The sequence below is a fragment of the Pleurodeles waltl genome, chromosome 8 (genome assembly GCF_031143425.1).
Source record: "Pleurodeles waltl isolate 20211129_DDA chromosome 8, aPleWal1.hap1.20221129, whole genome shotgun sequence".
In the NCBI taxonomy this organism is placed as follows: domain Eukaryota; kingdom Metazoa; phylum Chordata; class Amphibia; order Caudata; family Salamandridae; genus Pleurodeles; species Pleurodeles waltl.
The window spans coordinates 1518144943-1518289121 of record NC_090447.1 but is presented as its reverse complement, the minus strand read 5'-3'; the positions used below and the strand labels follow the sequence as shown (position 1 = coordinate 1518289121).

Sequence of the window (144179 nt, the reverse complement as noted above, 5' to 3'; positions counted from 1 at the left end):
CCACCATGTACACTACCACCAGACAATCCCCCCAAAATGACACGATGCCTGCACACACATCTCCATGCAACCTTCCCACAAGCATCGTGCCCAAGGAATACTCACCTGTTGGTCTGGAGGCCCATACAGCTGTCCATACTGGGGCAGCAGCCCATCCGCCAAGTGCTCCAACTCCTCCGAAGTGAAGGCAGGGGCCCTTTCCCGGTCACACAGGCCATGGTAGGTTCCAGACACAGCAGCACACGCAGTGTAGGTGTTGTCCTGTGGAGAGTCAGGAATCAAGTGAGGATTCAGATGGAAAATGGCGGTCACGTCCGCGGCGGTGTACACCGCCGCCGCTGATCCCCATTGGCCATTGTACTCCATAGAGCCCCATATTAGCCGATGAGGAATTGCACGGTGGTGCAAGACCACCTTCCGCCATAACGCCCAACGCCGGCGGAGTAACCTCACTTCCACCTGTCCTAGATACAGGACAGGCGGTTGCCATTTAATGTTGGTGGACAACATTCAGATCTTCCATAACTGCATCATTGCCGAAAATTGCACATACATTGTAATTTCCACTGTCCAATCACATTAATGCTGAGGTGGTGGTTCCATTGTTCAAATTGTGACAGCCTACTCAATCTTGTGTCCCTTAGATACCTACCACTGCGGATGAATAGGAGGAGCAGAAAACCCCCGTGTACAGACACCTTGTGGACTTGGCTTCACTGGAGGACAGGCACAGAATACTCACCTATAGACTGGACAGGGCCACAATCACAGAGCTGTGTGCCCAATTAGAGCCTGACCTGATATCAGCTATCCGTCATCCCACTGGGATCCCCCCCTCTTGTGCAGGCAGGTTCTATCAGTGCTCGATTTCCTGGCAACTGGTTCTTTCCAAGTGACAGTGGGCTTGGCAGCAGGAATGTCACAGCCAATGTTCTCAATCGTGCTGGCAAGAGTATTGTCTGCCTTGGTGAAACACATGTGCAGCTACATTGCTTTCCCCCAGGTGGAAGATTTGGCCACTGTGAAGGCTGGATTCTATGCAATGGGACATATACCCAATATCATTGGGGCGACTGACGGTACACATATTGCGTTTGTCCCCTCCCCTTGCCAGAATAATCAGGTGTTCAGGAATTGGAAGAGTTTCCACTCACTGAATGTGCAAATGGTGTGCCTGGTGGACCAGTACATGTACCATGTCACTGCCAAGTATCCTGGGTCGGTGCATAACGCCTTTGTTCTGAGGAATAGCAGCATCCCAAATGTGATGGCCCAACTACAGAGGCACAGGGTGTGGCTAGTAGGTGAGCCAGACTCCCCACCCACTGTATGTCAGTGTATGTCTTTAGGTGTTATCCCCATAGCATTGTGTAAGGCTAATGTTTGTCCCTCAGTACTTGCAAGTGACTCTGGCTACCAAAACCTATTGTGGCTCCTGACCCGTGAGGAATGCCAGGACAGGGGCTGGGAACCGTTATAATGATGCACATGGGTGAACCAGGAGAATAACTGAAAGGACCTTTGGCCTCCTGAAGGCCAGGTTCAGATGCCTCCATCTGACAGGCGGATCCCTGTGCTATGCGCCCGAGAAGGTCTGCCAGATAGTAGTGGCATGATGCATGTTGCACAACTTGGCCCTCAGACGACATGTGCCTTTTCTGCAGGAGGAGGAGACTGGAGATGCCCCTGTGAGATGCCCCTGTGGCAGCAGTGGACCCTGAGGACAGTGAGGATGAGGAGGCAGAGGATGAGGATGTAGACAACAGAACATCAGTTATACGTCAATACTTCCAATGACACACAGGTGAGACAGTGGAACAGACCATTACTCTGACTATAGATTTTATCTGTGTGGCTGTAGCATGAAGGCATTCACTTCCTTTGCATCACAACTTACTGTCACCTATGGCTTGCCATTTTACAGATGTTGGTGATATGACAACAGTGTCTTGATGTGATTACTACAGATAGCTACAGGTCATTATTTGTATGCTATCACAGTGTTCAGATCATTTGCACTAGATGTGACTGTTCCCATAAATGCACATTTTCAACACATAAAACAGTGTCACTCAAGTTGTGGTCAAGGGTGTTTATTCTAGTGCAAATAATTGAGGGAAAGGTGCAATGGAATGGGGTGATGGTAGAGGAAAGTCCAGGGTATTGTTCCAGTCTGTTTGTAGCACAGGTCCAGTGGCCAAGGGGCCATAGGAAGGGGAGCAAAGGTAGTTCAAAGTGGGCAACGGGACAATCAGGAGAGTCTCATTTCCTGGCGGTGGTCTCGGCAAGTGTTTCTGGCTTCTGTCCGGGTCACAGGGAATGTTTACGGGGTGGTTCACCTTCTGCAGGAGGAGGGGTGCTGGTGGCCGGTGGCAGGGCCTCCTGCCCACTAGCTGCAGCAGAAGTGGAGGGCTGCTCAATAGACTGGCTAGTGGTTGGGACCCCTGCTGTTCTGTCGATTCCCTCATGATGTTGGCCATGTCTGTCAGCACCCCTGCTATGGAGATCATGGTGGTGTTGAAGGCCTTCAAGTCCTCCCTATTCTCCTGATGGTTTTCCTCCTGCAGCCGCTTGTTCTCCTGCATGTTGGTAAGGATCTGGCCCATCGTATCCTGGGATTGTTGGTAGGCCCCCCCGGATCTTGGTGAGTGCCTCCTGGAGAGTCAGTTCCCTGGGCCTGTCCTCCCCCTGGCACACAGCGGTCCTCCCAGTTTCCCTGTTGCCCTGTGCCTGTGTCCCCTGAACGATGTGCCCACTGCCACTGACCCCAGGTCCATGATTGTCTTGGGTGTGAGGTGTGGACTGGGGTCCCTGTACAGGTGGGCACACTGCTGATTGACGTGTCCTGGGGACAGAGGTGTGGGGAAGTTGGGTGGCTGCTGTGGTGTTGGATACTGATGGGGGAGCTCTGTGGTAGACTGTGAGTGGGCTAGGGTGTCCAACTGACCAGTGGTCCCTGATGGACCAGATAGTTCATCCTGATCCAGAAGTCCAGAGTTACTGTCATCACTGGGGGCATCTTCTGTTGGGGGACTGGTTAATCGTGGCACCTCCTCTCCGCTGAGATTGGCTGGGGCACCTGTAGGGATGTAAGTGATGTATAATGCTTCATGTCTGTGACATATTGTACATCCCTAGCTTCCCCTCTATCGTTGCTTTTGCCCTGCCACCTTTGTGTATGGTGATGTATTGTGGGATTGTTAGTTCCCCTCTGCTATGCATGCTTTTGTGATGGGTGTACATACAGGGCTGGGAGGGCTGTCCATGCATTGGTATAGCATGCAGGGCTTGGCTTTGGGGTTAGTCAGATGTGTAGGTGCAGTGTGTGGGATGGAGTGGAGTGATGGGAGTGAGGGTGAGGGGGTGAGATGGCATGCAGGTATGGGGGGTGATAAGTAGTAATTGACTCACCAGTGTCCAGTCCTCCGGTGTAGGAAAGTACCATCTTGCCTGGCATGTTACCCCCATTTTTACATGTATGCCAGTTTGTTTTTGCCTGTCTCACTGGGATCCTGCTAGCCAAGAACCCAGTCCTTATAGTTTGTGGCCTGAATGTGTATCCCTGTGTAGTGACTAACTGTGTCACTGAGGCTCTTGGTCAGAACAAATAATTTCCTCTGAGAGAAGGTGTTACACCCACTCCCTTTGGAGATAGGTGTTAAAGGCTGGGGAGGGGTAGCCTCTCCCAGCCTCTGGAAATGCTTTGAAGGGCACAGATGGTGCCCTCCTTTCATAAGCCAGTCTACACTGGTTTAGGGAACCCACAGTCCCTGCTATGGCATGAAACTGGACAAAGGAAAACGGAGTGACCACTCCCCTGTCCATCACCACCCCAGGGGTGGTGCCCAGAGCTCCTTCATTGTGTCCCAGAACTCTGCCATCTTGGATTCAGAGGTGTGAGTGGCCAGTGCCAGCAGGTGACATCAGAGACCCCTCCTGATAGGTGCTTACCTGACTAGGTGGCCAATCCTCCTGTAAGGGCTATTTAGAGTCTCTCCAGTAGGCTCTTCCTCAGATAACGACTTGCAAGAATTCATCAGAGTTCCTCTGCACCTTTCTCTTCGACTTCTGCCAAGGATCGACCGCTGACTGCTCCAGGACGCCTGCAAAACTGCAACAAAGTAGCAGGAAGACTACCAGCGACATTGTAGTGCCTAATCCAGCCGGCTTTCTTGACTGTTTCCTGGTGGTGCATGCTTTGGGGGCTGCCTGCCTTCATCCTGCACTGAAAGCCATGAAGAAATCTCCAGTGGGTCGACTAAATCTTCCCCCTGCTTCAGCAGGCACCAAACTTCAGCGTCACCGGTACTCTGGGACCCCTCTCATCCTGACGAGCATGGCCCCTGGAACACAGGTGGTGGACCCAAGTGACCCAGACTGTCCAGTGGTCCAACTGTCCAAATTTGGATGAGGTAAGTCCTTGTCTCCCCTCTCCAGACAGTAATCTGCTGTACCGCATGAACTTTCCACTAAATCCTTCATGCACAGCCAAGCCTAGGTCCCCAGCACTCTGTCCTGTGAATGCTCAGCTCCCTGAGTTGATCTCTGGCTTCATGGGACCCTCTTTTGCAGTGCAGAGACGACTGCTGTTTTCAGACTTCTTGAACCCGTGTTCAAGGACTTCTGTGGGTGCTACCTTCTTGTGCGTGGGCTCTCTACATTGTTGAGGGCCCCCTCTGTCTCCTCTCCCAAGTGGCGACACCCTGGTCCTTCCTGAGCCCGGGCAGCACCCTTTTTCTTCAACCGCGACTCTTGCAGCTAGCAAGGCTTGTTTGCGGTCTTTTGCCAAGGAAACAACTCTGCATCCTCCAGCACGCCGTGGGACATCTTCTGCACAAAGGAGAAGTTCCTAGCATCTTTTGTTGTTACAGAATCTTCAGCTTCTTCCATCCGGAAGCGGACATTTTGCACCTTCATCCGGGGTTTAGTGGGCTCCTGCCCCCCCTGGACACTTTAGCGACTCTTGGACTTGGTCGCCTTCCTTTGCAGGTCTTCAGGTCCAGGAATCCGTCTTCAGTGCTTTGCAGTCTGTTGTGGTCTTTGGAAAATCCTCTATCACGACTTTAGTGTGTTTCTGGGGGAAATAGTAGTACTTTACTCCTACTTTCCAGGATCTTGGGGTGGGGTATCTTGGACACCCTTAGTGTTTTCTTACACTCCCCGTGACCCTCTACACAATACACTAGGCCAGGGGTCCCAACGTGGTTCGCATTCCACTTTCTTAGTATATGGTTTGTGTTGCCCCTAGGCCTAATTGCATCCTATTGTTTTCTACAGTGTTTGCACTACTCTTTCTAACTGTTTTACTTACCTGATTTTGATTTGTGTGTATATTTTGTGTATTTTACTTACCTCCTAAGGGGGTATATCCTCTGGGATATTTTTGGTACATTGTCACTAAAATAAAGTACCTTTATTTTTAGTAACTCTGAGCATTGTCTTTCTTATGATATAGTACCTATATGATATAAGTGGTATAGTAGGAGCTTTGCATGTCTCCTAGTTCAGCCTAAGCTGCTAGAACACTACTAATCTACTAATAAGGGATAGCTTGACCTGGCACAAGGTGTAAGTACCATCTGCTACCCACTATAAGCCAGGCCAGCCTCCTACACACTCTCATAAGCCTAACTGCTCGACCACACTACCACAAAAGAGAGCATTAGTATTATCTTCTTTAGCCTCTGTCAAGCCTCCGGGAACCCCTGGACTTTGTGCACACTATATCTCACTTTGATATAACATATACAGAGCCAGCTTCCTACATTGGTGGATCAGCGGTGGGGTCTACAACTTTGCATTTGCTGGACCACTCAGCCAATACCGGATCACACGACTAAAATCCAAAATTGCCTTTAGAAAACTGATTTTTGAATTTGACTATTTTTTAAAAAAAAATTAAAGTCCTGCTAGGGCCTTGGTTACGTCCCCCTAGCATCTCTTTTTTAGATTTAAAAGTTATTGGAAAGTTAGGATTTAGTTGCTAGAAGTAGTTTTTAGTTTCTAAAAAGTAATCCCAAATGTTAGTAACATAATGAGCAGCTCAGAGGAAATAGTGGTGGAACTCAACCTCACTCCTTACCTCCATCTAGGGATGGCAGAGTTAAGGTCCCTCTGAAAGATTAAGGCATGTTCGAACCCTACCAAGGTCAAGCTCCAGGAGCTCTTGGCAGAGTACACTAGGTACTACCCTGCTGAGGAGAAAGAACTCCACTCAGACAGGGAAGATGTAAGAAATGAGGAGGATGAACTCTTCCCCCCCCAACCTAACTAGGGAGACAAGGACCCCATGCTCCCTGTCTCCAAGAATAGAACTCACTGGATCTGGATCTTCCACAGGGTAGTCCAGCTCCTCTGGGAACATTGAGGGCAGCCTCAATGAAGAGGACATTCTTTTAGCAAGGATGACCAAAAGGTTAGCTGTGGAGCAAGAACTTCTAGCTATAGAAAGGGAGAGAGCAGAAATTGGTTTAGCACCCACTAATGGTGGCAGCAATATAAATAGGGTCAGAGAGAATAATGACATCCTAAAAATCCCCAAAGGGGTTGTCTTAAAATATGAAGGGGTGATGATATCACCAAGTAGTTCACGGCTTTTGAGAGGGCTTGTGCAACCAGAAAGTTAAACAGATCTCACTGGGGAGCTCTCCTTTGGGAACTGTTCACTGGTAAGTGTAGGGATAGACTCCTCACGGGTAAGGGTAGGTCGCTCCCCCTGCCGCTGCAGCTCCTCCAGCTCCTCCAGGTTCCTGAGTTCCTGAGACCCACCTCACAGTAAGTACCCCCCACCTCCCAGCCCCTCGCTACTCACCCTCTCTCCTGCTTCTTTTCTTCTTTTCTTCTTCTCTGTTCTTCCTCCTCGCTCCTCGTCTGTAATCTTCTTCTGTACTCTTCTTTTCCCCGTCTTCTCTCTTCTTCTCTTCTTCCTCATCTTCTTCTGTGGTCTTCTGCCCTCTGTTCTTCGTTTTCTGTATCTTCTTCTGTGTTCCTCTGTGTTCTTCTGTGTTCTTCTGTTCTTCCGGTCTTCCTTTCTTCTGTTCTTCCGGTCTTCTGTTCTTCTGTTTTTCTGTTCTTCTGTTCTTACGGTCTTCTGTCTTCTATCTTCTGCCTTCGGCTCTTCTGCCTCCTCCGTCTTCTTCTCCCCGCGCCTGCCCTCCTGCTCCTGCCTCATCCCCCTCCCTCACTCGCATCCCCCTCTTTATCTCCCCTATCTAACCCGTTCACTATCTATCTCCCTCACTCCTCCTATCTACCTATCTCTCTATCTCTCTATCCCACTATCTAACTCCCTCACTCTCCACCTCCTCCTATCTTCCTATCTCTCTATCTATTTCTCTATCTATCGATTTCTCTATCTGTCTATTTCCTCTATCTATTTCTCTATCTCTCCCCCCCTCCCGCCACCCCCTCTATTACCTATCTTCCTATCCTCTCACTCTACCTCTCACCCTCACCCACCTCTACAACCCCCCTCCCCTATCTTCACAACCCTACTCCTATCTTTCTCCCTAATCTCCTAAACCTCCTAACACTCACCCCCCTCCACCCTTAAACCCCCCTCCCCCTGCTCTTCTCACTCTACCTGTCCCCCCCTCCCTCGCGCTTTCCCGCCGCGACCTCCTGCACGCCCCGCCCCCCTGCTCCCATTCGCCCCCAGCTGACCCCTCCCCCCCTCCTACCTCATATGGCGGCCGCTGCGCGACAGTGGTAGCGACCCTTGACCCAAGGGTAGGTCTCTCCCCCTGCCGCTGCAGCTCCTCCAGCTCCTCCAGGTTCCTGAGTTCCTGAGACCCACCTCACAGTAAGTGCCCCCCACCTCCCAGCCCCTCGCTCTGCCCCGCGCTAATCACCCTCTCTCCTGCTCCTGCTTCTTTTCTTCTTCTCTGTTCTTCCTCCTCGCTCCTCGTCTGTAATCTTCTTCGGTACTCTTCTTTTCCCCGTCTTCTCTCTTCTTCCTCATCTTCTTCTGTGGTCTTCTGCCCTCTGTTCTTCGTTTTCTGTATCTTCTTCTGTGTTCTTCTGTGTTCCTCAGTGTTCTTCTGTGTTCTTCTGTTCTTCCGGTCTTCCTTTCTTCTGTTCTTCCGGTCTTCTGTTCTTCCGGTCTTCTGTCTTCTATCTTCTGCCTTCGGCTCTTCTGCCTCCTCCGTCTTCTTCTCCCCGCGCCTGCCCTCCTGCTCCTGCCTCATCCCCCTCCCTCACTCGCATCCCCCTCTCTATCTCCCCTATCTAACCCGTTCACTATCTACCTCCCTCACTCCTCCTATCTACCTATCTCTCTATCTCTCTATTCCACTATCTAACTCCCTCTCTCTCCACCTCCTCCTATCTTCCTATCTCTCTATCTATTTCTCTATCTATCGATTTCTCTATCTATCTATTTTCTCTATCTATTTCTCTATCTCTCCCCCCTCCCGCCACCCCCTCTATTACCTATCTTCCTATCCTCTCACTCTACCTCTCACCCTCACACATCTCTACAACCCCCCCTCCCCTATCTTCACAACCCTACTCCTATCTTTCTCCCTAATCTCCTAAACCTCCTAACACTCACCCCCCTCCACCCTTAAACCCCCCTCTCCCAGCTCTTCTCACTCTACCTGTCCCCCCCTCCCTCGCGCTTTCCCGCCGAGACCTCCTGCACGCCCCCGCCCCCCAGCTCCCATTCGTCCCCAGCTGACCCCTCCCCCCCTCCTACCTCATATGGCGGCCGCTGCACGACAGTGGTAGCGACCCTTGACCCAAGGGTAGGTCGCTCCCCCTGCCGCTGCAGCTCCTCCAGCTCCTCCAGGTTCCTGAGTTCCTGAGACCCAACTCACAGTAAGTACCCCCCACCTCCCAGCCTCTCGCTCTGCCCCGCGCTACTCACCCTCTCTCCTGCTCCTGCTTCTTTTCTTCTTCTCTGTTCTTCCTCCTCGCTCCTCGTCTGTAATCTTCTTCTGTACTCTTCTTTTCCCCGTCTTCTCTCTTCTTCTCTTCTTCCTCATCTTCTTCTGTGGTCTTCTGCCCTCTGTTCTTCGTTTTCTGTATCTTCTTCTGTGTTCTTCTGTGTTCTTCTGTGTTCCTCTGTGTTCTTCTGTGTTCTTCTGTTCTTCCGGTCTTCCTTTCTTCTGTTCTTCCGGTCTTCTGTCTTCTATCTTCTGCCTTCGGCTCTTCTGCCTCCTCCGTCTTCTTCTCCCCGCGCCTGCCCTCCTGCTCCTGCCTCATCCCCCTCTCTATCTCCCCTATCTAACCCGTTCACTATCTACCTCCCTCACTCCTCCTATCTACCTATCTCTCTATCTCTCTATCCCACTATCTAACTCCCTCACTCTCCACCTCCTCCTATCTTCCTATCTCTCTATCTATTTCTCTATCTATCGATTTCTCTATCTATCTATTTTCTCTATTTCTCTATCTCTCCCCCCCTCCCACCACCCCCTCTATTACCTATCTTCCTATCCTCTCACTCTACCTCTCACCCTCACCCACCTCTACAACCCCCCCTCCCCTATCTTCACAACCCTACTCCTATCTTTCTCCCTAATCTCCTAAACCTCCTAACACTCACCCCCCCTCCCCCTGCTCTTCTCACTCTACCTGTCCCCCCCTCCCTTGCGCTTTCCCGCCGCGACCTTCTGCACGCCCCCGCCCCCCAGCTCCCATTCGCCCCCCGCTGACCCCTCCCCCCCTCCTACCTCATATGGCGGCCGCTGCGCGACAGTGGTAGCGACCCTTGACCCAAGGGTAGGTCGCTCCCCCTGCCGCTGCAGCTCCTCCAGCTCCTCCAGGTTCCTGAGACCCACCTCACAGTAAGTGCTCCCCACCTCCCAGCCCCTCGCTCTGCCCCGCGCTACTCACCCTCTCTCCTGCTCCTGCTTCTTTTCTTCTTCTCTGTTCTTCCTCCTCGCTCCTCGTCTGTAATCTTCTTCTGTACTCTTCTTTTCCCCGTCTTCTCTCTTCTTCCTCATCTTCTTCTGTGGTCTTCTGCCCTCTGTTCTTCGTTTTCTGTATCTTCTTCTGTGTTCTTCTGTGTTCCTCAGTGTTCTTCTGTGTTCTTCTGTGTTCTTCTGTTCTTCCAGTCTTCCTTTCTTCTGTTCTTCCGGTCTTCTGTTCTTCCGGTCTTCTGTTCTTCTGTTCTTCCGGTCTTCTGTCTTCTATCTTCTGCCTTCGGCTCTTCTGCCTCCTCCGTCTTCTTCTCCCCGCGCCTGCCCTCCTGCTCCTGCCTCCTCCCCCTCCCTCACTCGCATCCCCCTCTCTATCTCCCCTATCTAACCCGTTCACTATCTACCTCCCTCACTCCTCCTATCTACCTATCTCTCTATCTCTCTATTCCACTATCTAACTCCCTCTCTCTCCACCTCCTCCTATCTTCCTATCTCTCTATCTATTTCTCTATATATCGATTTCTCTATCTATCTATTTTCTCTATCTATTTCTCTATCTCTCCCCCCCTCCCGCCACCCCCTCTATTACCTATCTTCCTATCCTCTCACTCTACCTCTCACCCTCACCCACCTCTACAACCCCCCCTCCCCTATCTTCACAACCCTACTCCTATCTTTCTCCCTAATCTCCTAAACCTCCTAACACTCACCCCCCTCCACCCTTAAACCCCCCTCCCAGCTCTTCTCACTCTACCTGTCCCCCCCTCCCTCGCGCTTTCCCGCCGCGACCTTCTGCACGCCCCAGCTCCCATTCGCCCCCAGCTGACCCCTCCCCCCTCCTACCTCATATGGCGGCCGCTGCGTGACAGTGGTAGCGACCCTTGACCCAAGGGTAGGTCGCTCCCCCTGCCGCTGCAGCTCCTCCAGCTCCTCCAGGTTCCTGAGTTCCTGAGACCCACCTCACAGTAAGTGCCCCCCACCTCCCAGCCCCTCGCTCTGCCCCGCGCTACTCACCCTCTCTCCTGCTCCTGCTTCTTTTCTTCTTCTCTGTTCTTCCTCCTCGCTCCTCGTCTGTAATCTTCTTCTGTACTCTTCTTTTCCCCGTCTTCTCTCTTCTTCCTCATCTTCTTCTGTGGTCTTCTGCCCTCTGTTCTTCGTTTTCTGTATCTTCTTCTGTGTTCTTCTGTGTTCTTCTGTGTTCTTCTGTTCTTCCAGTCTTCCTTTCTTCTGTTCTTCCGGTCTTCTGTTCTTCCGGTCTTCTGTTCTTCTGTTCTTCCGGTCTTCTGTCTTCTATCTTCTGCCTTCGGCTCTTCTGCCTCCTCCGTCTTCTTCTCCCCGCGCCTGCCCTCCTGCTCCTGCCTCCTCCCCCTCCCTCACTCGCATCCCCCTCTCTATCTCCCCTATCTAACCCGTTCACTATCTACCTCCCTCACTCCTCCTATCTACCTATCTCTCTATCTCTCTATTCCACTATCTAACTCCCTCTCTCTCCACCTCCTACTATCTTCCTATCTCTCTATCTATTTCTCTATCTATCGATTTCTCTATCTATTTTCTCTATCTATTTCTCTATCTCTCCCCCCCTCCCGCCACCCCCTCTATTACCTATCTTCCTATCCTCTCACTCTACCTCTCACCCTCACCCACCTCTACAACCCCCCCTCCCCTATCTTCACAACCCTACTCCTATCTTTCTCCCTAATCTCCTAAACCTCCTAACACTCACCCCCCTCCACCCTTAAACCCCCCTCCCAGCTCTTCTCACTCTACCTGTCCCCCCCTCCCTCGCGCTTTCCCGCCGCGACCTCCTGCACGCCCCCGCCCCCCAGCTCCCATTCGCCCCCAGCTGACCCCTCGCCCCCCCCTCCTACCTCATATGGCGGCCGCTGCACGACAGTGGTAGCGACCCTTGACCCAAGGGTAGGTCGCTCCCCCTGCCGCTGCAGCTCCTCCAGCTCCTCCAGGTTCCTGAGTTCCTGAAACCCAACTCACAGTAAGTACCCCCCACCTCCCAGCCCCTCGCTCTGCCCCGCGCTACTCACCCTCTCTCCTGCTTCTTTTCTTCTTCTCTGTTCTTCCTCCTCGCTCCTCGTCTGTAATCTTCTTCTGTACTCTTCTTTTCCCCGTCTTCTCTCTTCTTCTCTTCTTCCTCATCTTCTTCTGTGGTCTTCTGCCCTCTGTTCTTCGTTTTCTGTATCTTCTTCTGTGTTCTTCTGTTCTTCCGGTCTTCCTTTCTTCTGTTCTTCCGGTCTTCTGTTCTTCTGTTCTTCCGGTCTTCTGTCTTCTATCTTCTGCCTTCGGCTCTTCTGCCTCCTCCGTCTTCTTCTCCCCGCGCCTGCCCTCCTGCCTCATCCCCCTCCCTCACTCGCATCCCCCTCTCTATCTCCCCTATCTAACCCGTTCACTATCTACCTCCCTCACTCCTCCTATCTACCTATCTCTCTATCTCTCTATTCCACTATCTAACTCCCTCACTCTCCACCTCCTCCTATCTCTCTATCTATTTCTCTATCGATTTCTCTATCTATCTATTTTCTCTATCTATTTCTCTATCTCTCCCCCCCTCCCGCCACCCCCTCTATTACCTATCTTCCTGTCTTCTCACTCTACCTCTCACCCTCACCCACCTCTACAACCCCCCCTCCCCTATCTTCACAACCGTACTCCTATCTTTCTCCCTAATCTCCTAAACCTCCTAACACTCACCCCCCTCCACCCTTAAACCCCCCTCCCCCAGCTCTTCTCACTCTACCTGTCCCCCCCTCCCTTGCGCTTTCCCGCCGCGACCTCCTGCACGCTCCCACGCCCCAGCTCCCATTCGCCCCCATCTGACCCCTCCCCCCCCTCCTACCTCATATGGCGGCCGCTGCGCGACAGTGGTAGCGACCCTTGACCCAAGGGTAGGTCGCTCCCCCTGCCGCTGCAGCTCCTCCAGCTCCTCCAGGTTCCTGAGTTCCTGAGACCCACCTCACAGTAAGTACCCCCCACCACCCAGCCCCTCGCTCTGCCCCGCGCTACTCACCCTCTCTCCTGCTCCTGCTTCTTTTCTTCTTCTCTGTTCTTCCTCCTCGCTCCTCGTCTGTAATCTTCTTCTGTACTCTTCTTTTCCCCGTCTTCTCTCTTCTTCTCTTCTTCCTCATCTTCTTCTGTGGTCTTCTGCCCTCTGTTCTTCGTTTTCTGTATCTTCTTCTGTGATCTTCTGTGTTCTTCTGTGTTCCTCTGTGTTCTTCTGTTCTTCCGGTCTTCCTTTCTTCTGTTCTTCCGGTCTTCTGTTCTTCCGGTCTTCTGGTCTTCTGTCTTCTATCTTCTGCCTTCGGCTCTTCTGCCTCCTCCGTCTTCTTCTCCCCGCGCCTGCCCTCCTGCCTCATCCCCCTCCCTCACTCGCATCCCCCTCTCTTTCTCCCCTATCTAACCCGTTCACTATCTACCTCCCTCACTCCTCCTATCTACCTATCTCTCTATCTCTCTATCCCACTAACTCCCTCACTCTCCACCTCCTCCTATCTTCCTATCTCTCTATCTATCGATTTCTCTATCTATCTATTTCCTCTATCTATTTCTCTATCTCTCCCCCCCTCCCACCACCCCCTCTATTACCTATCTTCCTATCCTCTCACTCTACCTCTCACCCTCACCCACCTCTACAACCCCGCTCCCCTATCTTCACAACCCTACTCCTATCTTTCTCCCTAATCTCCTAAACCTCCTAACACTCACCCCCCTCCACCCTTAAACCCCCCTCCCCAGCTCTTCTCACTCTACCTGTCCCCCCTCCCTCGCGCTTTCCCGCCGCGACCTCCTGCATGCCCCTGCCCCCCAGGCTCCCATTCGCCCCCAGCTGACCCCTCCCCCCCTCCTACCTCATATGGCGGCTGCTGCGCGACCGCGCCGCTGGCGCGCCGGAGGCGCGCCAGAAGCAAGCCCGTCTGCGCCCGTCCGCGCCTGGCCCGCGCCCAGCGCCACAACCCCTGGTCCCCAGCTCTCCCAAGCCCCGCTGATCCGCTACGACCCCACCACCCTCCACGCCCTCAACCCAGGACGCTCCAACACCTGCTTCCAAGCTCACCCCAAACGCACCCATGGACCCTTCGCCTGCAACTCCTGCAAACGCAACTACCACGACCACAAGCCCACGCGCCATCAACCACCTCAAGTGCATCCTAGTCAACGCTCGCTTCGTCCACAAACACGCCGTTGAACTCTGGGACCTCCTGGACTCCACAGCACCGGACGTCGCCTTCATCACGGAGACCTGGATGAACGCCTCCTCTGCTCCAGACATCGCCACCCGCCATCCCCGAAGGCTACAAGATCTCCAGGAAAGACCGCACCAACCAAGCAGGAGGAGGTATCGCCATCGTCTTCAAAAACTCGATCAGCGTCACCACCTCCACCGAAGACACCCCTCTCGCCGCTGAACACCTGCATTTTCAGATTCGCACCGACCCGAGGACCACCGTCAGAGGATCCCTCGTCTACCGTCCTCCCGGACCACGCGCCCCTTTCGCCGACTTCATCTCCCCGCACGCCCTCGCCTCACCGGACTACATCCTCCTAGGCGACCTCAACTTCCATCTGGAACAAAACAACGACCCCAACACCACCACCCTGCTCGCCAACCTCGGCCTCAAACAACTGGTGAACACCGCCACCCACATCGCCGGACACACGCTCGACCCTATCTTCTCCGCCAGCAAACACGTCTTCTTCAGCCACGCCTCCGCCCTACACTGGACCGACCACAGCTGCGTCCACTTCATATTCCGACGCGAGACCCGCCACCTCCGCACTCAACCCATCCCTCCATTCAGTGGAACAAGATCCCTGAAGAGCAACTCTTCTCCGCACTCGCCACCAACCAACCCACCCTCACCACCGACCCCAACGACGCAGCCCTCAACCTCACAAACTGGATCTCCAACTGCGCAGACAACCTTGCTCCCCTCAAACGCACGCAGCGACAGACCAACACCAAAAAACCTCTCTGGTTCTCTGACACCCTCAAAGAATCAAAGAAAACTTGTCGCGCCCTTGAGAAAGCCTGGCGCAAGGACCACACCGCTGACAACATGACCGCCCTCAAGAACGCTACCCGCGAACACCACCACCTGATCCGCGCTGCCAAAAGGAACTTTTTCACCGACAGACTGGACGAAAACAGCCACAACAGCAGAGAACTCTTCAGCATCGTCAAGGAGTTTTCCAACCCCAGCGCCAATGCCAACGCCGTCACACCCTCACAGGATTTGTGCGAATCCCTCGCCACTTTCTTCCATCGCAAGATCAGCGACCTCCACGACAGCTTCGGACACCAGACCTAACCAAACACCACCGAACCCGCATCCCCGGCCATCACCCTCAACAACTGGACCCACATCAACACGGAAGAAACCAAATCCATCATGAACTCTATCCACTCCGGCGCCCCTTCGGACCCCTGCCCGCACTTCATCTTTAACAAAGCCGACGACATCATCGCCCCGCACCTCCAGACCGTCATCAACTCTTCTTTTTCTTCTGCTACCTTCCCCGAATGCTGGAAACACGCCGAAGTCAACGCCCTACTAAAGAAACCTACGGCTGACCCGAGCGACCTGAAAAACTTCCGCCCCATCTCTCTTCTGCCTTACCCAGCAAAAGTAATAGAGAAGACCGTCAACAAACAGCTGACCACCTTCCTGGAAGACAACAACCTGCTCGACCCCTCACAAACCGGATTCCGAACCAACCACAGCACTGAAACCGCCCTCATCTCAGTCACATACGACATCAGAACCCTGATGGACAACGGTGAAACAGTCGCCCTCATTCTTCTCGACCTCTCGGCTGCCTTTGACACCGTCTGTCACCGCACCCTAATCACCCGCCTCCGCTCCACCGGGATCCAAGGCCAGGCCCTGGACTGGATCGCCTCCTTCCTCGCAAACCGTTCCCAAAGAGTTTACCTCCATCCGTTTCGCTCAGAACCCACCGAGATCATCTGCGGCGTACCTCAAGGCTCATCACTCAGCCCGACACTCTTCAATGTCTACATGAGCCCCCTCGCCAACATCGTACGCAAGCACGTCATCATCACCTCCTACGCCGACGACACCCAACTTATACTCTCCCTACAAGAGGGTATGAAGGACGTCGCAGATTGGATGAGGCTCAGCCGCCTAAAGCTGAACTCTGAAAAAACTGAAGTCCTCATCCTCGGCAACACCCCGTCCGCCTGGGGCGACTCCTGGTGGCCCACGGCCCTCGGCACCGCACCGACCCCCACAGACGACGCCCGCAACCTCGGCTTCATCTTGGACCCTCTTCTCACCATGACCAAGCAAGTCAACGCTGTGTCCTCCGCCTGCTTCCTCACCCTCCGCATGCTCCGCAAGATCTTCCGCTGGATCCCCGCCGACACCAGAAAAACTGTGACCCACGCCCTCGTCACGAGCCGCCTGGACTACGGCAACACCCTCTACGCCGGGACCACAGCCAAACTCCAAAATCGCCTGCAACGCATTCAAAACGCCTCGGCCCGCCTCATCCTCGACGTACCCCGTAGCAGCCACATCTCCGTACACCTGAGACACCTGCATTGGCTCCCAGTCAGCAAAAGGATCACCTTCCGACTTCTCACCCATGCACACAAAGCCCTCCACGGCAAGGGACCGGAATACCTCAACAGACGCCTCAGCTTCTACGTCCCCACCCGCCTCCTCCACTCCTCTGGCCTCGCACTCGCTGCTGTCCCTCGCATCCGCCGCTCCACGGCGGGTGGGAGATCTTTCTCCTTCCTGGCGGCCAAGACCTGGAACTCCCTCCCCACCAGCCTCAGGACCACCCAGGACCACTCCGCTTTCCGGAGACTCCTAAAGACCTGGCTGTTCGAGCAGCGATAACCCCCCTTTTCCCCTAGTGCCTTGAGACCCGCACGGGTGAGTAGCGCACTTTATAAATGTTAATGATTTGATTTGACTCACACTCTTTGGTAAAGATGCAGAATCCTATGACCACATGAAGGCTACTCTGATTGAGGGTTTTGTATTCTCCACTGAGGAGTACAGGGTTAGGTTCAGGGGGGCTCACAAAACCTCGAGCCAGACCTGGGTTGATTTTGTTGACTACTCAGTGAAAACACTAGATGGCTGGATAACTGGAGTGCATGACTATGATAGGCTTTATAGTTTGTTTATGAAGAAACACCTGTTAAGTAACTGCTTCAATGACAAGATGCATCAACATCTGGTAGACCTAGGTCCAATCTCTTCCCAAGAATTGGGAAAGAAGGCAGCCCATTGGGTCATGACAAGGGTAACCAAGACTTCCACTGGGGGGTGACTAAAAGAAAGGGGTTATAAAGCCTCCCTAGGAGAAAATGTGTGACACTCCTAGAAATAAAGAAAAAGATCCCTCAGTAGGCCCCCAAAAACCTGTTCAGGTGGGTGGGCCCCAAGACACATCCCAAAACAAAAGTGAGTACCGCTGTAGGAACTGGGATGCCACTAAGGCATGGTGCCACTACTGTAGACAGACAGGGCACCACACCAAGGACACTTCTATCAGAACCCCAGGGATGACAAGTGTAGCCATTGGGGCTGACTCCTCAGATGAGGGGGTCCTCATGGCCTTCAACTGGAAAATGGGCCCAACAGGTGAGCTGGAGATTCCAGAGGGGAGTAGACACTTCCACCACCTACTGGTGAATGGAATCCCAGCCACTGCCCTGAGAGACACTTGTGCCAGTCACACTATTGTGCATGACAGGCTGGTGCTCTCAAACCAATACATCCAGGTGAGACTGCCAGAGTAAGGGTTAACCCAGAAAAGGTCACTAAAATGCCTGTGGCTTTAATGCCCCTAGAAGTGGGTGGGACTTTTAGATGGAGAAGGGTGGTAGTCAGTACAGACCTCCCCCTTGATTTTCTCCTTGGAAATGACTACCCAGAGCTTAGTCAGAGCCCAAAAGAGGAACTGGTCCAGTACCAGCCCTCTCCCAAGGATTCTGAAGGTACTGTCCCTGCAGTGTCTAAAGGTAGGCCCCAGAAGAGAAAAAATAGAAAACAGTGCAGGGAAGGTGGACAACCTTTAGCCAAGGTACCAGTAAACCAAAGAGATTATGTAGGGGAGAGCTCCAAATGTGGCACTGTTAAAGACCAACCGGACCCACGAGAAGTCCTGACTAGTCAGGCAACTGCTAAGCATGAGTGGGTGGCTCCTCAGCTAACAGAAGAAAGAGTGGAAGGGCAGTGATAACTACAAAATGTAGCAACCCCCACTCTACCACAGCAGACAAGCACCCTGAACCCAAAGAAGCCTGTAACTTAGCCTTTTCCCTTGTTGGGGAAGAGCTAACAGTGTGGTTCTGGGCACTGACAGCTGTCAGTGGCCTCTGCTGGGTGCTAGCCTTTATGGCTATACTGTCCTTGGCATGGTGGTCTGACCCCAGGCCAAATAGCAAGATAGGCCATCTGACCCTGTTGGTCATGGTGGGGTTACTCCAGCTGTGGGTAACCTATTTGGGTAAGCTAGGGTTGACTCTGGATTAGATAGGATTAGCAGAGGTGGGTACCTCTAGCGCCAAAAGGATAGGTGAAGACACTAAAAACACAGACACGAAACAATTCAGATTGGATCCTATCACTGTTGAGGTAGGTCAGTTCCCCAGAAGGAATGACCTAGACAGGAGGTTGTAAGGCAGAGTAGGCCCTGCACCAACAGCCTGTTTCCCTACTCTTCCTCGTCTGGTAGACTAGAAATACTCTCCCAGGCTTGGCTGAGTCTCCTGGCCTGTGGGCTGGGGGCTTGTGTAGGAAGCTTGCACTTGTTGCAGTTACCCTCCCCCCCCCAACACTTTTTGCCTGATATTGATGCTGACTTGACTGAGAGTGTGCTGGGATCCTGCTAACCAGGCCCCAGCACCATTGTTATTTCCCAAAAAATATATACCAATGTTTCCACAATTGGCACACTTCTGGCATACAGATAAGTCCCTTGTAAAAGGTACCAGTGATACCAAGGGCCCGTTGACCAGGGAGGGTCCCTAAGGACTGCAGCATGTGTTGTGCCTCCCTAGGGAACACCTCACCTAACACCTACACACTGCCAATGTAGATTGTGTGTGTTGGTGGGGAGAAAAAGGCCATGTCGACATGGCTTCCCCCTCAGGGTGCCATGCCCACAAAACACTGCCTGTGGCATAGGTAAGTTACCTCTCCAGGAGGTCTTCCAGACCTAAGGCAGGGTGCACTGTACCACAGGTAAGGGCAGAGCTGCAGGAGCAATATGCCCCTACAGTGTCCAAGTCCATTCTTAGACATTGTAACTGCAGTGTGGCCATATTAAGAATATGGTCTGGGAGTTTGTCATTATGAACTCCAGAGTTCCATAATGGCTTCACTGAATACTGGGAAGTTTGGTATCAAACTTCTCAGCACAATAAACCCCCACTGATGCTAGAGTGGGATTTATAAATAAATGCACACTTAGGGCATCTTAGAGATGCCCCCTGTAGTTTTACCCAATCCTCTAGTGTAGGACTGACTGGTCTGTGCCAGCCTTCCACTAGCAGACGAGTTTCTGACCCCATGGGGTGAGGGCCTTTGTGCTCTCAGAAGTCAGAAACAAAGCCTGCTCTGGGTGGAGGAACTCAAAGGCTCAAGCCTTGTGTTACAGTGTCCCAGGGCACTCCAGCTACGGACAAAGCCCCACTGTTGGTGGCCAGTTCGGCTGGAATATTAAGAAACACAAGGAGGAGTGACCACTTCAGCCGGGACCATCCCTAAGGTGTCCAGAGATGAAGTGACCCCCTCCCTGCAGAATCCTCCATCTTGATTTGGAGGACAGGGACCAATAGGGTTAGGAATGTGCCTCCCTCCCCAAAGGTAGTGGACACAAAGAGGGTGTAGCCACCCTGAGGGACAGTAGCCGTTGGCTACTGCCCTCTGACCCCTAAAACGCCCCTAAATCAATGATTTAAAGGCCTCCCTGAACCCAGCTCACCAGATTCCTGGCGACCTACAAGAAGGACTGCTTAGCTGAAACCCCCAGCAGAGAAGAAGGAAGACAACTGCTTTGGCCCCAGCCCTACCGGCCTGTTTCCTGCTTCAAAGAACCTGCAAAAGACCAACAATGCGTCCAGTGGGACCAGCGACCTCTGCCGAACTCCAGAGGACTGAACTGCACCCAAAAGGACCAAGAACTCCCAAGGACAGCGGCTCTTTCTAAGAAAAACCTACAACCATGGACTCCCACCTCACTACGAATGTGAGTCCTGACCCCTTGTGCACCCGACACCCATGGCCCGTGTCCAGGTGGTCCACCCAGCAAGAGAGGGTCCCCAGCCGATTCCGAACAAGTGCCCACCCTGGGTTGACCTCTCCACGATGACACCTGCAGAGAGAATCCCGAGGACCCCCCTGATTGGGAAGCTCCGGACGAAGATATCTGACACCTAAAGACACACTGAACCCGTAGCCCCCATGCCTTGGAGAAACTGACACCCGGGTGCACCTGCGTTCAGCAGGCGGCCCTCCTCCCTGTCCGACTGGTGGTGTGCCCGAGACAATCCCCTGGACCTCGCCTGCAGCCTCTGAGTGACCCTCTGTAGGAGGTTGGCCTGGTTTGTAGTGGGTACCTATGGTACTTACACCAGGTCTAGTAATCCCTTATTAGTGAAATGTAGGCAGTGTCTAGAAGCCAGGCACTCTAGAGGTGGCTGTAGCCGAGCAGCCAAGGCTTATCTAGGACATGCAAAGCTCATGCAATACTAATGTGGTCACACAGTACTCACATACATGAAAGAAAATACTCAGTGTTACAAAAATACAGGTACTTTATTTTGGTGACACAAATACCAAAAGTACCATAGAGACTATACTCCTTTAGGAGGTAAATAATACACAAATTATATACACTAGTTTGCAGAAATAGGCATGAAAACAGTTAGAAAACAGTGCAATTAGTGAAAATCACAATAGTTAGAAATGGGCCTGGGGGAACACAAACCATATACTAAGAAAGAGGAATGCGAATGTTGGTTTGCCACCTATGCAAGTGTAGTGTGTAGTGAGTCGCTGGGAGTAATAGAAAACCCCCAAGGTAAGTACTAGAACCCACCCTGAGCCCAGGAAAGCAGAAGTAAAACACAGTAACTTTCCCAGAACACACACAGAAACTAAAAATTATGCACGAACCAGAAGAGACTGCAAGACACCAACAGTGGATTCCTGGACCTGAGGATCTGTGCAAGAGGACGACCAAGTCCAAGAAGCACAGAAGAGTCTAGGGAGAACAGGAGCCCCTGCTAACCTGGATGAAGGTGCAAAAGAAGAAGCACAAACATTTAGTATTGCACCCAAGAAGACGGAGTCGGGTTCCTGGTTGGTGATAGTGATGTCCTACGCTGGATGGAGGATTGCAGTCTGGTTTGCGTTGCTGGAGTCCGCCAACAAGCCTTGGCACACACAAAGCTCGCGGTTAGTAGAAAATGGCGCTGCCCGGGACCAGGTGGACTGTACCCAGGAGGGGGAGTCAAAGGGGGTTCTCAGCAACTCGGAGAGCCCACAGAAGACCAGGCAGCGTGCACAGGAGTCACACAGCACAGGGACAAAAAGATGCAAAAGAGGCTCATGCAGCACGACAACAAAGGCTCCCACGCCACAGGAGAACCACTGAGGAAGCTGTGCGTCGCAGGATAGAGTGCTGGGGGCCGGAGCAGCAAGATGCATGAAGAACTTCGTGGAGGGATGCCAACAAGCCTTGGCAACTACAAAACATGGGGTGCATGGGTTACTTTCTTGCGTGGGGAGACAAGCTCTGACCTCCACAAAGGTTAGACAGTAGGACGTCAGGACCGTCGGGACCACTTCAGTCCACCAACCATGATGCAGGATCCACGAAGCTCAGCAGGAGAAGGGATCCACACAGCTGGTCGTCGTTGCAGTAGGTGCCTGCAGAAGCAGGGGAGTGACTCCTTCACCCCAAGGGAGATTCTTTTGCCCTTCTGGTGTGGGCTAAAGACAGGCTGGCCTCAACCAGGAAACAGTTGCAGTTGCTGACAGGAGCTGAAGATACAACATTGCAGAAGGCGTCTTGCTTCTTTGTTGCAGTTTGTAGAGTTCCTGGAGGGTCCAGATGCAGTTTCTTCAGTGAGAAGTCGAAGTGGAGGATGCAGAGGATTCCTGCTGGAGTCTTGCAAACCGAATCTGAAGAACCACCCAAATAAGAGACCCTAACTAGCCCTGAAAGGGGGATTGGTCAGCTAACAAGGTAAGCACCTATTAGGGGAGGGCTCTGACGTGATCTGCTGGCACTGGCCACTCAGATGCTGCCAGAGATCCCTGCCAACTTGGAATCCAAGATGGCAAAACCCAGAGACCCTCTGGAGGAGCTCTGAGCACTACCCATGGGGTGGTGATGGACAGGGGAGTGGTCACTCCCCTTTCCTTTGTCCAGTTTCATGCCAGAGCAGGGACTGGTGGTCCCCCAACCAGTGTAGACTGGATTATGCAAGGAGGGCACCAAATGTGCCCTTCAAAGCACTTCCAGTGGTGTGGGGAGGATATCCCTCCTAAGCCTGTAACACCTATTTCCTTAGGGAGAGGGTGTAACACCCCTCTCCCAAAGGAAATCCTGTGTTCTGCCTTCCTGGGTTTGAGCTTTTCAAGCAACAGGAGGGCAGAAACCTGTCTGTGAGCTGGTAGCAGCTGGGGCTAGCTGGAAAACCTCAGAAGTCTGTAATGGCAGTACTGGGGGTCCTCTAAAGAGCCCCAGAGTGCATGGAACCATACAACCAATGCTTGCAAAAGCCTTGGGGTATGATTCCAACATGTTTGAAACCAAACATGACTATGTTCGGAGTTACCATTATGTAGCTGATCATAGGTAGTAACCTATGTCCAGTACACGCGTAAAATGGCGTCCACGCACTCATGAAGTCCGGGAAAATGGTCCTGGAGGTCGTGGGGGCAACTCTTCTAGCACAGTGGTGCCCTCACACACAGATACTTTGCACCCTGCCCTCAGGGCTGGAGGGCCTGCCCTAGGGGTGACTTATAAGTGACCTGGTGGAGTGTAAATGGCAGTGAAAGGGTGCATGCACCCTTTCACGCAGGCTTCAATGGCAGTCCTCCAGATGCCTTTGCATGGGCTCCTTATGGGTGGCAAAATATATGCTGCAGCCCCTAGGGATCCCCTGTAACACCAATGCCCTGGGTACCTAGGTACCATATACTAGGGACTTGTAAGGGGGCACAAGTATGTCAATTGTAAGTGGAAAACTGTGTTAACAGTATTCAGTGAACAATTTCAGAAGGAGAGAGCATATCTACTGGGGTCCTGATTAGCAGGACCCAGTAGACACAGTCAAGCACACTGACATCAGGCAGAAAATGGGGGTAACAATGCTACGAAATAGGGTACTTTCCTACACCACCGGGGTCTCCTCATAGACCAGCATTGGAAACCAGACGTCCTGCTGGCACCCTGCGCCCGGCCGCCCCTGTGCCGCTGTAGGTGTGTGTTCGGTGCCTACTTGTAGCCCATCCAGTGCTCCTTCAATTACCCCTGGTCTGCCCTCCGAGCCATGAGTACTTAACTGCAGGCAGGCCTGATTCCGAGTACCTCCAGTCTCCATAGGAGCCCATGTTAAAATTGATTATCTTTGACCTCTGCACCCGGTCTGCCCCTTGTTGCTGATGGTGGGTGTCTAGGGTTAACTTGAACCACAACCGGTGGTCTTCCTAAAACCCGAAAGTGAAACTGTAAAAGTATTGTACTTACCTGCAAAACGATCTAACATTTCTTCCCCCAGGAAATTTTCTGAAAATTGCAGTGTCCATTTTTAAAACAGATTATTGCCAATATTTCAAGAACTGTATAACTTATCGATTTCAAACAAAGTACTGTTGATACATGTGTGAAATACGAATCTATTGAAGTACTTACCTGCAACTTGAATCTTGTGGTTCTAAAAATTAAGAAAATATATTTTTGCTATATAAAAATCATTGGTCTGGAGTTCAGTCAATGAGTGTGTGCTGCTTCTATTGTTTGTATACAACAAATGCTTTGCACTACCCTCTCATAAGCCTAACTGCTCGACCACACTACCACAAAAGAGACCATTAGTATTATCTAGTTTCGCCTCTGGGGAACCCCTGGACTCTGTGCATACTATATCTCACTTTGATATAGTATATACAGAGCCAGCTTCCTACAACGTCATGCTGATTTTTCGCACCAGGAGCATGTTCCTTTCTGATTTTGCAGAGAGCACTGCTTCTTTTTTTGCTGCTCGAGTAGATTTTCTACTCGACTGGTAGCTTCCTCACCGGGAGCAACAGGTTTCTCACAGTGAATGGCTGCGACTGGCTGCATTGAGAAACTCGCTGGGTGCTGTCGTAGCGTCCAAAAACCATGCCGGGGGGGCCAATTCTCTCCAACTTAGTGTCTGTGAGCCACACATAAGAATAAATTGCCCCGCTGCGGTTGGCAGAGTTTTGCCAAAACTCTGCATTACAAGCGTAACGTGGAGTAGGCAAAACTCTGCCTGCTGAGCAGACTTTACTGCCTAAGCCTTTTGCGGAGTCAGCGGAGCAATTACCAGACAGCATTTTTAGGTGACTTTGGAACTGATTTATGTGTTGGTGGCAGGACCAGTCCGTTGCAACTGCCAGCATAATGGTTGGCCTGATTTAAATGTGGGCAGACTATTGGTGTAATCATGACAGAGAATACTGTCTCCGCCATGGTTAATCCAATCTGGACACCCAATGGAGTAAGGGCTGTAGAGGCTGACCTTTATGTCTACTCACCTAATTTAGATGGGTAGACATACAGGTCAGTTCTTACTGCTGGATACCGCCAGGAAAGCCCTGCTGTAAAGGACAGTGAAAACTAATGCCTCCTACACCATAGGAGGTAACTCCCAAAGGAAGGAGGACGTTTTAAAAAAAAAGAAAGCCCCAATACAAGATTTTCTTTAAAAAAATGAAAAAAACATGTTTGTGTATGGCTTAGTCATTTTAGCAGAGCCATGCTTGAAACTTCAAAAAGCATTGATAGGAACTGGTGGGAACTTCTTCCACTAATAATTCAATGGAGCCCTTATACAGCTCGATTTATCATCCATAGAGATAGGCCAACTGGGCAGCCACACTCCAGTGTCTGTGTCAAACAATACACGATCGGCAGGAGTTGTACTGGCCAGACTGCACAGCTGGGTGCAGATATTTGTGTCTTTCAGTATTTAATTCTTGGGGGTCGTCTTGAAACAAGCTCCCACAGCCATTAAATCCAAGTGCTCTTTACTGCTTTGCACCTGCCTCTGCTCTCTAGCAGTGAAGTCACAGACCCATCACAGCTACTCCGCCAGGTTGTTGACTGCAGGAAAACACCATGGAGGAAAGGCATGTACTTTTCAGTTGATAAAGCCCACTAGACAACAGGGATACCTGAAAAACGAGGATGGGAAAAAAGTCCAAAAGAAAAAAAAGAATGGGTGGAGTCAGGCCTTACCGTTACAAGAAATTCGGCCTTTTATTCACTGTACCCTACCAGCTCTTGGCAGCTCCAGCATAGCAAAACATAGTTTAACAAATAAAGGTGCCAACCCTGTGACCCCGAGAGGAGAATCTACAAGTACGTTTGCAAGCAGCCCGCACTCTGGCACGTGCCCAGTAGCTTCTCTCCGCACGTGCCAAGCGGAGGGAGTGGTCCCGCTCTGAGCATGCGCTGTTGAGGTTTCCTTTCCCTGTGACCCTGAGGAGTACTTGCATGTACGTTTGCAAGAAGCCCGCGCCCACGGCGCGTGCACAGTGACTTCCTCTACGCGTGCCACGCGGAGGGTGTGGTCCCGCTCTGAGCACGCGCTGTTGAGGTTCCCTTGCCTGCCGCGCATGTGCAGTGAGAGTGTTCTTTTTGTGCGCACGCGCATTAGACCTGTTTCGCCGCCTGGGTTTCCCGGAAGAGGGCTGTGTGGTATTTCGGGTGCTCATAGGGAGAGTGGGGAGGCGGCTGCCCGTCGCTGCTTTTACCCCAGAGGAATCACAAGGGAGAGCAGGAAGTGCACCACCAGAGATCAGATAAAGGGTAACTTGTGTTTGTACGGCCTGTTGTTCCTTTATTATGTTAATGGAGGGCTTGGACCACATAAGTTACAAATACACACGGGCTGCAATCAGTGCACTCCTCATCGAGCCTGATCCTCGAGCTCTAAGCCACACTAGTTGGATTTCCTTGTTATTGGCAGAGCGGTTGTATTTGCATTTAATTGCGGCGTTTTATAATTAGATAAAATACTAAACAGGCCGCAGGGGCCTTGCCCAACGAACATGTTGATTTACACAGAAAGACAGCCTCATGGTCAGGTAATCTGATGACGAAGCTCCCCAGGTCTCCGTGGAATGTCACATCGCCTTGCTACTTGCTGAACTACATCCTTTGATCTGCTCTGGGGGGTGGGATATTGGTGTTTTGAGCACATCGAACACTGTAAGTTATGGCATGTAGGGGTGGGTGGAACTCTCAGAATTTGACTGTGGAGTTACTTAAAAACTCCGCGAGATTCTGCAGATTTCCGCGAGCGGGCGGAATCAACATGTCACCTGATTTTTCGTGCTAGGAGCTTGTTCCACGCTGATTGTGCAGAGGGCGCTGCGTCTTTTTTGCTGCTCGAGTAGATTTTGTACTAGAGCGGCCGCTTTATCACCATGAATGGTTGCGACTGCCTGCGTTGAGAAAATCTTGCTGGGTGCTGTCCTAGCGCCCCAAAATCATACTGGGGCGCCAGTTTTCTCCAACTTAACGTCTGTGAGCCACGCATGAGAGAAAACTGCCCGAGGCGGTAGGCGGAGTTTTGCCGAAACTCTGCTTACAAGCGTAACTTGCAGTGGGCAGAACTGCCTGCTGAGCAAACTTTACTATTAAAAACCCACATTTCACAGGTGACTGAAAAATTGAAAATATTTCACAGCTCTCTGTGAAATACTATTTTCAATATTATAATCACAACATGAATTCACTCTCCAGACCGTTACAGACCTTTCCCATTGCTAGGACTACTGTCATTATGAAGCATGAAAAACCAAGTTATGCAGTAAAATTATCGAAATTCTGTGACAAATGCAGCAAATATGGGACATTTATTTAGCAGTATCATTTTCATCAATTTGATTCTGAACCTTATTCTTATTTTTAAATCTGCAAATTTTGTGACAAATCAGTTATTATGCAGTAAATACTGCAGCTTCAGAGATGCATAAATTGCCAGGCCCCCAACATGTTTTTATCAGCCGTTTATTCATAAAAGGTAAGCAAAACATAAACATTCTAATGGCAATCAGTACCCACTGTTTACTGCACTTTGTAGAAAATAGTTATTCAACCTAGCTCCCTTAACATTTATATGTAATGTGCAGGAAGCTGGCCTGGTGTGTGGTGAGCATCTATGGTGTTATCACCTTATACCAGGTCCAGGTGTCCCCTATTGGTGAAGTGTAGGCCGTGTCTATGAAGCCAGGGTTCTCTAGAGGTAGCTGTGGATGAGCATCCAAGACTTATCTAGGAGACATGCAAAGCATATGCTATACCACTATAGTCACACAGCACTATCACACATGAAAGAACCACACAGTGTTACTAAAATAAAGATACTTTATTATAGAAACAAAAATACTAGAATACTGAATAGGCATTCCCCCAACTGGAGGTAAGTAACACACTTTTATATACACATTAGCAATCAATTAATAGCATAGACAGCAATAGACATTGATAAAGCAATAGCAAATAGTGAGGGCCAAACCATATACAAAAAAAATTGAATGTGAATGGCAGTCCCCCACCCAAGGAAGCAGAATCAGTAGAAGGGAGCTGTAGGAACTATGGACCCCAAGAGGTGAGTACCAGAGTGACCCCCAGCGACCAGGAGAGCAGAGGTAAGTACCTGGTTTTCCCAAAACCATCAGGAGGACTTTGGAAAAGGATTAGGCGAGACCCAACCAAGGCTGGAAGCCAAAGGTGTATTCTGACAGAAGAGGACCTGCAAAGGAAGGGGATCAAGTCCAGTTTGAGTTGGAGTACCCGGTTGTGGCATGAGCCACTACCCACCCTTCTGTGGATGCAGGACCAGGTCGACGATGGACTAAGAAAGTCAGCAGTGCAGCACAGGACCTGAAGAGGAGTTTCAGAAGTGATGCAAGGGATGTCCAACGTCGGTGGTCGAGATGCAATCGGTCAGTGGTGCTGGAAAACCACCAACAAGCCTTTGAAAATGCAAGAGACGGAGAAGAAGATTTGCAAGGCTGAAAATGACCAGCAAGGTCCAGGGCTCTCGACCCAAGGAGGGGAGTTTGGGGTGACCTTCAGCAGCTGGAAGAGGCACAAGAAAAGGAGGCAGCCCCTAACCCACTGGCAGCAGGTACAGGAGTCGCAGTGAGACCCACTCGGCACACCTGAAGAAGAGTCCCACGTCGCTGGAGTAGCAGGCAGGAGACTGTGCTTTGCAGGATGGAGTGCAGGGGTCTGGGGTTACACGGAGCCTGGAGATCTCTTGGGGGAGGAACAAACAAGCCTTAGTAGCTGCAAGAGTCGCGGTGCACAGAAGTTACTGTCCTGCAAGGCGAGGCAAGGGCTTAACGTCTCCCAAGTTGGATTGGACAGCTGGTAAAGAGGCCCAACGGGACCACTCCAGACCACCACCTATGATGCAGGATCCACGCAGCTCCGGAGGAGAGAAGATCCACGCAGCCGGTTGTCGTTGCAGTTGGTGCCTGCAGATGCAGGGGAGTGACTCCTTCATTCCAAGGGAGATTCCTTCTTACTTCTTGCTCAAACTGAAGACTTGTCGCCCTCAGAGGATGCACACCCGGGGAAATGTTGCAGTTGCTGGAAGGAGCCGGAGAAACAGTGTTGCAGAGCGTAGTCGTCGCTGGAGTTGCAGATTGTCGGTTCCTGGAGGGTCCAGTTGCAGTCCCAGTGGCCAGAAGATGAAATAAACAATGCAAAGGAGTCCTGCTGGAATCTTGCACGTCGACTCAGAGGACCCACCCAAAAGGGAGGCCCTAAATAGCCCAGGAAGGGGGATTGGTCACCTAGCATGGTGACCACCTATCAGGAGGGGGCTGTGCCGTCACCTACCTGCCCTGGCCACTCAGATGCTCCCAGGGGCCTCTGCCCACCTTGGATTCAAGATGGCAGAATCAAGTGGCAACCTGGAGGAGCTCTGGGCACCACCCCTAGGGTGGTGATGGACAGGGGAGTGGCCACTACCCTTTCCTTTGTCTAGTTTTGCACCAAAGTAGGGACTGGGGATCCCTGTACTGGTGCAAACCAGTTTACGCAAGTAGGGCACCAAATGTGCCATTCAAAGCATACCAGTGGCTTGGGGAGGCTACCCCTCCCAAGCCATGTAACACTTATTTCCAAGGGAGAGGGTGTTGCCTTCCTCTCCCACAGGAAATCCTTTGTTCTGCCTCCCTCTGCCCGAGCTGGGCAAGGAGCAGGAGGCAGAAACCTGTCTGAGGGGTGACAGCAGTGCAGGCTGCCCGGAAAACCCCAGAAGATTAGTAGGAGCAATGCTGCGGGTCCTCTAAGGAGCTCCCAGATTGCATGGAATCATGCAACACATACTGGCAACAGTATTGATGTATGATTCTGACATGTTTTATACCAAACAGGTTCAGAGTTACCATTATGTGGTGACATGTGTGCAGCACACGGGTAAAAATGGCTTCCCCTCACTTACGAAGTCCAGTGTAGTGGAGGTGGAGTTCGTAGGGGCACTTCTGCTCATGCAGGGCTGCCCTCACACACAGGTACCTGCAACCTGGGCTCTGGGCTAGGAGAACCTGCCATAGGGCTGACTTACAGAGACCTGGTGCAGTGACCTGTAGTGAAAGGGGGCATGATGCACCTTTTCAAGCAGGCTGCAATGGCAGGTCTGCAGACACGTTTTGCATGGGCTCCCATGGCTGGCACAAAACATGCTGCATCCCATGGGGAACCCCTGGTGCCCCAATGCCCTGAGTGCCATATACTAGGTACTTATGTGGGGGCACCAGTATGCCAATTGTGGGGTGTGCAAAGTCCTTAGCAACTACATTTAGAGGGAGAGAGCACAATCACTGGGGTCCTGGTTAGCAGGATCCCAGTGAAAACAGTCAAAACACACAGACAGGCTAAAAGTGAGGGTAACCTTGCCAAAAAGAGGGTACTTTCCCACATAATGTAAAAGCTTTCAGTTTGGTCCGGTATTGCCGTTGAGCAATTCTGGTGACATCATGGACCAGGAAACTAAAATAAGGCACCGTGTTTGAGTAGGGAATTGTGATTTATGCAAAATAAAAACAATTAAAAAAATTGAATTAGGTATGTAGGAAAGTGACCCCCGCTGCACACAGCCAAAGGTTGTGCACAGAAGGGTAGGCTACCTGTGTAGGGATGAGCGAGGCCCACAGCCCCCCCGCTACGCATAGCCTTTGGCTTGCCTACATGGTACTGCCTTGCCACCCCCCACAATGGTGACAAACGTTGAAGACTGTGTACAGTGGCCTTGGTGATCTTTTGCAGGTTTGGCGCAGGCCCAATGATCAAAATTGCAGCATGCAGCTGAAGATTGGAAGCAGGGGGATGACAGCCTGCGGAAGTTTGAGGCTGGTCCTTACTAGGTCTTTCAGCCAGCCCACACAGTGCACGATGTAAGGCCTCGCACAGTGGGGATATGGAATAAAGTGTTCCTTTAACCCTAGATTTTCCCTGAATAAACCCCCCCAAAAAATAAATAAATACACTGTGATATTTCTAATAACAGCCATTGATCTTAAAGTTTCCACAAGACAATCCTTTGGGTGCTATTCATTACATACAAGTGCCCGCTTGGGCCCGTGATCAGCTATTTATCAGCCAAAGTTACTGCAGGGGTTATACAGGCGCCATGTGCTTCAATTTAATAGTTTAGATATCTTAACATGCTAATTGATAAGCCAATGTGAACACGCTAAGCATGATAAAATCACAACTGTAGCCCATTCTCACCATTTGTCTTCAGGGGATTATCTGATAGACAAATTTAGTCATGTCAGAAATTATAAATGCGAAACGTGAGTGATTAATATGTCATCAGGATGCTAGATGGAAGCAGGTCTGTTTTCTAATTAAAACCGCCGTCATTATTGCTTGAAATGCATGTGCCTGTGAATGTTTGAATTTTCCATATATCATGTGAAATAGGTGCAGAAACTGATGAGCCATTCAGGAGATGACAGAGGTTCGGGACCCCATCTGTAGCCCTTGTGATTGGCTGTGACACCACTCTTTCATATTTCTGTTACTACAGGAGAAGAGTTCATAAAAAAAATGATCTCAGGCAGCATCAAAGAAGAGGGAGGAGTTTATGCGATTTCTGATCAAAACCAAGGGCAGTTTACAAACTTTTTCACTCCAGCCGGTAAGTCGTCTACCTATATACCATATTGTGGGAATATGGAATCTATTGTGAAACTCGAATGGATCAATTTGGAGTGATGTTGCCATTATGATTATTGACAGGTCACTTCTACGATAAAGCTGGCCGAGCAGGATATAAATATTAACCACAACTATGACACAATAGGGCCTAAAGTTCACAGTAAGAGAGACTGTTTTGCAGTTGGAGAAACTGCAAACTTTAATTGCTTAAGACCAGTAACTGAAAATGATCACAGTTTTAAAAAATCCACTTGTACCTTTGGTGCCACATAGTGCGGCAACATACTATGGGAGAAATTTCATTATATAAGAGCTCTGATTATAGCATCTCTGATTATGCCTGGGATAATACTATAGTAGTGTTTTAATACTAGCAGTTCCCTTATATTGCCACTTTTCCACAGATCTACGTACTGGGGCTGGATGTAGGAGTAATTAATAGTTCCAGGATTGGAATGTCCTATTGAGTCTGTGCACACCTACTACCTTGCACGTTTTAGGGGTTTTCATCAGGTCTTCTTTAATCTTTTCCCGTACTGAGAAAGGTTGGAAATTTACTCCTGAGAAGGGCAGAAGTAAAATTTCTTCCAGGGTTGGGAAAAAAAATAGTCAGAGGGAAAGTGAACTTCTAAACATTCAATAGATTTTAGCATGAGTAAATCTACGCATGCATATTTGCTTGTGAAAAAGGCAGTTCACAAATATTTTGAAGGGCTAAATTTTTTTGACTACTTCTGTAAATTCAAGAAAACCATAAATATGCACTAATGCAAGGACATACACCATAGGTGCACTTTTGTGACTTTAAGATTTGGGCCCTAATTAGGTATGGCATTAACCAAGACCTTCTGTTTTTCTTTCTTTCTTTTTCTCTATCTATTGACTGGTTTCACTGTTGCTCTTTCGCAAGGGGTATACTGGCACACAAAGTAGTTTTATTCAGTGCCAGCAACGTTGTGCAAATGTGTGTTTTTTTTAGATCCAAAAATATTTTTATTTTTGCCAATGTTTATTATAATTGTGAGGGTCAGGCAGCTCACACAGCTATAAAGTTGTATAAAAACCAAGTCAAAACAAGACACACATTTACAAAACGAAAAGGCTAGCCACCAATTTTAGACCTTTTGGCTTTGCCAATGCTGATATGTTTTCATGTTTTCCATAATCCTTTTGAAACTTGTTTATCTGATTTCCCATTATGTCTATCTTTTTGAAATACTATCATACATTAACACATTTTACCGTAGCATGCTTCAAAGAAATGATGCTTAAAATTTCAAAGTAGTTTAGCAAAAATATTTGTTTCCTAGTTGCATTTTTTTGTGAACAATTTATCTTAAAAGCAAAGGATCATCAATCATGTTTACAAGATAAGGCAACTATTTGTATCTAACCAGAGAGCATTTTGGGAGCATTACATGTAGCCTCATTTTGTTAAACTTTGCCCCCGTGTGTATACATTTTTATCCTGGAACCACTCACTGTACTGTACTTACAACATTTGCTTAGAGCACCCACCCTAATAATAAAGGCTTTGCATCAGTGAAACATAAATACAGATTCTGAACAGCATTAATATATGAACACAAACGTTACTTTAACTGCAGACAATGTATTTTCCTGATCCATAATGTATTGTAAGCTGGCAGCTTGTAATGCAGGGGGTTGGGCCTACTTGTCCCAAGGAAAAACAGACATGACAGTTTGTTGTCCTTGACCTCAAACAATCTGTCCTGGGCGTCAGGCTATAGGAATTCCACATCCCTGGCTAGTCATCACCGTTGAAGGTGAGGAGAGGCTATGGTTCACACAGAGCAACTTACTCACTTTTGCATGTCCTGGCCAAATGCCAGTCTGATCCATCTGTGCAAGTCTAAAGTTTAGAAGCTGGTTGAACACATGTTTAGCATTGAAGATGGCCTTCAGCCAAAGGATCCCAGTTTAAGATTGTTTACCTTACTGGAACCGTATCATCGAATACTGCTTTGAATTACTAATGGGAATAGAACTAAAATGTGTCACAGGATGTATTAAGCTTTGTACTTGTTGTACCCATCACGCTGCAACTGTGTCTGCATCTTCAGGGCATATCATACAATATTCAGCACTCCGATAAACACTACCCCAGTGCAGCTTCATCTTTCATTAAAATGCACCAGAAGCAGGCCCGTTGGAAAATTAAGTTAGTTGTCAATAGTCTCAGTCACTTCTTCATTCTCCAGTAATTTTGTTTGGCCATGATTATTTTGACAGGCTGCTTATAGAGGTACCCATATTTCAGTGTGTCAGGACTGGTGAGAGTTCCTTCTCGGTTTTTGCCACTAACCATTGAATCGGCTTCAGCTATCACTTTGTGCCATTTCTCAAGAACCATTCTCTCAGTTCATAGGCTGTGTAGCGCTGGGACACTCTCTTGAGTTAGTTGTGTGCTTTAAAAATTCCCCCATTCATCCATTCATCATTCATGTGCACCCCCAGATTAAGTGCCCAACTGAAGGCAAGTGGTTTGACATTAGAGGATAAGTGTGGCAAGTGGAGAAGTGTGGCACAATGGTTAGAGCGGCAGACCCTGATGCAGAGATCTGGCCCAGGACCAGGGTTCAGTTCCCACCTCGGCGGGTCTTGGGCTCAATTCCCTTGGACCAGATAATTCTCGCCTCAGTGCCTAATCTAATTAATGGGTCCCACTCTGTAACTCTGGGCTTGCTTAATCTCCACAACGGCCCTGACAGCGCTTGGATGCCTTGCTTCACCCTGGGTGTGCCCAGGAGTGGGTGCCTCACAGGGAAAAGCCAGGAGGGGTTCCACAGCGGTATGCGTACAGCGCCTTGAGACCCTAACGGGTGAGTAGTGTGCTATACAAGTGTGAAGTTTACAGTTTAAAGTTTTACAGAGGGCAAAAGTCCTCTGGTGGTCAGAAAGTACTCCGGTGGTCAGAACGGATCTATATATGATGCTGTTAACAAGAACATTGAAGTGCTGTGAATATACATACAAGATATGACTTTGTTTAAGAAAGTTACTACATGTAACACAAAATGTGCATTAAGGACTCTTCTCATTGCCAGGACAGATATTGCCTGTGTTAACTAGGTACATGCCTCACCCAGACAGGGGTTGACTACCAATAGTAGAGACTAAGGAATTGTTGACAGAGGTTATAACAATATATAGAGAGCTGAGACAATTTGTATTACAGCATGGTTAGCACTGATGTCGGATGTGCACAAATCTCTGCCATTAACCTACAATTTGTAAACACAATAATAGAGCATTGAAACTAAATTAAATCCCGGCTAGAGGCTGATGGACTGCTCTGGATTCAACCACACAGAATTATGAATATGTGCTTTCCGATAGGATGGTGCTAAACTCACTCTGTCGCTATCTTGGGGAAGTACTTTGCAGTCTTGTATACTGGTACACACAGCATTCCCTGTACAGCAGTGTCAGCCAAGGGTTTAAATCAAATACTGGAGGAGCATGGAGCCTCTCCAGCAGTAGACATGCGTATGCTTGAGATAGGCATAATTGAAACAGTAGCTGAAATAGTTTGTGGAAATATCAAGCATGATGTAGGTTCTTTGGCCATATGTCAAAGGTATGCTGTGACATCAGAACAGTAACACGTGGAGTTACTTCCTCGCAAGTGCTGGATTTATGCCTCCATCGTGAATACGGTGTGCATTGGGGGGTCATTGATAGGGTGCAGAGAAGGTCTATTAAGTTACCTCATTGATTTTCCAAGGAATGGGTAACTTACTTTCCAGTAGCCTTGTGCCACCCTGCACAGAATTCCAGACGTGAAAGGTGTAGTGTGGCTTCTTAAAAGGGTCACACTTGGGAGGAAAATCCACAGCACAAACATCTCTTTGCCAATCTTACAGCTCTTGATTGAAGATGGAGTTAGCATTGAAGAAATCATTTAGTCACCAAACTTCTCCTGACATCAGGATGAAGAAATGCGCCAGTCAGTACTCCAAGTGAAGAAACCCAGAAGCATGTCAAACTGCTGGGAGCAACATCTGGGCCAAAAATAGTAGCAAAGGGGAGAAGAATGAAACAGAAAATGACAGTGAATGTGTTGCAACGCATCTAACATTTAGAAACCTTTTTCATTGTATATGTTGCTGACATGGGATGTGAGTATGCCGAATCACAAGAAGGCCGCACTTTGATGCGGCTCCAGTGCCTGAAGGGACAGTTCTTCACCATCTCATATTTTGACCATGATTGGCAGAGCAGAAACAGCAGACGTATTCCCACCAACTTACAAACTGTAATCTAATTGAAAAGTCAGCACACTAGATATTGCGCGTTCACCTGCACCACAGAGGAGGCCTGTTCCTAGCTGTGGCAGTGCAGCCCAGGATGACTGAAGGCTTTGTATTGGTACAGCTGACAGACTGATCAAGTGCTCTGAGTTGAGGGAGAACCTTGGCACACCAGAGTGACTGTGCCAGCTGGGCAGGACTGCAGTAGCAGAGGAGGCATCCCGCATGGTGGGTGCCACAGAGGCAAACAAGTAGAAATACACAGTAATAGTGCCGGGACAGGGACATTCCTTCTCTGAATTCTTGGCACTGAGCATGGCTGGATAATAGAAAGAGAACAATGATACTAATTTGCTGCCTGAAGGCCCAGCGTGCGGCCCTCTGCTGGTTGCGCCAGTGGCTGCTCCTCAGGACACATCTGCTCGGCCCAGACATATGTAAACATTCCATGCCTCAATCTGGTGTGGATGGCTGCTAGCCTCAGCCTGCACTTGATGAGGTGCATATTGGCTGATTATAGGAGAAGTTAACATCTGTACTCTCCAGCATGGGTGCACAACAGGTTGCTGCTGACCTGTGACATTGCACAGCTGCACAAAACACCAGCCAACTGCAAAAATGAGGGAACATGAGTCTCACAAACAAGGGGAGATAATGAAAACCTATCAGACTCTAGCACTGACAAAAGTGTAAAATAAGAAATTCTAAGAAACACGCAAAAAAGCCTGAAATCAATTGATGGTAAAATTGATTCCCTTAAGATAAGTGTTGACCAAGTGAGAGAGCACCTGGATAAACAAGTCTCAAGAATAGTTATGGCAGAACATTGTATCTTGTACGCAGAAGGCCAGGGCTCAAAGAACCCAGGTACACTGCGAAAATTGGAACAATGCTGAAAACAAAAAGAAATCAATACGAGGAGCCTGAAGCGCCTTCTGCCATAAAAAAGACAAAATCTGGGTACTCCAGAATCATTACAAACTGTCCGGATTTGACTTTTGTAGAAAAGCTACTTACAAATCAAGTCTCTCCCTGTCGTTCATTGTGGAAAGAGCATATAGATCACTGCATGAAAAACTGCCACCAACGCTCCCTGCGGTCCCATCATGGCGCGATTGTTGAACTACCGGGACATGAGCACTACACTGAGATTGGCTAGGGTGAAGAAGGTCCTGATATATCAGGGAGCAAACTTTGCCTTATACCTGGATTTCACTACAGCCATGCAGGAAGCAAGGAGACAATTTCTGCCTGCCAATAAGAAACAGCCACAGGCTCACATCTCCTAGACAATGTTATCCCCTGCTTGTCTGAAAGTCATGTTAAAGGGCAAGAATTACTTCTTCAATAGCACTCACAAGTCAGCAACTTTAGTTAACAAACAGAATATCAACTTGTGAGGAGGGTTGAAGGAGACAGCTCAGACCAGATGGCAGCAATACATGATGAATCAGATCAATAATGAAACATTGTTGTGCATGCACCTTGGTCTGGATGGCTAAACAGGTAGAGAAGCATCAACTGACCTTGATCATTGGTGGAGAGGAACAGATATTAGTCAAATTATGTGCACAAGGAAATAATTTTGGCCTATAAGTCAGACTGTCTAATACCTTATCTAGCTAATTCCAGGTTATCCAGATTTTGACACACATTATAGTTACAATTTCTTGGATGAATACTGCCAGAAGGCAGTAAGGTGGAACGACGCCTACTGACTACTCATGGTTGACTACCAAGCAAGATGGTATAACAGTTAAATTGATAATGGTAAATATGATAATTATTCTCGATACCTGTCGCTACTTCTTTTGGTGGAGACCACGAGTTAGCTTCTGCCATCATAGAGAGTAGAATCATTTGTCACTTGGGGATAGTGTGTGGGATTGGGTTCTGTTGTTTATTTTAACAGGATTTATCCTTGTTAATTGGGTGAACTCCAAGAGTTGCTAGACACATGCCAAACAAATTGTGACAATACAGTGCACGACATCCCACACAACACATGCAAATAACTATAAATCACAGTAATCTCCTGAACAAACCATACAAGGTTCTAGGACACCTTGATAGATACCATGTAATGATTGCAATGCTGCACGAAACCAACCTCTCTAAAGACCCAGAAAAAAAACCTAAGTTACTAAATGAAGCACACATAACTTTTTTTGCTTCTTATTCCTTTTATGCCAGAAAAGGCACCGGTCTTGTGAAAAAAGGGACCCTTTTCGAACCAGTGACTGTCCGGAAAAATGTACATGATACAGAGACAGCGTCGGATCTAGCAACCTGACATCCAGCCCTATAGAATGGAGGGTGATTTAAATTTAGTTATTAACCAACAGGCAGTCAGAGTGGCTGCAGTAGTGACAGCCAAGACACCAGTGGCCAGGGCAATACCCCAAGTTATAATAGTGTTGTGAATTAAACGTGGTTGAATTTTTCTTTATATGCATTTTTTCTAAGTCATAGCTGTCGCGAGACGGTCACAGGAGTCAGACATACAATGCCCTGTGTGGACTCCGAGGGGGCTGCATTTCCTTTTTGGCTCTCAGGGGACAGGTGTGCGTATTAGACTATGTACATGGACTGGCCTCTTCTGTCATAACTCTGTCTGATGGGTGTGCGTAGTAGGGTGTGTGGAGTGAGGCTGGCCTCTCCTGTGAGACCTCTCTCTTGGATTACAGGTGTGCATAGTATGCTCTGTCCAGGGACTGTCCTCCCTGATAATAGGTGTGCATGGTAGGGTGTGGGAAGAGACAACTCTTAAGAAGACGATGGGCTTAAATAGTACACTCAGACCAACACTATCTCCATTAATAATCCTTCCTACAGAAGCAAGTGTGGATACTACAATTGTATTCAAAGATCATCTACTCCTTTCTACTGTTCACAGTCCCACGTGAAGATCGTAACTGTTTTTGAAAATAAGAATTAACCATCTATTCATCACAGTGCTTATCTTTTATACAATTCTTCTCAAAAACAATTACCTCAGTATGTAATCCTACTTATAGAGTGTATTCAGAACTCATCTACCTTTTCTTTTTTTTAACTATACACGATTCCAAGAGATCTAGCAAGATTGTAAAAATTATTTTTAAAAATTCACAATAATTTTCTTCACAGTAGCTATCCCATAGAAACGTACTCTCTAAACTTAGGGAGACAGCACACCTCTGCTCTAAAATTAGGGTTATAGCATGCCTTTCTACTGCCCCCTTATAGAGCTTTTTGTCTCATTTCCACAGCACCTCCAATTTTTCACAGTAAATAGTAACAGCAGCCATTTAATTTCTAACATTCCAACTGCCAGCCAATCAGTGGTTTTTCTCACAATACTTGCGAGAGCCTCCCGCTCCAGTGAGAGCCCGAAGGCTCATAGGAAAAACTGGCCTCTCAACCAATCATAGGCCTCAGTTTTTTAATTTGTGCTCTCGCGGTAGGCTTGCGGGACTCTCGCGAGCCCAACAGTCCAAATATCGCAATCTGTGGACCAAGATCTAGCTTCCTGACAAATTTGGCGTAATTCCATTCACCAGTTTTTGCTGTAGCCATCTCTAAATAAGTCTTTTGAAAATACATGGGGATTTTATGTTTTGGGGCCCCCCTTTTTTTCCTCAGCCCCTGCTTGAAAGATCACCCCAAAACTTTCCAGGAAGGAGCTGAGGTGGATAAACTTTCATTTCTGGAAAGTTTTGTGAAGATTTGTCAAACGAGACCAAAGTTAGCAGCAAACCAAAAACAATGCTCTGTCTGTTGGAAAGCAGACCTAACTATAGCTGCCTATTGGCAACCTGCGGCAAGTATAAATAAGGGTAGGGGGTGCATGTCCTCCCTCACTGAGCTGTATTCTGCCCGTGGATCGCTCCCCTGGGGCCCAATTATATAATGAGGGGAGGAGGGCCTAGGGGGGCCACCCTCTCCTAGCCTTAAAAAGGCCATCACTTAAATGAAATTGGGGTCAACCAACCCCACCCCTGAGCCTTGATATGGCCCCCAGGGACTCCATTACCCAGGGACTGGCCCACTTGCTGTGTCCTGGGGAGCCCACCCCCAGGGCACAGTCATTTCCCTGTCTGTACTACTACTACTACTACAGCGGGCAGGGAAATTTGTTTGCTCCCATCTAGCTGGAGCATTTTCAAATCTCCTGCCAAACGGGAGCAAACACTAAGGGCATCATTACAAGTTTGGCGGACGGTTTAGGCTGTCCGACGAACTTCCGACGGGGAGGTTGCCGCCATAGTGGCTACCTCCACTCCGGGCCCTTTAAGAGTTTCCCGCTAGGTCGGCTGGCGGATTCCTGAGTTTCCATCCACTGGCCTAGTGGGAAACACCCTACAACATTGTCTCCGCAGCAACCCTGTAGGATGCAGGGTGCACCAGCACTCTCGCATTGTTCACCGTCTGCAAAGCAGACAGTGAATGTTGCAATGGTGCTGGCCAAGGGGTCCCCTTAGTGCCGATGCCAAGTGCAATTGGCAGTGCAGGGGCCTCTTGCGCCTGTTCTCCGCCAGCCTTTTCGTGTTACCGCCATGAAATCGCAGGGTTAGAATGAGGTCATAATCCCCGGGGCAACACTGCTTGCAGTGCTGCCCTGGCGGATTTAGACCGCCGTAACCACCAGACCGCCGGGATATCTTATCCTGGCAATGCAGGTCTCTGAGGCCAGATAAGGTTCGGGGATAAGAGCCATGTAGCCCCCCTCCAATTTTTTTTTTTTTTTTTTAAAAGGCAACAGGGAAAGGGTCCCTTTGGCCTAAAAATGTTCAAGAAAGGTGCCACACAGCTTTTTGTGATTTGGTACAAACCCGTTCAGTGACTTTTGAGAAATTAAGGTTAAAAAATATTTGTACTACTGTACGGTTGGGTCTGTGAGAGTCTTTCAGGAGCACCAATTTAAAATAGCTTTCTGATTTGGCCCAGGGAGCTTTTTGACATCAATGATGTTATTTGAGATGTCATAAATAATGTCATAGAACATGTCATGAGTGATGTCATGTGTGGGGGTCATAAGCAGTACATGGCGAGGGCAGTAGTAATAGTTAGCTAATCTAACTATAACTTATGAATTTTTGTGGTATTTTTTTATTCAAAACAATGTCACTGATAAATTCACCTAACTGTAACATTTTAATCATTTGTGTTTTTCAGTGAATGTCTACGTTTAAAAAAATGTAAACTAATATTTAATTACCATACGTAAATCCAACCACCCTGCCACACACAGCTTTTGGCTGTACGTGGCGGTGGGGTTACCTGCAGGGCCTGGCCAGCCCCCCACATGCAGCCAGTCCCACACACTGTGCAGGGCTTTCAGTCATGCATGGAGGGTAGTTGGCTACAGAGCCAAGCCCCCACATGCAGCCAACTCCATGCTGCGCACACCCTTTGGCCATGTGCGGCAGGGGGTTGGACACAGGGCCTGGTCCATCCCCACCCCCCCTTTTTTCTTTTTTTAAGGGAAGGCTGCATGGCCCCCCTCTTCAAGCCTCATTACACCCGGGGACCCCATCTTCTGGGGCCACTTATTTAAATAAAGGAAGGTGGCCTCTTTAGGGCCTGGGACCCCAATCCCCCATGGTTGCATATATATCTAAGAAGGGGGAGGGGGCCACAGTTACTAGTATAGTAATTGTGCAGCAAATATACATCTTACTCCTTAAAGGCAGTTGATTCATTCATTAACGCATATAAAGTGTTCAGTTCCACCCTATGAAATCCTTTAAACTTGTATCACTTTTTGATTATGTTGGTGGTCTGGCTTTATTCCTTGCTGTCAGTGCTATTGCATGTGCAGGAAAAACTTGCCTCATTGATTAATCATGTCAAAAATTCCAATGGCCCTAGGGAACCAGCAGTGTTCTCTTACTGTGCCACTAAAGTATAAACTAGTGTTGCACAGAGCAATTATTTTCTGTCTTGATACAGCTAATCCTGCTGCTAGAGCTGGTCAACATTCAGAGCAGAAGATAGCTGCCTGGCTGCGGTGCCACAAGCTGTAGCCTGTGGCTACAGATTACCATTGGTTGGTGTTCTTGGAGGATGAGTTCTTTGGACCACCAGCCAGCCCTGTCTCCAACCCTGCAATGCCACTGCCATCACCTGCAGCCGGGGCCCACTGCCACCTGAAGCCGTGACACCAGAAGTCCCTTTTTGTTGTCATCATCCAACCACCTCCTCCACTGCACCCTCCGTGAGCTGCCGCTCGTCATATGTAGCCAGCAGAACCTGGCACGGTAGGTGGACATTGTATGAAAAGAACTGGATGCCCTCAGAGCTCTTTTAGTTTTATTGAACTTTTTTGTGGGAGGCTCTATTGTGGGTGGAGAGGGTGGTAAGGGGACCCCCTGAAAGGGGAATTTTTGAGTTTTGCTTGAAGGTGAGGGTTGACCTGTTGAAGGTGTGAAAGGGTAATTTGTGGGTTTTTGCTTGGGCAGGGAAGTGGGCCCGTTGAGGGTGGGAAGGGGAGTTTGGGAAAGGGGAATCTTTGGCCATTTGCATAGGGAGGGAGTGAGAGGGTGGGAAAGGGGAATGCTTGGGGTCTTGTTTGGTGAGGGTGGTGGGCCTGTTGTGGGTGGAGAGGGAAGGAAGTGGAGTTGGGAAAAGGTAGATTTTGGGGGTATTGCAAGGAGGGGTATGGACCTTTTGTGGGTTGAAATCAATTTCCAATGTTAAAAAAAATAAAAGGGGCCTATCTTTAGTATCTGTCTTTGCATTGCTGATTAGTGCAGCATTGTAGTTTAGTGACAAGAGCGAGAAGCGAAGCTGTCCTCCGAATCTGTCACACATTGTACTGTAATCCACTTTTCCCCCAGACGTTACCTACTTGAAGTCCCTTGCCATTTATTTATTCTTTAGTAGAATATACTCGCCTCTTCCTGCAGTCCAGTATTTCCCGCTACCAGAATTAGAATGGAAAATGACTATGCATGTTTGAATTTATTGCTTGCTGAGGTTTTGCAGCACCGTACCCTCTGTAACTTGACCTCTAATGGGGTCTGCCAAGTGCCAACCACACAAAAATCCCAGTCTCCTTCCCAAGGCCAACTTATACACTACGGGGCTTCATTTAGATTTCAGCAAACAGGTTACTTCATCACAACGGTGACAGATAGCTTGTCCGCCAAAATATAAATCCCATAGGATGCAATTGGTTTTATACTTCGGTGGATGGTCTATCCATCACCGTTGTGACAGAGTAACTCGTCCGCTGAAATGTAAATCAAGCCCTAAGTTCTTAATGAGTTATTACCAGAATAGATTAACAGGGAAGACATCACAAAACAAGGTCCTACCTAATTTCAAACGATGCCTGCTAGGTGAACTCTAGCTGTAGGATTATTCGGTAGGATTGTCCATCACGGGCAACTATACTGAAGAAAACAGAGTGGATAATCCAAGACTGAGACCGCCATAACAAAAAAGATAAACCAACAATAATTAGCAATCAGTCTAGGGAGCTCTATTTAATTTATTTATACATTAAAACTAAACTTATAGAACCCTTGAGTCAGAACTTGGAGGTTACTCTATGTTGCATAGCTTTTGTAAGCAACGCAAGGCCTGAGTCACAATGTTAACATTACACTTTTGGTGTTAATTAACTCTTGCAGTGTAAGTTTACCAGTATCAACTTTTCCATCTGTAACTTTACAAGTAGTAAGTACCTCCTATTATTTTAAAAGGAGTTGCTACTAGTTAGTGACTAAACATAAAGTTACTGGTAGTACAGCAACACTGCAAGAGTAAACTTACACCAAAAGTGCAACTTTACTTTTGTGAATTAGTCTGTAGACAAGGACAGACATTGTTCTAAGACTCTGCAGTATGGTGATGCCCCATTCATGCCTGGGTTATTAGTAAGGCTGACATGGGCTACTGTTTAGTTAAGAAGACCCTGTAACAGTCGGTATCTGTAGGAAAGTGCCCTTTTGATGTGATCACCCCTACTTTTTGCACTATCTCTGATGCTTTTTGACTGAAAGTGCACTGGGTCCCAGCTAACTAGGTCCCAGTGCCAATGCTCTTTTCCCTTAAAACAAGGTAGATGTCTAATTGAAACCCAGTTGGCAAGGACTTCAGCACCCCTGTAAGTCCCTAGTAAATTGTACCCTTGGGTACATAGGGCATTGTTACTAAAGAGTGTCCCCTAGTGCTGCAAAATGATTATACCACCCTAAGGGACCCACACACAAACAGCATGCAGACTGCCATTGCAGGCTCCTTGACATGATGCAAACCATTTTGATAACACAATATGGCACACTCACTTTGTACCATGCCATGGTACACTGCATATACTATATGTCATTCACCCCAACAGCAGGCCTTAGAACCCTAAGGCAGGGTGTATTATATAATATGTGAGGGCACATCTGCATGAATACATAAGTGTTAGAAATGGGGTCTCTAGTTGGCAGTCTGTTTGCACCCTGTCCAAGTAGGGACCCTTCTTCTAGTCAGGGAAAGGGAGACACCCGATCAGATAACCCCTGCTCACCCCCTTGGTAGCTTGGCACGAGCAATCAGGCTTATCTCAGTAGCAATGTGTAAAGCACTTTGACATAACACACAGTAATACAGGGAAAACACTACAAAAGGACTCCACACCAGTTTTAGAGAAATAGCCAATGTTTATCTATGTAAAACAAGACCAAAACGATAAATATCCAACATACCGTAATAAAGATATGAATTTTGTAAGATTTATCTCAAAAATACAGTTCCTTGAAGTCGATAGCTCCACCTGGCGCTATCCCGGCGCCGTGATCAACAAAACCAACAGTTGAGGCCTGCCGCACCATCGCGGGCCAGCTACGGTGTCAGGAAGACCTGCAAACAGTACCTTGGATTTGCAGGGCGTCGTGATCCTCGTGGTGAGCTCTGGAGAGCGGTGTTGCTGGCGTCGCGGTGTCTGTTCCGGAGTCTGTGTGGGAGTCATCGGACCCTTGAAGTCACACGCGTTGCAGATCGAACTGCGGGCTGATGAAGTCAGGAGCTCTGGCATGGATGTGGTGCGAAGCGGAAGGATGCGACGTGCAGTGCCTACAGGTCACGGTGTATTCAGCTACTCGGTGATGGCGTCCAGCGGCAATGGTGAGACCAGGACTGCGGTGTGAAGTGGGGCGGTGCGATGTGCGGTATCCACAGGTCATGGTGCAGGCAGCGTTGTTGTTGTTGCTGAAGCGCTGTCGCCGGTAGGCCTAAGCCAGCAGTGCAGGACTGGGCGGTGCTTTGTGACCCTCACGAGCAGTGTCCACAGGCCACGGTGCAGGCAGGGATGCCTGGTGACGACACTGGAGTCGGTGGACCGGGGCGACGGGACGGTGCTTCGTGAGCCTCACGAGCAGTGTCCACAGGCCACGGTGCAGGCAGCGGCATCGTCGTCAGCAGGAGTGGCATCGTCGGGGATGCCCAGGCTGCGGTGTGAGAAGGTGATGCCGGAGTGTGGGGCCCACAGGTCGCGGTGCGAGCAGCGGCTTGATGAGGTTGTCTGATGACGGCATCGGTGAGATCAGGGTCGCAGTGTGAAGTGGGGCAATGCAACTCTGTGTGGCGTTGGCAGTTCACAGTGCATGCCAGCAGCGTCGCTGTGGTTTCTCCTCTTGAACAGCACAAAACACACAGGTCCCAGTGCTGCAAGTCGAGGAAACTGAAGTCTTTGGTGTCCCAGAGACTTCCAACAGGAGGCAAGCTCCTCTCCAAGCCCTTGGAGAACTTTCTCAAGCAGGACACACAGCAAAGTTCACCCTTTGCACTCTTTTCAGGCAGAAGCAGCAACTGCAGGCCAGTCCAGCAAAGCAACACAGCAAAGGGACAGTACTCCTCCTCCAGCTCTTCAGCTCTTCTCCTGGGCAGAGGTTCCTCTTGATTCCAGAAAGATTCTAAAAGTTTGGGGTTTTGGGTCTTCTTCTTATACCCCTTCTGCCTTTGAAGTTGGCAAACTTCAAAGCAAAGTCTCAAGTGTTTGCCAGGTCCTTCCTTGTCTAGGCCAGGCCCCAGATGCACACCACGGGTCGGAGACTGCATTGTGTGAGGGCAGGCACAGTCCTTTCAGGTGTAAACAACCACTCCTCCCTCCCCTCTATCTCAGATGGCCCATCAGGATATGCAGGCTACACCCGCCTCTTTTTGTGTCACTGTCTAGGGACGTGCAAAACAGCCCAACTGTCAAACTGACCCAGACAGACAATCCACAAACAGGCAGAGTCACAGAATGGTTTAAGCAAGAAAATGCCGACTTTCTAAAAGTGGCATTTTCAAACAGACAATTTAAAAACCAACTTAATTAAAAGATGTATTTTTGAATTTTGAGTTCAGAGACCCTAAACTCCACCTTTGTATCTGCTCTCAAAGGGAATCTTTGCTTTAAGGATATTTGAAAGCAGTCCCCATGTTACCCTATGAGAGAGAGAGGCCTTGCACAGTGAAAACCGAATTTGGCAGTATTTCACTGTTAGGACATATAAAACACACTAGTATATGTCCTACCTTAAACATACACTGCACCCTGCCCCTGGGGCTACCTAGTGCTTACCTTAGGGGTGCCTTATATGTAGTAAAAGAGAAGGTTTAGGCCTGGCAAGTGGGTACACTTGCCAAGCAGAATTGGCAGTTTAAAACTGAACACACAGACACTGCAGTGGCAGGTCGGAGCCATGTTTACAGGGCTACTAATGTGGGTGGCACAACCAGTGCTGCAGGCCCACTAGTAGCATTTGATTTACAGGCCCTGGGCATCTTCGGTTCACTTTACTAGGGACTTACCAGTGAATCAGACATGCCAATCATGGATAAACTAATCAACAGTATAATTTACTTAGGGAGCACTTGCACTTTAGCACTGATTGGCAGTGGTAAAGTGTGCACAGACAATAAACCAGTGAAAACAGACCTGAAGAACTAGGAGGAAGAAGACAAAAAGTTTGGGGATAACCCTGCAAAAAGAGCCATTACCAACAGTAGGCCCCTGTGATGTCTAGTTCCTTTGCTAGATGTTGCAAGTGACTAGGCAGCCACCTTAAGGATATGTACTGGGCACTGATCATTACGGGTTAACCAACTACATGGTGGCTGCACTATAACTAAAGTTGTTTAGTATCAAACACCTTGTCTCAATAAATCTGTACTGATGCCAGTACCAGATTTATTATGACATCCACCCAGAGGGCACCTTAAAGGCTCCCCTTGAAAACCTACTGGTCTCTTAGCGTGCTGGCAGACACGTTTCTGAGCCCTGCAGGTGAGAGCCTGTGCTGTCAGAGGCCAGAAACAACATCTCCTCCAGCAGGAGGACTAGTGATTTAGCATATTAGAACCAGGGGCTTTAGAGCCCCTGCCGCCTTTGATATGTGACCCTGTGTGTCCCCCCATAACTGGGGAATATCAACCCCTGCCCTGAGGCCTTTTTGGTGAAACTAACAACCCTAGGTCAGGAATATGCCCATTCTCTACAGAAAATGGTGATGCAGGAAGTGTAGTCATCCCAGGAGTATGTAGCCCATTGGCTACTACCCCAAGCTCCTTAAATTCAGTGTTTAGGGGACCCCCTTACACCAGGAATTCAGATTCATTTACCTGGGTATGGAAGAAGGACAAAGTTGGGAAGTCACTGTGAGAGCAGAGTACTTACTCAGAACTTGCCACCAACCCCTGCCTTCCTGCTGGGACCTCGACAATTGCACCGACTCCTCCAAAAGCTGTGCATCCTCTCCATTACTTGGAGGCTTGCACAGCACTTCAGCAACCAGCCAACACTTCCACTAGAGTGGAGGAGCCATCTCACTACTTCTGTAGGCATCAACCACTTCTGCCTAGTATTTCTTTTTGCTGACAGTTGGGCCCACAGAGGGAGCATCTCACTAGAAAGAGGTTGTTGTGAATCCAGGAGGTCAGCACCAAGTCTCAAGACACTGACCCCTCCAGCAACCTCTCAGCACCAGTACCCTGGGCACCAGAGACTTTGTATCTGCTAAGGCTTTTTGCATGTTCAGTCCATACACCACCAACGAGGGAAGTCAGGATCCACAGGGCCTTCATCGAGAGTGGCCCTGCTGCCCTTTTTTTCTACCCCTCTCCAGGTAAACCAAAACCAAGTGAGAGCCTCTAACTACAGCGACCCTCTGTACCAAACACCTCTGCCCCCGAGCCCCCCAGCCCGGGTTCACATAAACCATGGGTGCTCACAGACATTTCCTCAGTAGCCAAAATGCACAGTCTGGGGTATAACCGGGGACCGCATAGATGAACGCGGAGGTGTGGCTGGGGGACAGAGTGATTTGGTGGCTGTGGCAAGTTTGACAGGACATGCCATGGTGAGGAGTTTGGTGGACAAATTCTATACCACCTGGAGTAAAACCATGCATGGCATTCACAAAGTAGTTCTTCAAATAAACTGTTCAAAAGATCGAAAGAATGCTGCATTTTTAAATAAATATGTGGCTATGTTTGAAATGTAGCGATGCTCAACCAGTTCATAGAAAATGTGGACCTTGTTGTATAAATCACACACATTGACGTAAGAATGAGTAGCATTCAGATTAGGTACCTAATGTATTCTGATCATTAGGTATTGGGGCATTGTTGGAAAAACATCAATTACATTGATATTCAAATACAGAGATGGAAAGTAGCTGCGGATAACTAGTTCCTTCATATCACACATGAATAGATTAAGTGAAGACGACATGCACAGGGTTTTCCAGTGTGCAAGAGTCAGTGTAAGTCTCCCAATCTTGATGCTACACAAGGAGTGTTACTCTGATTTGAAGGCTCCTTAGTGAGTGTAGACCAGTAAGTACAAAGGCACACAGGATGCTGGAAAAGTCTTTTCCAAAACACAGAGTTTATGAGCTAATTTTACACTTCATGTCCACAATTAATTTTCCTTTGCTCTGGGACTTTTTCAGAAAGTGCAAGTCTCAAGAGGTGATCCAAATGTACATGAGTCAGTTTGCTTCTAGGTTCATTTTTAGAACACCCATTGTGGAAAAGGAACACTGGAGATAAACATACATAGTATTTTCTGTGCCAAGGTAAAAAGAAGAGGGAATTTGTCAGAGGACACACTTTGCCAGAAATCTTCTGGATCCTTCCCCAAGAAAGAGGACTCGAGCACAGAGCTGTATTGCATTCCATCTCAGCTTGTGCCGTTTTCAAACCAAGAAGTTCCGGCTTCAAGATTCCTTGCACTAACCATCCATGGATTTTCTACAATCCTGAAAAGTGGGGTGAGAACTTTAAACTGAGAAAAACGCATCTTTATGTTCACAGAAATTTCCTCCAGGTAAGCACACAGTTTGAGACTCAGCAACATTTCTTGAGCTTTTTCAATTCTCTGGGTTAAACTCTTCTACTTAGGAAAGTGTGTGAGATCATCATCTTCCAGCTGCTCTCTGAACAGGTCAAGTTTACCTTCGAAAGAATATATGAAACTCCTCATTGAGGACACAAGTTTCTGTCTACTTTCAAGTGCCAGATTGAGAGTGTTCAAATGTGCGTATATGTCACACAGAAATGGAGCATGTTGAGCCGTTACAAGTCATACAATTCTGGGAAGCACTGTCCTAGAATTAATAAAAACTGTTCAATTTCTGGAAGCACATGAATAAACCTTTCTAGAACTCTTCCTTTGCTCAACCACTTTACTTCAGTATGTAACAATAGGCCTATATATTCAGTTTCCGCATCCTGCAGCAGTGCTTTGAAAAGTCTTTGGTTGAGGGCTTTCGCTCGCATAAAACAGACAGTACTTACTACTTGCTTCCTTTAGTCGTCCTTGTTTTATTTTTGCTCACAATGCTTCCTGATGGATTATGCAGTGATAATCAATGAAAGTGGATGATGGAGGTTTTTTTCTTAACAGAGATATAAAGCCCCTCTCTTGTCCACTCATAGAGCGTGCCCCATCTGTAGTGTTACCTAAAAGATTGTTGTGTCAGGTGATGAGAGTCCAGGAAATAACACATGCTGTTCAGTACTTCCCCTCCTCTTGTCTGACCATGCAATGGCAAACAACAGAGGAGCTCTTCCTTTGGGATGATCGCTTGTTCCAAATGCCTTACCCAAATCATTAATTGAGCTACATCACCTGCATCTGTTGACTTATCAACAGCAGTGCTAAAGAAAGGGGACACTTTGACTGCATTAATGACCTGTTCTAGAACACTGTCACCCATTGACTCATTTCTATGTGTGCATGTGGAAGCAGACAGTTGTAGTACACCTATTTGCATATAGTATAATAGTTGGAAAAAAAAATGTCTGCTGCAGAGAGAAACATTTCTTAACCAGCTCTGTCTTTGTAAAAAAAAAATATGCTTTGCAAGTAAGTAGCATATTTAGAAAGATGCCTTAGTTACTGCCTCAGATTCCTTCATCTGCCACATAAAGAGCTTTTGCTAGGATAACAGGGCTTGCTTCAATTATGGCACTATCGCCGAATGCAGTTTTGAGGACATTGGGAAGTTTTCTGTGCAGTCAGACTGCTGGGTTTTGCAGTGCTGCTCTAGGTTATATCATTTGAGGACATTAACCTTTTCTTTGCAAATGAGATAAGTAGCTTTATCTTTTGGATGTTCCACAAAAGATATTCTTCTACCCATGAAGCCTGGAACACCCTGTGTACACTCTGTATGGATCTGGGTCTTTTGGAAGACTTTGTTACCAGACTGTGTGGCATTTCTGCTGGGTTCCTTATGAACACAGTCAGCAAAGCAGGGATTTGTGTTAACGACCAATGGCACGACCCCGTCTCACGACCAATGGCCCAACACCGCCTCAAGACTTTGGCCGATGGCACAACCCGTCTCAGTTATAGAGCTCTAGACACAACCAATGAGGTGACACTTGTGTGCTACTATTTGGGTAAACATGTTGCTTTCAAAAATATTGAAATATCCACATTGAGTGTTCAATTCTCACTGTATTTTTTGACAGTGCCCTATTTGTGCACATTGAGATATATTCATGCATTTCAGCTTATATAACTAGATATTACTGATTCACAAATGGTACACCTTGGTATCACTTTTTTCATGTACAGCCATCCCCTACCTGAGAGCATTAGTGGAAAGAAGCAAGAAAGAACATGGGACCAACCCTTTTTAATAAAATAAGTTCACATTTGTACAGTGCATCCATGCCCTCAAATTCCTTTTCCCATCCCCCCGACGGGTGAAATAGTGGCACAGCAAAATAGAAATGACCTTTGACTGCCTTTTAACACATAATAATAACTGAGCTCACCCCCACCTTGTCAAACATTACAAGACACTTTATGTAGGCTGAAATAGACAACTTGTTCAGGCTCCTCAGTGACTTGCCATTCCCTCTCCTATGAGAAAGCGAAGAACTGCGCACAAGAGCACAGAGTAGACTTCTCTCCATTATACAACTGATCCACTACGAAGACTGAAAAAGTGAAAAGAAAACACAGAAAGTTAACAGTACACAAAATGTCAGTAGATTATAATTACATTTACAAAGGCATTCAAATCAAGATTTAAGTGGCTTTGTGTAGGATTTAACCCAACAAAGGAACACAAGGCAATGCACAGAGCTGCCTTGCCTTACGTTGGGGAGGCATCCAATGGGTGAAGTATTGGCGCTCCCATGCATCTACCTATGTATTTTGATGCAAACCCATATTTACTAAAGTCAGTCAACATGGGTTTGTGCCAAAATGGCGCACCTCCCTGAAGCTGGTGTAACAAGGGGATACTTCTTTATGTGTCCCTGTTACTTCCCCTATGCATGTGTGCTTCATTCAGCAGCACTCATAAAGAGGAATAAGGCTCCAAGAACAGTTTTTGTGCAGGAAGGTATGCCTTTCTGACGAACAACTATTCTGACCACAATCCAGACCCCTTGCATGGTGGCAGAAGGGTGTCTGTGATGCCGCTAGGCCACCAGAAGTGTGCCAGTGCTACAAAAGAGCAGACTGCTCTATTTCTTAGTAGACATGCCATCTTTCGGTTTTGTCCCTTTGACAAAATGCAGCACCCTCCCTTTTTGCGATGCGTCTTAGTTCATTAAATCTACCCCAATATTTGGGCCATGAACCTACTAGTGCTTGGTATAAAAAATCCTGTCCCAGACGAGTCACAGTTCACTCGAATGGAAATAGAGGAGGGCTTCAGCAACACTACACGACAAACTTTCCTGACCAAGAGTTCACATATATTGGGCTCTGACATTCCCATCCTGGAAGACCCAAGGAAGCATTCTTTCCACAAGTCCTCAAACACACTACACATCAAAGAAGAATGTACATTTATTTGAACAAGGTGAACTACCATACTAAGTGAATTGCTTGCATACTATAATAACTTGGTAATAGTAATAGAACAGGATAAAAATATTGGCTTGGGGTGATTTTCTACATTTTGTGTACCTGCCAGGGCAATAAAATGCTAGTGATGCTAGGAATAACCTGCTACGTGGCAGTCCTCATCAGAAGCATCTCAGGATGTTTGCAGGTGTATTGAAAGTGTTTATAGATCACGTCAGTGCTCAGAAAGAGCTCAGTAGTAAAGTTCATCATTGACATGACTGATCGTGCTACTGGTGAGAAAATGTATCTCACGTTGTTTGACAGGGCTGTGAAATTGAGTACAAAATCACAATGTAGATAAGGGAATGACAAATGAAAATGTTATGTTTTAAGTAGTACTTGATTTCAACATCTTTTTCGATGGGCTTTGTTTCTAAAGCCAGTTCTGAATGTTGTATGATTAGGAACAGTCCCACAGCTTTCAGATTGCTTATGTGTGACATTTCCATGGTTTCAGTGTAAGCATGAATGACATTTCACTGGTGAATGTATGACGCTGCGAGTGACACTTTGTTGCGATTAAGTCCAAGCAATGACCTACATGTAAAAAGATATAAAACAAAATGACCCTTTGTTGAGCAATAAGAGGCTCTAAAAAGGCCTTGCAACTCCTGCGAACCCCCTGAAATGGAATGTCACCAACCTACTCCTGGTGCAACCTCTTCCCTCCAGGGCACCAGTGTTGAAATGAAGTTAGTGGTGATCCGAGCCACCCTCAATGTGCACATGCTGCTCTCTTCAGATGACTTTGGTATTACTGCAAAACAGAGTCTTCATTACCAGGATTTTGCACCCCCAGGCCACATCAGCACTATCGTCTTGCAATTGAGATCTCCCAGTCAATTGAAGTCTCCATGATGCTGCAGTATTTGCAGCTGTTAGCTCCCACCTGCATCCACAACCCCACTGGTGTCAAAAGAGAAGGTGTTGAAAACATCCAGTGTACCGCTGTTGCTGGTGCACAATGTCTGGAGCAAGACCTATATATGCGATAGGGCTGGCAAAAATAAATTACATGCAGGTCTATTTTTGTGGTGCAATCAACGTGGGGGGCTGTCTGCAGGAGGACTGAGGATGCTAGGAACATTTCTTGAGTAACCATGTGAGGGGACAAGGACTGACCTGGGACAAGAGGAAGCTGTATGTTACTGAATGTTAAACAACCTAGCCAGGCTAAAACTGAGATTCCCATAGGAAACCAGTTACAGCTAGACCTTGGCTCAGCTGACTCACTCAGAGTAGCAAGCTGCTAACAAAAAACCTGCAACCACGTTTCGAGCTGCTGCACTGCACCATCTACTTTATAATGTGTGACATAGCATTTTAGTGCAGAGCCAGATCTCGCGTATGTGTTCCTATTGTACCACCTGCTAACCTTAGGCTATTGGACCCAGCTCTTCCATCTGTGATCTCCTTAATTCTTCTCTGCTGGAGGGGTTTGTAGTGGAAGCATGCTATGTTTCTTCCGCTTCTAAAAATAAAAAAAATAAAAAATAAAAAACAGGATTCTTCAACCTTGTCGAATTTACGACCTATTTCCCTGCTACCTGTCTTCTCCAAAATATTGGAGAAACGTGTTAATGCGCAGCGCACTGCATTTGTAGAGGCCATACCCCAAAAGTGCATCTACTATATAAATAGCAGTATAGTGTAAAACCAAACAGAGAAACAAAACAACAGACAATTAGAGACACTATGACAGGGGAAATGTTTATCATGAAGGTAACTGTAAGATTACAAATGCAAGGTGAACATCATGAATGACATGCTGCACATTGTTGTTGCAGATGTTCCGGGCCCTGACACAGCAGAAAGTGGAAAAGGGGGGAATGAAGAAAGTCAGCCACAGTCAGATTAAAAAACCAGTGAGTTCATCATACCAGCACCAACCAGACGCAAGGCAAGAGTGGAACCACTCCCTGATTTTACTCTGGACTCCGATGAATTGCAGGAAGATGTACCCACACCACCTTTAGAGAGTAGAAGCACCCACAGACAGCAGTCCCCGTTCCAGCGTCAGTCTACTCCTCTCAGGAGACGTCGTGAAGAAGGCAGACAGAGCACAGAGGAAGTTGAGCGCCCATCACTGTTCGGTGGTCATGAGGCATCCAAGTTGAAAGTGCAGCGCCTGCAATGTAAACATGTGAGATCAATGCGCAGGGAGTTGGTGTCTCTCAATCACAACATGTGCAGGCTGCATGAGGGACAGCAAGCTACAGCTGAACACGTAAAGGAGATGACAAATGCCATTAAGGAACTCTGCACTGTAATGCAGCAGGAGGATGTCACCCACCGTAGGCGCCATCACCAATTGATGGGTAGGTTGGATAGGTTCAGCAGATCTGTCAGTCGGCTCACTAACACAACTGCTTTTCTGACACAACGTTCTGTGGGCATGCAAGTGGAAATGGCCCATTGCAGTCAGGACGTTGCACAAGGATTGGTGCAAGTCACCAATGTATTGGAGACAATGCAGACAGCCCGAAGTGCTGCAAACAGCGATCTGTGTGGTGGGGATAGTGAGGAGCTCTCTAGCCTCAGCAGTGTCACTGCTCCTGTGATGGATATTAGGCATCACAGTTCCAGACACAGTTCTGTCTCTGAACCTGCAACAAGAGGTACCACTGAGCGTTCAAGTGGAGTGCGTGGACGTAAAAAGTAATGTTGAGAAGTTCGGGGCCTTGCATATTATGTAGCAGTGTATTGATACTATGATGTCAATAGTGTCACACTGTAATTGGGACCTGATTGTGTCTTTTGAATACCTATGTCCTACTCACACATATATGTCCTGAAGTCAAGGCAATAAATGTGATACGTACAGCAAAAAATGAAAGTAGACATGGTGTTGTCATTACTTACATCAGAAATAGTTGTGCGTAATCTCAGCACGTCTTTGCCTGCCCTCTGCAGCTCTGGTTCTGTCTGCTGGTTGAAGGGGTGGCAAGGGGTCGTCATCCACATCGGAGTCCGTCTCTGTGGGTTCGACTGCTACACCTCTTGTTGTTGAGATGTTGTGCAACATTGCACATGAGGCCACGATTTTGCAGGTGGTTTCCGGACTGTATTGCAGTGCGGCCCCACTTTTGTGCAGGCAGCGGAAATGACTCTTCAGCAGGCCGAAGGTCCTCTCAATCACGCTACATGTCCTCCTGTGTGCCACATTGTATCTCCGTTCACTTGGCGTGGCAGGATTGAAGTACAGTGTCAAGATGAAAGATCACACTGCATATGCACTGTCTCCTAGAATGACAGGAGAGTTAAATGAGTCATTGTTATCTGTGACATTAAATGGACATTATGCAACATTGTTTACTGTTACATTACCAAGTAGGTATCCTTCGCCAAACTCCCCAGCAAGAAGTCTTGTGTGTATTCCACTCAGCCTGAAGATGTATGAATCATATGTGCTACCAGGGTATCTGGCCACAAGATCAGTTATTATGTTGGAGGCATTGCATATGACCTGGATGTTCATAGAATGGGTACGGGAAACATGCTGAACAACTAGGTCTAAACCACTACTTGCCTGAACCACTACTGCTAAACAACTAAAAAGTCCCTACAACTAAGTACTGAACAACTACTGTCTAAACAACAATTGTGCCTGAACAACTAATTTTAAGGTAAGGTTTTCTTTTTATTTTTTTATGGTTTATTAGTTATTTAGAATATATATTAAAATTAGTTGTTCAGGCAATTGTTATTCAGGCACAATTGTTGTTTAGACAGTAGTTGTTCAGTACTTAGTTGTAGAGACTTTTTAGTTGTTTAGCAGTAGTGGTTTAGGCTATAGTTGTTTAGGGCCTAGTTGTTCTGTCACATATTCATGGGTACTCTTCCTATTCCTTTATACATACTCTGTGGCAGATGGTGGACAGATTGCTACATGTGCCCCATCAATGCAGCCAATGACGTGTGGAAATAGGGCTTCCTGGTAAAAATCAAATTTAGTTTTTTGCATATCCTGTGGGGTGTTGGGGAATTTTATGCGCTGATGAAGTTTTGTTAACATTGCATTTAGTAATGCATTAAAGAAGGATAGAGAGCGCACTTTGGGATACACCTCCAGCTGCTGCTATGACCCCTTGATAGCTTCCTGAGGCTACGAGGTGCAGGGAGCATAACACCTGCACATGAGTGGGTATGGCATTGGTTCTGTGTCGCTGCAGGAGGGGTTGTAAATCAGCTATTAAGTCAAGTATAATGGAAAAGTTCAACCTGCACTTGTCATAAATCTCCTGCTCTGTCTGATCCAATAGGGTAATGCGCACTCTGAAAATGCTCTCTCTCCTGTCTCTTCCTCCCCCTCCTCAAACCTGCCAGGATCCACATCCTCTTCGCCATGTCGTAGAGTGCAGCCATTGTTGAAAAGGACTGATGCATTCTGGGCCTCTTTATATAGGTTGCACCTGTTTACGACCTGATTTCAATTCGTGTTAAATTGCACATGCAAAAACTCATTTTGCGACCAATCCCATTTTTCGAATGCTTGATACATTGTATTGCGATTCGTTATTTGCGAATTTCAGGCTGCGATTTGCAAAATCTGTCGCAGTTTTAAGGCATTGCTATTTTAGTGAATCCTTAAAAATGCCCCGCGAATGCCTTTCATACATTGTGAAAGGCGATTTTACATTCGCAAACGGTGGAATTTATCGATTCCCACCATTTGCGAATACAAATTCCTTAGATACATATGGCCCTAAGTGAGGCTTTTGATACGGTGTACTACTCTACCGTGGTGGAAAGACTAGAATTATTGTGCCTCAAAGGTTCTGCTTCCTTCTTAAGAGACCATTTGTTTCAGGTTTTTTTTTTGGCTAATGCGAAGTCTGAACCACAAGCTTTGACCCCCAGGAGTCCCGAAAGGCTCAGTCTTGAGCCCTTATCTGTTTAATATCTATGTCCTCCCATTGGAGGTTTTAATAGAAGGCTATGGCTTGACCCTTCTTTCAAACACCTATGGCACACAGACCATCTTTACTTTGTAATGTGCAGAGAACCGTAGGTCGTCTGATCTTAACCTGCGCCTGAGCAGAATCTCCTTATGGGTGAATAAAAGCTTGCCCACGCTTAACATTGATAAAACTGAAGTCCTGGTTCTGGGTACAAACTCTCTTCAGGGTTCGAGACATTGGCCAAAATCTCTGGGGGCCTTGCCTGCCCAGTCTCCTAAAGTTATAAACATCAGCTTTGTCCTGGAAGCCTCAGGTGATAAAAGTGACTGCCTCTTGTTGCACAGTACTCAGGTGGCTGAAAAAGATTGGGTGATTCCCTTATCTGCTCAGAGGACTGTTATTCAGGCCCTAATCTTATCTAGATTAGGTTATGGCAACCTGCCATTTCTGGGTACCGATAAGGCTACAGTTCATGGACTGCTGATAGTTCAGAATGCAGCTGCTAGGCTGCTCTTTCGCCTTCCACAGTCTGCCTCAGTATCCCATCTTCTCTGGGAACTGCACTGGCTCAAGATTTCTAAGCGCATTGAGTTTAAAGCACTGTGCTCCATGTTGAAGTCCAGAGTGGGATCAGGACCACGCTATATTCAAGAGCTGGTGGTGCCTACCCTTCCCACCTGCGGATTAAGATCCTCGATTCAGGCCTTGTGCTGAGGTTCCGTCTGGCCCGGATGAAAGGAAGCTTCTTTGCTTATTTGGGCCCCAAACTGTGGAATTCTCTCCCTGAGTCATTGACAAATTGTAAGTTGTTACTGGCTTTTCGCAAGGGCTTGAAGACCTCGTTTTACTAATTTTATGCACTAGGACACCTTACCTTTTGCCCTGCGCAGGTAAACCCTCTAGGATAGGTGCTTACATTTCTTAGTAATAATGGCTAACTACAAGAGATGCTCACCAACACAGCACTGTAAAACAAGGTGTCTGGCAAAAATATATGCTGTGCAGTTGTGCAGACCTCAGATAACCTCAAGTCAAGTTGTGATGTAACAGGAACGGAGAAGCTGAAGTGTGTGTGCAAACAGTTGTCCCACCTGTAGGCGTGTTGGGCTTTGTTGTATCTTACCTAGATGGATAAAACAGCTCTGTTTAAACTCGCCTCCAACACAACCTGTAGCTCCCCACATGTACATATTCAAGGACCACATGCTCATTCTTCAGAATTGGGTATTCAAATATGTGGTCAATTTAAAAGGTATGGTTGAGCATGTAAAGTGTTAATATTGTAAAAAGTACACCTAAACGTTTTAGGAAAGATGCCCCATAGTTAAGCACCTGGTTAAGGAAACAGTGTCGCTGACCTAGAAATTCTGCATTCCTTCACAATGCTGTCAGATGTTTGCCAATTCATCAGTGAGCCACAGGCCTGGAATGGATCTAGTTTGCAGGACAAGACAGGCTGTGTTAATGCTGCGGCTCTACTGCAGTCTTTCCACAGGCACAGCGAGATTATGAAAAGATTTGACAGCTTGACAAACAAGTGTTAAAACACAAAGCACCAATGCATGTGGTACCTTAGTGGTGCGTGCTACACCAGAACCACACCAGAGGATGAGCCCTGTTCATAAAATCATAAAACTAGATGACCATCATTGAAAAAAAAAAAATGACCCAAAAACAAAACAATGTTGGCGGCTACCAAAAAATACATGTTAAAACGGGTCAAGAAAATACATTTCTTCCCTTAATAATTTTACAAATATTGGAACTTTATATTGATCTTATTAGTAATCATGCATTTAGCTCCTTAAAAGAACCTTCCCATGCCCCCTTGGAGCTCCCACCCTCACTTCAGCAAACCCATCCTGCATCCGCTGTTCTCCAGGCGCCTCCCATCATCCTTTGCAAGAGGACCTACTTTAACCCCTTCGCTGCCAGGACTTTTCCCCCTCCTGTGCCAGGCCTTTTTTTGCCTATTTGGGGCAGTTCGCGCTTAGGCCTGCATAACTTTTTGTCCACATAAGCTAACCAAGCCAAATTTGCGTCCTTTTTTTCCAACATCCTAGGGATTCTGGAGGTACCCAGACTTTGTGGGTTCCCCTGAAAGAGGCCAAGAAATTGGCCAAAATACAGGGAAAAGTTTTTTTTTTTTTTTTAAATTGGAAAAAGTGGCTGCAGAAGAAGGCTTGTGGTTTTTCCCCTGAAAACGGCATCAACAAAGGGTTTGCGGTGCTAAACTCAGCAGCTTCCCAGCTTTCAGGAACAGGCAGACTTGAATCAGAAAACCCAATTTTTCAACACAATTTTGGCATTTTTCTGGGACATACCCCATTTTTGCAATTTTTTGTGCTTTCAGCCTCCTTCCAGTCAATGACAGAAATGGGCATGAAACCAATGCTGGATCCCAGAAACCTAAACATTTCTGAAACGTAGACAAAATTCTGAATTCAGCAAGGGGTCATTTGTGTAGATCCTACAAGGGTTTCCTACAGAAAATAACAACTGAAAAAGAAAAATATTGAAATTTAGGTGAAAAAAACATAAATGTTTCTCTACGTTTTACTCTGTAACTTTTCCCTGCAATGTCAGATTATCGAAAGCAATATACCGTTACGTCTGCTGGACTCCTCTGGTTGCGGGGATATATAGGGCTTGTAGGTTCATCAAGAACCCGAGGAACCCAGAGCCAATAAATGAGCTGCACCCTGACGTGCGTTTTCATTCTATTCATTTGCTGAAATATAAAGAGTAAAAAATTGCTATCAAGAAAACCTTTGTATTTCCAAAAAGGGCACAAGATAAGGTGTTGAGGAGCAGTGGTTATTTGCACATCTCTGAATTCCGGGGTGACCATACTAGCATGTGAATTACAGGGCTTTTCTCAAATAGATGTCTTTTTTACACACTCTCCTATATTTGGAAGGAAAAAATGTAGAGAAAGACAAGGGGCAATAACACTTGTTTTGCTAATCTATGTTCCCCCAAGTCTCCCGATAAAAATGATACCTCACTTGTGTGGGTAGGCCTAGCGCCCGCGACAGGAAACGCCCCAAAGCGCAACGTGGACACATCCAAATTTTTGGAAGACAACAGAGGTGTTTTTTGCGAAGTGCCTACCTGTAGATTTTGGCCTCTAGCTCAGCCGGCACCTAGGGAAACCTACCAAACCTGTGCATTTCTGAAAACTAGAGACCTAGGGGAATCCAAGGAGGGGTGACTTGCGGGGCTCGGACCAGGTTCTGTTACCCAGAATCCTTTGCAAACCTCAAAATTTGGCTAAAAAAACACATGTTCCTCACATTTCTGTGCCCGAAAGTTCTGGAATCTGAGAGGAGCCACAAATTTCCTTCCACCCAGTGTTCCCCCAAGTCTCCCGATAAAAATGATACCTCACTTGTGTGGGTAGGCCTAGCGCCGGCGACAGGAAACACCCCAAAGCGCAACGTGGACACATCCTAAATTTTGGAAAAAAACAGAGGTGTTTTTTGCGAAGTGCCTACCTGTAGATTTTGGCCTCTAGCTCAGCCGGCACCTAGGGAAACCTACCAAACCTGTGCATTTCTGAAAACTAGAGACCTAGGGGAATCCAAGGAGGGGTGACTTGCGGGGCTCGGACCAGGTTCTGTTACCCAGAATCCTTTGCAAACCTCAAAATTTGGCTAAAAAAACACATGTTCCTCACATTTCGGTGACAGAAAGTTCTGGAATCTAAGAGGAGCCACAAATTTCCTTCCACCCAGCGTTCCCCCAAGTCTCCCGATAAAAATGATACCTCACTTGTGTGGGTAGGCCTAGCGCCCGCGACAGGAAATGGCCCAAAACACAACCTGGACACATCACATTTTTTCATAGAAAACAGGGCCTACCTGTGGATTTTGGCCTCTAGCTCAGCCGGTACCTGGGGAAACCTAGCAAACCAGCGCATTTTTGAAAACTAGAAACCCAGGGGAATCCAAGATGGGGTGAATTGTGGGGCTCTGACCAGGTTCTGTTACCCAGAATCCTTTGCAAACCTCAAATTTTGGCTAAAAAAACATGTTTTCCTCACATTTCAGTGACAGAAAGTTCTGGAATCTGAGAGGAGCCACAAATTTCCTTCCACCTAGCGTTTCCCCAAGTCTCCCGATAAAAATAATACCTCACTGGTGTGGGTAGGCCTAGCGCCCGCGACAGGAAATGGCCCAAAACACAACGTGGACACAACACATTTTTTCATAGAAAACAGTGCCTACCTGTGGATTTTGGCCTCTAGCTCAGCCGGGCCCAGGGGGGGCAGAAATGGCCTAAAATAAATTTGTCCCCTGCCCCCCCGGGAGCGACCCTTGCCTATGGGGTCGCCCCCCCTTGCGTGACATTGGTGCCAAAAAAAAAATCCCCGGTGCCTAGTGGTTTCTGCCCCTCTTGGGGGCAGATTGACCTACAATCGGCCAATCTGCCCCCAAGGGGGGCAGAAATGGTCTAAATACAATTTGCCCCCCAGGGGAGCGACCCTTGCCTAATGGGTCGCTCCCCATCTCTACAAAAACAAACAAACAAAAAAAAAACCCACACAAAAAAAAATTGCCCTGGCGCCTAAAGGTTTCTGCCCCCCCCCCGGGGGCAGATCGGCCTAATACAAATAGGCCGATCTGCCCCCAGGGGGGCAGAAATGGCCTAAAATAAATTTGCCCCCCCCACACTCCCCGGGGAGCGACCCTTGCCTGCAAGGTCGCTCCCCTTGCGTGACTGCGCAAAAAAAAGATCCCTGGTGCCTAGTGGTTTCTGCCCCCCTTGGGGGCAGATTGACCTACAATCGGCCAATCTGCCCCCAAGGGGGGCAGAAATGGTCTAAATACAATTTGCCCCCCAGGGGAGCGACCCTTGCCTAATGCGTCGCTCCCCATCTCTAAAAAAACAAACAAACAAAAAAAAACCACACAAAAAAAAATGTGCCCTGGCGCCTAAAGGTTTCTGCCCCCCCCCCGGGGGCAGATCGGCCTAATACCAATAGGCCGATCTGCCCCCAGGGGGGCAGAAATGGCCTAAAATAAATTTGCCCCCCCACCCCCCCGGGGAGCGACCCTTGCCTACAAGGTCGCTCCCTTTGCGTGACGGCGCAAAAAAATGATCCCTGGTGCCTAGTGGTTTCTGCCCCCCTTGGGGGCAGATTGACCTAAAATCGGCCGATCTGCCCCCAAAGCGGGCAGAAATGGCCTAAATACAATTTGCCCCTCCAGGGGAGCGACCCTTGCCTAAGGGGACGCTCCCCATCTGTAAAACACAACAACAACAAAAATCCCTGGTGCCTAGTGGTTTCTGCCCCCCGTGGGGGCAGATCGGCCTAATAAAAATAGGCTGATCTGCCCCCATGGGGGGCAGAAATGGCCTAAAATAAATTTGCCCCCCAAGGGAACGACCCTTGCCTAAGGGGTCGCTCCCCTTACGTGAAAAACAAACAAACAAAAAAAACTCCCTGGTGTCTAGTGGTTTCTGCCCCCCTTGGGGGCAGATTGGCCTCATAAAAATAAGCCAATCTGCCCCCAAAGGGGGCAGAAATGGCCTAAATATAATTTCCCCCTATGGGAGCGACCCTTGCCTAAGGGGTCGCATCCCACACCTAAAAAACAAAAGAAAACAAATTTAAAAAAAAAAAAAAAATGTATCCCTGGTGTCTAGAGGTTTCTGCCCCCACTGGGGGCAGATCGGCCTAATAATAGGCCGATCTGCCCCCAGGGGGGGCAGAAAAGGCCTTAAAAAAAAATGACCCCCTGGGAGCGACCCTTGCCCAAGGGGTCGCTCCCTTCTGTCAATTTCATATAAAAAAAAAAAAAAATCCCTGGTGTCTAGTGGGGTTTCAAAAGCCGGATTGCAAGCAATCCGGCTTTTGAAACCCTCGGAGAGACTTCAAAGGGAAGGAAATACATTTCCTTCCCTTTGAAGCCCCTCCGGGCCTCCCCCACGTGATCGAAAGAGAAATGCTGAGCATTTCTCTTTCGATCGCGCTGGAAGCTCTGCTTCCAGCGCGATGGGGGAGGTTGTGTGATTGTCAGCGCGCGCTCGCGCGCTGACGTCACGGGGGGTGGGGGGGGGGGTCGGGGGTTGAAGGGGAAGGGATTCCCCTGACCTAGGGGGGTGGGGGGGCGGCCCTCGGGAGGAGCGCTAGCGCTTCTCTCCAGGGCAGCATTCAGGACGTAATGGTTACGTCCATGGCGCCACACGGGCGCTGCCATGGACGTAACCATTACGTCCGTGGCGGGGAAGGGGTTAAACTAAACACCAACAGCAGATCTTTGGTGATGTGTGTGAGTTGCCCTTCCTCTGTAAAGTGTCCTTATGCAGGCAGCTAGTCTTCAGAGGAGCTCAGTGTGGATCAGGTTAGAAGCATCGCTGTAAGTGACGTATGGACTGAGGAGAAGTCAGTCTGAATTCTGGCTGAATCCGGTGGTGAGGCAGAGTTGGCAAAAATGCACAGATGTGGAGCTAAAAATGGGCGACGAGGAAATGCTGAGGACAGGTAAGACTGGGCTGGAAAGGAGAAAGCCAGTAAACCGCATGCCCTTTTAAAAAACCTATTGCACTGCTGGCCGCAAGTAAGTGATGTCATTGAGCAGGAAGGGGTGAGGGGGGTGCAAGTGAGCAGATAGACACTAATTTCCTTAACGTGATCAGTTGTTACTTTGTTTCATTTTTAATGTGGTCCATGAGGAACGGACACAGGCAAAATGGCTGCTGTATCTGCTTGCTGTTTTCTGGACAGGGTTCGCATGGAAAGGTCCGGTGGGCCACCAGTGTCCCTCGGGCTGTACTTTGAGTACTACTAACAGGCCTCGAAAAATTATAAATTTTTTACTAGACCTGTGGGTTGAGTAACTTAAATAAACTTCTCGACCTAACTGTAATGTACTTGACCCGTACACGGGTCTCAGATTGTGTGATCCCAGACAATTAGTTTACAGATTCAACTTTTGCTTCATTCTCACATACAAGTGCACCTTCAAATATGTGAGCTCAGCTTTTTTGCTGCTTAAAAAAACTCTGTTTGATTAAATAGACAAAATGTTTGCTCCATGTATAATAGGAATCTAGCCCACATATAGGGGACAGATGATCCATGACTTGCCCCTTAGTTTACTAATAGCATTGCCATCAAGGCAGGGGTGTTACTCAGTCTATGTTTAAACACTTAATAAATATATTACTTAAGCATGATGTGGTAGCGCAATGTCATTTACAGACAATACATTTTCAAGAAATGTCCAAAAACCTTCCAACTAACATGCAGCTTTACTGCTAAAACTATATAGAGTATTACCAATAATCTGTGACAATTGGGTTTCAGAAAACATATCTCTTTTGCACATCTCTAAGTAAAGAGTTGTGATTTGTTTTTATCCTTGTATATTATTTTATTCATCACACATAAGTACAAAAAATGGGCTTTTGAAACTACTGAAATATATTTTGAAATGTTTTTACAGCTGACTTACTATGAAATGAAAGACTGTACGGTGTCATGTTTTTCCTAATAAACAACATTTAAATAACTATTTTTACAGCAGGTCAGAGAAGCTCACCTTACAAAATCCTGGAACTCTGCATTGAGAAGGGAAATTAATTGCAAGACAAACTGACTTTTGACCTCTGTCTCTTAACACAGAGCAAATGTGACAACATGACAAGATTTAAAGGGGTCTTTATTCCTCCTTTACTTTCTGTCTAAACTGAACACCTGTTCATTATAAACTCGCAAGAAGGGGCGAGGAGGCACTTAAAAATAGCACGGCATGATGAAAAATGACTCGCAATAGTGAGTCGTCGAGTACATTTTTCGAGGCCTGTACTGACGTAAACCACCTGGGTCCCTGTGCTCCATAGATCCTCAAGAGCCGAGCCTCCCTTTGGGTTCTGCTGGACTTATCCCAAAGTCCCCACTTGTGGCCTTTCTTTTGCAGGTACTTCTTCCGTAGACTTTAACACGTAGCGCTTAAGGCTACCAATGTGACCAGTACCTCTGCACCCGGGCGTAAAAGGGCAGGTAAAATCAAACTGCTGGTGGTTTCTTGGACCTTGGCCCCTAAGCCTTAGAAGACATTTCTAAAAACGTTTTCAAGTATGCCTATGCAGTGTGTGTTTCTCCCACATGATAACATTACAGTGTTTGAAGCTCATGCCTCAAATCTGACAGATCTGTTACTTTTTTGTTTTCTTGTAAAATCTATGGTGCCTAAAGTACTTACCCAATATCGATGTTCTTGGTGTCTAATTATATATAAAAATCTGTTATTTTAGTATGTGCCTCATTTATTGACTATGTGTGTACAACAAATGCTCAACACTCCCCTCTGATAAACCGAAGCTGCTTGACCAGATTATCGTAAATAGAGCACTTGGGATTATTAAAGTAAGCCCCTGTAAACCAACCAGGGTCGCCTGGGCGTTTTGCAGGGTGTGCTCCTACATTGGTATACAACATAAAAAGACAGCTTCCTAATGTGTCGCTCTAACCACATCCGCTCCACCAAGTGTGTGATCTGTTTATATTGTAAATAAATTATGAAGTCACAACTCAATAGATCACACAAGCTGGGGAAAGATAATTAGGGATTTTATGAATGGATTGGAAATAAGAAGTTGGGGGGGAAAGGTGAGATGAAAACAAACACAACATTCATCAAGTTGATGAGCAGCACATTATCATCACATCTGTTGTGGAAGGAAGAAAGTTCAGGTACCAAGTGCAAACAGTCCTTTGGCCCCAGAGTACCACATTATCTAACTTGACACAACCAATCCAGCAAGCAAGGTGGAGGAATCGCCATAATTTTCAAAGACACCATAAGATGCTCCATCACTAATGACGACCTCATGCGCTCAGGGAATACCTCAACTTTGTACTTCAACCTAACCCAAAGACCACAATAAGAGGCACCCTCGCCTACAGACCTCCTGGACCCTTCGCCCCCTTCTGCAACAACATCTCCAACCTCATCACCTCCTTAGCCATTGACTCCCAGCACTACATCCTACTTGGTGACAGTAACCTCCACTTTAACGCCACCAACACCACCAACCTCCTAGAAAGCCTCAATAACATTGGTCTCAACCAACTGGTCACCGTACCCACTCACAACCCCGGCCACACACTCAACACCATCTTCACCTCCAGCAACAGAATCAAGTTCAGCCACACCACCAAACTCACCTGGACCGAATACACCATTGTGTACATCACCATCACAGAAGCCCAGCACACCACCTTCAAGCAACCAATTTCCTCCCACCGGTCCTGTACCAAGGTCACCAAAATCCGAAGGACAAAGGCCCTCTCCTCCTCCCACCCCAAAGCCACTACTGACCTCAACCAAGCAGTTCATAACCTCTTGTCCTGGAACACCTACTGCACCAACATGGTGGCCCCACTGAAACCAGCAAAAACCAACAGGACCTCCAAACAAGCAAACTGGTTCACCACAGAGCTCCAGACCGCGAATCGCAAATGTTACCAACTCGAGAAGTGATGGAACAACACCAAGAACCCCGCTGACTGCCACCAGGCCAAAAAAGCAGCCCTAGCCCACCCGCATTGACTCAGCAGCAACCACACCAAGGAACTTTTCAAAATAGTCAAAGATTTTTCCAACCCGACAGCCACAGAGAACACCGTTCATCCCTCCCAAGAACTCTGCAACACCCTCTTGGATTTCTTCCACAACAAGATCGTTAACATCTACCACACACTCAACTCTCAACCAGCTACCTGCAACCCTGGGAACCTGAACCAACAGGCTAACGTCAGCGAGACCAGTACCACCTGGACCCCGCTCACAACCTCAACCACCTCAGCCATCATAACCTCCATCCACTCCGGTTCCCCCACCACCTCTACAACCTGAGAACCAATCCGATCAGCATACACCTCACCAGCATCATCAATGCCTCCATCTCCACTGCAGCCCTCCCAGACAACTGAAAACATGCAGACGCCAGCCTCCTCCTGAAGAAACCCTCCACCCACCCTGTGACTTTAAAAACTACCATCCAATCTCTCTCCTCCCCTTCCTGTCCAGTGTTCTGGAGAAAGCCATCAACCTCCAACTCACCACCTTCCTAGGACAGAACCACCTTCTGAACACCTCACAGTCAGGATTCCGTGCAAACCACAGCACAGACTGCTCTAATCGCCGCCGCAGACATCAAAAGACTCCTCGACCGCAGAGAAACGGCTGCTCTGGTCCTACTCAACCTCTCTGCAGCTTTTGACACAGTCACCCACAAAACCCTCAAAAACAGACTCCACAACTTAAAAATAATAGAAGACGCTCTTTAGTAGCTCGCCTCCTTCTTTACAGGATGCACCGAAAGCATCCAGCTGCCCCCCTTCACTTCAGCACCCAAATACATCATATGCGGCATACCCCAAGAATCAGCCCCACCCTTGTCAGATCCCATCACATCATCATCTCCTATGCTGACTATACGCAACTTATTCTCTCCCTCACTGATGACCCGACCAGCGCCAAAACCAACTTCTCCAACGCCATGACCTATGTAGCCAACTGGATAAGAGGTAATCACCTCAAGCTGAACTCCACCAAAACTGAAGTACTCCTCTTCAGGAGCAACACCTCCGCCTGGGATAACAGCTGGTGGTCAACCCAAATCGAATCTAGCCCTGCCTCTACAAAACAAGCTTGTAACCTAGGGATCGTCCTCAACAGCTAACTGACCATGAAACATCAGGTCAACACACTCTTCTCCTCCTGCTTCCACACCCTCTGCATGCTCCACAGAATCTTCAAATGGATCCTCACTGAAACCAGGAAGACCGTCACTCAAGCCCTTGTCAGCAGCCGCTTCGACTACGGCAACGCCCTCCATGCCGGCATCTTCAGTCAACTACTCAGAAGACTGCAGACCATTCAGAACACGGCAGCCCAACTTGTCCTGGACCTCCCCAGACGCATTCACATCACCCCTCACCTGAGGAACCTCCATTGGCTTCCCATCCAGAAGAGATGCTAATTCAAGATCCTCACCCTCGCTTACAAGGCTTTCCACGACCTCGGACCCTCTTACATTAACCAACGTCTGAAGTTCCACCAACCCCCCAAGCGCCTCTGCTCTGCCTTTATCACCCTTGCAAACACTCCTCCACATACGTAGTAGCCACTGTGGTGGACACACCTTCTCTTACATCTCTGCAAGAGACTGGAATGACCTGCCACCCCACCCCCGGACATCCCCCTCTGAGAAGCTTTAGACCTGGCTCTTCGACTAGGTTAATGCCCAAATAAACATAAACAACTGTTGTTTGCTTAACTGTTTATTGAGAAATGCGATACTAATACCAGTAGAGCGCACAATGTTTAATCCTCCCCTTGATTGAGGCTCAGGCGCTGGAATGACTGCATGCTCACACCTTTCTTCAGTCATGTGTTTATTCACACATACATGCTGTAGCCACGCAAAGTTGTGCCCCAAAACGCTCACATTTGTTCTTGCGAGTAACCTTTGACATTACTGTTATAATCGACGGAAGAACAAAGGATCTCAATCCCAAGGCATCAATTATATTCAGTCAATGAAACGGAAACACAACATCCACAACTTTCTTGTCTACTGCCTGTGGTGAGGTGCACTCCCTCTTTGCATACATATTGTCTGAACACAGAAAAGATATTGTTAATAAGATATTTGTTGTGTTTGTTTAATATTTGTTCTGTGCGTTACACATTGTGACTGGACATCATAGATCTATTTGAGGATGATAGGGATAAGTTAGCAGCAGAACCTTTTTTCAGGAACACAACAGAGGTCAGAGAGTCCAACCCAGGACAAGAGGGACTCACCAGAAGTTTATGAGGTTGGAGAGACTGAAGAAACAAGAGTTGTCTAAATGGTGGGATGCCACCACATTAAAAAGATACCTAGAACTAAAACAGATTCCCGGGGGGGTTACACGTTATCATTTTCCCATCCTTTGACGATCTTGATAATGACCTCCTATGGGGGTGGGAGGCTTTAGTACTTTCGTCATCATTCGGCATGATCAATATCCTGATCAAACATGCTGAGAGGAGAAGGGAGATCCTACTAGTAGACATTTAAAAACTAGAACAAGAAATCAGGTGCCTAAATCTACCAGAGGTTACTGAGAAAAACTACAGAATTTTGAAAAATGTTCTTCCTGATTATCTGCTGTTTATTAAAGACAAGTAATTTAAGAAACTCAGAAGGGATGAGGGTAACTAGCGTAACGGGAGGATCTTCACTTTTGCCCAAAAATACGACGACATTAAAATACTGGGGCATACACAATCAGATTCCATGGGAGGGCTCTCCGGTATGACCTCAGCCAGTGCGACTGACATGTCCAACATTTCCAGTGGGGGGAGCGAAGCTCTTGAAAGTACAACAGGGACACAGGACTTAACGACAGGGGGGTACACCGGCATTTTTTTTAGAAGAGCTAGCGAGGTTCAGATGAGGCCAGAGACAGAACTACAGCAAATTGGGGGAAACACCATAAGACAAGACGAGACCGGAAGAGTAGGGATAGCAAAATCAGGAGAAAGGATGACAATAAGATCAGTGACATGTAATCGGAGAAATTAATGAGCACTGCCAATACTTTGTGTAATGTACCCGACAATGTGATTAAAGATGTACAAATTATCAATCTGTCTGATCGACAACTGACAGATGAACAAATAAAGATCTTACAGTTGGGGCTAGGTTTTTGCCCTACTTCATCCCCTAACTTTGCACAAATACATGTTGACATTTTCCAGTTTGTCAGACGTTTCAAACTCAAAAAACACTTCCAAGAAAAAAAAAAAATTTTGCCGGCCCTCCTTCACCCCTTACACCCGCTAGTAATAGAACCATTAAGAACATTCAGGACATACACTTATTGATGTCCTTGGAACAGACAGATCCACCATCCTTGGGACAATTGCTAGCACATCTCGACATCACTCCCAACCTGGACTTAGACTGTGGACTCAGACCCAAATCCACCTTTGTGCCTACGTTCTCCTCTGATAATTCAATAGATATCTTCTATAAGGCAGTCACAAACGACTTTTACCAACTGGAGGACACACATAACCCTAGGAGTAGAAACAAAGGGCCAGATGTACCAAAGGATTTTACCCATTCTGTGTCTATGGGAAAAAGCTTTCGTACATATGGCCCATAGTATCTAACCTTAACAATGAGTTCAGAGCACTCAAGGAGCTTAGCAGTGACACTAGCATAGTCATTAGAGAGGCTGACAAAGGAGGAAACTTTGTCATCATGAATCATAATGACTACATCAGTGAGATCAACAGGTAACTTGAAGATTGCCAGGCGTATGCCAAACTCAGCTGCTGCCCTCTCACCCCCATCACTAACAATATTAGTGACAAACTGACATTTTGGCGGGATCTTTGTTTTGTATATACATCTTACCAAAAGTACACAAAGCAGGTCCTTTCCCATCAGGATGGCCCATCATATCTGGCCTAGGCTCCCCCCTGAACACATCTCGGAGTTCATTGACTTATACCTCCAACCATTGGTTCAAGCCTTAACATCTTATATTCGTGACACTAAGGGCCATATGTACAAACACTTTTTCCCATAGACACAGAATGGGGAAAAACCTTTGCTACATCTGGCCCTTAGCACCTACTGAGTCAGCTAGAAGACATTCATTAGACATCTGATTGCTTGTTTGCTACACTAGATGTTGTCGTTCTTTACACTTGCATTCCATTGGAAAAAGGAATCTCTGCACTTACCGCCTCACTCTCCGGTATTATTTGAACACACTGAAATGCTGATCGAACTGACCAGATTGGTCTTAGAGAACAATGTGTTCCTCCACGATGGCAATTGGTACAAGCAGATACAGGGGGTTGCCATGGGAGCTAAATTCTCACCATCATACGCCAATCTGTACGTGGGCCACTTTGAGGAACACCACTTATGGACATCTTGCCCATATGGTCTTACTGACCACATTCTATACTGGGGTAGGTACATAGATATTATCATCATCTGGACAGGAAGCACCGAAAACTTCCAACAGCTTTACGAGCACCTCAGCTGTAATGATTATAACATACGCCTCACCCAACACACAAGTAAAAAGCAGATTGATTTCCTGGATCTCACCCTGTACCATGAAGTTAATAAGATCATGTCCAAACTCTATAGAAAACCCACAGCGTGCAACTCGGTACTATGCACACTCAGTGCACACACTTCCACCCAAATCAGTGCAATCCCATTGGGGGAGATGACTAGAGTACGACTGAACTGCAGCATCAACCGTATTTTCATGCAAGGACTGGAGTCAGTTGAGCAATGCTTTCTACAGAGGTTCTACAGAAGGTTCTTTCCAAAGCCCAAAACAGAATTCGTAACACCCTACGAGAATCCCTCTTGACACAGTGGATTAATAAACGGCCCAAGGCAGTAAACATACACATGGTCACTGCATTTAATGACCAGAGCCATGCTGTTCATTGTATTTTCAAACATGTAGGAAGTTGGCTCTGTATATACTATCTCAAAGTAAGAGATAGTGTGCACAGAGTCCAAGGGGTGATAGTGGCACAATTAGATAATACTAATGCTCTATTCTGTGGTAGTGTGGTTGAGCAGTAGGCTTATCAGAGGGTAGTGTTAAGCATTTGTTGTAAACACACAGACAATAAATGAGGAACACACACACAAAAACTTAACTCCAGGTAAATCGTTTTTATATAGAAAAAAATATTTTCTTAATTTATTTTTAGAACCACAAGTTCAAGTTTGAAGTAAATGCATAAAATGTAAGGTACTCCACATAGGTAAGTTAGGAACTTTGAATTAGAGCAATAACATATACAGTTTTTGTTAAAATGGCAATAAGCTATTTTAAATGTAGACATGCTTAAATCAACAGTTCCTCAGGGAGGTAAGTATTGGTTAGATTGTGAGGTAAGTAAGACACTTACAAGTCTAAGTTCCTGGGCAAAGGCAGCCCACCATTGGTGGTTCAAGGCAACCCCAAGGTTACCACACCAGCAGCTCAGGGCCGGTCAGGTGCAGAGGTCAAAGAGGTGCCCAAAACACATAGGCGCCTATGGAGAACAGGGGTGCTCCGGTTCCAGTCTGCCAGCAGGTAAGTACCTGCGTCCTCGGGGGGCAGACCAGGGAGGTTTTGTAGAGCACTAGGGGGACACAAGTAGGCACACAAAACACACCCTCAGCAGCACAGAGGCGGCCGGGTGCAGTGTGCAAAGCAGGTGTCAGGTTTTGTATTGGTTTCAATGGAGGGACCCAGGGGTCACTCTAGCGGTGCAGACAGGGCACAGGGGGGCTTCTTGGGCCAGCCACCACCTGGGCTAGGCAGAGGTCGCCTGGGGGGGGTCACTCCTGCACTGAAGTTCGGTTCCTTCTGGTCCTGGGGGCTGCAGGTGCAGTACTTGGTCCAGGCGTCGGGTCCCTTGTTACAGGCAGTCGCGGTCAGGGGGAGCCTCTGGATTCTCTCTGCAGGCATTGCTGTGGGCATCCAGGGGGGTCGTCTCGGGCTACTCACAGGGTCCCAGACACCAGGGAGTCCTTCCTGTGGTGTTGGTTCTCTGGATCTCGAGCCGGGAGCGTCGGGTGCAGAGTGTGAAGTCTCACGCTTCCGGCGGGAAGAGTGAGGTCTTTAAAGTTGTAGAAAAGTTGCAAGTTTGTTGCAGGTTGTTGAGCAGAGCCGCTGCTCACGGGAGTTTCTTGGTTCTTGGGTTCAGGGCAGTCCTCTGAGGCTTCAGAGGTCGCTGGTCCCTGTTGGATGCGTCGCTGGTTTGCAGGTTTTCGAGTCAGGAGACAGGCCGGTAGGGCTGGGGCCAAAGCAGTTGTCGTCTTCCATCGTCTCTGCAGGGCTTTGTAGGTCAGCAGTCCGTCTTCTTGTTTCAGGTTGTAGGAATCTGATTTCCTAGGTTCTTGGGTGCCCCTAAATACTAAATTTAGGGGTTTTATTTAGGTCTGGGGGGCAGTAGCCAATGGCTACTGTCCTTGAGGGTGGCTACACCCTCCCTGTGCCTTCCTTCCTGAGGGGAGGGGGGCACATCCCTATTCCTATGGGAAGAATACTCCAAAATCAAGCTGGAGGATTTCTAGAGGCAGGGGTCACCTCAGCTCCGGACACCTTAGGGGCTGTCCTGACTGGTGGGTGACTCCTACTTGTTTTTCTCATTATCTTCCCTGGACTTGCCGCTAAAAGTGGGGGCTGTGTCCAGGGGCGGGCATCTCCACTAGCTGGAGTGCCATGGGGCATTGTAAGACGAAGCCTGGGCCTTTGAGGCTCACTGCTAGGTGTTACAGTTCCTGCATGGGGGAGGTGTGAAGCACCTCCACACAGCGCAGGCTTTGTTTCTGGCCTCAGAGGGCACAAAGGCCCTCACCCCAGGGGGTCAGAAACTCATCTCTCAGCAGCAGGCTGGCACAGACCAGTCAGTCCTGCACTGAAGGATTGGGTAAAATACAGGGGGCATCTCTAAGATGCCCTCTGTGTGCATTGTTTAATAAAACCAACACTGGCATCAGTGTGGGTTTATTATTCTGAGAAGTTCGATACCAAACTTCCCAGTATTCAGTATAGCCATTATGGAGCTGTGGAGTTCGTTTTTGACAAACTACCAGGCCATATACTTAATATGGCCACACTGTACTTACAATGTCTAAGGATGGACTTAGACACTGTAGGGGCATATTGCTCATGCAGCTATGCCCTCACCTGTGGTATAGTGCACTTGCCTTAGGGCTATAAGGCCTGCTAGAGGGGTGACTTACCTATGCCACAGGCAGTATTTTGTGTGCATGGCACCCTGAGGGGGATGCCATGTCGACTTTGCAGTTTTCTCCCCACCAACACACACAATTTGCAATGGCAGTGTGCATGTGTTAGGTGAGAAGTCCCTAAGGGTGGCACAACACATGCTGCAGCCTTTATAGACCTTCCCTGGTCACAGGGCCCTTGGTACCACTGGTACCTTTTACAAGGGACTTATCTGTGTGCCAGGGGTGTGCCAATAGGGGGCCCAGGTGACAGCATAGGAGGCAACTCCCTTATAATGGGGACAGGCCGGAGACCAGGAGAGAGAGCATAAAGACTTATGCTGGGTTAGGGCGGGCCTAGAATGACAGTTTCCTATTGATGTAGATAGGCATTGTTCCTAACTTCTTTATCTGGCTGTTGTGGAAGTCCTGTCTCAACGCCTGTCCCTAGTCCGACCCAAAATAGAAAGACCTGTAGTGTTGATTAACAAGAAAAGCAAAAGAATTTGAACTCTTTGTGTACTTTTGGTAATTAAACTGGTCTCTGAAGAACCTGAAAAAAACAAGTACACAAAATGACCATGTAAGTAATTGTAGTGAAATGTGAAAGCAAGCATTCAGGCAGAGTCATCCCCCAGACCCAAACCTTACAAATCAAGACTAAAATTATCTACAACACCTTCACAGCCACCACATGACTCATCAGTTACTCAGTATGTCACTCAATAGTGCAATAGTTAGCTGTTCCAGGTTTAGTGCACATTTGCCTATTGTAGCTCTTTTTCCATGAAAGGGCATTCTTGTATAATTAATGATGATCTTTATTTTCAGCCCGGCTTGAAAATCAAAAAAGGATGGAGATGGGAGGAATTGTCTTCGTGTCATTTAAGTGGATGAAGGCTTCTTGTGTGTTCACTGGTCCACTCCATACATGTTTCTAAATGGGGCAGCGTAACCCAGATACCAAATATATAAATGGTCCTATATTTGTATTTTTTTTTGTCAAAGAAGTTTGACAATATGTATGCAAGTTCTGTTGTGGGCTACTTAGTCTGGGAAGTAGAGTTTGTCCTAAAAACTCAAGGGGTTCACCCAGAAGTTCATCAGCTAACGCACTTGAGTCTGACCAGTTGCCCTCATCCTCTTCCTGTACTTTCAGGAACAGTGTAATCTTGTGACATGAAGTGTTTGTTCTGTTTAATCATGGCCAATCTTGCCTTGTTTTGAGGCATCAGAACCGGACAAGCTAGATATCCCACCCGAAATTACGATCCCCATAGGATATAGTGGGATTGTAATACGTGGACGGTCACATTTATGAATGAGTATTCCCTCTGCCCAGATCTAAATCAGGCACTATGTCTAGTAAAGTGAAACATCCCCTTCTGAAAAGGGAATGAAAGTGGCCAGTGTTTGTACTGTGGATCAAGTGTTGTGGCACAGATATACTCTTTGGAGGACATGATCTTTCTTTGCAGCAATGGATTAACTGCCATGTGGAGGATTAAGCTCTGAACCAACTCATATGCCTCTTCGTTCACATACTGCTTGGTTCATCAAACTGTCCCCCTTATTGACTTCCAGTGTGAAACCTCAAAAGGAAGTAGCATTTGTGACAGGCACTCGACTTGCCCCCTTTTGTCCATCGCTATTGTCATGCTTTTCCTAGTTCCATTGCCCCCTTTTTCAAAGACATTGTCGGTGATTGGCCTGCGCTGCTCAAGCAGACATTACTGTTGTAGGCAGAGTTCCAAAGTGTTGGGACCTCCTGTGTGAGGGCCTTTACTGGTGCTCTATTAGCACACTAAATGATCCTCAACTTCTTAGGGGATTTAAAAGAATGACTGAAGTTAGTGCAGATTATTTGGCAAGTGGACAGTATGTTGCTGACTATGTTTCCTTTTTGAGAAAGTCCTGCACAATGAGGTTGATGCAGTGCGCCAAGCACAGGACCCTGAAATATCCTCCATCTGCCATGGCGATTACCATATTGCTGCCATTATCCTTGGCAACAATTCCAGTTCTGAGACCTCCGGGTCGAAGCTATTCAAACACCTTGTTGGTAAACTCTTTAAAGATGTTTACAGCTGTATGGTATTTCTTGATTGCGAACATTGTTGTATGTTGCTGCCCTTAAAAGACCTGCAGATAGCTATTGCCTAACCACCACAAAAGAGGTCCAGTGTGCAGTGATACACATGTAATAAGATGCTTGACAACTGGTCCACATGTGTCAGGTGGATAGGGTGAACAGCACTCTGCTACATAGCTTGGCCAACCAATTGCTGCTCATCATGATGGAGTGCTGGAACAGCAACGCTGGCAAAAATAGGTCCGACTGGGAACCATCCATTTCAATAGATGGCAGCCACAAATTCTATAAATCCCACTCCTTCCACAAAAAAGGGAGGCGGTCCAGCACTAACATTTTAGCGAGCTTTTCATTGTACAAATGTGCTGTTGAGTGGTTGCATTCATAGTGACCTTCCTGCATAAACATACCCATACTAGTAGCTTGGACTTTTTTCCTTTTGTAGTTCCACTGGCATGGGCGACTTCTGGAGAGAACCAGGAGGTGGTAGACTCAAAGTGCGTCTTGCAGAAATCACTGTATGCAACAGTATTTGCATCTGAGTCTTGTGCTATTTGAAGGTTGTTGATGCAGGTGGTAACTGGCACCCATCAGGGGAGAGGGCTTCTTTGTGTAATGCTGTCATCCTCTTTTTCCTCATCACCACCTTCTTCTATCACTGTGAACTCAGCAGCGTTCCCTCACTCATCACCACTACCAGAAGCTCTCTTTTTAAGGTGCTCATCACACCGGATTGCGTAATGTTTTCTTAGATGGGGTGCTTGGCCTACAGTACCATAGAGTGAACCTGGCTTACCTCAACAAAGACCTGTGTGGCAAATGGAACATATTTCAAAGTCAGCCTTTTGCTTGCTAATCATAAAGAAGTCCTAAACTGGGGAGGATAACTTTTTAGTATGCCAGTGCCTAAAGTACGAGAGGTAGGTGGCTGTGTCTTTGCTGCTCTGTGGGGTGTACTTCAAAAGTGGTCGGCGGGGGTCTTACAAATATGGAAGCCTGCGGTTGTGGTGTAGCCATATCCCTCTGAACAGGTTGAATAGGAGTGGTCATCTTGGTGTCCTCTGAGCCACCCTCCATGCTGACAATCACTGGCTCATCGTCATCACTATCACTTCCTATAATTTTAAGGCTTTCAAGAACTGTTCTTTTCCCTTGTCTCAAGGGGTAGGTCTCAGACTCGGCCGGGGTCCAGTCCATGTCCAGATCATTAGAAGGAGGCTTGGAGAAGATGGTAGAGTACCCTTTCTTTTTCTTGTTGGAGATCATGAAGCCAATTGTTGAAGAGCAACATTTTGCTCAGCAGGAAGCTCAACCTCTTATTCTGCTCCTACATCAGGAAGAACTTTTGCTGGCTGCGGTTCCTGTTACCCACTTTCCTGTGATGATTTGTCTAATTTGTGCCTGAGATGAATCCAATTCGGACCCTCTGCTCGTCACCATGAGTGCAGTGGCTGCATCGCTGCTTAAACTCAGCCTTGAGTTGGGGTGGTGCTGTTGACGCAGGAGTGCTGCTCCCAGCTTTTGCTGCCAAGAGGAGGGTGCAGCTGGTACATTGTGCTTCCTGAAAAAGATGTTGGTGGCACACCACTGGTGCCAACATTCTTTTTCTCCTTGCTGGCCACTTTCTTAACGCGAACACCCTTCTTTGGGGCCATTCTCAAATTCTTTCTTAGCTCTGGCAGTTACCACTTCTGGCACAAGCAGAAGCAGAGGAGGGCTTGGGTGGTGTCACTGCCGGCTTTCTGTCTGTCAGTACTGTGTATGATGTCTCTTGAGTCTTGCACATGTAAAAGCAAACAAGAAAAAAACTCAGTGAAACGTGGCATTTGCAGTTTGAATCTAAAGAAATGTAATTTATTGAGGTTATCACAAATTTTTAACCATAGTGTATCCATGCATAATCTTAATATTTCAAAAACCTACTGATTTAAAAGGTTACTTCTTTATGTGCATCTAAGGCCAATAAGATTCCTGTGGCATGCAGGGGGTCGGGGAGACAATGGGATAATCCTTAAAAAAGTATTGCTGTGCCTATGGCGTGTGAGACTCCTATGGCAAGCAGGGGATGCAGCGGAAAATTTAATAATTCTCACAAAATTATTGCTGGTGTGTGGCTGTTGTCTATGAAACTAGAACCTATGGCAGGTGGGGGTGCAGGGGAAATTGGGGATAATCTGGTGTGCACCTATGAGACTCCTATGGGAGACAGAGGGTGCAAAGAAAATTAAATAATCCTTACAAAATTATTGCTGGTATGTTCTTATGGCTTGCAAGACACCTATGGCAGGCAGAGGGTGAAGAGAAAACATCTTATTATTGGAAAAAAATTATTGCTGGTGTCTAGGGACTATGAGAAATCCTATGGGAGTCAAGGAGGCGCAGGGAAATTGGAAAATGCATACAAAAACAATGTACTACAATTCTCCTGAAGCACATTAAAGTCATATCAGGGAAAATAGAAAAAATGAACAAAAAAAGACATAGGCCTTCTCTGTCCGTGCCCCTAGAAAATGGCTTTGAAAAATGGAAGAAAAGGATTTACGAGCTGGCTACACAAAATGCCCTACGGCCACATGTTCACAGCAACAAGGAAGAAGTATGGATAACAAAGAACACACGGAGACCCATGGCAAAAACACAGCGACTGCACAAAATGGCTGCCCTGCCACATGGCCACCATTGGCGAAGGCTTGGGCAATAAAGAAAATACGCAGGCCTATGAGGAGCATTCACATTGACCACACAAAACGTGTCACTCACTACAGTGACAGGGAGAACCTGATTGCAGGTACCATTGTAGCCTGTCTTTTGCAGTTCTAAAACTGCAATCCCAGCTTGCCAAAATAAGCCTGTTTGACAGGCCTAAACCCTCCTTTTGAATACTAGTAAGTCACTCCTAAGTCGCCTTACAAAATGTACACTGGCCACATGATCGCAAAAACAAACAAGAAGGTCGGGACAACAAAGAACACATGGAGGCCTGTGGCAAAAGCGCACTGGCTACTCTAAGTGGCCGCCCTGCACATGGGATAGAGAACAAAGTAGGCCTAGAAGAAAAACAAAATAGTTGTCTATGGCAAATACACACACACTGGCCACAAAAACCTGGCAAATTCTCCAGAAAAGAAAGGATGCATGGTCAGCAAAGAAGAAACCACTACTGGTAATTCAGCAATGCCAAAAATGAAAATTAACCCAACTTTAAACATTCCCCAACCACAAACATCCCAAGACATAAAAAGTTACCTCACCATTTTGCAGAAAAGCGTAAATTAGAAAAAAGCACATTTTCTATTTAATCCAAGGCCATCCATAAATCAATAGATGTTTTAAAAACATATAGCACAGAAAAAGGTTTTTTGTGCCCAGTGCCGGCTGTACATGTCCCTTGGGCAGACTAGGCCCCAGACAGGCAAAATTAGCAAAATAGTGCAAAATTTGCAAACGGCGCACAAAAAAATGGAGAAAACGTATTGTAAAACCAGGCTTCCAGTCCTTCAAAAAATGTGAAAACTTTTCCCTTGGAAAAAAAAATGGAAAAAGAGAATGCAAAATACGCCTTACTGCAATTCCAGGCTACCCACAATCAAAATTTTTAAAAATTAAGAAAAAAAGGTAAACAAATAGTGGTGCATGCTCTCCATCAAAAAGCAAACGTATCCAAAAGTTCTACAACTTATTTGATTTCTCGCAAAAACATCCCTAAACTTCAGTTGGTACATATAGCAAGGATTACAGACAAAGAGTGATCCTTTCCCCTCCAAATCCAAAAGAAAAGTGACCAAAGGGTGGACAAAGCAGTGGGACAAGCTTTTTGGATAGGAAAATGAAGTTAGAGTCTCTGTGGCTCTTCCTTCCTGTTAAAGAGAAATAAAATAGTAAAATAAAAATGTGTTTCTCTCTAGTAGAAAATCTACTTGAGAAGCAGTACTATGACCACAATAGTTCGCATTAGAAATTTTAACTGGCTTTATATCAACATATCTGTATGTCTTGCCTTTTTTATGCCTGCTGCTTTTTTTTATTTATTTCTTGTTTATGCTTTTACTTTACCTTGAAAAGTAATACAAAGAATTCCAAAACAAAAAAGAAAATTGCTGCGGAAGGCTTCCTAGTGACCGGAATTCATTCGAGGGGATGCCAAATCTCACTCGTCAGCTCGATGCTGCAGCATCGCATTCCCATTGCTCAAACGGGGAAAAAATTCCACGTGCGACGACTGGCAGATTTTGACAGGAAGTCCATTATAAAAGAGTAATACAGAGTCTCCACATTCCTCATATTACATCAAGCGGAATGAACATTTATGCCCAGTCATATTCAATAAGCCCCACTCCTCGATGTGGCTCCTCGGGTCACTGCCAAACTCTTGCTGCCCGTTCTTTATGGGATTGAACTTTCGGGCTTGGCAGCACGTCTTTGTGGGTGTCTGAGGTTTATTGGGCAGGATAAAACACCAGATTCTGTTTGGTCATGTAGAGGATTGCACCACCACAACAGGGAGTTATCCTTCATCTTAGATGGGTGCCATGTCCCTCTAGTGTCTCTAAATTAATGGATCTACTCTTTTGGACCTATACATAACATTGATTGGCAAAATGTTTTCTGAAATGGTGCATTCTGGTGCTTGGGTCATTACCCAGAATAGTGAGTGAGCTTCAGTCTGTGTGTCTCTTATGAAACTTACATAATTTTTCATAATAATAAAGTATCATCATGGACTGACCCTTAGTCATTTCTGACTCAGCTGTTTTCTTACTGTTTTTTTCTACAATTCCACTTTTGCAGCAGAAAGGTCTTTATGCACCTTATGTTATTACCTAGAAAACCCTAAAGTTATCCATAGGGGCAGACATCTCTGTACAAAAGACTAGCCTCCTTCAAACAGATTCTAGCAAGATTGATAGTCTCTTGTATTGTTACTACTATATGAAGACATTTAGATTATCGCCATATTAACCAGTGGCCCACTTTACAAAGGGGAAAGTAGTCGCTGCTGCTCTGGTTAGAAATGCGTCCGTTTTAGGCATTTGCAAAGGTACCACATGGAGATCTGTCCAAATGTTTGCTACCCACTGTTGTCTGGATTCAGACGCCAGGACAGATGCATGAGTGTGACAGGCGTCTTTCTACAACTTGTTTGCGTTGTTGTTCTGCCTGGATCACACATTTGAGCTTGGAGTCGCTAGTCTATTCTACAGTTTAGGAATATCTGTGAATGACTGAATAATTGGTACACCATACAAAAGCAATGATGCACTGAGGTGAGATGGGAGGTGAAAGAGGCTAAAGGAGTCCTATCTTCAGCTCCTGTCACTGACGAAAACTATTTTTTGTTGTTTCTGTTATTGCAGAAGTCTTTACCACAGTGATGATCTCAGAGCACATCAAAGAAGAGGCCTATCCTACAGCTGGTCAGGACACAAAGGAATTTAAAAACACGCTCTGCACAGCAGGTAAGCCTTCTTTCTAAATAGAATCTCAAAAATCTGGAATCAATCTCAGTAGTCAGAGACCAATGAGATTAGATCTCAATTTGGAGTGACACTAATTTAACATTAATATTAGGCCACTGATCCAGATGAGCTGACATAAATATAATAAGTTGAGGCTGGGGCACTGCAAGTCCTTCTACCAAGTTCTATCTACCATAAACAGTAAGAATCCCGGACCAACCCAGCAACAAATAGTGTGTGTAATTGGCAGAAGAGAGAGAGCAAAAGGGCTGTCTGACAACATGGAGGAAGGTATCCACTAATGCCTAGAGATCACAAAGCATGTCCCTGCTCATACGATTCTATGAATTTGTATAGATGATTTAAATAAAGAATCAATGATCATCAGCAAAAGACAGCATATAAGTGTTAGAGGAATACATTAAGCAAATAAATTAGTGAATTAAATTTGCATATAGAATTTTTCAAAAGGGATTATAGAGTTTTAAAAACATTCCCATTTTCATGGCTGCAATATATCATTGAAGTTGCATGTTTTAGAAAGCTACAAAAATATTCTCTAATTAGTATTCTGGAATATTAACAAAAGTTTTTCTTTTGGCCCAGGCTCTCCACGTATACCACCCAGCTGCACATTAAGGCACATAAAAAAGAGAAAGTGGGCACCTCTAACTGTACTACTGCCTTTTATAAGGTGGTTTTATCAAAGGTTTCTGTGAAGGCAAAAGGGTGCATGTACAATACAACATGCTTTCAAGAGTTAAACCATTTCACTTACAACATGGTGAAGGGCTTGAGGCACTGCTTCTGTTAAATGAAAAAGTGGCAACCAGAGAGGCAGAGTCCTTAGTCATGTGTATATACACCTTTCTTGTGCCAGCGGGAAACAATATTTTAAGAAATGTCCTCTGTTTATTCTGAGTTCAAGTGCTTTCATGTATATTTTGTAAGTGTTAGCCTTTTCCATGCAGAGTATCCAAACTTTTTCTCAGTTATGTATTTTCAAAATGGCAATGTAGAAAAATGCCCCTGTTTGTGTGTTCCTATATTTTGTGCTAGCTTCTTTGCAGTGTTTTTGACTGTATGCACTTGGGGTCTGCTAACAAGGCCCTAAACATATGTTGTGACCCATTATAACCTGTGAAAATTGGTAAACCTCCTAATTGGCATACTTAATTTACCCAGATATACGTAGTATACGGTACCTTGTGTACCAGGGCATGTAAGTTAATGCCTCTAGTGGGCCGTGGCAACGAATGTGTCACCCACTACAGTGCCAGTGAAAACCTGATTGCAGGCCTACTATTGTAGCCTGGCTATTGCAGTTGTAAAACTGGAATCCCAGCCTGTCAAAATGAACCTGTTTGACAGACCTAAACCTTCCTTCTAAATACTAGTAGGTCACCCCCTAATGGGCATTACTAGCCCTGAGGCTGAGTGCATGGTATTTAAAAAGAGGACGTGTTAGAGTACTTTGAAACATGTCCTTATAGTGGCTCATTACAAATAGACTTCGTGCTTCACTGCGCGCTGTGCTACTGCTTGGTTTTTTCTCTATTTTTTTTTTAAATAGAGAAGTGTATGACCCTCGGTAATGCTGACTTGTAAAGTAGATGAAACAGAAACAACTTTACTATGTACAGGGATGAGCAACAGGCTTACCCAGTTTCTGATTGTAGATGGACCCCTCCCCACCCCTCTTTTGGGTTATCGGTCTAGTTATATATGACTTAGCACCTTGGCCTTTAATTGTCATTGGTAATATTTTATCAGCATTATTGCCCTTTCTTAGAAGGGTTGCTTCAATTTGAGGAACACTGGCTCAGCTCTGTTAGAGCACAGCACATTCATCAATGCCTTTACCTCTGCAATCTGCCTAAAGGTGGCTAGATTATGCTCAAATTTTTTTTTTTTCTTTGAAGCTCAGTCTGTTCCTTTGTCAGTCATCTGTCACAACAACAAACAAGAAAGTATGGACAACAAAGAACACATGGAGGGAGGCCCATGGCAAAAACACACTGGTTACACTAAATGCATTCCCTGCCACATGGCATAGAGAACAAAGTAGGCCCAGAAGAAAGACAAAATGGTTGTCTATGGCAAGCACACACACGACACAAAAAATGGCCAATGCACCAGCAAAGAAAAGAGGCATGGTCAACAAAGAAAAAAGCACTAGTGTTAATTCAGCAATGTCAAAAATGAAAATTAAGTCAACTTTAACAATTTTCCAAGCACAAACATCCCAAGACTTAAAATGTTACTTTACCACTTTGCAGAAAAATTTAATTTTTGAATTGAATCCCTGGCCATCTATAAATCAATAGATGTTTAAAAAACAATATAGCACAGGAAACGTTTTTTATTTACACCTAATGCCAAGTGCTGGCTGACCATGGCCCGTGGGCAGTCTAGGACCCAAACAGAACAAGCACTGGCAAAGCTAATAGGTCTCGCTAATTGGTGAGCTATTGCCATTGCAATATGGTGGGAGCGAATGGGAGGGCAGGTGTGGGGTTCAAACAGTTAAAAAATACAGGAGCACCTCAAGCACTGAAGATAAACAATTAAAAACACAGTAGGACCCAATGTATCCGACGGTACCCAAGGTCACAAATCATTGTAAAACCAGCAAATACACAACCCATCTGTCTTGAGACCACAACCCAGGCAGCCTTGCGCATCGCCCCTCGTGAGCATCTAGAGGTGGCCCTGTACACAAGCCCTTTTGGTTCCATTACAGGCCCCCCTCGGAGGAGGAAAGTGGTGAGGCATTAAACACTGGGCAGAGACTGGCGAGAAGACGAGCACTCCGCTGATGACATGCACCTCTAGGTATCATAAACAGCAAGGATGCCGGTGCTCGCACCACACGTCACAACTCCTAAGCCATTCACTCCTCATTTGCAGTCTGTCCCAACCTTTCACACTAGAAAAACGTGATATGTTTTATAAAAATGCAATAAAATGGTGTGTGCAGCTTTTATTTGGAGCCCACGCACTGTGTTCAAAGTTACCATCAAGAAGTTTAATCATCCAGTGTTAATATAGTCGGCACCACACTTCTTGTGTGCATGTTTGTTTAATAAGGGGTCTTCAAACTGGAGGGTGGGCCCTGCTAGGGAGGCCTCAAGTGATCCCTGGATGGGCACCAGGCCCTGGCCAAAAGAAGGATTATGCAGATAATAGTGCTTTGTTTTAGGTAGAAAATGTTTATTGCATTTTTAAAAAGGTACCAGAACTTAACTGCAATGCATAAATAAGTCTAGACATATTAAAACATTGTAAACTCACCTGAATAATTATTAAAATTCCTAAGGGGGTCCCAATGATTTATTTATTTCCATTTTGGGGGGGTGGGAGCAGGGTGACGCAGCATTAAACCACTTAAGTTTAAGTAGACATGGATGTGTCTTCTCCAGAGTATCGTGCTTTTATCGCTTTTGCATCAAATTAAAAATCTGAAGCAAACTGTTTAGGCAAGCTTCAGAAAGTTTTTCAGCAGTACATGCACCTATGCAGTTTGTAGAATTCAGAGGAGATATGTCAGTGTTTAATTTCTACCCATTAACTTCCCAACTCACACACTACCTCTTTAACCATAGATATTTCTAAAAACACAATATCCGTGATGTTATATGACCTTTTAACCTGACAGAGCAGTGCTGGACAGAATTGGCAGGATGAAATAAGCAGTGGATGGGAAAATCAAAGACGCCGATGACAGGGTAAGAAAAAATCAGGAGGCGCATGCGTGGAGGCTCCTGGGGCCCAAGGCTTTACATACTGAAGTCCTTGCAGTGCCGATGACGAACTGTTGGGTGTCATGCTGATAAAATAAAAGGTGCATGATGATGAAACATGAAAGCAAGCGCTGTGCTGATAAGAGAGGCAAGAAGATTTAAATGCCTATTTTCTATTGCGCTCAAAATCGAATGGAAGAGGGTGCAGTTGTGCGAAAGAAGAGGCTTCCCATGCCACTGTGCAGAAACAAAGGGAAAAAACAGAGCGTAGAAACAAGCCCAAATGCACACAAATTGTAGTCTACAAATAATGGGGCACTGCTAAGTGGGAGTGAACAATTGACAAAAAGGAGGCACAAATAGGAAAGATTACCCACTTGGAAGCAAGGATTTTTAAAGAGCACTGAAATGAACAAATGAAAAGCAGTGGGTGAGCTGTAAGCCCACAAACTATATACAACATGTCTTGAAAAGAACATGGAAGCGCTGTCTAGGCTTGACTTAAAAATAAGCAAAACAGTGTGAAATTCGCAAACCGCACACATAAAATGGAGAAAAGGCACCTTGAAACTAGGCCCCTAGCCATCCCAAAATTGTGCAAACTTTTTCTCCTAGAAAGAAAATGGAAAAAATATAATGCAAAATAGGCCCCTACTGCAACTGTAGCCTATCCACAATCAAATGTTAGGGAACAAAAAACAGAAAAGGTAAAAAATAAAATACTGGTTCATGCTCTCTATCAAACAACAAACGTATCCTTAATTTACTTGATTTCTCACAAAACAATCCTTAAACTCCAGTGATATATAGAGCAGGGATTGCAGACAGAGTGATCTTTTTCCCTCCAAATCCAAAGGACAAGTGACCAAGGGATGGACAAAGCAGTGGGGGAGCCTTTTGGATAAGGAGAGGAAGTTTTGACTCTCTGTGGCTCTTCCTTCCTTTTGAAAATAAAAAGTCAACAAAATATGTTTTGCACTAAAAAACTACATGAACCTTCTGTTCAGGTAGAATACCGACTTGAAAGCCGTTTGGATTTTGCTGCTTCTCCAGTAGAAAACCTACTCGGGAAGCAGTCCTCTGACTGCAATCGTTTGCTTTAGAAAATTGTGGCAGAAGGCTTCCTTGCAACTGAAAATCATTGTATGGGCCTCGTGTTTCCATTGTTCAAATAGGGAAAGAATTCCACCCTGCAACGACTGGCAGAATTTGGTAGGAACTCCGCATTAAAAAAGTAATGGAAGTCGCCAAATTTCTTAACTTACATCAAGCAGAATGAAAATTTCCACTGAGACGTACTCAGTAGGCTCCAGTGCTTGCTGCGGCTCCTCAGGTTATTGACGCACTCTCACTGACTGTTCTTCCGGAGGGTTGAACACTCAGGTCTTGGCAGCAGGTCTTTGTGGGTGTCTGAGGTTTATTGGGCAGGATAGAACACCAGGTTCTGTTGGATAGTGTAGAGGACGCCAGCACCACACAAATGAGTCATCCTCCATCTTAGGCAGGAGTCATGTCCCGCTGGTCTATCTAAATTAATGGATCTAGTCTTTTCAACCTATACATAACTTTGATCAGCAACATCCTTTCTGAAATATTGTATTCTGGTGCCTGGTACATTGGCCAAAATACTGAGAGAGCTTCAGTCTGTGTGTCACTTATGAAACTCACACAATTTTCCATAATAATAAAGTATCATCATGGACTGACTGTTAGTTTCTCATAGGGTCATTTCGGATTTTCTCACTAAGAAGGCGGTTTCCTTACTGATTTTTTTTTTTCTATAATTCTACTTCTCCAGGTTATGTTATTACCTAGAAAAGGCTCAAGTGATCAATAGGGGCAGACACTCTGTGTTAATTATGGAGTTGTGTACACAGGAATAGCCTCCTCCAAACAGATTCTAGCAAGATTGATAGTGTCAATTGTTACTACTGTATCAAGACATTTAGATCATTACCATATTTACCAGTTGCACACTTTACAAAGGGGAAAGTAGTCACTGCTGCTCTGGTTAGGAATTCCCCCATTTTAGGCATTTGTAAAGGTACTACATGGAGATCTGTCCAAATGTTTGCTACCCACTGTTGTCTAGATTCAGACGCCAGGCCTGAGTGTGACAGGTATCTTTCTACAACTTGTTTGCGTTGTTGTTCTTTCTTTTGCCTAGGTCACACATTAGAGCTGAGTAACTTACTACTCCATTCTACAGTTTATGAATATCTGTGAATAATTTGTACACCATACGAAAGCAATGATGCACTGAGGTGAGCTGGGAGGTGAAAGAAGCCCAAGGAGCTCTATCTTCAGCACCTGTCACTGACTGAAATCAGACTTTGTTGTTTCTATTATTGCAGAAGACTTTACCACAGTGATGATCCCAAAGTGCATCAAAGAAGAAGCCTATCCTACAGCTGATCTGGACACAAACAAATTTAAAAATACACCCTGCACAGCAGGTAAGTGTTCTTTCTACCTAGAAACACAAAACATCTGGAACCAATCTCAATAGTCAGAGACCAATGAGATTAGATCTCAATTTGAAGTGACACTAATTTTACATTAATAATATTAGGCCACTGGTCCAGATGAGCTGACATAAATATAATAGTAAGTTGAGGCCGGGGCTCAGCAGGGACTAAAGGGTTTTCACCAAGTCCCATCTACCATAAACAGTAAGAATCCCGGACCAACCCAGCAACAAATAGTGTGTGTAGTTGGCAGAAGAAAGAGAGCAAAATGGTTGTCTGACAACATGGAGGAAGGTATCCACTAATGCCTAGAGATCACAAAGCTTGTCGCTGCTGATACGATTTTATGAATTTATGTAAAAGATTTAAAAAAAGAATCAAGGACAGTCAGCAAAAGACAACATAGGAATGTTAGAAGAATAGATTAAACAAATAAATTAGTAAATGAGCTTTTCATTTAGAATTTTAAGAAAGGAATTACAGAGTTTTAAAAACATTCCCATTTTAATTTGCATTACATCATGGAATTTGCATGTTTTAGAATGTTTTATTATTGTGGAATATCAATGTGTTTTCTTCAGGCATAGGCTCTCCACGTATACCACACAGCTGCACATTAAGGCACATCAAAAAGAGTATGTGGGCACCCCAGCCTCACTACTGCCTTTTGTAAGGTCTGTTGGTTTTATGTTTCTGCGAAGGTATATGGTTGCATGTACGATTAAACTTATTTTCCAGAGTGAAATCCTTTCACTTACAACATGGCGAAGCGTTAAAAGCGACACTTGCTGGTATAATACGCTTTGTACGTTTTCAAATTTCAATTTTTATTTCAAAAAGTAGCAACCAGAGAGGCAGAGTCCAGTGGGAAACAATCTTTTAAGAAGTAGTCCATGAGCCTGATTACAAGTGCGGCGGTCCATAGGACCGTACTCGCTGTGGTGATTCAACCGCCGCATCCTTGGTGCCCTGACCGTCAGATCAGGATGCTGGAGGTCGGACCGCCACCACTGCCAGGGTCATGGATTCCAACAGGTTGGCGGTGATGCAAGTCGTGATTAAGCATGGGGTGCCTCTGTCAGTACTGCCCTGCTGATCATGACTTGCCTTTCTGCCAGCCTTTTGGTGGTGGGTCACTGCCATGAAAAGGGTGGCGGAATGGTAGAGATGGGGCCACAGGGGGGCCCCTGCACTGCCCATGACCATGTTGAGGGCAGTGCAAGGGCCCTCCTGTCAGTACCCTCAGAATGCGCACTGTCTGCCATGGCCACAAGAGTGCTGGGAGCACTGTGTGTGTTGCTGTGCGGCTGCATTGGCCTCAGCTCTCCCTGAGATCCGAGGCTAATGCTGCCGCACTGTTTCCTATGGACGGGCTGGCGGAAACATCCTTATACACAAAGGGGAAGCTGCCGGCTTGGCGGTGGCCTCTCCACCGCCATATTGGAGGTCTAGCGGTCCGACCGACATACTCCTAATCAGGCCCCATGTCTCCAGTTTGTTCTGATTTCAAGTTCTTTCATGCGTAATTTGGAAGTGTTAGACTTTTCAATGCACAGCATACACAGACTATCCATCCATCCATCCACCCATCCATCCACCCACCCATCTATCCATCCACCCACCCATCTATCCATCCACCCAGTCTTCCATTCATCTACTCTTTCAGTCAGCCATCAGTTCACCTTTACATTTAGACAGCATCCTTTCACTCATCCACACAATCACCCCATGCATCCACTCATCCATCTATTCACCCTTGCACTTATCCTTCTATCCACCCTTTCACTCATCCATTCACTCTTTCACTCATTCATCCATGCATCTACCCATCCATCCTTTCACTCACCCACACTTTCATGTCAATTGTGATCCTTTGTCTGCGGATCCGCAGACAGAAGAGGCCCATCAAGAACGCCACAGCTGCTGTAGCTGCGTCAGCTGTGTGTTCACGACACCGCTGGTGCAGGCACAAAGTGAGACATGAGAGGCCGAGTGCAAGGTCAGAAATGGGGGTGGATCCGGGACCTGCATGAAAGCCCATTGGGGAAAGTAAGGAGCTTTAATGTAAGCCCTGAATGAGATAAGAAATGAGAGGCCAAGGGGAGCAGGTCAGGGCTGTGAGAGAGGGTGGCGGAGGGGGAGCAGGTACAGGCACCAGACAAGACATAAGGTGTACAGGAAAGGCAAAGTGCAAGGGGGGGAGGCACAAGCTTCATGATAAGGTAGAGCAAGGCGCTTTACTGTAGGGCCCAGAGGCGAGTGAGGAGGGATCTTGGGGCCTTATGAGGCCCAAGGCTGGAGCACAGAATAAAAGGCTTGGATCACAGGGTTCAAGTCAGAGCAGGGGCCAAGAGGTAGATAAGCCAGCCTCTTACGTGCCAGTGCTGTGGGTGCTCTGAAGATGCAGAAGCTCGCTGTTCACCTCCTGCTCGAAGTAAATGAAAGGACCAGGGGAGGCCCCGGAAGCCATACATGAGCCTCGGGAGAAAAAGCAAAGGCCTCCTACCTGACAGTGCTGTGGATGTTCTATACTGAGCTGCTACTTAGCTCTGCTCCAACATGTTGTTCTTCTGCTCTGGATAAATGAAAGTGCAGGCTCCAGTTTTTGCATTAACCCTTTCACTGCCAATAAACTGCTCAGAACTTCTTATTACCTAGCTGTGATCAACAGGGTGGAATAGCTATATATCAGATTACCAGATTAGTAAGTCTTTGTCTACTTGTGCTTCGGACAAAATAGAAAATAAATCTCTTGCCCTTGTAAGAAATCTAGATGTTCGATGGCATCTGTCGCTGTAGATGATACGCATGTTCTGCAATAGCTTGCCATCTGGTGTTGGGCCGGAGTGTTACAAGTTGTTTTTCTTCGAAGAAGTCTTTCGAGTCACGGGACCGAGTGACTCCTCCTTTTGTCTCCATTGCGCATGGGCGTCGACTCCATCTTCGATTGTTTTTTTTCCGCCATCGGGTTCGGACGTGTTCCTGTCGCTCCGAGTTTCGGAACGGAAAATTAGCTAATTTCGGAAGATTTTCGTCGGTATTGTTGCGTTCGGGATCGGCGTACTTAGATTCCACACCGCATCGAAGATCGGAGAGCTCCGGTGCCCTTCGGGGTAGTTTTTTCGATCCTCCGTCGGGGCCTGGTCGGCCCGACCGCGTGCTGAAGAACGCCGATGGAACGGACCCCGTTCCGTTTCTGCCCCAAATGCCACAATAAATACCCCTACACAGACCAACACTTGGTCTGCAACCTGTGCCTGTCACCTGAGCACAGCGAAGACACCTGCGAGGCCTGTCGTGCGTTCCGGTCCCGAAAAACACTCCGAGACCGTCGAGCCAGAAGACTTCAGATGGCGTCCGCTCCGACAGCCCAACGGGAGTTCGAGGAACAAGAAGAGGAAGGTACCTTCTCGATCCAAGACTCAGACTCCGAAGGATTCGACGATACACAAACCGTGAGTAAGACGTCGAAATCCACTCAAAGGAACATTTACAAGGCCCAGGGGACGCCACTGCCACCAGGCCATGGCTCAACCCATAAAATCGGTGACCGACCGTCGGCACCGAAAAAGGCCCAAACAGTGCCGAGATCGTCCGACTCCGGTCGAGACACCGGCACGCAGCCTTCTCGGGACCGAGAAAGTGCTGGAGACAAGCCTCGACACCGAGATGCCGGTGTGGACACGGCTCGACGCCGAGACAGCGGCACCGAAACAGATCGACGCCGAGAGGTTTCGGCCCCGAAAAGGAAAAAAGTCACCTCGGAGCCGAAAAAACACGCAGACAAAGTTTCGATGCCGAAACAGACTGCAAGCGACCCAGCTTCAGGCTCTTATACAGAAGAGCACTCGCTAACCTCCCAAATGCAGAAGCATAGGTTTGAGGAAGAGCTACAAGCAACTGATGTAGACCATACGCAAAAGCGTATCTTCATTCAGCAGGGGACAGGAAAAATAAGCACCCTTCCCCCCATTAGGAGAAAGAGAAGGTTGGAGTTCCAGACGGAACAAACACCACAACCAAAAGTGGTGAAAAGAGTTACACCACCACCCTCTCCTCCGCCCGTGATTAACGTTTCACCAGCACAAACTCCATCACACTCCCCAGCTCACACCACCATGAGCCAGGGTGACCAAGATCAGGACGCATGGGACCTATATGACGCCCCAGTGTCAGATAACAGTCCGGAGGCATACCCTACAAAGCCATCTCCACCAGAAGACAGCACCGCGTACTCTCAAGTGGTGGCTAGAGCAGCACAATTTCACCACGTAAGCCTCCACTCAGAACAGGTCGAGGATGATTTCTTATTCAACACACTCTCCTCCACCCACAGCTCATACCAAAGCCTGCCTATGCTCCCTGGTATGCTCCGGCACGCAAAAGACATCTTTAAGGAGCCGGTCAAAAGTAGGGCAATCACACCAAGGGTGGAAAAAAAGTATAAGCCGCCTCCTACGGACCCGGTTTTCATCACTACACAGCTGCCACCAGACTCTGTCGTTGTAGGAGCAGCTAGGAAAAGGGCCAACTCCCACACATCTGGAGATGCACCACCCCCAGATAAAGAAAGCCGCAAGTTCGATGCAGCTGGTAAAAGAGTCGCAGTACAAGCTGCAAACCAGTGGCGCATCGCGAACTCCCAGGCACTACTTGCGCGCTATGACAGAGCCCACTGGGACGAGATGCAACATCTCATTGAACATCTGCCCAAGGACTTACAAAATAGGGCAAAACAAGTGGTTGAAGAGGGACAGGCCATCTCCAACAACCAGATACGCTCCTCCATGGACGCTGCAGATACAGCTGCACGGACAATTAATACATCTGTAACTATCAGAAGGCATGCATGGCTCCGAACGTCTGGATTTAAACCAGAGATTCAACAAGCAGTTCTCAATATGCCTTTTAATGAAAAAGAACTGTTCGGTCCAGAAGTGGACACAGCGATTGAGAAACTCAAAAAAGATACAGACACTGCCAAAGCCATGGGCGCACTCTACTCCCCGCAGAGCAGAGGGAATTACAGCACATTCCGTAAAACGCCCTTTCGAGGGGGGTTTCGGGGTCAAAGCACACAAGCCAGCACCTCACAAGCCACACCGTCCAGTTACCAGGGACAGTATAGAGGAGGTTTTCGGGGACAATATAGAGGAGGGCAATTCCCGAGAAATAGAGGGAGATTTCAAAGCCCCAAAACCCCTACTACTAAACAGTGACTCACATGTCACTCACCCCCTCCACACAACACCAGTGGGGGGAAGAATAGGTCATTATTACAAAGCATGGGAGAAAATCACTACAGACACTTGGGTTCTAGCAATTATCCAACATGGTTATTGCATAGAATTTCTTCAATTCCCTCCAAACATACCACCAAAAGCACAAAATCTAACAACACACCATTCCAATCTCCTGGAGATAGAAGTGCAGGCACTATTGCAAAAGAATGCAATCGAATTAGTGCCAAACACACAAATAAACACAGGAGTTTACTCACTGTACTTTCTGATACCAAAGAAGGACAAAACACTGAGACCAATCCTAGACCTCAGAGTAGTGAACACTTTCATCAAATCAGACCACTTCCACATGGTCACACTACAAGAAGTATTGCCATTGCTAAAACTACACGACTACATGGCAACTTTAGACCTCAAGGATGCTTATTTCCATATACCAATACACCCATCGCACAGGAAATACCTAAGGTTTGTATTCAAAGGAATACATTACCAATTCAAGGTACTGCCTTTCGGATTAACAACCGCACCAAGAGTCTTTACCAAATGTCTAGCGGTAGTCGCTGCACACATAAGAAGGCAGCAAATACATGTGTTCCCATATTTGGACGACTGGCTAATCAAGGCCCATTCGTTCATACAGTGCTCAAATCACACAAATCAGATCATACAAACCCTCTTCAAACTCGGGTTCACCGTCAACTTTACAAAATCCAACATTCTGCCGCGCAAGGTACAACAATACCTAGGAGCCATAATAGACACATCAAAGGGAGTAGCCACTCCAAGTCCACAAAGAATTCTAAATTTCAACACCATCATACAACGCATGTATCCAACACAAAAGATACAGGCAAAGATGGTATTACAACTCCTAGGCATGATGTCTTCATGCATAGCCATTGTCCCAAACGCAAGACTGCACATGAGGCCCTTACAACAATGCCTAGCATCACAGTGGTCTCAAGCACAGGGTCACCTTCTAGATCTGGTGTTAATAGACCGCCAAACTTACCTCTCGCTTCTGTGGTGGAACAACATAAATTTAAACAAGGGGCGGCCTTTCCAAGACCCAGTGCCACAATACGTAATAACAACAGATGCTTCCATGACAGGGTGGGGAGCACACCTCGATCAACACAGCATACAAGGACAATCGAACGTACATCAAACAAAACTGCATATCAATCACCTAGAACTTCTAGCAGTTTTTCAAGCACTAAAAGCCTTCCAACCAATAATAGTTCACAAATACATTCTCGTCAAAACAGACAACATGACAACAATGTATTATCTAAACAAGCAGGGGGGGACGCACTCCACGCAGTTAAGCCTGCTAGCACAAAAAATTTGGCATTGGGCAATTCACAACCAAATTCGCCTAATAGCACAGTTTATACCAGGGATCCAAAATCAACTCGCAGACAATCTCTCTCGAGATCATCAACAGGTCCACGAATGGGAAATTCACCCCCAAATTCTGAACACTTATTTCAAACTCTGGGGAACACCTCAGATAGACTTGTTTGCGACAAGGGAGAATGCAAAATGCCAAAACTTCGCATCCAGATACCCACACAAACAATCCCAAGGCAATGCCCTATGGATGAACTGGTCAGGGATATTTGCTTACGCTTTTCCTCCTCTCCCTCTCCTTCCTTACCTGGTAAACAAACTCAGTCAAAGCAAACTCAAACTCATATTGATAGCACCAACTTGGGCAAGGCAACCCTGGTACACAACGCTGCTAGACCTATCAGTGGTACCCTGCATCAAATTGCCCAACAGGCCAGATCTGTTGACACAACACAACCAAAAGATCAGACACCCAGATCCAGCATCGCTGAATCTAGCAATCTGGCTCCTGAAATCCTAGAATTCGGGCACTTACAACTTACCCAAGAATGTATGGAAGTCATAAAACAGGCCAGAAGGTCATCCACCAGGCACTGTTATGCAAGTAAATGGAAGAGGTTTGTTTGCTACTGCCATATTAATCAAATACAACCATTACACACAACTCCAGAACATGTAGTGGGTTACTTGCTTCACTTACAAAAATCTAACCTAGCTTTCTCTTCCATTAAAATACACCTTGCAGCAATTTCTGCATACCTGCAGACTACCTATTCAACTTCCCTATATAAGATACCAGTCATTAAAGCATTCATGGAGGGCCTTAGGAGAATTATACCACCAAGAACACTACCTGTTCCTTCATGGAACCTAAATGTTGTCCTAACTAGACTTATGGGTCCACCTTTGGAACCCATGCACTCCTGCGACATACAGTTCCTAACCTGGAAGGTGGCATTTCTCATCGCCATTACTTCCCTAAGAAGAGTAAGCGAGATTCAGGCGTTTACAATACAGGAACCTTTTATACAACTACACAAAAATAAAGTCGTCTTAAGGACCAATCCTAAATTTTTGCCAAAGGTTATTTCACCGTTCCATCTAAATCAAACAGTGGAACTTCCAGTGTTCTTTCCACAGCCAGATACCGTAGCTGAAAGGGCGCTACATACATTAGATGTCAAAAGAGCATTGATGTATTACATTGACAGAACAAAAAACATCAGAAAGACTAAACAACTCTTTATTGCATTTCAAAAACCTCATGCAGGAAACCCAATTTCAAAACAAGGTATAGCCAGATGGATAGTTAAATGCATCCAAATCTGCTACCTTAAAGCTAAACGACAGCTGCCCATTACACCAAGGGCACACTCAACCAGAAAGAAAGGTGCTACCATGGCCTTTCTAGGAAACATCCCAATGCAAGAAATATGTAAGGCAGCCACATGGTCTACGCCTCACACATTCACCAAGCACTACTGTGTAGACGTGTTATCCGCACAACAAGCCACAGTAGGTCAAGCTGTATTAAGAACATTATTTCAGACTACTTCCACTCCTACAGGCTGATCCACCGCTTTTGGGGAAATAACTGCTTACTAGTCTATGCAGAACATGCGTATCTACAGCGACAGATGCCATCGAACTGAAAATGTCACTTACCCAGTGTACATCTGTTCGTGGCATCGGTCGCAGTAGATTCGCATGTGCCCACCCGCCTCCCCGGGAGCCTGTAGCAGTTTGGAAGTTACCTTCAATTATTTATATATGTATCATCTCAACCTTAAATAGGTCCATACTTAGTCACTCCATTGCATGGGCACTATTACTACAATTCAACTCCTACCTCACCCTCTGCGGGGAAAAACAATCGAAGATGGAGTCGACGCCCATGCGCAATGGAGACAAAAGGAGGAGTCACTCGGTCCCGTGACTCGAAAGACTTCTTCGAAGAAAAACAACTTGTAACACTCCGGCCCAACACCAGATGGCGAGCTATTGCAGAACATGCGAATCTACTGCGACCGATGCCACGAACAGATGTACACTGGGTAAGTGACATTTTCATTCTTGGGCGTCGAGAGATACACATTCCCACCCCTGCTTGTGCCTCCATGACTATCACCATCCCTCCAGTTTGGGTCTTGAACATGTCCCAGGTTCTCTCGCAATTGGTGTCACTACAGTCCTTGTGCTCAAAGTGATGCTGTATATTAGTTCCAACCTGTGAGATGCATTTTTTTGAGTAAGACATTATGGAACAGCTGTTGACTCTGGTGAAAGCAAAAACATTTTTGTTTAAAAAATGACTTTTAAAGATTTCAAGGTCTGAACAGGCAGCTGTCAGATATTCTAAGGTTGTAAATCTGGCAGCGGCCAAACATTCTATAGTTGTAAATCTGGCTCGGATACCCTGTGTGGAGATCTGTTGTTGCAGATAAGTAACTGTTTCTTCATACTTGGTTGTATGTGAATACGCCAATATTATTCAAAGATAAGGCACACATTTTTAGTAACATGTAAGATTCTATTAATTTTGCTGAACAGATACCTTGATTATTTACTCATCTCCCTCTTTCTTTAAGGCTTATTATGAAAATATTTTGGAATGGACTGTTCATTGTGTGTTAATGCTCTGAAGTCTGCATAGATCTCTGTTGGACCCGGCCCTTTTTGGAGGGTCAGCCCCAAACCTTCTGCCTTCCTCCTCCAATTTTCTGACCTCTTTTTGTTGGCTCTGGGCACTTTTTCCATTGCTGATCAGTGCTAAAGTGCATGTGCTTTCTCTTCTAAACTTGGTGTGATTGGCTTACACCTGATTGGCGTATTTAATTTACCTGTAAGTCCCTTGTACAGTGGATCTCTATGCCCAGAGCCTGTAAATTAAATGCTACTATCGGGCCTGCAGCGCTGCTTGCGCCACCCACAGAAGTAGCCTTTCAAACCTGCCTCAGGCCTGCCACTGCAAGGCCTGCGAACGCAGTTTACTGCCACAGGGACCTGGCATGTAAATTTACTTGCCAGGCCTGGAACTCCCCTTTTGCTACATATGAGTCACCCCTAAGGTAGGCCCTAGGTAGCCCTATGGGCAGGGTGCTGTGTAGGAAAGAGATAGGACATGTGCCTGGTTGTGTGTCCTGCCCCAGCAGTGACAAACAGCCTATTTGGTTTCTCACTGCTGTGAGGGCTGTCTCTCTAACATGATTGCATTGAAAATGCCCTTTTCATATGGCTAAGTGGTATTGTCTGATCTGCGAGGGGTGGTGTAGGCATGTTTGGTATGGTTGGAATTGTAGTGAGAAATGCTGCCTACTGGTGTAGGTGGATTTTTTATTACCATTATAGAAATGCCACTTTTATAAAGTGGGCATTTCTCTGTGCTTATAACTTTAGTGCTTTTGCAGCCTGACTCCAATCCACGTCTGGGGTAGAGTGACAGCGCCACTTGGTGCATACTTTCCATCACACAGGAGGGGCTGGGTGTTATAGAAGGGGCATCTGCATACTGATAGTCTTCCTTGGCTGGGGAGAGGGAGGGTTGCTCACATCTTCTATGTGAATAGTCTGTGTCCTGCCCTCACACAATGGACCGATTACCCCCTCCTGATGTCTGGAGACAGGGATGGGTTGAAAGGGCGTTGTGCTTGACAGGAAAGGACTCCTTTGAAGTTACCTCCCACCCCCTGAACAATTTTTTTTTTTTTGTGTAAGTAGAAAGGGGCTTTCCCCGATTGTTAGAGCACTTTTGGAACTGGGACCGAATCTCTGCCAGAAGGACTGCTGGACTGCAGAAAAGACTAATCTGGACTGCTCTTCTGTTGTTGCCCTGCTGCCTGGTGTCTGCTGGGTGGCCCAAAGGGCTCCTCTGGATTGCTTTTCTGCATGTTACCCCGCTGCCTCTGTTCTGCCAAGGTTTTGTGGGGCTACTTGGAGGAACCGCCACTGGAACTACATATTGTGTGCTGGCCTGCTTGCCCCTTTTGTGTCCTCCCTTTAGTGCCTCTCAGGGAGCTCAGTATGGAGAGACCACTGTTCTCCTGCTCTCTGGCCACTAGCGCTTTGTATTATCCCCTAAGACATGAGGAGCACCCCTCTGTAATGTCTTGGAGCACGTTTTCCTATTACTCATTTTGTCTGTGGTGAGTGCTCCTCACTTTTCATCTAGCGCGTTGTGAACTTGTTTTTCTTTTTATACGACATGCCCCCTGACAGCACGTGGTGAGCGCTTTTCTTTGAATTTATCTTGTAATCTTCCTGCGTGGTCAAAGTGCGACCGGACCCGAGTGAGGACCGCACCCTACCCCTGCCACCATCCCGTTTTGTCTTTTCTCCCGAGGAGAAAGTCACCGGGCAAAGGAGGACTTCCGGAAGGAGGGATGGGAGGAGTATGGAGGAACTTTGCCATTGTCAGCCAGTGGGTGGGTTCGAGTAGTCCAAGGAAGATGCACTGGCCTCGCCCCCAGGGCTTCAGGAGAGGAGTAGCCCCCGATCCTGCTGAGCCTGATGCCGGCCACTCGCTCCTCCGGCTGCGGGGTATTGTCACCTCACCCCTGGGTAGGAAATCAGGTTTCAGCCCCTCCGCCGAGGCTCGGAGGAGATAGAGCCTCTGCACCGGGACTCGAGAGGCCGTTGTCCACACTCGGCTCCGTGCAGTAGCTGTGTACCACTTGTGCCTCCCAGGTAAGGGCGCGCAACACGAGACCAGCACCCCGACCCTAGGGCACACACCAAATATTATATCACTTGCGCTGCTGTACCCTGCAATTAAGGGTGATTCCTCTCGTGGGGCAGGGTACGAAGCACGTCAACTCTAAAAGGAAGAGCGGAATATGTATATATGGTGTTTATTTTTCCTGAAACCTACCTGAAGTGGAATATTAGGTACTCCAGTGCCTCTGGGACCTACATGGGACCTCTTCATATAGCCCATCATAGAAGTGCAGAAGGGGCAGCATCCTACTAGGATGTGTTGTGCTCTATATCAGTAGGGATAACCATGAGGGTGTATTTTGGAGGCCTTGCTTTAGGTGCCGCACTTTTCCATACGTGGTGTACAGAGTACAGTATAATATGTAAAAGAAGTTAAGACGCACTACGGTTTCACGTTAGTGTGTTTAGGCATTATTCTGTAACCTATGTGGCGTCCCTGTGTTCCTTTCCACCCTCAGCTTTTGGCAGTGATCGCATGGCTCAGGTTGGTGGGCGACAGGAGGACATGAAAACCAGACTGAATGGGGGTCAGTCTGTGCCTTCTTCTTACCACAGGCTGGAACCTTTACGAAAAGGGAAGGCATTTTTGATAGGAAAAAATGAAAATTCCTGTCAAAAAACCATTTTCTCTTCAAATTCCAAAAGAGCCCATTACAATTTAGGATTGTTATACAAGGCAGCAGTAAGGAATACTGATGTAGTGTCAGCTTGCTTGCATTTATATATTTAAGTGTGTCACAAGAAAAAATGATTCATGTTTCACTTGATAGTGTGTGCGCTTGCATAGAGATGCAGGGATTAAAAACAAGTTTGCACATTTAATTCTAAATTTACTGTTTTTTGTAGTATATACACGGGAAAATTAAAATCACAATGAACTTTTGGCAGTGCTTTTAGTCTATCAGTAATTGGCAAAATGGCCAACTTACACACCTTGACATGCGGATTAACAAGTCAATGTGAACGTTCTAGCCATGATAATATCCCATTTGTAACGCATTCTCACCATTTGCCATCTCCGTAGAGTGTATCCTATAGCACACATTCTAGTCATATCATAAATTATAAATGCAAAACCTGGGTGATCAATATTGTTATCAGGGTGCTAGATGGAAACAGGGCTGTTGTCCACTTACAATTGGCATCCTATTATTGCTTGACTTATATGTGCCTGTGAACGCTTGAATTTTCCAGACATGGAATATATGCAGAAACGGATGAGGCATACAGAGGTTCAGGACCCCACCTGCAGCTAATGACTCGCTGTGACACCACTCTTTCATATTGTGTTACTACAGGAGGAGTGTTCACAACAGAAATGATCTCAGGCAGCATCAAAGAAGAGGGAGGGGCCTATGAAATTTCTGATCAAAACCAAGAGAAATTAAAAAACTTCTGTACTCCAGTCGGTAAGTCATCTATTTCTATATAATATATTGCAGGAGCATGGAATCTGTTGTGGGAATCAAACAGATCAATCTGGAGTGATGATGCCATTACAATTTATTAACAGGTCACTGGTACAGTCAAGCTGACAAACACAGGAAATAAATATATTATGGCACAGTAGGCCCAAATGTTCACAGTAAAAGAAAACATTTTTGTAGTAAAAGAAACTGTACATTCTAACTGCTTAAGAGTACCAAATACAAATGGTCATGGAGCGCCACAGTTATCTAGATATTGTGATAAGGCTCAATGCAACCACAGAGTGGGTAAAGAAAGAAGTTGGCAGGAAAAGAAAGATCAGATGGAAGTCCAAAGACATGGGTGGTTTCCACCAGTGCATCACTCCCTAACCTTGTCAGAGCTCATATGAACTGAGTGCTTCATTCTATAAATACCATTAACCAAAGGAGGAGTGTTATTCTGCAGTCATCATCGTTGAAGGTGAAGAGAGTCTCTGGTTCACGAGAAGCAAATGATTCAGTACTGCGTGTATTGGTCAAATGCCAGTCCAGTCCACCAGTGCTAGTTTCAGGTTTAGAAGCCAGATGAACACATCTTTAGCATCAAAGGTGCTTCCCAAACTAAGGTTGCTTATCTCACAGGAACCCGGTCATCAAACATGGCTTTCACCGGTTAATAGGAAAAGCTCTAAAATGTGTCACTGCATGTTGAACCCAAGCTTTGTACCTATTCTGAGTCACTTTGGTAAATTGTTAGTCAGTAATACTCTCAGTCACTCCTTCATTCTCGTCCGTGACCCTGCTCGAGCCCTCCATCCCCCAGAGCCTCCCTACCCCCAATAAGGCGCAGTGACATGGCACCTGGTCGCCAGGACCAGCAGAGGGAAGTTGATAGTAGATTACATGATAGTGCGCTGTGCACGGTCCAAGAAGTATCTTAATCATCACAGAGAAATTCATCACCCTTATTGCTTGCTTCCCCCTTTCAGCCCAGCCCCTCTACATTTCGTATTGAATGCAAAAGAGTCTTGGCTGGGTCAACTGTTTGTAACATATTTGATCGACCCTTAAAAAAGACTTAGAGTTTTAATTGCTGGTTAAGCCCTGCCGGGGCTCCTGCTTTTTGAAATTCAGGTATCATTTCCTTCAGCTCCCTCCTCCTCCGTGCGGCGGCAGCAGACATATCTGAGAAAAGTTTAAAAGTGAAGTCGCCTGGGGTCTGATATGCTTTGTTTTTAATCGCATGATAAAGAATGTGTGAAAATCACCAGAGTTCACCAATATTGTTGAAGGATATTTTGCATTGGAAAGTTGCACTGCAGGGACTCGATGAACACGTATAACAGAGCGGTCTTGGTTTCTGTCAACCGACTCTGGGAGAATATATAGCATGATGAGGTCTGTAATTAAGTTTGTGACAGTTTGCCCGTTTTCACGTCCGTCCGGAATTTCCGTGAACCTTAGATTGGATGTACGTGAGCGGTTTTCCGCGTCTTCCATCTGGATCTGCAAGTCCAACAGATCGGCTTGACATTTGGAGAGTGATTGCTCCGTCCATCTTCCAAATCTGAAACTCGTTGCGCCACCTCCTTGATACGGGTGTTAATTTCCTGCATGTTGTTACTCATCAAATTTAACTGTACTTCAGTCCTCTGATTTGCCTCCTCTTGTGAAATTTTAAGGATTTTAGTTCACTCATTATTCGAAGGAGCAGACTTTCTGTGGGGGTGCCAATCCCTCCTTTTACTCGTGCATCCTGGTATTGAGGATCTGCCTGAGGTCTCCCCTGCTCCTGCTGTGAAGCCCAATTCTCCACTGGTGGGGGAGACGATCGCAGTCCCTCCCCGAGAGTACAGGAACTTGAGTAGTGTTGAATAATAGAGAGTAGGTTGTCTTCAAAGGGCATTGAATTGACGCTGTTTATCTGGGCCCCCATGGGGGCTCCTTAGGCTTCTTGCCCCCTGCCACTAAAGAACGGATATAACTGCCTATTGGCCTAAGCCAGCCTCCTGGATATCACTGCTAGATACTAGGCCTGTTCTTTGCTCTAACTGAGCAAGTTCTTGTCTAGAGTTGTCCGCACTATTCAGGTGCCCGAGGACACTCTCTCCTTACTTTCCTATTGATGACCTAGTGGACTCCACTTCTAGTGTGGCGCTGTGGCGAAGATTTTGCGATGTCGATATTGAGTCAGGCTAAAGACCGGGGAGGAACCTGAAGTGGGGCTGTTGACCGTCTGGTGGGGCCCTCTTGCATCAAGTTCGACATTCACCATTTTATCAGAGGGTGTTGGGCGCTTACCCCTGACGTTCTGTGCCGTTTTAGCAATTTTCAGTGTGGAGCGGCCCTTGCTCTGCAAATCCCGGGGGGTCTTCGCATTGTCCAGTAAGTGCTGCACCCTACACCTCCCTTCCGTGAAGTCAAAGCACCCGAGGGCCACAAGCCGCACCTGTGTCTACACAGGCCGCTTCCGTGACCACCCTTCTTCTCTAAGGTGTCCTCGTTATGTCACTGTGTGGTTATTCAATTGAATATGCTTTTATAAAAAATTTATTCAACAAATCAAATACTTGTTTGAACCTCAGTAACCTGGCATGTGCCATTTTATGCATTTTTAATTTTTCACACAGTGCAGGTTAATAAGCATGAAATGGTGCCCATTCCGATTCCTACGGGCCCAGATCACCATAATTAAGTCGCACACTCAGATCTGTCCAGTGACATCCTGTCGATTTTTATGATCCTCCTCAGTATTAGCATGTGTATGATAAATTGTCATTTAGTGTAAAACTCCAATTACTTGTCCTACCAAGGTTTGTTGGGGGCTTAACACTTAGCAAAGGATCTTCTAAATGGAATAGTGTCTTACCTGTAACTTAAAATCTCTTGTAGTGGAATCTCCACTATAGTCATATGCACTGAATAGTCCATCCGCCCCCCCCCCCCCAATGTGCGGGGACCCTGGAGCAGTTTTTCATAATATGGGTTCCTAAGTGTAGTTGTCCGCCTTTCTTTGGGAAGGCCTGCAGAGTGACTTAAGAGAGAAAAGTATTATGCAGCCTATAGGGACAGGCTACAATGGCCCGGGGATTATATATGTTTATAATGTCATGATTTTTTTATAAAACAGCATAAATGTCTTTCACAAACCCTTTTATGGTAGAGTAGAGGATGAAGTAAATCAGGGCAGCGTAGCCTCATAGACTGTCATTTAATGGGTTAAACATACAGACTGCGCCTTTAGGAACCCAGTGTCCACCAGTATCCCATCATGCTGAGCAGGTAGCAGTTGCTTCAGTTCTTTTTGAGGCGATGCACGATGATATATAGGTTCCCAGAATACTTCTGGCCCCTACACCGGGGAGGAGAGAGGGTTGCTTATGAACATAAAGGAAATTCCCCTACGAGAGAAATGGAGTTACAGGAAAGAAACTATTCCTTCTCTCGTAGGGGATTTCCATTTATAGTCATAAGCACTGAATAGAGTAGCAAGCCAATCCCTACTTAAAGCGGGGAAGACAGCAAGTGAACTAAGGCAGAATTTTAAGCAAATAGATTTCTGAGGGAGGCCTGTCCTACTTTAGCGTCTGCTCTAGCATCAGTCCAGGCAGTAATGCTTGGTAAATGTATGGCCAGATCGCCACGTGGCTGCTTTGCAAGTATCTGGGATAGGGATATCTCAATAAAGCAGCTGTAGCCACTTTGCCTCTAGTGGAGTGTGCTTTCGGTTTAGCTGATAGTGTCTTGTTAGCTTTCTGATAGCACAACAGGATGTAGGAAACTATCCTTCAGGAGAAGGATTGTTTGGAAGTGGTAAGGCTCATACGGACCGGACCATAGTTGATAAACAACTGGTTCGATCTTTGGATGTCTCATGTCTTATCGAGATTGAATTTCAAAACTCTTCTCACATCCAGGGAATGAAGATTTCTTTCAGCTGTAGTAGAGGGATTCTGAAAGAACGTAGGTAACAATATGGTCTGATTAACATGGAAGTCCGAAATAACCTTAGGGAGAAATTTCAGGTGAGTTCTCATAACCACTATGCTACATTGGAAGTTTGTGTATGGTTTGTGAGAACAAAGCTCTTCCATCACGCTAACCCTGTGAGCTGATGTTATTGCTACAAGGAAAACTGTCTTCCAAGAAAGGTGTTGCAGAGAAGCCTTGTGAATAGGCTTAAATGGATCATGCATAAGACGAGAGAGAACAATGTTAAGCTCCCAGGGAGGTGAAGGGCACCTAATGTGAGGGGAAACTTTCTTCAACCCTTCTAGAAAATCGTTGATGACTGGGATTTTGAAAAAAGAGGTTTGTGTAGGACATTTTTTGTAGGCAGTAAGGGCAGCCAGGTGAACCTTTATAGAAGAGAATTGCAAGCCAGAGTTTGCCAGATGGAGTAAGTATGGAAGAATGACATCTTCCTGGCAAGATGTAGGGTCCACGTTCTTAGAGGAATGCAAAATCTCTCCAACTAGAAGGCTTTTGTGGAACATGTTGAAGGCTGCTTAACCTCTTTGAGGATGTGCATACAATCCTGTGGCAGATTCAAGTACCTTACTGCACTAGCTCAGGAGCCATGCTTCCAAATTCAAGGAGGGGACATTGGGGTGTAGCATCTGGCCTCTGAACTTCATTAGCTGGTCTGCATGGCAGCTTGAGATGTGGACGGACGGACTGGGTGAAGGTGGTCCATGAACTACCATTTCCGTGGCCACTACGGAGCTATTAAGATCATCTTGGCTCTAGAGTGAGACAGCTTGATGAGAGCTGATTGAATCAGGGGAATTGGCGGAAAAGCATAGAAAAATCTGCCGGACCAGTTGATCCATAGGGCATTCCCTAGTGTCCCTGGCTGGAAGTAACTCGAGGTGAAGCTTCAGCATTTTTTGTTTTCTGCGGTGACGAACAAGTCGATGGGTGGGGTGCCCCAGAGTTGAAAGATTTTGTGGACAACATCGTGTAAGCCACACTCGTGGTTTTCTTGCAGAATCCTGCTCAGAGAGTCTGACTGTGCATTTTGTACACCTGGAAGGTGATTTGCTTGATCGTTAGATCCCTGGCTATGAGCCATTTCCAGATTGCCTGGGCCTTGTGTGATAGGGGCCTGAACCTTGTCCCTATCTGCTTGTTGAGGCAGTACTTGGTTGTAGTATTGTCCGTCTGACCAAGCAGGGAGTGGGATGTGAGCAACCGGTGAAACACCTTTAGCGCTAGATGGACTGAGCGTAGCTCCAGGAGATTGATATGGTATGTCGCCCTGGATTTGGAAGTGATCCATATGGGCTCCCCAACCCAGCAGTGAGGCATCCGTCACTATTGTCTGAGGAGGAACTTCCTGATAAAAAAGTATCCCTTGAAGCAGGTTCTTTGTAGAGCACCACTATTTCAGGGACAGCTTTGCATGATGAGATAGTACGGTCCTGTCTTCCCAATTGCTTGTTAGTTGGTCCTCGAGACATTCCTGTAGAGGTCGCATGTAAAGACGAGCATTCGGTGTGAGGAAGATGCCATTGAACTGAGGAGAGAGGATTGCTGTTCTCATTGTTGGACGGGAAGCTGTCATGGGAGAGTGACACTTCCAAAGGACTGCTAAACGTCTCTCCTCCAAAGGACATACTCTTGCCTGTATTGTGTTGGGTGGATCTACCCCTGGTTTGTTCCTTTGGTATGGTTGGTAAGATTGTTGGTGCTGTTACTGTCCGCCATCTTGTTGGCGTCACCACTGAGGGGTTCCAATCCTTTGGAAGTAGTAACAGTGTTGGCAGGGACGGAAAGATTTTCTTTGTTCTCTGGGTCTTTCTAAGCCCACTGCCTTCAGAACCTCCATTTGAGGTAGGTAAGGCGAAACCAAGAGTGCCTCCAGAGAGCGACCCAGTGGCAGTACTCATGTGCTGCTAGTAGTGAAGAATCTGCAGCACCACTAATTATTTGATTAGAAACCAGTAATCCCTCATTGAGGATTTCTACAAAGTCTTCCTGTTTCTCTCGTGGGAGATGATCAACAAACTGTTGCACAGAGTCCCATAGAGCCATGTCATACCTTCCTAAAAGGGGTTGACGCCCCACTGAGTCTAACCTCTGACTTTCTTTATCAGGAGGAATTGTTGAAGTGGGAGTAGTGGCATGGTGTTTCTTTGCCACTACTAGAGTGATGGAGTCAGGTGTTGGGTTGGGTCTGGATGGAGAAAGGCAGGATCCTGCTTCGGAGAGCAGTGTTTGTTCTGAAGCCTAGATGGAGCTGGCATGACAGAGGCTGGTGTCAAGAAAAGGTCCATAGCTGGTTCTAATAGTCCTGGCACTAGTGGCAGCAAAGGTCTTGATGCTGACCTATGTTGAAGGATTTCAAAGATTATTGATGTCGATGGTGTTGGAGTTGACATCACAATTCTAAGTTTTGCAGCTCCCCTCACCAAGACTTCCTGAAAAGTGGTGATATCATCCACTGGGGATATGCATGGAGGTGGGGAATCGGAAAGAGTTGGAGAGTATTGTCCTGTAGTAGTAGAATTATGCTTCCGTAGTGTGTCTGGACCAAGATCATTTTGAGTGGTGATGATGACGGGAGTGCCTAGATGATGGAGATGAGCGCCTTCAGCTGTGGTGGTGGTGCCTAAAATGATGGTGCGTTCTAGACCGAGATGTGTGCCTCAGTGTGGTAGCAACTGGGGCTGGTGGAGGAGTAGGTTGAGACAGTGGACAAGGAGGTGGCTGAGGAGATGGAGATGGGACTGGCGGAGGAGAACTGGGTGCATCCCCTGAAAGGCAGTTTGTTCTTGAATACTCTGAATGCAGAGGGGTATAAATGCGCCTCCTCTTTCTTCTTGCCTTGTGTAGCCATGAGGAAAGTGAGTGGGCTCTCAACATCGACTGGTCTAGATGCCTCAATGTCGACCTGCTTGTCGACGATGATCGTCGTCAGCACCTCTACGGCGGTATGGACCTCAATGTCTATCTTCTGCAGAGCCTCAGCGGCGATCTGGAACTTGAGGTCAAGCGTCGTGATGGTGGAGTCCTCAACGGCGAACGAGGTCTGCAAGTCGACGGTGTTGTTATCGACATTGACACCCCTTGTCTTGACGCTGACCTGTGACGTTTTCTCAACATCGAACCATGGATGGACAGCTAACAGGTAGGCACCGTACCTCTCCTCGACGTTGATCCTCTCAAAGTCGACCGGGCCTGATGGTGTTTTTCTGATGTTTTCTTCCTGGCATGCTTTCCAGAGACAGATGACAGTGCCCCAGTAGAGGTCTGACCCTCTCCTTGCTCTGAGGTCCCACCTTCAGGCTGCTTCTTCTTTGCTCCTGAGTACCATGAAGGCGAATTTCTGGGTGCATTTTGAAAAGTTCCTACAGTGATGGCAGGACGCTGGAACATGATTCTCTGGGAGGCAGAGAATACACACCTCATGAGGGTCTGTCTTGGCCTTTTTCCTCCAACAGGATGGGCGTTCGACAAAAAGAGAGGGCATTTTTCTGTGAATAAACCTCCAATTCCTGTCAGGAAACGACAGAAAAAGCCTGACCAAAGACATCGAGTGAAATAGTTGTCACCAAATTTCAGTTTTGAATTTTGAGGGAAAAAGTAAAAATTTGGCCGAGCTTAATGCTCCAGGGTCCTGTCAGTAGGAGCCGGAAAATTTAACTGAAGCAACCGCCATCTGCTCAGCATGATGAGAATCTGATGTTCACTGGGTTTTTAAAGGCACAGTGTCTATTTTTATCCCTTAATATGACAGCCTACGGGGCTACACCTCCCCCCTTTTCTTCATCTCTCTACTTTACCAAAAAAAGGGTTTGTGAAAGACATCTATGCTGTTTTACATAAAAAATCATAACATTATATACATAAATAATCTCCTGGCCCCTTCTTTAAGTAAGGGATGAAGAATTGGGCCATTGTAGCCTGTTCCTTTAGGCTGCATAATATTTTTCTCTCTTAAGTGTCCCTGCAGGCTTTCCCAAAGAAAGGCGAACACTTAAAACATATATTGTGAAAAACTGCTCTGGGGTCTCCGCATGTGGGGGGGAGTATTCAGTGCTTATCACTATAATGGAAATCCCCTCCGAGAGAACCTTAATATCATTTGTCAGCCTTTATAAAGGATGGTGAGCAGACAGAGGAGATAGAAATATAAACAGTGGGTTTTCCAGTCAAAGTGCTCTGTTCCCTTGCGGCGCTGCTTGTAGAGGTACGCAGATTTAGTTGGGCCAGGATCGGCGAGCGTTCCTTCTCAGAACTTTCCAGCCAAATATTGAATTAGCCTCTGCTAGCACTTTACCACTTCGCAAGGATCGTTACTTAGGAATGTTCTCAAAACGTACCTTTTTTCTCTTAGTTAATAGGTTGGTCTGCATGTTTGCATGTACGTGTGTAGCGCTGGGACACACTTGAGTAGCTGCGCGCTTTAAAAATTCCTTGGAACATTTGTTCATTCATTCATGTGCACCCTAGCTTAACTGCCCAGCTGACGGCAAGAGGAGTCCCATTAGAAGGGGGTGAAATTAAATTACTCTTGTGGTCAAAGGGAATCCATGTATAGCTCTGACATATATTACTCATAAACTGATATACAAGCTGTAGATGCAGCAAAGCCTTTCACAAGATAAGCTATAATGTATTCTCTGGCATACTATGATCCATTTAGAATATTGAAGTGCTATTAACTAACATCAAAAGTATGACCGTGTTCAAGAGAGTTACTACATGTAACACAAAATGTTCATCAACAACTCTTCTCATTGCCGGGACAGACATGGCCTGCATTACCGACATGCATGCCTCACATAGACAGGGGTGTCAAGGTTGACTACAAATAGCAAAAACTAGGGAAATGTTGACGGAGGTGATAACAATATACAGAGAGCTGAGACAATTTGTATTACAGCAGCTTGAAACAAGTCACCGGTGCACAAATGTAGGACGCTGGCTCTTGATAGAGTATACCAAAAAGAGGTAAACTGTGTGAAGAGTCCAGGTATACCGTAGAAGTGGACAGGGCTTTCCTTAAAAATCCTAAATGCTCTATTTGTTGTAGGATGGCTGAGCAGCTTAGGCTAATCAAAGGGGAGTGTTAGACATTTTATCCATACACACATTCAATAAATGACACACGCACACTCAATAAGGAGAGCCACACCAATTTAGAAAAATAACGTGTTATATATTTTCTAACACCGAGAACTTTATTATTGAGTAAGTACTTTTTAAGTTAGCAGTTTTGAAGTATACAGCAGATACACTTGCAGTGACTTTAATGCAGTAATGTTATCCTATGGGAAAATTAGCATATACTGCATACGGGCACTTGACAACGACTTGCAGGACTGTTCTTGTTCTCATGTTCTTCTGGAGTTAAGTGTGGGGCAAGGTCCAAGGCAGCACCGACAGGTCACTTCGGGAGAAACTGTGGCGTCTGGGTTCCCAGATGCTGTACAGCGTTGGGTGCCTTAATGTTATCCTACGGAGAACGGCCCAGTTGGAGAGATGCTGCAAGCAGAGACTGGGGGGGCCAGTCTGGGCGAACCTATAGGGGGGCTCAGATCTTCAGGTTCTTGGGCCTGCAGGGACACCGTCAGTCCACTTGAGAACTCAAGCGGGGGGCTTGTGTGCGGTGGTGCTTTGTCTGGCATGGGTCGGGGTGCTGAAGACTCTCAGTTTTGTGGTTACCTGTGAAAAGAGGCTGCAGGCTTGGACTGGGGGACCAGTTCGGCCAAACCCAAAGGGGGACTCATCTCTGGAAGGTCTCGGGACTCTGTGGGCACCGTTGGTTCACTTCTCCCTGGGCTGTGCGGCTCAGGTGTACTGGTGTTTTTAGATGTCAGATCACGTGGTGAATTGGCTTTATAGGTTTCAACTTTTCCTGCAGGCAGAGGCTGCAGACAGGGACTAGGGGCCAGTCCAGCTAAACCCAGAGGGGGGCTCAGCTCTTGAAGGTCTCTGGGTACTAGGGACAACCTAGTACTTTTTGTACTTTGGTTGTGGGGATTCAGGTGCAGAGGCCTTTGGTCCAGCGGATGGTGGCTTTCAGATACACTCAGTTTTTGGTGTCTGCAAGATGCAGAGAAGTATCTCCGCTACTGGGGGGCGGAGCTTGCCCGGTCGCAAGATGGCTGCGTTGTAGCGGAGCTCCACCGGCCGCCTTACAATCCGTAAATAATCCCTCAAACTAAACCATTCCTGACCAAGTACTACACATCAGCTGTTGACAGAAAGATATTGTAGGTGCGTGAGGGCCCCCGATTTTGCTGGAAACCGAGGAGCAGAGAGGAAGCCGTTGCGGCCTGAGAGTCCGCGATAACGCTGCTGGGGGGATGCTGTGAGGCCCGGCAGTGACAAGAGGCATACGGGGCGATCGTTGGAGCAGGCGCGCTCTGGTGAGAGCAGTGCGGTGGAGAGAGGCTGATGCACCGAGTAGGGCATGAAGATCGCGCTGTGTGCTGTGTACGGCGGCGCTGCTGGACGGGCGCGGAGAGCATTGCAGTACCGGTGAGGCCAGCAGAGGTGGGGTGCTAGTGACTGCGGCTGGCTACCTGCGGGGCCCCACGTGGTGAGGCGATACGGGGGCGGCCTGGTACGCTGAAGGAGACGGAGTGCGCACGCTGGGAGCCCCGAAATTGAACTCCGTGTGGTTTAGACCTGGTGCTGAACCCCAGAGCACTGGAGAGTGGAGCGACAGTGGGTGAGGCAGAGATTGGAGCGGCCCTGCGGGGAAAGGTGGCATAGAGCGGCTGGTGCAAGGCTAGTGGCGGAGAACGTGTGCTAAGGGCCCTAGCGCTGGGCTTGGCGCAGCTTGGACCTAAAGTTTGGCCCTTGGATGCAGAGGCCCTTCAATCCGTGGAGGCCTGAGTCCAAAGGCTATTGCTGGCCTACAACGTAAGAAGGGGACTCTCCTGTGACCGGGGCGGTTCACATTGGGAGATGGCACCGGTGGGGTTTTTGGCGCGCCATGATCCTGGATGCCTGGCTGGGACTACAAGTTGAGATTGGATTGCGAAAAAACCTAGCAACGGAGGCAAGTTTATATGCCCCGAGGCATGCTCATCCTTGGCGATTGTTGCGCTAATACAGCAGAAGTATACTTTTTGTGCCCTAGCGCCTCCTGACCGGTGTAAATTAAGAGTCCTTCCAAAAACATACAATGGGTAAGACGGATAAGAACCAGGCCAAGCTGCAGTTCGATCGGCACAAAACGAGCAGTCCCACAGGAGGTGGAGCGGAGTTGGGGCCACAGAAGGGTCTTGATGTAACCTCAGGTGAGGAACAAGACCTGTGTCAAATTTTGGTGGCAGTGCAACATAGCTTAACTTAGATAGATGGCAAGATAGACTCATTCTCATACTGCATGGATAGAATGACAGAACGCCTTGACAAACAAGCAGAGCGTCTGGATCAAACAGATAGGACGGTATCTGAGGTGGAGGATGGTCAAACGGATATAGCTACCAGCCAAGTAAAACTAAACAAAGAATTAAGCTCCTTACGCCTCAAGGTAGATGACCTAGAAGCCCGTTCCCGGAGAAATAACCTACGTATAGTGGGAATCGCAGAGTCCACCGAGATTGACAATATGGAGGGCTTCATTGAACAGTTACTGGTGCAACTATTGAGGCGTGCTACTTTTTCTGACCTGTTGTCGTGGAGCGAGCAAAACAATCCTTGGGGGCCCGCCCGCCTCCGGGGGCCTCTCCTCGTCCTATTATAGCAAAACTGTTGAACTATAGAGATCGAGACGCTGCCTTGCGCCGCGCCAGGGAACTTAAAACTTTGCAATATGAAGGAATGACAGTATTGCTGTATCCGGACTTCACAATACAGGTGCAGGAGGCGAGGAGACAATTTATTGCGGGAAAGAAACAACTAAGAAACTTGCGCCTGGAATACAGAATGCTGTACCCGGCTAAATTAAGAGTAGAAGTGGACGGAAGCCCAATATTTTTCACAGACCACAAAAAACTAGATTAGTTTGTGAAACGCAGAGCGGCAGGTAATGGGAGCAGCGATGTCAATGACGCAAATTCCTAGCCAACTGGAGAAGGGCCGTGTGTCATGAGGCTACAACACTGGAAAAGTGCCTGAGCTGCAAATATAATGGGAACAATGTGATTAACCCTCAATCACTGACTGCACTTTAGAGACTGAAAGTGTCAAATTTGGTATAGTATCACAGAGGGGAAGATATATGAGGAATGTTTATTTATTATTAGATTTACATGCAATATATACATTGGGAGTGGTTTGTTTGTAATAATGTATAGGTGGCCGGCACATCAGTGAAATACGACGTGGCCGGGTAACATCCGCCTACGTGTGTGCACCACCTATAGTTATCCTAGGGATAGATTACGTTGGGGAGGGTGGGGGGATGTTTCTTTGGGGAATAATCAGATAGGCAGGTTGGGGTATTGCCTATTGTGGGTGGGGGGTGGGATCTCAGGGGGTTGTTGGGGGATTGTTGTTTGCATTAATATCTATGCTTAGAGGTGTACGATTGCAGATACATGGTGAAGGAAGGGTGGACACAGAATTGAAGTCCTACTATAACGGATGACCCAAACTCAATTATATCCAGATACACATAAGAGCTCTAGGAAGATCAGACTAGTTACCTGGAACGTGCAAGGTTTTAATGATGCCCAAAAGACTCAAAAGATAGTGGCATACTTACAAAGACATAAAGTAGACAGCTATTTTACAAGAGACACACGTGGCTCCCGATAGCCCTATGCTCACTCCTAGGAGGATGCAGGGACAGTTTCTGGCAGCTGGTTTCACCTCACACTCCTGTGGGGTACTGATTTGAGCCTCAAGGACTACTGACATCAGCCTTCGTGAGGTGGCAAATGACCCAGGGGGACGGTATGGGGTGGCACACTGTAGTGGGAGTGCATTGTCATTTTTACTGATAGGCATATACGGTCCGAACTATGATGACCCACAGTTCTATTGTGATTTGGCAGTTAGAGCGGACTCCTGGGGAGGTCTTCCACAGCTATGGTGTGGAGACTTTAATTGCAGATTGAACCCCACATTAGACAGGTCGGGAGGTGCGGCCCGCAGACCAGCAGCTGTGGCGAAGGCGATTCTAGACTTGGCTGCTGAGCTGGGGTTGGTGGACATCTGGAGAGATAGGCATCCAGAGGGAGGTGGCTATACCCATTACTCAGCTGCGCACAACTTATACACACGTATAGATTTGTGGCTGGTTTCATGTAGTTTGCTTGGCAGATTTCTATCTGAAACACATTGGCCTAGAACGTACTCGACCACTCTCCGGTCCCGCTACTGTTGACTTTGAGCGCAATACCGGCCCTGCCGTTCTCGTGGAGATTTCCCCATTCTCACTGTTGGACTCGGTCTTCAGGGATGAACTGGCCACAGCGATCAAAGACTTTTTCCAGATTAATAAAGGTTCAGTGGGCAATGTGGGCATAGTATGGGCGACATTTAAGGTGTATATCTGCGGGATCACTATAGCTAAGCATGCAGGGGTTCTAGATCGATTAGGGGGCGTTTACAGCTGTTGGAGCGAGAGTTATCACAACTAGAACGGGACCACCAAGACACTGCAGATGTACACATATTAGGACACATCCACACTAAGTTGCAAGAGTTTCAGGAGACAGCCCTTGCAGAAATTCAACACTTAGGGAAATATGCGATCGCACGAATATATGGAGAAGGTGATAGACATGGCTCGGTCCTAGCGAATCTGGTCCGTCCCTATCGGGTCAAAAACGCAATTATAACAATAGAGGCAGAGGATGGGGGTGAGATTAGAGACTCTGAACTCATAGCGGTCAGATTCCGTGAATACTATCAATCCTTATACACCTCCAGGGTAGACCCGGACCCCGAGGCACTGATGGACTATCTTACACATATTACGATGCTGCAGCTGACAGACACAGACAGGGAGGCCCTTATGGCACCACTGACCGTGAGAGAGATAGAGAAAACACTGGGAGGGATGGCCGAACATAAGGCTCCAGGACCAGATGGACTGACGGTACGCTTCTATAAAGCATACAAATGATTGTTACTCCCACAGCTGAAAGAAGTTTACAAGGAAATGGTGGTGGAGGGGCTTATGTCCCTGTCAATGAGGGAGGTAATGATAATCACTTTGCTTAAGCCAGGGAAACTCCCAGAACAATGCTCATCCTGCCGTCCACTGTCACTACTAAACGTAGATGTTAACATTTTTGCTAAAATTTTGGCGGATCACTTGGCCAAGGTGCTGCCGCACTTGATCAAGCCAGAACAGGCAGGGTTCGTTCCTGGCCGTAACCTGACTATGAATCTCCACACCCTGTTTGGTACGATACAGAACATCAACCCAGAACTAAGGGCAGTAGCGTTTTTTTTAGATGCCAATAAGGCGTTTAATTTGGTGGAGTGGGGTTTCATGAAGGCAGTCATGCGGCTCTTCGGTGTCGGGGACATTTTTTTGCGCCTGGTTTCCACATTGTATGGGGAACCGCTAGCCAGGGTTCGCATAAATGGAATGGTGACGGTAGCTTTTAAGATCACGAGAGGCACTAGACAGGGATGCCCGCTTCCCCCCTGCTATATGCACTGGTGGGGGAGCCCTTGGCGTGTGCCCTGAAAGAGTATCATGGACATCGCGGCCTCCGTTTTCAAAATTATACCCCTGTGTTATCTACATATGCGGATGACACATTATTATATATTAAAGATCCGCAGCGAAATGTTGCCTCAGTCCTCCGCGAAATTACTAGATATGGTGCACTGTCCGGGCTCAAGGTCAACTGGGGCAAGTCCATAATGTTCCCCCTGACCTCAGTAACAACACAGGTGGATGTGGGTTTCACTCTCTAGTGGGAGACGGAGTCAGTGAGATATATAGGGATTAAAGTACATACAGACCCTAAGAAAGTAATGGCTGATAACTTTGATGCTGCGCTTAAGAGATTGATGGGGGATGTGGAGAGGTGGATCAGGCTTCCATTATCGTTGGTCGGCCGTATAGCACTTATGAAAATGGTGGTACTGCTGCGATTTTTGTTCCTATTTCAGAACATCCTAATAGCACTACCAAGAACCTATTTTAACATATTGAGAGCATTAATCACTAGATTAGCTTGGCCGGGTAAGCAACCCGGGTGAAGTGGCGCACCCTGACTCTTCCACATGAGTTGAGAGGTCTGTGGCCCCAGATCAGAGGCCTACCGTGTGGCGCACACGCTGCAGTGGCACAGGCTTGGAATCATGGGACTGGCGACATCCCGTACCTAAAAATAGAGAGGAATTTGGCTTCACCGGTCCCCTTACAGAGCAGGATGTTTCACGCCCCGAATAGACGCTATAAGGAATTTGCTTCCCTGAACTCGGTTACCCATGCCTGACATGAACTTTTGCACGGACAGGGATTGGTCCTACTGTATTCCCCGCATATGCCGGTGGACTGGTGCGCCTGGTTCATGCTTTGGCGGGATCGAAAGTTAGTAGAGGCTATGAATGAGCTGGGCATTAGCACTATGGGGAATTTATTCGAGGAAGGCATTATGAAAAGGTGGGACTTGTTGGAGAGCCGAGTTGCCGAACCTACCTCCCTACTCCGGTATCAGTACCATAGAGTGAGGCATGCGTTGGCAGCGCTATTGGGAGACGATATGCGAGAGCCCCCAGATGTACAGGCTCTCTCAGTAGTGATATTAAATGACCAACCTCGGCGTCTAGTCTCCTGTCTATATGCAAATATTCAGAAGTTACGAGTACACAAGCTATCGAATGTGCAGCTGGAGTGGCAGAGAGAGTTGGGGGTTCAGTTGACAGATGAACAATGGCACTACTGGTGTGCCAGAACGCGTACAATATTCTTGAATGGCAGACACCGTCTTATACATTTTAAGTATTTAAATAGAGTATACTACACCCCTCTAAGGCTCCATAGATATGGATTAAGAGAGAATGCGAATTGCCCTAGATGTGGTGGGGAACAGGCTGGATTCCTGCACATGTCTTGGGCCTGTGATGGAGTGAGGCGCTTCTGGAGCGCGGTGATTTGTGAAATGGAATCCATAGTGGGAGAACAGCTCGACTGTGAACCGATAATGGCACTCTTGGGATGGGATAGGCATCTGCAGATAAAATTTCGGAAATTAATAGCTATCGGGCTCCTGCTGTCTAAAAGACGTATTGCAATGAGGTGGGACCGCGGACCAGTTCCGACAGTGGGAAGTCTGGCACAGAGACATGGTGTTCTGCAGTACGCAAACAGACAACTACAGTGAATATGCTCCCCTCCCCAATCAATAGACCTGCGAAACACTGGGATATTTATAAGCAATATCTTATCGGTAAAGAAACTGGAGAACCAGAAGCGGGGAATCTTGCATGGTATGCTGAGAATGGACCGTGAATTACACAAATGAGGGTGGGAACCTCTAATACAGTTCATGGAAGGATGTCTCCGGATTGAGTTGAGGAGGTCAAAGTTCTTTGTCTCATACTTTGGTATTATTTGACAACATATACTGTATGTGGCTGCAATTGCAAGATTATATGTGTATCTAATAAAAGCATAAATAAAGTTTTGTTAAAAAAAAAAAATTGCTCTGCTACTCCATGGGAGATGCTGCCTGTTTGACAAAGTGGTCGCAGTCTCCCCTGGCTTTCGGAGTTTGCACAGCGGAAGGACGAGTCATCGCAATTGTCCGGAGCAGTAGCGGGGCTGGTAGGGTTGGCACCAAGTCAGTTGCAGGTCCTCAGTTCTTGCTTCGTTAGCTCTTCTTTGTCCTTCTTCTTTTTGAGTCAGTCGAATCTGAGTTCCTGGTGTCAGGGGCCAACTAAACACTGAATTTAGGGGTGTTAAAGAGAGTGAGGGGTAGTAGCCAGTAAGCTGCTCACACCTGGGGTCACTACACCCCATAGATGACCACTTCCTGTGGGCTGTGGGCCTCACCCTGTCCCAGAGTTCTTAATTCCACACATACAAGATGGTGGAATTAGTTGTTTTATGTTCACTTTAGGTAAGCCACCATGCGGGTGTGACTAGCCTGTAAGTGAAACATGTCTCCTGGCTGTCTAATCCCCCCGTCCCCCACCTATGTGCCATCTTGGCCTGAGGGCAGGGGGTGGCATCCTCCAGGTCTTGGGGAAGCCATGCTTGCATATCAAAGGCGTGTGCTCTATGAAGCTCCCTGCTTTGACTTGCTAATTTACTACAATTGTCGAAGTGCATTAAAAAAGTATGGGAACTGTGATGTCGCATGCAATGCGGATTGGGTCAGTGCGCTTGGGGGCAGGGTCAAAGCCATGGATAAAAAAACACCCAAAATATTCTGTAACATTTTTGGTATTTCACTGTCAGGTAGATACATATAAAATAAGGTGCAACTTATATGAAAAAAATAATAAAAAAATAAGTTGTTACTCAGTTGGAAATGCACTTTCATAAGTTCATTAAAAAAACTCTATTGGTAAATGCACTACAGAGGTCTGTGTGTAACCAGAGGGCCACAGGATTAAATCTTGGTTGGTCCAGTGGTGAATAGTGACTTGTGTATTTTCTGTGCTACGAGGTCACAGTCTGTGACAGAAAGCACTATGAATGTGTTAGTTTTTATTTTAAACTTGCATTACACACAGTATAAGATAGACTACTACAAAATGTTGGAAAGGGTTTATGATAAAATGGTGCTTCCAAAATACATTTTAGCATTACCCAGAATGTATGTAATGCAAATGAATTGTACATAATTGTCCCTTCAACACCTTGTCAGGGGTAGTAAACACTATATAAATACAATTACATTTAAAAGCACGCACTTAATAGGTCAATTGTTAACACTTTGCACTACTACTAAAAAATAAAAATATTTGTCATCACAAAGATTCTTGTGATTCGAACAATTAAAGCCAGTACTGGCTCCCAAGCATCCTTTACATTTGCAGATTAACTCCTTGTGCACATTTGCATTTCTCTCAGGCACTCTGGCAGGATGTCTTGTTCAGCTGTCTGCCCAGCTTCGGTTTCACAGCACAGGATGGCAACTCCCAAGTCTGGGGTAATCAGGGGCACAATACCAAAAGAGGCAGGGTCTTTGAAGTCCCTGGTATTGGTATGCAGATTCACCTGCCATCCTGCCAGAGGAGGTAATAACACCTTCCTCCAAGAGTAGGCATTGTTTCTGGCCTCTGAGGGCACGGGCTATCACCTCTAGGGGGTCAGAAACATGTCTGTGGTGTCCGGCTGGTTGATGCCAGTCAGCCAGCACTCTAGAGGATTAGTTGGTTTTAGGGGTCACCTCTAAGGTGCCGTCTGTCGCCATAAGGAATCCAAGACTGGCATCAGTCTGGATTTAATAAGGTGAGCTGTTTGATGCCAAACACCATAGGTTTTAGGGAAGCCACTATGTAGCGGGGTAACTTGTGTTGACCAGTGCGCAATACATACCTTAAGATGGCTTCCTTGTTCACTTGCAGTGTGTAAGAAATTGAAATAGACATCGCAGGGGCATATCTGCTCATGCAGAGATGTCCTCACATCAAATATAATGCACTCTGCCTTAGGGCTGGAAGGCCTGCTGTGACTTGCATATGTTAGATGCAGTGACTGGGGCATGACACACAATGTAGTGCCATGTTGTGTTTCACTCATGGCTTGCATCATGACACACAGTCTGCGTTGGCAGGCTGTGTGCAGTTTTTATGGGGTCCTTTAGGGTGGCCCAATACATGCTGCAACCCTTAGGGACCCTCTCTACTGTCCAGGCCTTAGGTACCAGGGGTACCATTTACTAGGGTCTTACAGAAGTACTAGAGTGTGTGTTGACTGTATACAATTAGATGTTTTACCTTGTTTTAGGGAAAGGGAACTGTTACTGGGAACCTGTTTGGCTAGAACCCAGTACACCTCAGTTGAAAACTTCAGTACCAGCGGCAAAAGGTGGGGGTGCCCATGTCCAACGGCAATGTAGAGGCACACTATGCAGATAGGACAGACAACTCTTGTTGGTAGACAGACTAAAAATCACAACCCTAAATGCTCTTTTAGTGGTAGTGTGGGAGAGCAGCAGTTTAGTCTTATCAGAAGGCAGTGTTAAGCATTTGTTGAACAAATGCTAAATGCGACACACACTCAAGAAGAAACTGGAGACCAATTTTAAAAAAGAACACATATTTTGATATATTTTTTTACGCCAAGACCTTTGTTTTGGGTAAGTACTTTTTCAGTTAGCAGTTTTGAAGAATACAGAAAATGCACTCTAAATGCGTTAACTTTATCCTATGGGAACAGACACATATACTGCATACTGGTACTTATCAGTGACTTACACGGCCAATCTTCTGGAATAAAGGTAAGTATGGAGCAAGGGCAGCACCAACAGGTCACCGCAGGGGGGAAGGGGCGGTTACTAGGGCGTCTGGGTTCAGAAGTGCTTTTCAGTGTCAGGAAAATGGTCCTGTGAAAAAAAAAGTCTGCAAGCCGGGACTGGGAGGGCCAGTCTAATTGAACCCACAGGGGGACTCAGTCTTTGAGATGCTTAGGCACGTAGGGACACCGCTGGTCTACTGGAATTCGGGCTGGGGGACTAGGCTGCAGTGGTGATTGCTCCAGTGGATTCGTGCTGGGGGAAGCACTCGTGGTTTGCGGTAGCCTGTGAAAACAGGCTGCAGGTGTGGACATGGGGGACCAGTCTGGCCAAACCCGATTAGGAGCCCAGTTGGCCCCCGTGCACAATGTTGGCCCACTTCTCCTCGGGATGGGGGGCACGGGTGCTGTGGTACTTTCAGGCATCGGGTCACGGCATTCAAGAGGCTGTCGTGGTTCCTGATTTTCTGCAGTCACAGGCTGCAGGCGGGAACTGGTGGGCCAGTCTGCCTCAACCCAAGAAGGGGTTCAACTCTTGGGGGTCTCTGTACTTAAGGGGCACTGTCTGTTCACGGCACCTCGGGCTGGGGTGTGCTTGTGTGCAGTGAGTCTTTCTTCTGCAAGGTTGCGCTGTTACAGGCTCTTGCTTCGGTCCTTTTGGTGCCTGCAAACATGCAGGGAAGCAGCTCCTCTGCTCCAAGGGAGATGATGCTGGCCAGTTGGAGTCACGGGTGACTCCTCCACAGCTTTTGGAGGTGACAACGCTTTCTGGATGAGCCGGGTCTGTGTAATTGTCAGGGACAGCAGGGAGGCTTGGCGCCAAGTCAATTGTTGCTCCTCCGGTCTCGAATTGTGAGCTCTTCTTTGTCCTTCTTTCTTTTCCAGGCAAACAAATCTGATTTCCTGGTGTCAGGGGGTCACCTAAATACTAAATTTAGGGGTGTTAAGGGGAGTGAAGGGTAGTAGCTAATGAGCTATTTAACCCTAGGGGTCATTACATCTCCTAGATGACCACTTCCTGTTGGAAGTGGGCATCACTGTATCCCAGAGTTCCTAATTTCACAACCAAGATGGTGAAATCCTAATTTTCGTGTTCACTCCAGGTAGCCCTCCTTAGGGGTATGACCAGCCTGGAGGTGTAACATTCCTCCTAGCATAGCTAATTACCCGCCTGTCCTGGTGCCAAATGGGCCTCACAGCCAGGGGTGGTATCCTCCAGGTCTAGGGGAAGCCAGGCTCGTATATCTAAGGCGGTGTTCTCTTTGAAGCTTCCTGTCTTGACATGCTAATTTACTAACCTTCCTGCTGGAGGAGATGTTAACACCTCCTGCCAGAGGAGGCATTTTTTCTGACTTCTGTGAGCAGTTCTCTCTCCCCCTAGGGGGGCAGAAACTTGTTTGTGGTGGCAGGGTGGACAGGACCAGTCAGCCAGCACACTAGAGGACTGGTAGGGTTCAGGGGTCACTGCTAAGGTACCCTTTGGGTTCATGTATTAATAAACCCATCACTGGAATCAGTGTGGGTTTATTTATATGAGGTGTTTGATACCATATTTTTCAGTGAAGCCAATATGTAGATGGGTAACTTGTTTTGATCAATGCTCAGTACGTACCTTATGTGTGGCTTCCCGGTTGACTTGTAATATCCAGTAATAGAACTAGACATCACGGGGTATATCTGCTTATGCAGATATGTCCTCACACAATATAATGCACCCTGCCTCAAGGCTCAAAGGCCTGCTGTAGGGGTGACATACTTGTATTAAATGGAGTGACTTTCGCATGGCACACAAGAGTGTGCCATGTCATGTTTTCATTTCATAGTGTTCACCATGTCAGGCAGCCTGCAATGGCAGTCTGTGTGGGATTGTTGTGTGTGCGTTCCTAAGGGTGGCATAAGATATGCTGCAGCCCTTAGGGGCCCTCTTTAGTACCTGTGCCCTAGGTGCCAGGGGCACCATTTATTAGAGACTTATAAGGGTGCTAAAGCCCTTTGAAAGTTATTTTACAATTAGACCTCACTTTGCTTTAAGGAAAGAGCACTGGCATGGAGGTCTTATTAGCAGGCCTCAGTGCACTGTCAGAGTCAAAAACCAGTATCCAGTAACTAAAAAGAGGCCAAAAAGTGGGGGGGTCAACTGCATTCAGTAGCCACTCACTTGTCTGAGGATGACGTAGCTTCTCAAATTCCTGCCATTCCTATGCTTCCTCCTCATGTAATCTAACCCTCTGTTGTAGGAAATGTGAAAAACAAACAGATTACCGAGAATATAAAATGTGAAAACATCAAGCATCAATAGAGTTTACCCCCTGCTCACAATCAAAAAGCAGTTTAGACCAAACCCTCACACTGACACGAGCATGGTGAAAGGTTTGTTCAAGGATGCAGCCGAGTTAAGAAACACGAAAGGGTAATCTTTAAAAGGCCAACTCATGTCTGACTGACCTGCAGGTATTCACAGCATTAGCACCCAAGTTTCCGACGCACTCTCCGTGCCTACAAACAGATCGCGAACTGATTTGATACTGGGCACATACTTGAATTAGCTCAAAGCACGCAGGTGCATGATTTACAATGGGTGCAGGGAAGAAACCAAAGTCCAAATGCACAAGAGTCTCAGACCCACAATGCTGTCAGCACACACTTCAAATAAAATAACATTCACAAAAGAGCACGTACGCATTTATAGGTCAAAGAATGCTCAGTCATAAACCTTCGTCAAATGTATAGTAAAGAGCGAGTAATGTTTTAACCTAGGAATTCAGGGTTGTGGGGGTCACATGGTTTTGAGTGTTTTCCATGTTAACCTGTAAACTTGCAAGTTATCAGTTGTTAATCATGTGTAATAAAGTATTGTACTGATTTGTATTTAAGAGCGATCCTGGCTGTGAACAGGATTTTGAGAAAAATCGTAGAGGCAGGTCTTGCAGGGCTGAGGTGCAGTCAGCAATGCTTTTCTCGCTGTCACGACAGTTAGTTAAATACCGTCTTTGTAATTGCCAAGAAGAGTCTAGAGAGCATACTCATCCACCCAGCAACACCTCCTAAGGGTTTTGTTGCAGCTTCCAATGTTCAGCCTGTTTCACAGGCTCAGTTATAACCTCAACTGTAGAGGTATGAGGTGATACATTCAGAAAAGCACACTCCGTCCAGATTATAATGATCTTTAGTCCACTTTCACAAGCAAAATTGGGACAAGTGACCTGCGGAAAAGACTCAACACAAGCTTCCTCATATGGATCAGCAGAGGGAGTCGCCCAAGTCCAAGGGTAGAAGGAACAATGGTGAAGGGAGTCACTCCTTCGAGCACTGACTCTTTAGGTTCTCATTCTTCCACGCATAGGCATACCCTCCCTCCAAGACATCCCGAGTCCATTCCATCAAGGGCTTTGCAAACCAGTGATCTAGCAGCACTGAAATACAGCTGTAAGGAAGTAGAACATAGCAACGAGGACTTTTAGAACTTCATTACATAAAGGGTGCACTGTCTCTGTTTGCACCACATCGCACCCTGAACATTAACCAGGCGCCAACGGTGACAGTGCTCCCTGTTATAGATAATGCACTGCCCCCACTGTAAGTTCATACCCACGGCTGTCCCAGGGAGGCGTCTTAGTAGAATGCAGAGAGGCTTTTTGAAGCAGTCGTTCTGTCACAGTGAAGGCGGCACCTGGCCTGCACTTTAAGGTGGAACAGAGATCTCTCTGCATACAGGTGAGAGTGAGTGCACCTGCCAGCAGAGGGATGTTTGGGGGTGGGGTATGGGATCCCTTTTCAAAGGGTGCCTTCAGGGGGATGGCACTGACTGCATCACATCTTTGTGACATACAGTTAGTGCACCTCTGGAGGGTCTCTTGGCTTTGCGCCTGCATCCGTAATATTCTGTGGGCTAGCGACAAAGGGTTTGATTTAGAGTTTGGAAGATGGATACTCTGTCACATGGATATCCCACCCACCTAATTACAAGTGCATTACATCATACAGCACTTGTAATAAGGCAGGCAGCATAATTCCCACATTTGTGATGAAGTAATGTGTCCGCCAAACTAGGCCCAAAGTGTTTCCCTCTGTTGCATGGAGTCAAGCCGCAGTGCAAATGAAGGAATGCTGCTTTAAGAGAGAGCTGGTACTGTAGGTGCCTTGGTGCTAGATGTATTACAGAGGGGCAGCAAAAGCACTTGCAGCCCCCTCTGTAATAAGAAAATGCTCAGGGGGTACAGGAAGTGGGTGCACATGCCTGTTATGCCCCTGGGACACTTTAGATTATACAGACCCTGTGCACATACTTTCAGGATAAAGATTCACACCCAATAGCAGCCAAGAACAATTGTTCATCTCTCTTTATGTCCTCTGGAGCCAACGATGAACACATTCTTGAATCCCATTTCCGTGCAGCCTGTATAAAAAATTCTGGAGAAGAATTTCAGGTCTGTACTTCCTGACCCTTCATTACTTAAAAAGGCTCTTTCTCCAGATTCCCTTGTGGTGGCTTCCGATGAGGCAACAAATGTAATTCAAGCAGCTCAACAGCCACAAATCCTCTTGACAAGGAAAGTAGGTAGTTGAACCCCTTGAGTAAAAAGCTGTAAGACTGGCATTATTAGTGCCCCTATTTAAACTGCATTGTCATTGGTTCCCTGTGAAATTCCATGAACCAGGTTATGGAAAACCTTCTGAAGAATTAAAGGGAAGATTTCCAAGAGATTGTGACGGTGTAGTCATACAATATATTTGAAGTTGCCAGGAATACAGTGACCTCCCCGCTGCTGATCCCTGGCATGATCTCTCCAATTGTGTCACACTTGTTTGTCCCTACAGGCACAACAGACTTTGCTTCATTTGTCTTTTTATAGATATACTCTGGGTCTCGTGTAGGCAGGGATAGTGGAACATGAAGCCTAAATCTGAGCCCTTGAAGTCTGTAAACTTGGAGAAGATAAAGAATATTCAGAGAGAGCAATTCAGAGATTATGGCACAGGCAAGACTGTACTTGTGTCCCAAGCTGGCAAGGCTTCTTCAGGAGCAGAGGCAGCAGCACCAGACATTTCAGCACCAGATGTATTCTTGTGGCACAGGTAACCTGCCAGCAACAATTTGCTTGACCAGGAAGAGTTCCGAAAATAATCATTCTTTAGTTTTGCCCACACTGAGCAGCACCCTTTGGAGTGTCAACTGGATTAAATAAAGTGTTTGGGGGCTCATTTCTGTCTCCCCCTGTGGTGTCGGGTGGTATTCCCTGCGACAAGCTTATGTCTAATGGTCGCTACAACCCAATATTCTGAAGATTCTGAGGTTCCACTTCAGTTTGTTTTAGCTTAATGCCAATGGCTTCCTCAATTTGATGTTCTTCACCATAGGTGTAATTGGTTGTATCTTATATAGCAGCCAAATTCATGGGACTGTAATAAAGCAAACACTCCGCTCGTTGATTTGCCTCCTCCTATTAGCCTCGCCTCACTTTCTTTGGATTGAGCAGATATGTTGTCCGTAAAGGTGACCTCAGAAGAAAGACCTGCTTAGCTTGCTTTGGTTTATTGTCCATTGCTGCTTCTGATTCCATTTCTAGTAAAGCTGCCTGGAGCTCACAAGAGTTGTTATATATACGAGCCCCTGAAATTGATGTAGAGCCAACTAAGATAGCTTCCTGTGATGTATCTGGGGTTGTAGTAGAGATAGGGGCTATAGGGCTACTGGTGTCAACCCCTTCTGCCAATCTCTCGCCTACCTTTGGTAAGTCTACCAGTGGGAGCCCTGCTTATTGGTGAGTCCTACCATTCTTGCTTACAGGGTGTTAGACTCCAGGTGTCATAGGATTCACACTGAGCTTCGCTTACTCTTAGGGTAACAAGATGTTTTTGTTGCTGTCATCTTCAAAGTTTCTACTTCTCAAGTTAATGGAGACTACTTATTTCCTTGTTTTTATCTAATGCAATAAAATAGTTTCCTCTCCATGTATTGATGAATGGATTATTAAAATGTTCTGTCTTTGAGGCTAGCAATTCCACCACAACCTTTATGCGTGTGTATTGTTCATTTGTACATTAAGGTTTAAGGCAATCCTCTTCTTATGGAGATACACATTTCTAGTGTTTATGTAATCCATGTCAATAAAAACCTCCATCAAACTCAAGATACTTATCTTTGCTAAAGAACTGCCTCCGGAGCTTTTCAGATGTTCATTTGCATGCAACAGATGCTCTTGTTATTTTGACTTAAATTCTCTTTAGGATATGATGAGGTTGCTTTTCTGTTTAGTTTTTGAAGATCCCTTGAACTGAAGAAAAGATTACCTTTAACACTATTTCCCAGTGAATGGTAGTTTCCTTACTTCCAGTGAGGTGGAGTAGAAGCAACTACTCCACTTCTATGGTGAAGCCACCCAAAGGGAATCTTCATTGCTCTTGTAAGATTATTTAGACTGTCGAAATGAATTGAGGTGATAACTGTCACTGGTCTTGCATAGTGGATACCTTAAAGTGACAGAGCAGTTTCGTCTCCATGTGCTATGCTAAGTGCCTAAGGTGTCATTTTCCTTTCATATTATTCATTTTTAAAAGGGGGGGAAGGAATATTTTGGGCGGCAAAGCTGTTCTATGCTTTTTAGACACTTTTCAGCTGCTAAAGGAGTTTAACATTAGTCAAAGATTCAGAGTTATTAAAAGGTAAAATATATAAAACAAATGTTGCCATTTCCCTTACTTTTCATTGTCACTTTATTTGCAGAATATTTCCATTTTGAAAGTTGTTCATTGATCTTATGACTGAGGACTATTTAGTCTTATGAATTTAATAAAGCTACCTTTGATGGGGAACTGTTACAGTTAACACCTTTGTCTCCCTGTATTAAGACTGTCTACCTGTACAATTTAACATTGTGTGTTTTTATTTTTTAGAATAACATGCAATTTATATTTTTACTTCTCTTCGTTCTGCAGGCAACACATTGGAAACAAAAGATATGATTGTAAAAGAGTCCATTCCATGCTCCCTTGAAAAACACCAACCCGACCACAATATTGACCTACATTTGACCTGTACTCAGGATGAAGAGAGTTTTAGCAAGAAAACGTTTCCTGTGGTGTATCAAGGAATCCACTCAGAGCCGATATATTTTCCCTGCACAGAGTGCAAAAAGAGCTTTTCTGACGAGCAAAGTCTCCTAAGACACAAAAGCTTACACACAGGAGTGAGACCTTTTCAGTGCACTGCATGTGAGAAGACCTTTATTCAAAAGCATCATCTTTTAATTCACGAAAAAACCCACACAGAAGTCAGACCCTATCCCTGCTCTGAGTGTGAGAAAAGCTTTACTCGAAAGGACCTGCTTTTAAATCACCAAAGAATTCACACAGGTGTCAAACCCTTTCACTGTTCTGAGTGCGAAAAGAGCTTTACTAGAAAGGAGCATCTTCTAAATCACCAAAGTAACCACACGGGTGTGAAGCCTTTTAACTGCAATGAGTGTCAGAAAAGCTTTTCTCGTAAAGCAGATCTACAAAAGCACCTACAGACACACAGTGGAGAGAGGCCATATCATTGCAGTGAGTGTGAGAAAAGCTTTACTCGATTATCAAGTCTTCTAGATCATGAAAGAAGCCACACTGGAGAGAGGCCCTACCACTGCACAATGTGTGAGAAAAACTTCATTACAAAGTCAACCCTCTTATACCATGAAAGATCCCACACTGGAGAGAGGCCCTACCTCTGCACAATGTGTGAGAAAGGCTTCACTACAAAATCAAATCTTCTAAGCCATGAAAAAACTCATACAGATGTAAAGGCTTTTGACTGCACCAAGTGTGAGAAGAGCTTTACTCAAAAGCCCTACCTTCAAAAGCACCTTAAAGCACACCATGGCGAGGGGTCCTATTGTTGCACGATGTGTGAGAAAAGCTTCACTAAAGAGTCACAACTTCTAACTCATCAAATAATTCACACAGGGGAGAAGCCCTTTCAATGCACTGAGTGTGAGAAGAGCTTTACTCGCAAGCCAGCTCTAAAAATACACCTACAAACACATGCTAGAGAGATGCCGTATCACTGCACCGAGTGTGAGAAGAGCTTTACTCATAAATCATATCTTGAAATTCACCTTAGAGTACATACAGGAGAGAGGCCCTATCATTGTGTAGATTGTGAGAAAAGCTATACTACAAGATTCCATCTTTTAAGGCATCAAAGAATACACACAGGAGAGAAGCCCTATCACTGCATAATGTGTAACAAAAGCTTCCCTAATAGGTACCAACTTGTAACTCATCAAATAATTCACACAGGGGAGAAGCCCTTTCATTGCCCTGAGTGTGAGAAAAGCTTTACTCACAAGTTTCATCTTCAAAAGCATTTGAGAACACACACAGGAGAGAGGCCTTATCATTGCACAGATTGTGATAAAAGCTTTTCTACAAGGTGCTATCTTTTAACACATCAAAGATTACACACAGGAGAGAGACCCTATCACTGCACGGAGTGTGAAAAAAGATTTACTCAGAAACAACATCTTCTAAAGCATCAAAGAATACATACTGGAGTGAGACCCTTTAACTGCACTGAATGTGACAAGACATTCACTAAGAAGTCAAGTCTTAAGGAGCACCAGTTAAAACATAGAAAAGAGGCCAGTCATGGCAATTGCAGTCCCCACCTTCTTATGCCCACTGTCACCTCAACAAACGGTGAGGCCTTTTCCAAGCATTACGTTTAAAATATCAAGGTAGCTTTATTGGCAATCATGTAGCTACATTGTAACAAGCATCGCCTGAGGTGTCAAGGCATTCATCCCTAATATCAGACCCAATGAAAGTGCACTTTATGGCATGTAAAAGGGACAAGTCTGTATAGATGGTGTTCTTCATGTTGGTAAGTTGGTAAGTGAACCCTGAGGAAGAGGCGGCATGCCACGAAACACATGTTGGCTCCATGCAAGAGGCTCTGGCACCTTTATCTTGGCTCTTGACTATAGAGCCTGGCTCCTTGTTAAAGATTCTGGTACCTACGTATCGGCTCTCGATTACAAAGCATGTACTGTCACATCAATTGAAAGAGAAAATGTCCAATAACTGGAACTTCCAATTAAAAAATTGGTCAAAAGGTTGTGTTCTGATAAACACATACAGAGTGAACATGAAGAATTGTATATAGATTAAGTATTTTAAGAATGAATTTTTGAATCAGTGATGGTTCACAAGATTTATGAAGGTTGATATTTGTTTTAAGGGGTGTTTTAGATGGTATCTAAAGATGAATTATAATAAAATGTTGATATTTTATTTGTGATATTTTTCAGTAACTTGTTTTATGAGACATCCTTCCCATGCCATTGGTCTTTTATAATCTCTGAACTAGATAGGTTACATGGCTCGGTCGGTGTGTGCAAGTTCAGGCCAGAGGACCCCAGTAAACAAACTGTCTCAAGGATAACTTTTTTCCAGAGATTCCTGAGCCATAGCTTGTCACACTACCATTGTCTTTCAGTGCGTGCTTGATTCTGCATTACTGAGCTAGCACTGTGTTAGTTGATCTTTGAACATTCACTCTTTCTATAGTTACCTTTGTACCCAATCCTTGCCTTTCCTTCTCTTTACCTTAGTTTAAATTTCTAGTTTGCAACTTTTTCTTCTACTGCTTTAGAATCCAGTTTTCTAGTGTGATTGGGTACTTGCTTGCTGTCTAGTGTTCCCTTTGTTTTTCCCTCTGTTTTTTGCTAAACATTCCTCTCCAGCTCCTGGTCTATTGTGGCTGTATAATCCTGTTTGATCACCAGCATTTTGGGCACAGCTCACAACCTAGGCAGCTTTTCTTTCCCATTGTTTTGTCTTTCTTATTTTTATAACATGCCATAGGTATCAGCACCATAGCATAGCTAAATAACGAGAGAATTTAAATAGCCTATCTGCAGACTAAAGTTGCAAAACTATGTATTTTATTGTAACCATAAAGGAACTTTCAATTGAAGAAAATTACTAGTATTAATATATGTGAAAATAAATCAAATGCATTACTTATTTAAAGGTAATATGAAAGAACATAGGGGGTAATAGAGCCTGATAGGCAGTAGATACAGAGAGTGAAAACAGTACCTGCTCTTTTAATGGAGCCCACACCACCAGGATCCCATTATGCCTTAACACAACTATCTGTTGTTAAGGACAGATCACCAATTGGAAAATAGGCTTAATCGAGACACAGGAAACATTGCCCACACTTCTTCCCAGATACTACCAACCATAGACAAAAGGAATGCTTTTTTTGATAGATTGATTATAGCTATTTCTCTACATCTGTCCTCCAGTGCCACTATTGGTCAAGATCAACCTCGTGTATTATAGGGCCAAACTGTTGGAATGCTTACACAAAAGGCTGCTGTATTTCCTTTAAAAATTCTAGGGAGTGAACCTGGACACTCTTACAATTGTTGGGCTTCACGGCATGGCTCGCTCCCGAAAGCATCTGCTGTGGGTATCTTAGAGCCTGATGTAGATCTTGGTGGAGAGGAACACTCAGTCACAAACGTGACGGATATCCCATCCACCATATTACGACCTCATTATATCCAATGGTGATTGTAATACGGCAGACAGCATATCTGTAAAGGAGATCTGTGAACCACCATTTCTGGGCCACTCCGGAGCAATAAGAATCATTCTGGCCTTCTAGTGAGACAGCTTGATAATCACTGTTGGCAGTAGGGGAATTTGAGGAAAGAAGCAAAGAAATGTGCATGTCCAGTCACTCCATAGCGCGTTCCCCAGTGTGCCTTGTTGCTAAAACCTCGAAGCAAAGCTTGGGCATTTGTTATTTTCTTCATCTGCTAAAAAATATTTTTGCGGAAAACCCCGTAGCAAAAGATGTTGTGATGTACGAAGCTATTTAAAACCCATTACAGCTTTACTTGAATGGTTCTGCTGGGAGTGTCTGCTTGGTGTTCTAGATTCCAGAGATCTCTGGTTGTTTGAATTTTGTTTGCCTCCAGAGACAGAGGTCTGGATCGTGTTCCTCCTTCCTTGTTCAGATAATGCAGGGTGATTGTATTGTTCGTCTGAAAAAGGAGAGAGTTTGTCCTGAATAACGGGAGGAAAGCCTTCAGGGCTAGATTTTTGCTCTCACGCGGTAAGACTGTTTTTCTGACACCATATGCCTTGCTTTTGAAGATGGCCCATATGAGCATCCCAACCAGTAAAGGACGCATCTGTCACTATGGTATGGGTTGGGATGTCTTTTTTTTTTTTTAACACATTTGATTTGCATACATAGAGCTGATCCAGTAGCTAATGGCACCACATCCACAAGAAAAGATCAAACAAAGAATTGTCGAACCATAGGTGCCCAGTCGTGCCTCTCCCCAATCCCACCCCTATATCATCCATAAAAGTGTCTCTGATTGCCCTGTGCCACTGTTTAGTCCGGTGTCACCGTCAAGTGTGTATTTCTCTTTTAGGGCTTGAAAATGGTCTGGCACAGGGCCATTAGGAGCCCACGATATTCTGCTTAGGAGCCCTAGATTTTAACATGTTTCCCCAGCAAACCTTGTGCTATATAAACTGCCCTCCATGCAGATGCAGAAGTCCATGTCCCTCTTCCATTACTCAGACGAGGGGGAGGATTCATTTTTCCATGAATTAGTGATATCCCAATTGGCCAGGGTGAGTCCCAACTGCAGAATGCTCCATTTGTAAGTGTTCCCACCCAGAGTGTTGCTGATGTGGAGGAGGATAAGCTTGGGGCCTAGTGGGGTAGACCAACCGGGAACCCTATGTAAGCAGGAGGCCACTCAGCTCCAGAAGGGCACCAATCTAGGACAGCTCCATGTCGTGTGAAGTAAATTTCCGCCAGAAGTCTGGCAGCGGAGCCAATCGGGGGCCACTATCAACACCACTTCATACATTCTCTGTTGGATAAAGTACTCCCTATGTAGAAATTACAGCTGCACCAGCCTCAACCTGGCCAACATTGTGGAGAGTTTTGGGGAGGTCCTAGGGTCCATCCATTTGTCATCCGAGAGGGGGCTTAAATCCTGTGTCCAAGCTGCATGAAGGCCCCCAGAAGTGTCTGACGTGTGGTGTATGATCGTACGGTAGATCTGGGCTACTCCATGGTCCCATCAGTAGCTTTGCTTCTAGTGGATTAAAGTCCTTTGGTCTCTGAATATATGGGTTTAAAGCGTGTCAGAACTGAAGGCACCAGAAAGATTTACTATGGGGAGGTCAAATTCATCTCGTAGGGTTTGGGAGCATTTGAGGGTACAACCTTCCATGTCATCTCAGAGGTTAGAAATTCCTACGAGGTCCCATCCCCTGGACCCCTCTAATTTAGAAACTTGTGCCAGGGCTGTACCAACTCATAGAGGAGTCTTCTCAGTCAACCCCCAATGGACCGCAGAGTGGTCCGCCAAAGGTGAAAAACAACCTTTGTCGCCAGCGAAAGAGGCCATGGCACTGGGTCCCCATACAAGCAATGAAGAATGGAAGTGCCCCAAAGTGCCCACTTTTCAACTGTGTATGTGGGTAGCGCTGTGTGTCTAAGAGACACTAGATTATGGGCCTGATTCTAACTTTGGAGGACGGTGTTAAACCGTCCCAAAAGTGGCGGATATACCACCTACCGTATTACGAGTCCATTATATCCTATGGAACTCGTAATACGGTAGGTGGTATATCCGCCACTTTTGGGACGGTTTAACACCGTCCTCCAAAGTTAGAATCAGGCCCTATATGTCTCAATGTCAGTGTCCTCAGTGCCATCATATGTAGATTCAAAAGCACCTGGCCTGGGCTATGCATGGGAGACCCTCATTTCACAGGAATCTCCTGAGCATCCCATTTACCTGACGGAATAGGGAACTCTAGAACTGATAGGGATAATTTTGCAATTGGTATAAGAGTCACAAGAGAGATGCCATGTTAAATATAGCTGATCGCCCCAGGAGCACAGTAGGAGAGCAGACCATGTCTGAATGTCTGAGTTCGAATAGTTGATCAGTGGTTGGATGTTTCCATGCTTCATCTGCAGTTGGCGTAGTATTCAAACTCAAGTAACAGACCCCTGCATAGCCACCTGAAAGCATGAGGCCAAGACTTTGAGGGCAGGTGCCTGCAGGAGAAATCTTGAATTTTGCTGTACTGACAGAAAGATCTGACATCTCACCAAAGACCTGCAGAATATGAAGCTTCTGAGGGCCAGAAGCCACAGGGCCTGTCAGGAAGATCAGCAGGTCGTCAGCATATATATGGCTACTGTATCGGAGGGCCCCTCGTCCCATTCAAAACCACATATCTGGGCATTTATCCACATCCACTCAGCGAGGGGCTCTATCACTATGGTGAAGAGTAGGGGAGAAAATGGGCATCCTTGTCATGTACTATGGGAAACTGGGAGCGGGTGCCAATACAGCCTTGCCTACCCATACAGAGGCTGTCAGATCAGTGTACAGTACTTTGATGTAGGCCAGTGTTGAAGCCTCAGATCAAGAACAAAACCAAAGACCAGCCAGCCCTTAGAGTCTAAAGAAAGACACTTTATTACGGGAACCGTGGCTTGAGAGGCCAAGTCCAAGCAGTCCAAATTTAAGGAAGTCATACATGATCTTTTATTTCTACAAACCACAAGGCGTGTTCGTGCATCTCATTAATTCTCAACATTAGCATGTGATCATTTCTCGAACATTGCAGAAGGTATTACAGTTAATCCTTTGTATCGGTCCAAATAAGGTAAGGTACAGTACAGCAAGGAAATGGCAGAATATGCCCTACGTGCCTCACATTGCAAGATGGAACGTTCCATCTAACAGGGACGACACGTACATCGGATAGTACATTTCTTCATATATATTGCTTCAGCTAGTGTGCACTGATATTTCATCAGGGCTGTCTTGACAGTAAGCCTTGCACCATAATGCGTTCCGAGCAAATAGAAAAGAACAGAACAGAAAATAAAGTTCATATAGGTCATGAGCTGTTCAACAAACAGGCCTTGTTTTCATTGAGTATCACAGGGCCTAGCAGGCTCAAAATAGAGTCAAAGTAAAATGCAATTCCACATTATTCCGCACCAGGAATTTGGGTCCAAACTTAATGCGCTGAAGAAGGGCAAAAAGACAATCTCATTCTACCGAATCAAAGGCTTTTTCTATATCCGCAGTGACTTTCACTGTAGGAGGCTGGACTGGCTTGTAGTGAGTACCAAGGGGTACTTGCACCTTGCACCAGGCCCAGTTATCCCTTATTAGTGTATAGGGTGTCTAGCAGCTTAGGCTGATAGATAATGGTAGCTTAGCAGAGCAGCTTAGGCTGAACTAGGAGACATGTGAAGCTACTACAGTACCACTTAGTGTCATATGCACAATATCATAAGAAAACACAATACACAGTTATACTAAAAATAAAGGTACTTTATTTTTATGACAATATGCCAAAGTATCTTAGAGTGTACCCTCAGTGAGAGGATAGGAAATATACACAAGATATATATACACAATAGCAAAAATATGCAGTATAGTCTTAGAAAACAGTGCAAACAATGTATAGTTACAATAGGATGCAATGGGGAAACATAGGGATAGGGGCAACACAAACCATATACTCCAAAAGTGGAATGCGAACCACGAATGGACCCCAAACCTATGTGACCTTGTAGAGGGTCGCTGGGACTATTAGAAAATAGTGAGAGTTAGCAAAATAACCCTCCCCAAGACCCTGAAAAGTGAGTGCAAAGTGCACTAAAGTTCCCCTAAGGACAAAAGAGTCGTGTTAGAGGAATAAGGCAGGAAAGACACAAACCAGCAATGCAACAACTGTGGATTTCCAACCTAGGGTACCTGTGGAACAAGGGGACCAAGTCCAAAAGTCACAAGCAAGTCGTAGATGGGCAGATGCCCAGGAAATGCCAGCTGCGGGTGCAAAGAAGCTTCGACTGGACAGAAGAAGCGGAGGTTTCTGCAGGAACGAAAAGGGCTAGAGACTTCCCCTTTGGTGGACGGATCCCTCTCGCCTTGGAGAGTCGTGCAGAGTTGTTTTCCCGCCGGAAGGACGCCAACAAGCCTTGCTACACGCAAATCGTGCGTTTGGCGTTTTTGGACGCTGCTGGGGCCCAGGAGAGACCAGGAGGTCGCAAATTGGACCTGCAGAGAGAGGGGACGTCGAGCAAGACAATGAGCCCTCACTGAAGCAGGTAGCACCCGGAGAAGTGCCAGAAACAGGCACTACGAGGATGCGTGAAACGGTGCTCGCCGAAGTTGCACAAAGGAGTCCCACGTCGCCGGAGACCAACTTAGAAAGTCGTGCAATGCAGGTTAGAGTGCCGTGGACCCAGGCTTGGCTGTGCACGAAGGATTTCCGCCGGAAGTGCACAGGGGCCGGAGTAGCTGCAAAGTCGCGGTTCCCAGCAATGCAGCCCAGCGAGGTGAGGCAAGGACTTACCTCCACCAAACTTGGGCTGAAGAGTCACTGGACTGTGGGGGTCACTTGGACAGCGTCGCTGGATTCGAGGGACCTCGCTCGTCGTGCTGAGAGGAGACCCAAGGGACCGGTAATGCAGCTTTTTGGTGCCTGCGGTTGCAGGGGGAAGATTCCGTCGACCCACGGGAGATTTCTTCGGAGCTTCTGGTGCAGAGAGGAGGCAGACTACCCCCACAGCATGCACAAGCAGGAAAACAGTCGAGAAGGCGGCAGGATCAGCGTTACAGAGTTGCAGTAGTCGTCTTTGCTACTATGTTGCAGGTTTGCAGGCTTCCAGCGCGGTCAGCGGTCGATTCCTTATCAGAAGGTGAAGAGGGAGATGCAGAGGAACTCGGCTGAGCTCATGCATTCGTTATCTAAAGTTTCCCCAGAGACAGAGACCCTAAATAGCCAGAAAAGAGGGTTTGGCTACCTAGGAGAGAGGAAAGGCTACTAACACCTGAAGGAGCCTATCACAAGGAGTCTCTGACGTCACCTGGTGGCACTGGCCACTCAGAGCAGTCCAGTGTGCCAGCAGCACCTCTGTTTCCAAGATGGCAGAGGTCTGGAGCACACTGGAGGAGCTCTGGACACCTCCCAGGGGAGGTGCAGGTCAGGGGAGTGGTCACTCCTCTTTCCTTTGTCCAGTTTCGCGCCAGAGCAGGGGCTAAGGGGTCCCTGAACCGGTGTAGACTGGCTTATGCAGAATTGGGCACATCTGTGCCCAACAAAGCATTTCCAGAGGCTGGGGGAGGCTACTCCTCCCCTGCCTTCACACCATTTTCCAAAGGGAGAGGGTGTCACACCCTCTCTCAGAGGAAGTTCTTTGTTCTGCCATCCTGGGCCAGGCCTGGCTGGACCCCAGGAGGGCAGCTGCCTGTCTGAGGGGTTGGCAGCAGCAGCAGCTGCAGTGAAACCCCAGGAAGGGCAGTCTGGCAGTACCAGGGTCTGTGCTACAGACCACTGGGATCATGGAATTGTACCAATAATGCCAGGATGGCATAGAGGGGGCAATTCCATGATCATAGACATGTTACATGGCCATATTCGGAGTTACCATGGTGAAGCTACATATAGGTAGTGACCTATATGTAGTGCACGCGTGTAATGGTGTCCCCGCACTCACAAAGTTCAGTGAATTGGCTCTGAACAATGTGGGGGCACCTTGGCTAGTGCCAGGGTGCCCTCACACTAAGTAACTTTGCACCTAACCTTTACCAGGTAAAGGTTAGACATATAGGTGACTTATAAGTTACTTAAGTGCAGTGTAAAATGGCTGTGAAATAACGTGGACGTTATTTCACTCAGGCTGCAGTGGCAGGCCTGTGTAAGAATTGTCAGAGCTCCCTATGGGTGGCAAAAGAAATGCTGCAGCCCATAGGGATCTCCTGGAACCCCAATACCCTGGGTACCTCAGTACCATATACTAGGGAATTATAAGGGTGTTCCAGTAAGCCAATGTAAATTGGTAAAAATGGTCACTAGCCTGTTAGTGACAATTTGGAAAGAAATGAGAAAGCATAACCACTGAGGTTCTGATTAGCAGAGCCTCAGTGAGACAGTTAGTCACTACACAGGTAACACATTCAGGCACACTTATGAGCACTGGGGCCCTGGGTTACCAGGGTCCCAGTGACACATACAACTAAAACAACATATATACAGTGAAAAATGGGGGTAACATGCCAGGCAAGATGGTACTTTCCTACACAACCCCCCCCCAAACGAAGGACAATAAGACTAGCCATTACCTGATGAGTCTTCATTGTCTAAGTGGAAATATCTGGAGAGTCCATCTGCATTGGAGTGGCTACTCCCAGGTCTATGTTCCACTGTATAATCCATTCCCTGTAGGGATTTGGACCACCTCAACAATTTAGGATTTTCACCTTTCATTTGTTTTAGCCAAAGTAGAGGTTTGTGGTCTGTCTGAACAATGAAGTGAGTGCCAAACAGGTATGGCCTCAACTTCTTCAGAGCCCAGACCACAGCAAAGGCCTCCCTCTCAATGGCAGACCAACGCTTTTCTCTAGGGGTCAACCTTCTACTAATAAAAGCAACAGGTTGATCCTGGCCCTCAGAATTAAGTTGTGATAGGACTGCCCCTACTCCTAATTCAGATGCATCAGTTTGGACATAGAATTCTTTAGAGTAACAAGGGCTTTTCAGGACAGGTGCAGAGCACATGGCCTGCTTCAGCTCCTCAAAAGCTTTCTGACAGTTTGCTGTCCATAATACTTTTTTAGGCATTTTCTTGGATGTGAGGTCATTAAGAGGGGCTGCAATGGAGCCATAGTTCTTAATGAACCTCCTGTAATACCCAGTGAGGCCTAGGAAGGCTCTCACCTGAGTCTGAGTGGTAGGGGGAACCCAATCAATAATAGTTTGGATTTTCCCCTGAAGTGGTGCAATCTGTTCCCCACCAACAAGGTGTCCCAGATAAACCACCTTACCCTGCCCTATCTGGCACTTTGAAGCCTTGATAGTGAGGCCTGCCTTTTGCAGAGCCTCCAAAACTTTCCAAAGGTGGACCAGGTGATCATCCCAGCTGGAGCTAAAGACAGCTATATCATCCAAATATGCTGCACTGAAAGCTTCCAGCCCTTGCAGGACTGTGTTCACCAACCTCTGAAAAGTGGCAGGTGCATTTTTCAAACCAAAAGGCATTACAGTAAACTGGTAATGTCCTCCAATGGTAGAAAATGCAGTCTTAGGTTTAGCATCTTCTGACAATTTGATCTGCCAATACCCTGCAGTCAAATCAAAAGTGCTTAGATACTTGGCAGATGCCAGTGTATCTATAAGCTCATCTGCCCTGGGTATAGGGTGAGCATCAGTTTTGGTTACCAAGTTGAGACCTCTATAGTCTACACAAAACCTCATTTCCTTCTTTCCATCTTTAGAATTGGGTTTTGGTACCAGTACCACAGGAGAAGCCCATGGACTGTCAGAGTGCTCAACCACTCCTAGTTCCAACATTTTCTGAACTTCTTGCTTTATGCAGTCCCTGACATGGTCAGGCTGCCTATAGATCTTACTTTTGACAGGTAAACTGTCTCCAGTATCTATAGTGTGCTCACACCAAGAGGTGGTGCCTGGCACAGTAGAGAAGAGTTCTGAAAATTGTCCTAGGAGATTTATGCAATTATCTTTCTGCTCAGCAGTAAGACAATCAGCCAAAACTACACCTTCCACAAGAGCATCTTGTTCTGTGGAAGAGAAGAGATCAGGTAGAGGATCACTGTCTTCTTCCTGTCCCTCATCTGTTGCCATGAGCAGGGTGAGATCAGCCCTGTCATAGTAGGGTTTCAGGCGGTTGACATGGAGCACCCTAAGGGGACTCCTGGCAGTGCCTAAGTCAACCAAGTAGGTGACTTCACCCTTCTTTTCAACAATTGTGTGGGGTCCACTCCATTTATCTTGGAGTGCTCTTGGGGCCACAGGCTCCAAGACCCACACTTTCTGCCCTGGTTGGTACTGAACCAAAACAGCCTTCTGATCATGCCATTGCTTCTGGAGCTCTTGGCTGGCCTGAAGGTTTTTACTGGCCTTTTTCATGTACTCAGCCATCCTTGATCTGAGGCCAAGTACATAATCCACAATATCCTGCTTAGGAGCTTTTAAAGGTTGTTCCCAACCCTCCTTTACAAGTGTGAGTGGACCCCTAACAGGGTGTCCAAAAAGAAGTTCAAAGGGGCTGAAGCCCACTCCTTTCTGGGGTACCTCCCTGTAGGCAAAAAGGAGGCATGGTAGAAGGATATCCCATCTCCTGCGGAGTTTTTCAGGGAGACCCATAATCATGCCTTTGAGAGTTTTATTAAATCTCTCCACCAGTCCATTTGTTTGTGGATGATAGGGTGTTGTGAACTTGTAAGTTACACCACACTCCTTCCACATGGCCTTTAAGTATGCAGACATGAAATTGCTTCCTCTGTCTGATACTACTTCCTTTGGGAAGCCCACCCTGGAAAATATTCCCAGGAGGGCCTTTGCCACTGCAGGAGCTGTAGTGGTCCTTAAAGGAATAGCTTCAGGATATCTTGTGGCATGGTCCACTACCACCAAGATAAACCTATTGCCTGAAGCAGTAGGAGGGTCAAGGGGGCCAACTATGTCAACCCCTACCCTTTCAAAGGGAACCCCAACCACAGGCAGTGGGATAAGGGGTGCCTTTGGAGTGCCACCTGTCTTGCCACTGGCTTGACAGGTTTCACAGGACTTACAAAATTCCTTTGTGTCCTCAGACATCCTAGGCCAATGAAACAATGGTACCAATCTGTCCCAAGTTTTCATTTGACCCAGGTGCCCAGCTAAGGGAATGTCATGTGCCAGTGTTAGGAGGAACTTTCTGTACTCCTGAGGAATCACTAATCTCCTGGCAGCTCCAGGTTTAGGATCCCTATGCTCAGTGTACAAGAGGTTGTCCTCCCAGTAAACTCTGTGAGAGTCACTGACATCCCCATTAGCCTGTTTGACAGCTTGCTGTCTGAGACCCTCTAATGTGGGACAGGTTTGCTGTGCCACACTCAGCTCCTCTCTGGCAGGCCCCCCTTCACCCAAAAGCTCAGCAGTGTCTGCTTCCAGCTCCTCTGGTGTAGGTTCTGCACAGGGAGGGAATTCTTCTTCCTCAGAAGTAGAATCCACTGTAGAGGGAGGGATAGTAGGAAGTGGTTTGCTTTTACTAGCCCTAGCTTTAGGGAGCACTTGGTCAATTGTTCCAGGATCCAAGCTTCCCTGTCCTTTTTGCTTTTTGGCCTGAGCCCTTGTCAAAGCAAAAATATGCCCTGGAATGCCCAGCATTGCTGCATGGGCCTCCAACTCCACATCTGACCAAGCTGATGTCTCCAAATCATTCCCTAATAGACAGTCTACAGGTAAATCTGAAGCTACCACAACTTTCTTTGGACCAGTTACCCCCCCCCAGTTGAGATTTACAACAGCCATGGGGTGGCTTTGTGTTATGTTGTGAGCATCGGTTACTTGGTACTGGTGTCCAAGTATGTGTTGTTCAGGGTGCACCAGTTTCTCAATCACCATTGTGACACTGGCACCTGTGTCCCTGTAGGCCTGGACCTCAACACCATTTATTAGGGTTAGTTGCTTGTACTTCTCCAAGTTATGGGGGCAAGCAACCAAAGTGGCTAAATCAATAGCCCCTTCAGAGACTAAAGTAGCCTCTGTGGTCTCCCTAATCAGACCAACCCCAACTAAATTACCAAAAGTGAGCCCAGCTACTCCCTTGGATTGGCTATTAGTAGGTTTGCTCCCACCACCACTGCTATTAGTAGGGACACTAGGTGTAGCAGTAGGGGTTGTAGTGGTAAGAGCTGTGGTGCCTTTCTTTGGACAACTGGGATCTGTTGTCCAATGGCCTTTTATTTTACATAAATAGCACCATGGTTTCTTTTCCTTGTTCTGATTAAAGGAGGATTTGGGCCCACCACCCCCACCAGAGTGTTTTTGTGGGCCTGATGAAGACTCATTTTTAGATTTGTCCCCACCCTTGTCAGAAGCCTTACCATCCTTCTTTTTGTTGCCCTCTTTGTCACCCCCTGTATGAACTTTTCTGTTCACTCTTGTTCTGACCCATTTGTCTGCCTTCTTTCCCAATTCTTGGGGAGAGGTCAGATCAGAGTCCACCAAGTACTGGTGCAACAAATCAGACACACAATTATTAAGAATATGCTCTCTCAGGATTAAGTTATACAGGCTGTCATAATCAGTAACTTTACTGCCATGTAACCACCCCTCCAAGGCCTTCACTGCCTGGTCAATGAAATCAACCCAGTCTTGTGAAGACTCCTTTTTGGTTTCTCTGAACTTTATCCTGTACTGTTCAGTGGTTAAGCCATAACCATCCAGGAGTGCATTCTTAAGAACTTGGAAATTATTAGCATCATTTTTTTTTACAGTAAGGAGCCTATCCCTACCTTTTCCAGTAAATGATAGCCATAGGATAGCAGCCCACTGCTTTTGAGGGACATCCTGTACAGCACAGGCCCTCTCAAGTGCAGCAAACCACTTGTTAATGTCATCCCCCTCCTTATAAGGGGGAACTATCTTGTGCAGATTCCTGGAATCATGCTCTTTTGCAGGATGACTATGGGGAATACTGCTGCTGCCACCATGGGTTTCTAAACCCAACTTCTGTCTTTCCCTCTCTACTTCTAAAGACTGTCTATCCAAATCCAGCTGTTGCTTCTTGAGCTTCAGTCTGGTTTGTTCCACTCTCAATCTATTGAGCTCCCTTTCTAACAATCTGTCATCAGGGTGGGTGGGAGGGACATTTCTAGATACAGAGGTATGATGGGAATGAACAGAAGGAGACCTGTCCCTTACAGAGGGCACCCTAACAGCTTGGCTACCAGTATAATGTGAGAGCACACCATTAGTATGGTGTGATTCAACCTCTGTACCAACTATGCTAGACTGTCTAGTAATGGGCAGGCTGAGAAGTTTCTTTCCTGAACCTTTTCCTGGGGGAGTCCCTGGATCAGATTGAGAACCATTAGCTACTTTTTCTACAGATTGGGCACTTATGGCCTTATCCTGTACTCTAAGCATATTAATTAACAGTTCTAAAGAAGGATTCTTCCCAAAACTCAAAACTCTCTATGCAGAGACTCCTTGCTCCTTTCCAGCTAAGGTGATCATATGCAAGTTTGGACAGTTCTACATTTTTTCCTGTGCCAGACATTTTTAGAGAGAGTTAAAGTGATAGAAAAAGAGAAAAAAGTTTTCAGAACTTTTTGGAAAGACAGAAAAAACTTTTTAAACTTTTAAGAATTTTTTTGAAAGTTTAGGAGTACTTTTCAGCACTTAGAAAAGAGTGAAAAGAGGAAATGCAAAACTTTTTGGCTATGTGTATATACACTGACCTTGTTTTGTATATTTTTCTCTTATGAAAAGTACAATGACAAGAGTGGTAAGTAGTCTCAAGCACTTATCCCACCACTGCACAACCAATGTAGGAGGCTGGACTGGCTTGTAGTGAGTACCAAGGGGTACTTGCACCTTGCACCAGGCCCAGTTATCCCTTATTAGTGTATAGGGTGTCTAGCAGCTTAGGCTGATAGATAATGGTAGCTTAGCAGAGCAGCTTAGGCTGAACTAGGAGACATGTGAAGCTACTACAGTACCACTTAGTGTCATATGCACAATATCATAAGAAAACACAATACACAGTTATACTAAAAATAAAGGTACTTTATTTTTATGACAATATGCCAAAGTATCTTAGAGTGTACCCTCAGTGAGAGGATAGGAAATATACACAAGATATATATACACAATAGCAAAAATATGCAGTATAGTCTTAGAAAACAGTGCAAACAATGTATAGTTACAATAGGATGCAATGGGGAAACATAGGGATAGGGGCAACACAAACCATATACTCCAAAAGTGGAATGCGAACCACGAATGGACCCCAAACCTATGTGACCTTGTAGAGGGTCGCTGGGACTATTAGAAAATAGTGAGAGTTAGCAAAATAACCCTCCCCAAGACCCTGAAAAGTGAGTGCAAAGTGCACTAAAGTTCCCCTAAGGACAAAAGAGTTGTGTTAGAGGAATAAGGCAGGAAAGACACAAACCAGCAATGCAACAACTGTGGATTTCCAACCTAGGGTACCTGTGGAACAAGGGGACCAAGTCCAAAAGTCACAAGCAAGTCGTAGATGGGCAGATGCCCAGGAAATGCCAGCTGCGGGTGCAAAGAAGCTTCGACTGGACAGAAGAAGCGGAGGTTTCTGCAGGAACGAAAAGGGCTAGAGACTTCCCCTTTGGTGGACGGATCCCTCTCGCCTTGGAGAGTCGTGCAGAGTTGTTTTCCCGCCGGAAGGACGCCAACAAGCCTTGCTACACGCAAATCGTGCGTTTGGCGTTTTTGGACGCTGCTGGGGCCCAGGAGAGACCAGGAGGTCGCAAATTGGACCTGCAGAGAGAGGGGACGTCGAGCAAGACAAAGAGCCCTCACTGAAGCAGGTAGCACCCGGAGAAGTGCCAGAAACAGGCACTACGAGGATGCGTGAAACGGTGCTCGCCGAAGTTGCACAAAGGAGTCCCACGTCGCCGGAGACCAACTTAGAAAGTCGTGCAATGCAGGTTAGAGTGCCGTGGACCCAGGCTTGGCTGTGCACGAAGGATTTCCGCCGGAAGTGCACAGGGGCCGGAGTAGCTGCAAAGTCGCGGTTCCCAGCAATGCAGCCCAGCGAGGTGAGGCAAGGACTTACCTCCACCAAACTTGGGCTGAAGAGTCACTGGACTGTGGGGGTCACTTGGACAGCGTCGCTGGATTCGAGGGACCTCGCTCGTCGTGCTGAGAGGAGACCCAAGGGACCGGTAATGCAGCTTTTTGGTGCCTGCGGTTGCAGGGGGAAGATTCCGTCGACCCACGGGAGATTTCTTCGGAGCTTCTGGTGCAGAGAGGAGGCAGACTACCCCCACAGCATGCACAAGCAGGAAAACAGTCGAGAAGGCGGCAGGATCAGCGTTACAGAGTTGCAGTAGTCGTCTTTGCTACTATGTTGCAGGTTTGCAGGCTTCCAGCGCGGTCAGCGGTCGATTCCTTATCAGAAGGTGAAGAGGGAGATGCAGAGGAACTCGGCTGAGCTCATGCATTCGTTATCTAAAGTTTCCCCAGAGACAGAGACCCTAAATAGCCAGAAAAGAGGGTTTGGCTACCTAGGAGAGAGGAAAGGCAGTCTCTGACGTCACCTGGTGGCACTGGCCACTCAGAGCAGTCCAGTGTGCCAGCAGCACCTCTGTTTCCAAGATGGCAGAGGTCTGGAGCACACTGGAGGAGCTCTGGACACCTCCCAGGGGAGGTGCAGGTCAGGGGAGTGGTCACTCCCCTTTCCTTTGTCCAGTTTCGCGCCAGAGCAGGGGCTAAGGGGTCCCTGAACCGGTGTAGACTGGCTTATGCAGAATTGGGCACATCTGTGCCCAACAAAGCATTTCCAGAGGCTGGGGGAGGCTACTCCTCCCCTGCCTTCACACCATTTTCCAAAGGGAGAGGGTGTCACACCCTCTCTCAGAGGAAGTTCTTTGTTCTGCCATCCTGGGCCAGGCCTGGCTGGACCCCAGGAGGGCAGCTGCCTGTCTGAGGGGTTGGCAGCAGCAGCAGCTGCAGTGAAACCCCAGGAAGGGCAGTCTGGCAGTACCAGGGTCTGTGCTACAGACCACTGGGATCATGGAATTGTACCAATAATGCCAGGATGGCATAGAGGGGGCAATTCCATGATCATAGACATGTTACATGGCCATATTCGGAGTTACCATGGTGAAGCTACATATAGGTAGTGACCTATATGTAGTGCACGCGT

The 144179-nt window shown here is 46.7% G+C and overlaps 1 protein-coding gene across 1 annotated transcript; it reads left to right on the top strand.

The window, feature by feature from the left end:
* Positions 1 to 25806: 25806 nt before the first annotated feature.
* Positions 25807 to 128692, top strand: LOC138248857 (zinc finger protein 271-like). The gene is made up of 6 exons (XM_069202815.1): positions 25807 to 25934; positions 31180 to 31290; positions 81047 to 81148; positions 87246 to 87347; positions 99970 to 100080; positions 126359 to 128692. The coding sequence occupies exons 2-6, from the start codon at positions 31200 to 31202 to the stop codon at positions 128125 to 128127; spliced, it is 2175 nt and encodes a 724-aa protein (XP_069058916.1). The 5' UTR covers positions 25807 to 25934; positions 31180 to 31199; the 3' UTR covers positions 128128 to 128692.
* Positions 128693 to 144179: the final 15487 nt, after the last annotated feature.

Excerpts from the sequence above, each read along its gene's own strand:
- LOC138248857 (XM_069202815.1), top strand. The coding sequence starts at position 31,200 with ATGATCTCAGGCAGCATCAAAGAAGAGGGAGGAGTTTATGCGATTTCT. Across the intron at positions 81,149-87,245 it reads AAACACGCTCTGCACAGCAG|AAGACTTTACCACAGTGATG; the intron begins GTAAGCCTTCTT and ends CTATTATTGCAG. Across the intron at positions 100,081-126,358 it reads AAACTTCTGTACTCCAGTCG|GCAACACATTGGAAACAAAA; the intron begins GTAAGTCATCTA and ends TTCGTTCTGCAG.